This window comes from Medicago sativa, chromosome 1, assembly GCF_051527215.1.
Source record: "Medicago sativa cultivar Bolivia chromosome 1, Bolivia_mono, whole genome shotgun sequence".
Classification (NCBI taxonomy): domain Eukaryota; kingdom Viridiplantae; phylum Streptophyta; class Magnoliopsida; order Fabales; family Fabaceae; genus Medicago; species Medicago sativa.
In genome coordinates, this window is record NC_140749.1 from 53,348,838 (window position 1) to 53,486,947 (window position 138,110).

Here is a 138,110-nt window from a genome sequence, read left to right on the forward strand (position 1 = left end):
AAAACTACATTTGGTAACTGTCGTTTTTACACGAGCTTATAACGGTTTTTGATAAACTAATTCAAGTGATTATATTTTATCACCTTTTATCTCTATTTTACCATGCAAACTTAATTAAAAATAAATAAATATTAATTAAATGGACATTTGTTTATGTTATTTCATATTTATAAACTACTTCAAACACTAATTTTACTAAACACTACATATTCAATCATCTATCTTATTCACTACTATTAGTAATAAGTTAGTTTATAAGTCATATGTTTTCAGATCATTCGTTATAAGCTATTTTTCAGCAAACAAAACCAAAATAAAATCTCTGGTGCACGTTATTTGTAAAACTACAATCAATTTTTAATTTTTCTTTACGATTAAAATCAAATTTTAATATGTTGACTACTGTACTGTTGGATAAATAAAGTGGTATCTTTGGATATGTTTTTGTTTTCTTGACGCAGGATATTTTTCTTAGAGGTGCCTCTTTGGATATAAAGTTATCATTTGAATAAACTTCATAACTAACTTTAACCATAATTACAACTCAAAAGCAAATTAACTTATTTACCAGATCCACAAATAGCAATGGAATCCTCGGTACAACCGTTGTAGAGAATTTAAGAGAAAAAGAAAAGAAAATTTAATTTACTGCTAAGTGAAATCATATATAGTATTGTGTGTATTAAGCTAAATTAAAAGAAGTTTATAAGTTTTATCTCAATTATAAAAATATCAGCAAAAAAAATTGAAGACACGAAAATGGAATATATATTAACCACGGTGGTAAGCATTCCTCAGCACAAGGTGTATCAAGGAAACCACCCCAAGAAGCAAAATGTCAATACAAAGTATATATACAACAAAGGTTAGTCGATACCCAAACACAACAAAGGGTCCGACCACCAACTCTGAGAACCGTACACAAATGAAACATTATTAGCTTTCAGCCACCAATACGAACGGAACTTTACTTTGTCTAAAAGCTGAAAAATAGGAGTTTCTACGTTGTAAAAAAAAAATCAAAATTGTTTAAGTAGACATTATAACTAGAGTTTGAATCTCGATTCACACATTTATTTGTGATTGTCATATAGTGTATCTATTCAAAAATAAATAAAAACTTACCTTATTCATACAAAAATAAAAGGAGAACTAATAAGTTTTTTTTAAAACTCCGTATCTCATCCAAAAGTCGACTAATATGAGGGGTTCATTTTCACCGTCCACTTGTGAATGTCCATTTAAAGCCAAATAATATGTATAATCAGTTCGTTCTTTCTTTCACCCAGCTAATATTCATTAAAAATGGCCAACTTTCTATCTAACCTAATTTTCATTACCATTCCTCTAAGCTGACATCTATATCTATACGAACTAAAAGTAAGAATCAACTTTTTAAAGGATGAAATTCATTCACTATAAAGCATCATCATAAAGCAATTAAGTATAATTTCAAACAATCCAAGGAAAAGTGGGTACTTGATTGTGGAAAACATGCTAAAAAGGATGATATTATTAAGAGGAATGATATTTTGAGATTCAATTTTCAACAACTTTTAGTGATAACCTTTTTCCTCTCTTCTTATTGGACAATAACAATAGAGAGAGAAAAGGAAGAGAGAGAATAAAAAGTATAATGAGAGTATGAGAGAGAGGGTTGTCATAAAAATTGTTAAAAAATGGATGTTCAAATATCATTTCTCTATTATTAACCACCGTAAAGAAATTAGAAAATATATAAAACCACCATTTGGACTTTATTATGATCTGCTTTTATAAAAATATCCACACATGCTCCACAAAAAGCACTTCACTGATTATCTCACGTTTGGCTTACAACTTTTCACCAATTGTTCCCATACCGATGGTCCATAAGCTCTCTTTATTGCCTTTAGGTGGGACTTTGTGGTGGAACTGTCATTGTACAAAGGAATCCATAACATATTGAAGCACATGCGTTACACATATTGATATTGGAACAACTTTTTGCATGTCACGTGATGTGCATATATATTTTCATTAATTTTTTTTTTCTTTCTGAAACTTCATTTAAAAATTAAGAGTCTTTTTTTAGGCAAAAATATAAATGAAACTATATGCATATACTTGTAAAATCTAGTGATAAAGGTTATGTGTTTTTAGTTTTATGAAATTCTCAACTCTCATATTTAATTCCTATATATTTTTAGTCGATCTTTGTTGAAAAATCTCAACCTATATGACTCTTGAAAGTACCAATATTGTTGGCATATGAGTTATGTGTATTTCCTCCACCAAATCCAAAAATTTGGTGGATATTCACGCTTCTTATAGCAAATCTTAACTATGTGGTCGATCTTGTCATCGTCTCGGGCGGATCCCCCTAGTGTGGTTATAACCACGCTAAATTTTTCCTAAAAAAAGTTTACATATGAATGATGTCTTTTAGAATAAAATGAAGAGAAAAAAAATGTGAAGAATAGGTATTTTTTCAGAGCAACAGAAAGAATGAAATGTTGCAAATAGACTTGAGCTAATAAAACTAACCCAAATAAAACTACTAAAATCTGATGGTCATTAATTTTCCAACACATTCGGGTACTGTTCACGAAATAGCTTTTCGCTGGATCTATCATTTCCCTTTTATTAATGCTTGAAAGTGGGTCCAGTAATGGAACTTATAACATAATACCTTGATGCTGAATTATTGATCATTCAATCCTATAAGGAATTGAATGATTTTGACCTCCATTTTGAACAATCTAGCATTTCTCATTGTAAAGCACACATGCATTTGGACAAGTGCATTGTGGCATTGGCCTGAGTTGATCAAGTGCTTGAAGTTAGAGATTTTTTTATACGAAGTTTCTACTCGAACCCTATCACCTCGAAGACATCGTTTTTTAAGATCATCCAAACATCTACAATATTTTCAATGAAGACAATGCTTTCTGGAACTTGTGAATTGATCAAACAAGAATATACAATGTTGTTATTATTACATCTTTCTTACGCGATGAAATTGAGATAATTTTCTTTCGATACCGGAATTGTGACATCAATGAAGCAAAATTTGTTCTTTGTTGCAAGAATGTGTCGCATTGACTTCGCCCAACCATTATAATTGCTATCTTCTTCCAATTTTGGCGTCACACACTATGCTAGATTTTTTTTCTTTTCTTACAGATGAACGTAGTATGGATCCAATGTTACATCCACATTCAAATTGTCTCCTTTGTTGTTAAATGATGCATTGTTTTTTTTTTGGCCATCTTGATCGAGAATCTTGAATGAAATTCTCAAAAATTTGCTTCCATAGATTGAATCAAACCAGACTAGATGATACCATATGAGTAAATTGCATATCAATCAAGAACTTCATGAATGAGTGAAAAAATCTAATTCCCATTGAAGAAGAAAACAATGACAATGATTTATAGAGCTATGATTATTTGGTTAAAAATTCTAACTAACGGTAAGCTCATAGGACATGTGGCAAAGAGATAGAAAAGACCAAAATAACTAACTCAATCATCACTAACCTGCATAACACTCTGAGCATACAGTTTACAAATTGTGTAACTTATTATGCAAGTTATTTATTTTCTTCTTTTATTATGCTGATTTTTTTTTTAATTTAATTAAAGGATCAACTTGTTACAACTAAATAACTTAATAGACCTAACTGATACGACGAAAAAAACTTAAAGAAATAACTTGTTACAATTAAACAACTTAAAAGACATTTAGTGTAATTTAACCTATAATCTAGGATATATGTGGTGAGTTGTGGGAACTTAGGATGGTAGCAGAGCCCATCCCAAGAGGCTGTCACTAAAGTAACGATTTTAGACCTCAATTTTTGTTGGCTTCATATTAGCTCCCAAATTTTGTTTGCTCTAAATATATCTCTTAAGTGGAATTCTTTAAACATATTTGAACCAATAGAAATCAATATTAGTTTGTTATTTCAAGGTATAACAATTGGTAAATGGGTTTGTCTAACATGTGCAACATTGCACATGTTAAAACAACTAATAGTAGTTACTTTTTCTTGGAAAATAACATTTATTTATTCAAAAGTTTGATATTTAATATTAAATGTATAAGTTCCAATACAAAATTTCTCTTTAAAACTTCTTAACATGTGCAAATTTTATGTCTGTATTAAATATTATTTTTAACATATCTTATTAATTAAACTAAATTTTTGTTTAAAAAAGTTCTTGCATTAACATGGTTGAATATAACGAAGGAGTTAGACTCTCACAATCTGACGAATCAATGTTTGAGCTCTTACCGAGAGCGATGCTCATTTTAGTGTCCTACATGCCTCAAAGAAAATTTTATATTTAGTGTTTTTAATTTTTATATTTCTATATTAACATTGGATAGGCCTTGTATTGTAGGATACAATGTCAATAATTATACTCCCTCCGTCCCTTAATGTAACCACCCATTTGATTTTATTTTTGTCCCTAAATGTAACCCCCTTTTCAAATTACTAGATGCATTTATTACTTTTTTCCTAAACATACCCCTAATTAATACTACTAACTTATCTTGAAATATGAAAAGTCAAACTTAATACACATACAAACAAAGGACAATTTGGTAATATTAATACACAAAACAGACACATTAATTACACTGACAACTTTTCTTAAGAAATGTGAAAAATGCAAAGGGGGGTTACATTAAGGGACGGAGGGAGTACAAAGAAGGAGCTTTTAAGGGAGGCAATGCAATGCTGCGGGTGACCTGTCCTCGTTTTCTCCTATTTGCAATAATGCCTTTTCTGGTAGTTTGGTAAAAGTCTAGGAATATTATGGTTTGTTGCTATCCATTGTTTGGTTTGGGAGATTTATGTTCCCATAAAACAAAATTGATTGTGAAATTTCTGACACTGATGTAAACCTAATCACACTCGTCATGCCTGTCGGAGCCAATAAATTTTTTATAGGGGAGCTATATTTTTAGGATATAGATATGTTGTGTTGCAATAAATTTATAACTAAAGTCATGGATTAAATGGTTCATGTTTTATTAGCTTGGAGGTGAGGTACATAACCACTATGTTAAACCGTTAACGCATGATTTATAATACAAGCTATATTATACTATATAACATAACATTTAGCTAAAAATGTTGATATATATATACCTATTAAAAATGAAACTTTTCGATGCTTTTTTAAATAAAGGGTAAGATTAAAATAAAAAAAAGTTATAGTCCATTTTTTTCATTGAGTTTCCAAAGAATGAAATGAGAAATCAGTTTTATTCCATCACAAAATACTCAAATTGTGGAATGTAATATTTGTTCCGTTCTATTACGCTCCATTAGTTTTAACTTTTAAGCTACAACTTAAGAATTTGTCGGGTAATTGATATTTAGTGTCATGTTTTTCTTATGCTTGATGGTTAAATTCTAATTTTGATAGTAAATATGGGTTTTGAGAAAAATTATTGACAATCAATTTTTTTTCTCAATGCTTTCTATATTTGTTAATATTTTTTCCGTGTAGTCTTTCTACTTTATCAATCTACTGAATTCAAATCTATGCCCAGGCCAAACACAGCAGACATGCCAACTTTCACAAACAAGCTTATCGTTGATGAGCTAAATTACAAAAAAGATGAACTGGAAAAGACATACGCTGATATGTTACTGATGCTGACTGATGAACAAAATGACAAGATCATGGAGTTCATTGGTTCTGACGACGGTGGTTTCTTTTTCTTATATGGTTATGATGGTACTGGAAAAACCTTTATATGGAAAACATTGTCGGCTGCTGTTAGATCGAAGGGGTTAATTGTATTGAATGTTGCATCTAGCGGTATAGAGACTCTTCTATTAACAGGTGGAAGAACCACGCACTCGACGCTGACAGTCCCTATTGAGATTAATGAGGCAACATCGCTTACGATGGAAAAGGATAGGCCTAGGACAGACCTGGTGCGAGCTGCAAAGTTGATAATTTGGGATGAGGCTCCAATGATGCACCAATGGTGTTTTGAGGCAGTTGACCGATCAATGCGTGATATCATGTCCAAGAATGATCCCCTAAACGAGTTTAGACCATTTGGTGGAATGACAGTAGTTGTATGTGGTGATTTCAAGAAGATATTGCCTGCTGTTCGAAAAGGAACGAGTCAGGATATTGTTGATGCCTCAATCAATTCATCAAAGATATGTGCTTATTGTAATGTGTTGAGGCTTATTGTTAATATGAGATTGGGTGCATCTTCTGTTGATGTCACTTATAGACTTTGTGTATCCTGATTTGAATGATAACCTTGGTGACCCACTATTTTTCCAAGAAAGGGGAATACTAGCACCAACGCTTGATTCAGTTGAGCATGTTAACGAATATATGATGTCACTGGTTCCAGGTGAAGAGAAAGAGTATTTAAGCTCGGATTCTGTTTGTCGATCGGGTGTTATTTCTGATGTCCAAATCGATTGGTTCACAATGGAATTTCTTAATGGTATTAAGAGCTCTGGAATTCCAAATCACAGGTTGAAACTAAGGGTGGGATGTCCAATTATGCTGATGAAAAACATCGATCAGGCCAATGGACTGTGTAATGGTACGAGGCCGACAATAATTAAAGGAAAAAGGCATGTACCAGGGTATTCATTCCCACGATGAATCTTATTCCGAGTGATCTAGGACTACCCTTCAAATTCAGGCACAAACAATTTCCTTTGACGCTTTGTTTTGCAATGACAATAAATAAAAGTCAGGGTCAATCTTTATCTCGAGTGGGAGTTTATCTTCCTAAGCCCGTGTTCACGCATGGACAACTCTATGTCGCTGTCTCTCGAGTTACTTCTAGAAAAGGTTTGAAGCTGCTCATCTTGGATGAAGATAATAATGTTTGCAAGGAGACGATAAATGTTGTGTATCTGAATTTTTCAAAAAGTATGATCATTGGTTATGTTTTAGAATTGTTGTTGCTGTAATTTAGAAAACTAAAGTTGCGTATTGTTTGGAAGTTGTTTTTTTTTTAATTTCTTTGTAAGGCGTACTGGTCATTACATGACATGCAATTTCTATATAAGCAGATCCTCCTGCCATTGACTTTTAATTGATGCACTTTTCAGGTATAACAATACGCGGAACTTTTTTTTTTACATCGTTGTTACCGTAAAATACAATATTTTCATTAGGCCATTGGTTTTGTAAAAAATAAAAACAAATAACAATCGGCGTTTCTGTAGCCCAAACAAATAACACCCGTAAAAAAGTTAACGTTTGCATTCACAGACTAGGTGTATACATCTCACATTGACTATTATATAAAAAAATACAAATTTTTTAGTTTTTATGATTAATAAAATACATTATGTCAACAAATAATAATATAAACTACGTCGGCGTATTTTTGAAAAATATTACATATGGTAAGTTTAACAATGAGTACATCTTATACTACAAATAATTAGTATTAGTATAAATCCAAATACTTTAATCGTTATGTGCAATGTTTAGATATTTCAAAATATATACAAAATTTAACAAAATTAAGATGATATTTTTTTTTCCATATCAAATTTAAATTATAACCATACTTATAACTTTAAGATAACATAATATAAAATCTATACATTTGATAAAAAAAAATTATTTCCCCGTGCTTGGCACGGGTCACTATACTAGTTATATAAATTTAAGACCCATTTCAAGTCTATATATGGAAGTGTTTTTCTCAATCTATTCTTATGACATGTGGCACTCTCAATAATATATATGAAAGTGTTTTACTCAATTGACATGTGGCACCTTAAACCAAACCAAGCAATTTGGTGAGTTTGGCAATTAATGAGATGTCATTTGTTTTGTTTTTTATTTTCATAACAATAATGTGATGCAATTGTAATATTTTTGCTTTTAATGCTTACCAAGCAAATATGGATACAAAAAAATATCTTAATTCATTTTGAGATTTTATTTTAGGTAATAATAATAATAGTTTTGTTTGCTAAAAAAAATAGTTTTGTTACAAAGGTTAATGATATCGATAATGGTAGAAATATATTTTGTTTGCCAATGACGATAAAAAAATGGAATTGAATATTTGTGATTTAGTGACTAATTTTTCAAATAATATTTTTTAGGTAACTAAGTTTCGAAATATTTTTTTTTGTTTCCTCAACGAGGATGAGACCAAGACTGATTTTCATGTTTGGTTTCGTAGTAGTAGTAGTAGTAATAATAATAATTTTATTATAAATAATAATGATATCAATAGTGATAAAAATACATTTTTTTTGTTAATAAGATGTAATCAATACCCAAAAATGAGTACGGTTACAATACTAATTTTTTATTGTTAATAAGAATAATCTATTTTCTATTACAATATATTAACAACAACAAAAAATTACTTTTACACAAATGAGTATTGTAATGTTTTTTTGCCAAAGAGTTTTTTTTTATTGTTTATGTTTGAATCATTACATATTATATAATCAGAAAAAAAAAGCTCTATTTTTTATGATACTTCTTAGCGATTCTGTTACATATTTGTGTCAAAATTACACTACCACTAACTTAGCATACAATATTTTCTCAAAAAATAAAACTTAGAATAGGAGACTTTTTTTATGATATGTTTTTAATGGTTATTAAAATAATTTATGGCAATTAAAATTTCTTCATGACCAAATAATTTCATAACCACATTGCCCTTAATAGAACAATGATTTTTTCAGAATGTTAAAAAAATAATGGTTATTTTACTAAATTACCGTGTGAAACAAGTCTATAAATTAGACATATGGGTTAACATAATTTCACATCACAACTCATATCACCCTTCTTTTTTATTTTGTTTCAATTTTTATTCTTTGGTCTTTGTATTTTTTTGTCGTTATTGTCAATGCTCGAAGAGTTATATTTCTTTTATGTTGCGATTTTGATGAATCAAATGTTATTGTTCAGTTTTTTATTATTTGTTCTTCGTATTTTTTTCATTGATGTCAATGCTCCAGTAGTTATATTTCCTTTATGTATGTGATTTTGATGAATCAAATGTTCACACAAATAAACAGGTTCTTCAACTCTTCTATAATTTTTTTATTCATCTCTCTTTTAATATTTCCCTATGACTTATTTTATTCTTCTTTATGCTTTGATGACATTGTTTATGCTCTTTTGTTTTCTTTATTATTCTGTTTAAATTTATGGATGATTCAAAGATGAAGATTATATATGTTTATTTTTTTTTTACTTTTGTGGTTTCTATGCATATAGGTGCATTGAATTGAGATATCAGGAACAAGCACAAAAAATAAGAATATGGAAAAAAATATTTTATATAGAAACCGATTAAATGATGGTCGAGTTCAAGACACACACATTCTTCACATGAGAGCATAGATAAAACAAAATAGATTTTTTTTTAAAAGGAAAGAAAAAAAATATGACATTATGACAAACTTTGAGATTCCGAAAAGAATTAGTCGGTTTTAGTAGAGAATCTAGACTAATTTTCTACTAGGATGAGTCCCTCTTTTATGTCTTTTATATAAAGAATGATTGTATAGTTTTCTGTTACGATTTATATGTAATGGACTAAAAAAATGGAACAAAGAAGTATTATAATGATATTAGTTAATATGCAACTTAATTCTCAATTTCATGCTTTTTACTACAATTATTTCATAATTGAGTTCATCATTTTCTCCATTTCTTTATGTCAGTTTAGTCAAAATAACAAATAAACATCAAACACACACAAACACTATCAAATGACAACACCTAAATTTCAATCCCAAACGAGCAATCCCGTCCTATTTTCTTCAGTAAATTTTATATTCATTTCTTGCTTCCAAATTTTAGTGTTTGTTATGATTTTATATTCAATAGTTTGTTTAAAAAATGATTTTTCAATCTAAAGTTGAGGAGAAAACTATGGAAATTATTTACTCGACAGTAATCAATAGCAATAATCTTGATTGAGATAATTAATTCATCCGTTACATCATCATATTTGTTGTGATGTAAATGATAATTAATAAAAAATAAATGATTGACTAATATAGTTACACGCATTCATTCATTTTCACATAAGAGTAGAGAGGAAACTTTTTTTTTTTTCGAGAAAAATTTAAGATTGTCATGAATTGAAACTTTGATAAAATAATTAAAGAGTTTATATTTTTATGTTTATAAATCATGGAAATTCTGCACATTATTATTTTTTATTTAAGACATATATCTCAAAGGATCAACAATATTTTGAATGAAATTAATTTGGTACAAACTTTTTAAATAAATGATCACGTTGTAATATTTGAAATAAACATTGTAATATTTTGAATGAAATTTATTTGGTACGAACTTTCTAAATAAGATATCTATTTTTTTCCTTTCATTCACGACATTTGTTTCCAAAGACTTGGGAGAAATAAAATATTTCAAGTGATTGTTATTAGTTGTTGTGTATGTTTATAGCAAAGGATTGTTATTAGTTGTTGTGTATGTTTCTGAATACGATACATTTTTTTTCTTTCCGGAAGTGCCTCTAAATATGCCATATTATTCATTAAGTGATAGCACATGAGGCTATACTAGTATGGACACCCGTGCCAAGCACGGGCTAAAATTTCACATACTTGGGGGAGAGAATATTGTGATGTATCAATTGTTAGTTAAAGTTCAACATTGGATAAATGAGCAGAGGTTGTACAACAAATAAGTAAATGAACGCATATAATTAAGCCTAGATATTTTGAAAGAAGACACGGTATCATTCTCACATGTGGTTGCTCTTTTTGCAATGTATCGATTCACATTAATGTTAACTACCTAAGAAGGACTTAAAGTGGTATCATATCTCGGTTCAACATTGGAGGGGAGCAGAAGTGGTTCTTGGCGGTGGACCATTGACACAAAGAGTCTCATACTTAATGTATATATGTTAATGTGTCCAGTGTGAGTTAAAATTCGACATTAAATGCAAGAGTAAATGTTGAGAAACATATAAGTGAGGTGGCTCATATACTTAATGTCTTAAGCCTTTGGGTGAAGATAGAGTTATCTAGACATGACATTGGGGCGGGATGGGGACGGGTTTTACCTTCCCCATCCCTATCCCTGGCTCTCATATACTTATTCATTACCTTACCCATACCCAACAGGGATGAGGAATTGAATCACATCCCCGTCCCCAACGGGTTTGGTATCCCCGCCTCATCTCTGTCCCCATAATGAATTATTATTTTTCAATAAAAAATAAGTTTTTTTAACCTCGAGGAAAATGTTGTAATGCATTATCCAATAATATGCTTATTTTAACATTTCATTGAGTGAATTAGTTGGTTGCTTCTTTAAATATCAATTGCAAATTTTATAAAATGTCAAATATCAATGGATGATAAAGGAATTTTCTACAATGGGATGGGTTTGGGTATGGGTTCAGGGTGAGTACCTATATCTATGTTATACCCATGTTTTGAAGTCGGGGAAAACACAAACTCATAGCCAAACCCAGTCAAAAAGGGGAAAACTCGTCAAATCGGGGTTGATTTGGACGGGTAACCGCGAGTATGAGTTTTGTTGTCATGTCTAGTGTTATCCTCATTTATGTGGTTGCTCTTGGTTGAATGTGATGTTACCATACTCAACATGTCTCTCTTCAATCCAATACGAAATAAACCCCCTCATTGAAATCCTTTTCCTTTAAGTTCAACATTCTTGTGGTCCTCCAATCTAATTTTTATATCTACATAATATTCATCTTAACCATAAAGGAAACAACAATGGATATTGAAGTGGCACAAATAAAATATATGTCTCATATATTTGTTTGAACTCTACACACACACTTTCAATATTAATGTCTCGACCTTTTCAACTGCATTACCATCGTTGATTATTAGTTTTGCAACATCATCACACATAACATAAGTAAATTATGCATTCTAGCACCCTTTGAAAGATTGATAATAATCTAAAATACAAATTGGTCGGGTCTTCTTGTTCGACGTGATCTATAACATAGAAAATCATTTTTGTGAGTACATTATGCTCATCAATGTATTTTTTAAGCTCTCAACCAAAGACACATTAAGATCTTGACCGTCAACATTCGCACTGTATAAAGAAATATTGTATTTAAAATGTTCATTTGACTCTTAAACTCAATTGTTGGTGCATAATTAGAACCTAACATCAGACTACCATTGCAATTATAGTTTTCACCAATAAGAATGAGTGGTGACGGTCCACCTCTATCTTTTTTTTTTTCTTTTTTTGAAGAAAACAATCCACCACTATATCAAGGTGAACGAAAACATATTACTGTAAACTTTAATATTATCCTGGTAGTGTCAACTATTTGGATGACCACCATGTAATTTAACTAAGGGTCCTGCTAACCAGTGCCCTGTGTGCACGGTTAAGCTTATCATAAAAGGGAATTATTACCACAAAAGGATGCTGCTTTTGACATTATTATCAATTAATTACACAATTTCAATGCATTAACTGCTATATAATTTCCTTTTTCATATTCTTAACCAGTGCCCCGGGGGCATTGATTAGCATTTCCCTTTAACTAAATAATAGTTGCGCAAGCTTCTACTATTAATTTATTTTTCTACTTAGTTATACATTAATTATTAAGGCTTAATTGCATGTTTGATTCCTTATGTTTATCTTAGTTTTCATGTTGGTCCCTTATGTTTTAAAAGTTTCTATTTGGTCTCTTACGTTTTAAAAGTTTCAAGTTGGTCTCACTTTGGAGTAAGTTAGTCCCTTCCATCACTTAACATTTAAAGATTCAGGTTGACAATAGCGGTGATGGAACTTAACTTATATAGAAAATCAATTTTAAAAACATTTTTTTCAATATTTTTTGTTTTTTTAAATTCAATATCATGTCGCGGAAGGGACTAACTTATCTCAACGTGAGTAACGTTTTGGACCAACTTGAAACTTTTAAAACGTAAGGGACCAAATTGAAACTTTTAAAACATAAGAGACCAACTTAAAAACTAAAATAAACATAAGGGATCAAACATGCAATCAAACCAATTATTAACTATTTGTTGGTTATATTGTGTTTATTCGTTTTTTATAGTGTACTTATGAATATTTATTTTTCAATTAATCTATATTATATTTTTTTTTGTTGATGAATCTATATTATACTGTAAACATTGGATTTAAAAGTAGAGTTGAATATGTTTTTCATCCCTATAAAATTAACAACTTTCCTTTTTTGTCCAAATAAAAAAAATTAGTTTGTGCTAAAACCATTATTTTTAACTATTCTTAAACTTTTAATTTTTATCGATTTTTTGTCTATGTGTTTAGAACATAATTTTTTTTTATTTAAAACAAATCAAGCCAAGTTGATTTGTTATTGGTGTTTTATCTACGGTTAATTAGAAACTATTACTTGGGCTTTGGCCCTCTTTTGTACCAAAAAAAAAAGAGAAACTATTACTACTCACAAAAACCAATGAATAAACTTATTATTGATTTGTTATTAACCTTTTACCTTTAAAACGTTTCTTTTTTACCACGTTACCCATGTATGGAAAGTGTTGTTACACCGTCGTCGAATTTTGTGATTAATCAGTGTCATTTTTTTTAGAGGATAATCAGTGTCATGTTGTTTCCCATTGCTCTTGATTAAAATTAATTGCAATAATGATGTTTATAAATTATATAACATGGTTGTATTTTGGATTTGGTTTGAAGTAAACATGAAATAGTACATATGGACACTTAAAAATTTGCAATTAGTCAATTAATGTTTTTTTTTTTACAAAATCAATTAACGTTTTTATATTAAAATATTACTTTTTACAGAGTATTTTAATTTATGAATGCATCCTTATGAAGTAAATCTTCTTCTAGGCATATTGTTTTTCATCAAGCATATTCTTCTCATTTGCACACCAAACAACTTAATTTAAAACGTAATAGTTGACTCAAAAAAAAAAAATTAAATGGTTTTATGGTACATAAATGCTATTAACTTGCACTTTCTCTTTTGAATTATTTCAATTAATTTGCACTTTGTATTTTTGGTTTATTTTAATTTTAAACCGAAGAAATTAGCATTGTTTTGTACCGAAAAAAATAGCATATTTTTTAACCTTTTTTTTTTTTTAAAAAAACATCTCTTATGATTTTATTTTTATTTTTATGATGTATGTATGTAAGGGAAAAAATATATTGTGTGCAGATTATTTCAAAAATTTGGTAGTAAATAAGGTAATAACTTTTGTAAATAAAATATTATTAAGAAAATGTACGCAGTCAAATACAAATATTATGTAATGCATATGTGTATCGATTAATATCTTATGCAATCTAAATAATTCAATTTGTGGAAAGTAAAAAATTTACTCACTAACCATAACAAAAATTAAAGAGAAATTCTACTCCACACATGAAGTAATTATATTATTTGGGAATGATTAGAATATGGAAACTCATAAATCTACTGCATTGAACCGTATAGAGTAGAACCAATTTGCCCCAATCATAAATTCACCATTTTTTTTTTTTTGCACCAATCATATAGGATGGTCTTGAAAAATACATCACAAAGAGTACAATGGTAGAAGAGCGTTTAGAAACCATTGTATATATGTGTAATAGTGATATTAAAAATCAATATAAATTAATTGTGATCAATGACGGATTTAAAGTTATTCAAATAGTATTCTCTACAAAAAATAACATTAATAAGGAGTATATTTGATAGTAGAAAAAAATGCACCTAGTAAATTGCAAATGAGCTTATATTTAAGGACACAAAAATTATTCAAATAGGGCTTATAATTAGTTAGGGAGGGATGGATTATCGGCCAAACATTGAACCGTATAATTCTCTTGAATAAAATATGCTAAATATGTTTAAATTCATATTAATAGATTATAAATTACATTATAAGTTAAAATAAGATGCTTATCATTTAAATTAGTTCGACATACGTTTTACATATCACTAAATTATTAAAATGAGCAAACGACAAAGAAGAGATTGCAAAATACGCAATTTGTCTATCACAATATAATTATAACTTATCCGGATTGAAATTGAAATGAAAATATAAAAATTCTTGAGAAACTTATACAATTGAGTTTGTATTCGTTTTGTTTATGTTCGATACAGTCCAAGAATTACATCACCACCAAAGTTACTCATAGAATACACCTTTCTCTTTTGTAGGTGTTGCCCAAATTTGTATAACAACTTCTTCGCATAGTGGAATGAATTATATTACCTTGAAAGTACAAAGAAATAAAAATACAAAAATTAGATTAATTTATAATGTCCAAAAAAAAAAAATTCATTATATACAAATAAAAGTCTTCATGAGAATCATATCTAGATAGAACAGGTGTATGTGACCATTGACATTATAAACAAACAATACATGAATGCGGTGGTCACATTATAAAGAAACAGAGGAGAGGGTTGAGTGCGGTGGTCATGATGATAGCACGGCGGCGCTTGGGTGGCAGGAAATGTTCACGATGATAACCATGGAAAGTTGCTAAAAAAATTACTAAGAAACTAAATAAGTGGGACCCAAAAAGCATGAATTCAGAAATAAAAATATATGTTTAAACATCAATTACAACTGTACCCTTTAGTTTGTTCTTTCTCAAAAAATAACACAAGGTTTTTTTGTCCAAAGAAAAAGGTGCACCTTGCTAAAATAGACCTTCATGAAAATGAGTGGGTCTATTGTAGCAAACCCCATATATATATATATATATATATATATATATATATATATATATATATTTGGTCAAAATAAAAGTTCCATATATACACATGAAATTAAAGTTCCATAAAAGATAAGTAAAGGTGTATATCATTTTCATTTATTTTGAATTGAGATTGAAATTTGAATATGTGTATAAAAACATTGTAGAATTGTATTGGAGAAGTAATAAATGCTAGAAGAAAAATGTAATGCCATGTGTACTTTGGCTCATAGAAGTATTCTTTTATATTATATAAAGATGTGTATCATTTATCTTGTTATTCATAGACTTGTTTAAAAATATAGTGGAAAAAATCTAATATGTTTTTTTGTTGTTGGGGTTAACCCTCCGGTCCTAGAGGAAAAGGACCCGGGTAATTCGAGCAAAGAGGAAATTAAAGTCTTAACAAAAATTATTTTTCTTAAATAATTCATCCTTTAGTAGAACTCATTAACCACTTTGAGTCCAATTAATTGTTTCAAATTTATAATTGTTTAAAACAATATTGGAGTTTTCTAAAAATGGTTGCTTTTTTGTACTTGTGTAAATAACAAATGATCAAGTTTATCAAAGCCTCATTCTTTAAAAAAAAAAAAGTTTATCAAAGCCTCCAAATAGATTGTACTACCTCTTTAAGATCGAAAATAATGTTGTGATTAAAAAACTAATCCGAACAAAATAAAAGTATTATACATATAAATGACATAATAAGAAACACCAAATCAATATCTGAACTGAAATATCCGAAGGTACACTATTCACTCCGCATAATTTCATTTTTGTGTTAAACTAAAAATTTTGTTTGTAGTCATGTTTCGTTGTTTGATAAGATCCAAGATTTGTAGCGCAATATCAAAGTAGACCTTTCCTTCCTTCAAATCCTTCTCAAATTTATAGATCATATTTCTTCATACAATAGCATGAATTTTGTTACCCTGAAAATGCAAATAGTTAATTAGAAGAAGAGAAGAAAAAAAGGAACTGGATAAAAAAAATGAAGGAAAACTAAATACAGAATTTTCACACCAACATGTTATAACAAAAAGCACATAAATACAACCAGAATGAAAAACAATCATAAAAAGTATACTCGAAACCTAAATTATGGACACAAAATGTCTTTTATTTTATGAGAGGAAGATGGTAGATGAAGATAATGAAAAACAAATTGTCTATATATAGGAAAAAAAATCATGTCAAGATCAATTTTGAATGGCTCATAAAATATAAATGAGTCATGATCTATTTTGATTGGTTAAGAAAAAAAATTATGAGTCATGATCCATTCTAATTGGTTGATAAAAATATTAAATGCAATGGATACATAATACACAACTAAGTCAACTTTCTTGATCAAAGGTCTAATGCATTGCAAAAAATTTGTTTGAGGAGCATTAAATGGTAGAAGCAAAATGAGGCGCCACGTGTACTTATGCTCATAGAAGTATCCTTTTGTATTATATAAAGATTTAGTGTGCGTCTTATAAAAATCCAAATATCACAGACTTGACTTCTAAATAACACTTTTTTTATTGCATCCAAACATATTTTCACTAGAAGAAAACAAATCAAATGGATCTTCACCTTCCATTGAAATAATGAAAAAGAAATATTGATGAGGGAAAAAAATAAGATAGAGAAGAAAAACTGGTGATCGAGTGGAGAGGGAGAAAATTCCTAATACTTTGAAAACTACAATTTCTAAAAAAAATTTGTCAACAAGAGATAATGATCAACCACTAATAAAATCATATAAGTTCATTATCACTTAATATATGTTAATATAAGACACGACAATGAATTCATAAATATTTTAGAAAGGTAAAATTGCATATTAGAATTTTCCAATTACACTCATGATATTTTTAATGATTAATTTTTTTAAATAAATATATCAATGACATTAAATGTACAAAATGTTAGTGATTGATTACTAAACAATTTTATGTGCTTATTTTTTTCACCGTACCATTAAAGTAGTAAGTTTGTTATTACTACTATGTAAACCAAATAATTATTTTATCTATTTGGTCTATGGGTGTTAAGAGTCTCACATCGGATAGGTGATGACCTGACAATGTGTTTATAAATGGGGGCAATCCTCACATCACAAGCCGGTTTTGTAGGGTTGTGTTAGGCCCGACCATGGTTTTTAAGAATGGGTGCAACAAAGTTGTTTAAAGGTTCATAATTACATACTGAATATGTTTCTTACAAGTTGGTACACATTTTTACTAAAAAAATTAGTTTTGTAAATATTTATATAAAAAAACTCCAAAAAAGATATATGAAAAAAACATTTGCATACCTTATTTATTAAAGGATGCGAGATTTTACTTAACTCTAACAAACTTGACATTAGAGAGGAAAATTGAAATCATAATTATTATTGTCGAATTCAAGAACGTGAGGCAAAAGAAGTGTTCAAATTGAAGTGTGAAAATATTTTGGAGATATATGCATTGCGTGGATCACCAAACTTAATAACAAATTTATAAGGTCAAATAAGTTTTTTGGATGAGTGTTACAAGAATCACTTTAATTCTTACATATAAAAACAAAAAGAATTCTATGGTGCAGAAATAATAATTTAAAGATAATACATTTAATAATTCAGTACTTACATCTTTAAAAAAATCACAAATTATACGTACCGATATTTTTTAACAATTTAATTAGGATTGATTTTTTTCTTTTAAATACCATAAGACTCAATATAAAGTGAAGACCGGAGAGTCAATATTGTACTTGATAATTATCATAAAATGCATGTTTTATATGTAAGAGTGAAGATTCAATTTATTCTTTGGGAAATATTATAAGTAACACATATCTTTAGAGAAGGAAATCAAGTGGCGGATTCTCTTGCAAACTTTGGATTAACCATGGACTCTTTTGTTTTCTGGTCTAGCATACCTTTGTTTGCAAGGGAATATTATGTAAGGAACATGACTGGTATTCCAAATTTTAGGTTTTCTTCTCATTGAGGAAGTCTTGGTTTGGTCCCCTTCCTCATTTTGTAATCTCTCTTTTTTGACTAATATATATTTTGGGGGTTGCTAGCGTCTTTGCTACACCCTTTTTGGCTTAATAAAAATGTATTTCAAAATTACGCTGTTATGGGTATGAACAAAATTAATTATCGATGAGGAGACCTATTTCAAAATAAGAAAACATGCTTTTGTATCCACGCCTACATGTGTTCTGGGTCGGTTTTCATTGTAATCTATTACTCGATGCAATCAAGTTTCATTAGGTTGGATCAACAAATAATAGCACATAACTTTTTAACAAATATCTTAAATATATATATATATATAATTAAAAGGTTTGTCTAACATGTGCAATATTGCATATGTTAAAGTAACTAAAAGCGGCAACTATTTATTGAAAAACAACAATTATTTATTAAAAAATTATATATTAATAGAAAATACACAAGTTCCAAATCAAACATACTACTTTAAACTTCTTAACATGTGCAAATTTGCACATGATATAAAAACCCTTTAATTAAATGACATTATATATTATAAAAAAACTGAAGACTTGGACTAGATTCTACTGTTTAAAATTTGAACACTTGAATTTAATTGAAACACTTTGAATCTCTAAGGCATGGACCTAATATATAATAGTGTGAACATTAGGACAGTGACAAGAAGAAACGTGTTGTATAGCTGAAGTACAATGTTAAATGAGCAGAGGTGGATACATCGATGCCTGAATGAAGTAAAAAATAAGCAACGGTCCCACATCTTTGTGAACAAGTGTGGGTAAAGAAGTTAGTTCATGAGAGTAGGATCTGTTTTTGAACATGGAATAAAGGCACTCTTACTTGAACATATATGGAAATGATTGACGTTATGAGTAGGAGGAAGATTAATTTTATGTGCCAACAAGAAACTAAGTGGGTGGGTGAAAAGGCGAAAGAATTAGATAGTTCAGTATTTAAGCATTGTAAACTGGAATAGTTAGATCAAGAAATGGTGTAGGCATTATTGAGGATAAGGAATGGAAAAAAGATATTTTGAATGTAAAGAGGATAGGGAGATTGGATCGTAGCCCACAAATTTGTAGTTTAATAAGACATCTTTAATTTATTTTTTTGAAAGGAAATAAGACATCTTTAATGTTATTAGTGTTTACTCACCTTGGATAGGTTTGAAAGAATATCCTAAAGTAAAATTTTGGAAGGATTTGAAAGGCTTAATTAAAGTGTAAGGAGTGTTTGATAACTTTTGAAGGTGTGAATGAGGGTATAACCTTGGGGAGAAAAACGCATTTGGTAAATCCATCCTAGATTTTTTGTTGTCTTTTAATCTTACTTTAGGAAAAGAAAAGGGAATATTATTACATACAAGAGTGAGATATCATGTTCTCAGATAGATTTATTTCTTATTGGCAATTCTGACATAAATATTTGTTTGGACTTAAAGTTTTACCTGGAGAGAGTATGATTATCCAACATATAATATTGGCTATGGATGTAAGGGTTAAGAGAAGACCAAAGATGAGATGTCATGATTGGGATACAAGGATCAAGTGGTGGAATTTAAAGGATGAAAAACATAGTGTTTTCCTACAAAAGATTTTAAAGGAAGGTTGTGCAAAACTACATAGAAGCGAAAATGATATGTGAAACAAGATGACGTATGAGATTAGCAAAGCAGCAAAAGAGACACTAGGAGAATTAATAGATTTTGAACCTAGCTAGGAGTAAAGAATCTTGGTGGAACCAAAATGTTCAAATTAAAGTGAGAATCAAAAGAGAATGTTTTAAAGTGTGGTACACGTGTAAAAGTACAAATATGTAGGAAAATTATAAGAGAGCTAAGAAAGGGACGGATAAGGCATTGAATGCAGCAAGATCACAAGTTTTTGATGAGTTATACCAATCCTTACACGCCAATGAGGGAGAAAAGTTTATATATATTCTTGCTAAGGGACAAAAAAGTAAGAAAAGATATATGGATCAAGTGAGGTGTATTAAAATGGAAGCAAGTAAAATTATTGTCCAGAAAAGAGATATAAAAGGTACATGGAAGTAGTATTTTCAAAAATTATTTAATGAAGGTTATGACATATATATTACCATAATCGAACATGATAGACATCAGAGAGGAGAAACTATAACTATTATCATCAAATTCAAGAACACAAGGTAAAAGAAGTGTTGAAATGGGAAAACACCCAATACCAAATTTTATATCAAACAGACCTCTCCATAAGGTAATTAGTCAATTTTAAACTAAGGTAATGATTACAGTGATTAAAAGTTCATAAATATCTCAAAAGTAGGGATAATATTTAGAGACTTGCATGTTACATATCAATATATTTCTACAATTGGTACGGGTTCGAAGTGAGTATCTATATCTCTATTACCCGCACCATATCCGTATTTTGAAATTGAGGAAAATCCAAACCCAGACAAAGGAGAAAATCTGTCAAATCGAGATGAGTTCAGTCGGGTATCTGTGTGTACAAGTTTTATTGCCATGCCTAAGTTTCACGAGCCAATCATGGGCTACCATAGATCTTATAAAAAACCATTTTAAAAAGGTGAATTTGAAAATAGTAAATATAAGTTTTTTTTTTAAACGTCAATGTAAAATAGTCTTGGTCCAAATATCATTATGTTGGAGAGATTGAAACAGTTGTCATTTATTTTAATGACAAATGTTAGTAATTATTTGTTACATTAATCTTTACTCTTTCGTTTCAGTTTGACCACAGTATCTCAAACTTCTTATTCCTTAACTCAAACCATTTGAACTATTCAACCCCTTGAAACAATTTATTAGTTAGGATAAAGATACTAATTTAAAATAAAATATAGTTGCAAACTACATATACTTTATATTTTTAAAAGCAAATATCTTAATACAACTATATAATATTTTTTACGAAAACTACACAAAATTACAAGTTATATTTTTTGTAAAAAAACTTTACAATTTATACTAAAGTTACTTTAAATTTATATATCAAATAACTTAAATATTCACTAACTTTGTGTAAATTAATTTTCAATTTAAAAAATATATATATAGTTAAACTTATATAAATACGTAAATTCTTCGAGTAAAAGTAAATAAAATATGTACGTTAATTTCTCGTGCTTCATGAGAACAGGTTTATACAGCAATATATAGAATAGAAAGAAAGAATTTAAATACGAGTGTATGCACGTAAGAAAACAATAGCTTGAGTAAAACAGAGATAAATTCAAGGTTACCTAATAAAGTAGGCACACCAGATAGCTTTTCACTATTTTTTTTTAGACAGCAAATATTATTCTTCGTTGAGAGGGCGTAGGAAACGCCAAGTACTCGCAAAAATGAACAGAGGATGAATACAAGAACCAACAAAGGCAACACGCCTGCACCCAAAAAATCATGAGGCCAAGGTGTACACTAGGTTGCCTTAATCAAAGACCAAACCCAGCAAAGAATCACGATAAACCGTGGTGCTGCCTACACGATAGTACCCCTGTCTCACAATCTAATGCCCACAAATATCCTCTAAAAAGTCGCAGCTGCACAGCAGCAAAGCTGCACTACAACAGGCCGAAATACCTGCAACTAAAAAACAAAAAAGCCAAGCGGACGCAACAACAATTATGAACATACAGAAGCCTCCCAGCCAGCTGCTACATCACGTAATAGCAGGTTAACATGAGGCCAACACACCCACAGATAATGCAAACAACATAAGGTTAATGCATGACCTACTATCGATGCCACAAAACTGTCATATATAGATTTCCACTATGTATATCTTGATTAATTTGTTCACATTTTCTGTTCTTTAATTGATTAATTTTTCACGTTATCTAGATTAGTGAGCATTCATGACATCATTTTGTAGCAGTTCCAATATCTATTTATTTTCGCGTTAAATAAATAATGGCTTGGGAACTCCTTTACAAATAAGCTTAATTTTTTAGTTTGAGTTAAGCTAAAAGAAGCTTTTTTGGATTAAGAATTGAGTCGTAACTTTAATGTCATTTTTTTCGTTGTATTGCATATATTCTCTTACTATCATTATGACAAAGACAGAAGTGAAAATAAGCATGTTTCAAGACATAATGATATTTTTTTTAAGGCCAGAACATGTTGTAATTGTCATTGATGAGAATTAGAACAAATGGCATGTCATTATGCAACTTTAAAGGGAAAAGATGCACTTAAAATGCATTAAGAGGTAACATAAAACTTCAAAATAAAAACATATCTCCACTGAGATATATTTGTTAGTGTTGTCTCCACTGCACTTTTCTTTGTGTACTCCTTTGTTGTTGTTTTTTAAGCAACACAAGTCAAATACTGCTTGGAATTCTGGGGTGACGATTTTAGCATCAGGGTGCAAATGACATGGACGAGGCAATTATTTTTATAAAAGTTTCTTAGACAAATAATTTATTTCAAATGGTTCCAAGATCAGTTATCTCTCTTTTTCTCAAAATGAAATGCTTATGTAAAGGAAGTGGAGAGAAACTACTCATGTTATTGATGAAGATGTGAAGAAAAACAGTACTTCACTAATAAAAAATAGGGATAAGGGTGATACATTTGAAGACTATTACACATTAAGAAATTTAACACATTCCAACCTTGATAACAAGGTTGTTTTCGAGGGGTGTGTTTTTTAGGATATAGTAAAGGCTGATTAGAGTAGTTTAAGTAGTTAAGAGGTACTTTTTGGAAGATATAGTAAAGAACAAACTAAGAGTTACTAACTTTACAATACCATTCAGCATTTTCCATATTTTTTAGGCTGATATGTTTAAATATAAAGGATTCTCATATAAAGCTAATATATTTTCTCTCTCTTCAACGTGCACACATATGCAAGGTGTTAATATTAATTGCGTGACTTCACATTTAATATGCAGATCTGCGTATAGGTGACGATGACTTGAAGAACCTGTGTTTGATTGAAATTGAAATGCTGCTTCAGGAAAACGGATGGTCTCTTACTGAATTCAAATCTATGCCCAGGCCAAACGCAGCAGACGTGCCAACTTTCACAAACAAGCTTATCGTTGATGAGCTAAATTACAACAATGATGAACTGAAAAGACACACACTAATATGTTACTGATGTTGACTGATGAACAAAGATGTGTGCATGACAAGATCATGGAGTCCATTGGTTCTGACGACGGTGGTTTCTTCTTCTTATATGGTTACGGTGGTACTGGAAAAACCTTTATATGGAAAACATTGTCGGCTGCTGTTAGATCGAAGGGGTTAATTGTATTGAATGATGCATCCAGTGGTATAGCGGCTCTTCTATTACCAGATGGAAGAACCGCGCACTCGACGCTGACAGTCCCTATTAAGATTAATGAAGCATCATCGCTTACGATGGAAAAGGATAGTCTTAGGGGAAGACCTGGTGCGTACTGCAAAGTTGATAATTTGGGATGAGGCTCCAATGATGCACCGATGGTGTTTTGAGGCAGTTGACCGATCAATGCGTGATATCATGTCCAAGAATGATCCCTTAAACGAGTTTAAACCTTTTGGTGGAATGACAGTAGTTTTAGGTGGTGATTTCAGGCAGATATTGCCTGTTGTCCGAAAAGGATCGAGGCAGGATATTATTGATGCCTCAATCAATTCATCAAAGATATGGGCTTATTGTAATGTGTCGAGGCTTACTGTTAATATGAGATTGGGTGCATCTTCGGTACCTGCAGAGCAGTAAGAAATTGCTAATTTTGGCAAATGGATACTCTCAATTGGAGACGACAACGACGCTTCGAATGAGAATGGTGAAATGAAGGTAGAAATTCCTGAAGATTTGCTCATATCAAACACAAAAAATCCGTTGATGTCACTTATAGACTTTGTGTATCCCGATTTGAATGATAATCTTGGTGACCCGCTATTTTCCAAGAAAGGGGAATACTCGCACCAACGCTTTATTCAGTTGAGCATGTTAACGAATATATGATGTCACTGGTTCCAGGTGAAGAGAAAGAGTATTTAAGCTCTGATTCTGTTTGTCGATTGGGTGAAAATTCTGATGTCCAAAGCGAGTGATTCACAACGGAATTTCTTAATGGTATTAAGAGCTCTGGAATTCCAAATCACCGGTTGAAACTAAGGTGGGATGTCCAATTATGCTGATGAGAAACATCGATCAGGCCAATGGACTGTGTAATGGTACGAGGCTAACAGTTACACATCTAGGGAATAGCACGATAGCTGCTACCGTAATTACAGGAAAAAGGGCAGGTATCAGGGTATTCATTCCCAGGATGAATCTTACTCCAAGTGATCCAGAACTACCCTTCAAATTCAGGCGCATGCAGTTTCCATTGACGCTTTGTTTTGCAATGACAATAAATAAAAGTCAGGGTCAATCTTTATTTCGAATGGGAGTTTATCTTCCTAAGCCCGTGTTCACGCATGGACAACTCTATGTTGTTGTCTCTCGAGTTACTTCTAGAAAAGGTTTGAAGCTGCTCATCTTGGATGAAGATAATAATGTTTGCAAGGAGACCACAAATGTTGTGTATCGTGAAGTTTTTTAAAAAGTATGATCATTGGTTATGTTTTAGAATTGTTGTTGCTATAATTTAGAAAACTAAAGTTGCGTATTGTTTGGAAGTCATTTTTTTTAATTTCTTTGTAAGGCGTACTGGTCATTACGGGACATGCAATTTCTATATAAGCAGATCCTCCTGCCATTGACTTTTAATTGACGCACTTTTTAGGTATAACAATACGTGGAACTTTTTTTTTACATCGTTGTTACCCTAAAATACAATATTTACATTAAACCATTGGTTTTATAAAAAATAAAAACAAATAACAATCGGCGTTTCTATAGCCCAAACTATATTTATACACACCCGTAAAAAGTTTAACGTTTGCATTCACAGACTAGGTGTATGCATCTGACACTGACTATTATATAAAAAAAATACAAATTTTTAGTTTTTATGATTAATAAAATACATTATGTCAACAAATAATAATATACAGTACGCCGGCGTATTTTTGCAAAAATATTGCATATGCTAAGTTTATCAATGAGTACATCTTATACTACAAATAATTAGTATAAGTATAAATTAAAATACTTTAATCTTTATGTGCAATGTTTAAATATTTTAAAATATATACAAAATTAACAAAATTAAGATGATATTTTTTTCCATATCAATTTTAAATTATAACCACACTTATAACTTTAAGATAACATAATATAAAATCTATACATTTGATGAAAAAAGTTTTTTATTTCCCCGTGCTTGGCACGGGTCACTATACTAGCTTTTAATTATTTTGGATCTCTCGTTAAATGATACTACCCTAGTATTTTTTTTCAAAATGATAGCTAATTGCATTTTTAATTTCTTTAATTCATACTTCTCTGGTTTTTTTAAGGGGCCTAGTTGCTTTATTCTTCCAAATCAAGTCTTTTTTCATTAGTGATCTTTTTATTTTCTCATTTCCATTATGCATAGTAAATCACAAGTTAGTGTCGGTGAATAATTTATGGGGTTAAATATGTTTTTGGTCCCTATAAATATGTCAACTTTTTGTTTTAGTCCCTCTAAAATTTTCCTTCAACTTTTAGTCCCTATAAAATTTTCAATCACTACTTTTGGTCCTTATTTTTAATTTAATTTTTGTATTTTTTTAATGAAATTGTGCAGAAATATGTAAAATATTCTAAAAAAAATTCCTAAAAAAAATTAGAATTTTTAAAAAAAAACACAAATTAAATATGAATTTTTAACCATAAAAAATATAAAAATTCATATTAAATTCATGTTTTGTTAAAAAATTCTAAATTTTTTTGGGAGTGATTCTTATAATATTTTGAATTTTTCTGGAAAATTTTATTTAAAAATATGAATTCTACATATGAGTTTACTTTAAAAGAGGGACCAAAAATGAAGATTGAAAATTTTAGAGGGACTAAAAGTTGAAGGAAAATTTTAGAGGGACTAAAACGAAAAAATGACATATTTATAAGGACCAAAAATATATTTAACCCTAATTTATGCGTACCCTGCATTGATTGAAATAGCAGAGACGCAGAGTTGTAGGCTTCCCCACCTTCCTTCCTTGTGAGTACGGCAAGGGAGCCGTTTCTGGTATCACAACTCCAATTATTGAATAAGGTAGTCAATAATGTTTTGTCTATTATATCATTTTGTATTATAAGACATATTTTTAAAAGACTTACTTAGTCATAACTCCAAATCATTTTAGTTTGGGAGAATTTTAAAAGACTTACTTAGTCATAACTCCAAATCATTTTAGTTTGGGAGAAAACAAATTGAATAATAGTATATTCTTAAAATAATTAGGGTCAAATGTGTTTTATCACCCTAATTTATTGGGCCTCATTCATCAAATTAGCCATTTTTCACCCCAATTTTACATTAAATATTGCACTTTACCTTTTATATAACTTTACTGTTAGTTGTTGACTACGAAACCAAAAAATAAAACATAGAACGGCTTAAAATTTATCCAACCAAAAATTTAATAGAACATCAAACGAATTTTCCATTCCTAGTATCGCAATCATGAGAGAATTACAGTGTAATCTCTTACTCTTTTTTCCAAATCTTCAACGTTTTGAAGCTCCAACATAAACACAAAACAAAATGTATTATATTTCAACTTGTTTTTTTTTTTTTGAAACAGCATATTTCATTGAATGCCTTGCAAAAGAAGTGCATAAGCCTAAAAGTGTTACAAAGCATCAGTGGCTTGGCCTAGCAACACCACACAAAAACATGGGAGCCAATAAACAGCCAATGAGTATTTCAACTTGTTAAAAACTAAGAGAATCTATACAGGATGAATTCTCCTTATCAATTAATCATTATTATCAATTTAAGCATACTTGATGTTAGGGTGGCCAATGTCTTTATAAGTTATTTTATCTTGGTAATTACTATTGGCCAGGTCTCAACTGGTTTTATCAACAAATATAAATCGTTAAATATATATGCCCTCACCAGAACATACGAATGTTCTGAGTTTACTTCATTCAACCACTGTCACACAAAACTCAATTCAATCTAAACAAGATTGATGCTACACATACACGCTGTTTTCCTCATTATATATTACACAAACGTTTCACTTGAATCTGCTACACATAGACCACATACAATGCAAAAGAAACTAAGCATCGATGAAATTCTTAAGCACAAATAAAAGAACACAGTCAAGAGGCATTCTGATTAAAACAGGACTAAATATAGAACACAGTCGCAAACAATAGATAATACGACAAATCCAGATAAATTAACATATCATCTATCAAGAACACTGAACACAAGCAACATCAGAAATAAAATGAAAACTACAGCATCATCTCCCATATTAACCAATCTTGCAAGTTAAATCACCTAGAGTACCCTGGACTGCGGCTTATGCTCCTGCTGTAACTCCTACCTCGATCAGGGCTTCTTGATGCATAAGGCGATCTATAAGGGGATCTATAAGGAGATCTAGAGTATGAACGTCTCCTATACCTTTCGTCTCTTGGTGAGATTGACCTGAATTATAATGGAACAGGCCATAGTAAGAAACAAATACAGGAAATGATATACACCAGAAATAAAGACTTAAGTCACAAGTTAATCCAGTAACAAACCTGGAATATCGCCTTCTTCTTGGTGAAGGTGTATAGTCTGGACTACGAGAATAAGTTCGTGCATAGCGTGGTGAACGAGAACGACGACGTGGAGATCGCCTATAATCATATGACCTACACCAGAGATAGATTGAATAGGAAAATTGAATTAGAAATAATTCACAAATGAGATAGACAAAAAAATGCAATTTCAAAATAATACCAACACTTATATTAACTTTGATATTATTAGAGATGGTCAATAATCTATATTCTTACCTCCCACGTTCTCTTGCTCTCATTTCTTGAGGTTTCTTTCTGTTTTCTTCAGCAAACACCACAGTTAACTCACGACCAAGAAGAACTTGACCATCCATGTGATATTTCGCATCTGCAGCATCAGCTGGATCCACAAATTGAACAAACCCAAAACCCCTTGGCTCCCTGGAACATAAGATCCAAATGCATCAAGAGATAGGATATGGCATATCAAATAAACACACCTGCATACTGAAGTAGTGTGGATGGCAGATATTCATTATTCAAAAATATGATCGCGTCGCCGGACAATCACAAGTCACACTCTCAACTTTCCACAGAATTCAATAATAAACACCACACAATTCTAACCTTTTAGAAGCCAAAATATTGAGATGAAAATCTTCAATACTTGAACTTCAAGACTTGAACTTCTTTCAAATGAGTTCAAACTCAACCTTCCGGAACACTAACATCACCCTGAACTTCAACTCTTACTACTACTTGGTGGTGTCTTCTTTATGACACTCTTATTACTTCATTCTTGTCTTCAATACAATACTCTTATTACTTCATTCTTGTCTTCAACACTTTCAATAAAAAAAAACAAACCAAATTCCCATAAATGATTGGGTTATAAATTACTGTTTATTGATAATGAAGTGGCAATAGGAGGGGAAAAAAAGCCACCATAAAATTTTACAAAAAAAAATCCCAAGTCGTCCAGGACATAAACATTAAACACAACTTCATAGCACAAAAATTTCAAAACTTCGAAATGATGAAATAAACAGCAAGAGTCAATTCAGGCATCTCAAGAAACAAAATAGGCTATGAAGGCTATCAACTATGTTTCAGCCAATGAAAATATACTCACCCAGTATAATAATCACGAGGCAGGTAAACATCCTTGACAGGACCAAACTGACCAAATGGATCATGCAGATCTTCTGGCCTGCAAACCAAGTATAACATTTGAAAAACCAAATCAGTCTAGTAAATGTCATGCTAAAAGCAATAACAATAGTGCAGTATCAATCTTATCCTTCAATTTAGTTTATGCTATTATTAAAATGTTAGGAACTAAGTAAATTGACAGATTTACATATACTTTAGGACTAGATTAACAGATTTGGTACCCTTAAAGGACTATTTACTATATTAATACAATTTCAGGACTCAATCGAGGAGAGTAATCATTTAGTGACTAGCGCATGTATGGTATCACTAAGTTTTCCAGAATCATAGTGGAGCGGAGCCACCATGATTTTGCTGTAGCTACACTTTGTGTGTGATATTGACAATTCTGCCAAACATGCATGGATTATTCAAAAAAATAATAATAATCATGAAACAATAGCAAAACAAAAAAACAATTATAAATCAAATCAAATAACCAACTACAAAATTCTGAAATCCATTACCTGCAATCTTTGGCCAGGTTTCGGACGAGAAGACTAGTAGGCAAATCCCTATCACGGCCACCTCTATAGCGTCCTCCATACCGGCCTCTCGGACTCGGACTGCGTCTCCTTCCTCCACCGTAACGCCTTGGAGGTGAAGGACTGTAACTGTAACTTCTTCCCCTCATCTTGATCTCGTTACACCTATATATATCATCCCACAACAAAAAAAATCTCTTAACAACCTTAATTAATTGATAAAACTATAAAATTAGCGAAAATTAACAACTATAAAAACAATTTCGATGCCAACTTTAATTCATCAAATTCAACGTTAATTTATAATTCAGCAATTTCCTTACAGAATCAACGCTGATTTAAAAAACTCAACGCTACAAACACAATTTAAACACAAATCATAACATTAATGGCAAAATTAACAATTAAAACAGAGAAATTAAATCATGATCTTCACATGCAGATATAAATAATTTTTTACAGAAATTTCTGAAGATAAACTATATGTAAAGAATCATTATGAATCAGATGAATATAAAAATCGGAATTGAGAATTTTACCTGGTTCAGAAATTGCGAAACGAATCTCGGTTGCAGAATTTGGACGCAGAAAAGTTTGATTTTCGCTTTGCAGATTCGTTTTCGATCGTTGTATTTGTAACCATCTCGTGTGTTCGAGAAACTTCTACCTCGATGGGTAATCATTTGGTACATGAAGGTGCATGGGTTACCGTGGGGATCTTCTACGATCACGTGTTATTATGCAGACACGTAATCAACATCTACATTAATAAATGAGTATTACTTTTCCCACCCTATAGAATTCTCGCGCGCCATGTGTTTTTTCCAAAAATGCCCTCATACAGATTTTAAAATTTGAATTCATGTTTACTATTTCGAATTTTATAATCCGGACAATTCTTATGTATAATCAGCCATCAGACTCTCTCACATTTCAGCATTTTTGAGTTTTAATTTTAAAAACAACAAAAAAATTAAGTAAAAAATGCTAAGAACTGTCAAATAAAATCATAAAAATATAAAAATACCATAAAAAAATTCTAAAATTCAAATAAAACTAGTGCAAATTTTTTCGGATTTTACTGAGAATATGAATAATTAAAAAAAATGAAAAATGGGTCTAAACGATAAAATTTGGGATTTTGAGGGGCGGAGTCCTCTAAGAAGTCCCTTCTACGGGCATGTCGTCTTTCATGTCTTCCATGACTTCAAATTCTTGTTTCCTTTTTTCCCGGAGTGGGAGTATCATCACAAATAATTGGATTGTGCTCATTTGTTGGTTTCTTTGGCGGTTTCGGCTCCTTGGACACGAGTTCATTGAATGCGTCTTGTCTATCCAAAAATTCAAAATGTCATTTCTCCACCTCACCAATCTTGTTGTTCATCCACTCCATACAACTCGGCTGTAACGGACAACCTTCTTTCAAAATAACATGAAGATAGTGGTCGGAAATTAAGCAAAGACACATGATGTTGGATTGTGACTTAAGTGGTGGAGCACTTCGGATTGGGAAATATGTCTCACATATACCTTTTTCGAGCAAAGTCAATAGAACAACGGGTCTATTGTAGCAAGTAGCAATAATGTGACCCATATCTGGAGTGGTCAACCACTTATCTACCAGCACAATACCACTTTCTACTTTTTGGACATTCAATATTTTGTTATACTTTGGGTTCTCCGTACTATTTTTTTTAGGAACTTTCTCCAATCTTAAATATAAAAAAATAAATATTTCTTTTTATCTTAATTTAAAGAAAATATAATTTACTTTTGACTCTATTTAATGTTGTTTATTCTAAAATACATTTTGATTCATGCAAGTTTTAATTTTTTAATGACTTTTTTATTCTCATGAAACAAGTTTCAATAGATGGCACTTTTGATAATGTCGTTTTATTATTTTTTTTGGTTACAAAATGTTATATTATTTATGAAACCAAGAAAAATACTTGCATATAACGAAAATTTTGAATTGAAGTATTTTTGTTATAATTGTGATCGGAGAAAGTAATGTGATTAGGCAAAAAAGTAATAATTTTATCAAGAGTAGAAAATTACAATATAGGTAATCATATCTGTTTGATATATTGAATGATTGATAGACCAAATCTAATATGAACTCTTATCAATTAGTTAATTTTTTAAGAATATATAAATTATTTTATAATGTTTTTATTTTTTAGGTGTAATTGTACTTTTGTCAACTATTTTATCACTACTAGAAAAATAGTTATCTCTTTACAAAAATTTAACTTTTTGATCCGAATAAATTGTGATTTATTGTTTCAATTTTAAATACGAAGATAAAACACCACATATAGCAAAATTCTAAATAGAAGCAAACAAAAACAATGATATTTGAAAAACATGTGAAAATGTAAAAACTTTCTAAGGAATTTTAAATAAAATGTAGCCTTTGCTTAGTAAAATATCCCTTTTACTCTGCTTCGTTTCACGAGTTAAAATATTCTCAATTTCTTCTATCTGAAGATATAAAGACACAATAAAATTTTAAAATAATTAATGACTATATTTTATTTGTATTTTTTCTAGATGACAATATCCATCTATTTTTATAAATGGAGATGATTCTAACTCCCATTAGAGTGTACCTTTTTATTTTCATTAAGTCAGATCAGGGGTGCAAATAATAGTTCCATAGTGTTTCAATTTGTATAACCGAGCCTATATAAATCAAGCCCATTTCATAATCATCTTCTTCGCTTCAAACCTAAAACCCTTGTAAACCCTGCTCTGCTTCTTCTTCTTATTCAACCCGCCTCAACCGAAACGCAAACGCAAAAGCTACTTTCTTACCATAACAAGGTAAGAACTTCTCGAAATAAGCCATGGCACCGCGTTCTGAAAAATCGCTTAAGCATAAGAACAATGATAAACCTAAAATCGATAAAGCTTCTAAGAAAATTTCCAAACCTAAAAGCGGCGACGTTGTGAAGAAGTCAGAATCTCTCGCTATGCAGCTTGAAGATGAAGTTCCTGATTTTCCACGAGGTTATCAATGATTTTCTCTCGTTTAGTTAATTCTGCTTCAGTTATCGTTAATTTGATTTTAATTTCTCAGTTTTTGTTGATTTGGATTTGAACGTGGATTTTAGGCGGTGAATTTAAGGTGAAGCGAAGTAGGGATGATTATGACAAATTTGGCGATGATGATGACTCGAAGAAAGTGTGGAAGACGAAAAAGAAAGGGAAAAAGGTGTTTAAAAAGAGCGATGAAGCTGAGAGTGATTGGGGCTTACTTTCAGGTGCTGGTATCACCGGAAAATTGCCGCGATATGTCAATAGAGTTACTCTCAAGGTAACATGAAGTGATTTTTTGTAATGGAGTATGCATTTTGATTATCAATTTTATTAAATTTTGAATTTTACTATGTATTTTATGTCAATAGAGTTACTCTCAAAATGTTAGCTATTGCATTTTTTTAGTTTGGTGTAATGAATGGTTTATTAATCTTTGTATAAAGTTGAAATTTAATCAGTAACTCTAGTAAGTACATTTTGGGTTTCACGCGTGAAATCACTGAGTCACTGTGATTTTGGTGGACATTGAGATACCAAACACGCACTAAAGAACACTAGATTTACTAAGAAACTCAGTAAGTACATTTTAGGTATCACGGGTGTAATCATGGTGAGTCGATTTTTCAAAATCACAGCGACAATTTTGGCAAACATTGTGATACCAAACATGCACTAAAGAACACTAGATTTTGCAAAATCACGGTGAGTCGATTTTGCAAAGTCACAGTGACAATTTTGGCAGATATTGATACCAAACATGCACTAAAGAACATTAGATTTATGATATGGATTATTGATCTTTGTAAATTTGAAATTTACTAAGTAGCTCTTAGTAAAGAACACTAGACTTATGACCTGTGTGATGCATGGTGAAGGAAGTTATGGAAACAATAATTTTAAATTTGTATAGAATAAATGTAAATGTAAATTGTGAAATGCATCTATGTGTAAATAAAGTTTTCACAGCAAAGGAGAATTGTAAGGAAACACTTTTTACTGCGAATGTTTGGCATTAAACATTTTGAGGTGAATACCATTTCATATTTAGTAGACTGCAATGCACAACCTAGGTGTGTTGGGTGTATTATTTTATTTTTTCTTTTTAAATATATGATTTAAAGTTAAAAGAAAATTCAAAGATGAACAATTGATTATATAAAGGCCAGATTGCTACAGAAACATGTGTATGATAATTTAGTTTCATAGAATAGAATACAAAAGCTGTAATTATGTCCTTTTATTTGTAAGTGATACAAATAATATATAAGATACAAATATATCTATAGCAATTATTAATATTATGATAAAGAATTACAAAAATATAATATAATAAATTAATGAAATATAATAACGTGTAATTGAAACATGTGATCACTAGGAAACAAGAAAATTTTGGATTTTATGGTTGACTGCTGAGTTTGTATATTTATACTTTATATATTTATGTCATTCTAAATCAATTAGCCGTCGAGTAATAGTTTTATCCTAATTTTACAAGCCAGAATGTTTAAATCGAGCTTTTTAATGTCATTCTGGTCTTTTTTTTTTTGAATTGTTGATGTCATACCTTGAGATTCTTTGTGTGCGTGTGCTTAAAGTTTTTTTGCTCATTCATGAATTCCAGAATATAACTCCTGGAATGAAGCTGTGGGGAGTTGTTGCTGAAGTAAATAATAAAGACCTTGTAGTTAGTTTACCAGGGGGTTTACGTGGTATTGTTAATGCTTCAGATGCATTAGATCCTATTTTCGATGACAAAACAGAGGTGTGTAATAGGCTTTTTTTTTTTGTGAAATTGCCTAACTTCATAATAATTTTTCCCTGTTTTGGCTTACCTCTGTTTCTCTCTCTGTATCATCAGGTTGGAGAAAGTTTTCTCTCTAGTGTATTTTGTGTTGGGAAGCTAGTTTCTTGCATTGTGCTTAGATTGGACGATGACAAGAAAGAGAAAGGACACAGGAAAGTTTGGCTTTCTTTGCGTCTTTCTTTGTTGCACAAGAACTTCAACTTGGATGTTGTCCAGGAAGGCATGGTATGTCATTATTATATGTATCAAATTATTTGTAATTCAATTTATTTTCATTCTTGTCATCCAGCGTAGGATTTAGTTAACTGCTATGATTTTAAGGTGTCATCAATTATGACATGCTTTATGTGATAATTGACATGAAAGAGGTTTCAAATTTTATGTGAGAAAAAGGTACGAATCAAGACTAATGAAAGTTTTTATGTACAACTATAAGACCTACAATGTTGTATGAAATGTAGTGTTGTTGACCAAAAAGCCAACTCAAGAATAAACACTTTGTAAAAGATATGAGAATTTTGCAGTAGACGAGTGAAAATATTAGACGAGACTGGATTAGTCGTGATAAAATTAGAGAGAGGTGGGGTAACACCTCTTATAGAAAAGACGTGATAAAATTAGAGAGTTGGGGTAACACCTATTGTAGTAAATTTGGGTAAATCTCAACTAGGGTGGTTTGGACATGTGTGGGTGGAGAAGACCTGTACATTTTGTAGTAATGAGAGTATATCACATGGATGGTAGCCGCCAATCACTAGAAGCAGAGGAAAACCTAGAAAAATTAAGGAGAAGCCATTAATAAATACATAGAGGCCAAAGGTTTTATTATAGATACGGTTTTTGATAGAGCATTAAGGCATCGTTTGATCCATGTTGCCAGCTGTACCTTGTGGGACACGACTTGGGTTGTTCTCATTAATTATGATGTAGCTAATGAAAAATGCTATTAAATTCTTTATGTTTAAGAATGTTCTCAATGACATTTGAGAAATCCTATGCTTTTAAATCTTTTATGTAGAGAGGTCCAAGGAGTAGAGGAAAGCCGATCAAAATTAACGAGAACCTATTAATAAATATACGTAGAGGCCAAATGTTTTTCTGTAGATGTGGTTTATGATAGAGCATTAAGGCGTCGTTTGATCCATGTAGCCGACTCTACCCTGTGGGAACGACTTGTGTTGATGTCGTTAATTATGATGTAGCTAATGAAAAAGGCTGTTCATGTTTAAGAATGTTCTTAATGGCATTTGAGAAATCATATGCTTTTAAATCTTTACCTAGAGAGGTCCAAACACATTCTATACTTTTAAATCAGCTATTCGCATTCTAACAAGCTTTAAAAAATTTCTCTGCTGTTCATATCTTACACATTCTATTATGCTATTTCTATTCATAATGATAATTGCAATGCATTTCATATTATAATTTGATGTTGCTCATGGTCCATATGCCATTTTCAACTGCCTGAGTGTCATAGGACTTAGTGAGAGATGCGGATTTTGATTTTTTGCACTATATATATGTATATTCAGGTCCTTGCTGCATATGTGAAGAGCATCGAAGATCATGGTTTCATTCTTCATTTTGGTCTGCCTTCTTTCACGGGATTCCTACCTAAAGGTAGCACTACAGCTAAACACCAGTGAACTGTTGCAAAATGATGTTGATTTATCTTGCTTTGTATGGGCTTAATTTATGGTTTTCTATTCCATTTAATATTTTAAATGCTTGCAGAAGGCTGGAATGGAGAAGTTAGAATTGGGCAACATGTGCAGGGATTGGTTAAGAGTATTGATAAAGTTCGTAAAGTGATTTACTTGAGTTCCGACTCTGATACAATGTCCAAAAGTGTGGTATGATTTCTTTTTATTATTTATGTCGTCTAATATTATCTTTCTTTTATTGTTCTCATTTTCCATTTCGATTGATCATTTTCTTTGTGGATTTGGTACAGACGAAGGATCTCAAGGGTATGTCAATTGATCTTCTAGTTCCAGGAATGATGGTTAATGCCCGTGTGAAGTCAGTCCTTGAGAATGGTGTTTTGTTATCGTTTCTCACATACTTCACTGGAACCGTAAGTGCATCCTGCAATTCTATTAGTAGGAATTCATAAAGGATAGTTATAGAAACTAGAGATTATACTAAGAAATAGGGATACCAAGCTCCATACAAGTAGAGGTAGTCTGGGGTAGCCCTCGTTAATGTGAATTGGAGAAGAATGTATAGCCAAAAATTAACAATGGATATATTCTACTGTAAAAATAATAGTTTCTTCTATTAAAACATATCAGCTCATTCTTCTTTTTTTAAATATGCTCGTGTTAGGGGTCTATCAGACAATTTGAGTAAATAGTTTATTTGTAGCAAACCTAATATACCTACAAAACTAATTTTTGAGTCTTTTAATTGCAGGTTGATCAGTTTCATTTGCAAAATTTATATCCTGCAACAAACTGGAAGGATAAGTACATTGAATCTCAAAAGGTACTTTATAACTTACCTTTGAATGCAACAACTTGCACCACACTCAATGTTGGACATCATATCCCACTACTTATCCTAGTTATTTGCTTGATGCACCTTAATACTTCTGTTGCAAACTCTTTTTGTACTATGTAGCAGTTTAATTTCTGTACTATGTAGATTGTGTTGCTTATACCTTTGTATTAATTTCTGTACCTTAGACATTCACACATTTCTGTTTGAGATACTGTTCACGTGTTCTCAGATGATGCTGTTATGCGGGGTTAAAGTGGCATTTCTATATTTTAAGCTCCTTTTATGTTATCTAGGTTGTTTGTCGGATATTATTCATTGATCCATCAAGTAGAGCCGTTGGTTTGACGCTGAATCCACATCTTGTTCAGAACAGGGCTCCTCCTTCAGTAAGTTTGGTTGTCTTAAATTGTTACTGCTCGGATATTTCATCCCTTTAAATAGATGCTATCTTTTTTTTTACTGTTGTTCCCAGTAGTAACCATCCAATGTGGCTACATTTATGCATGTCCCGTGTCTAATGTTTCCGAAGTTAGATAGTTATTGAATATGATTTGGAGAAACTCCGGTAAGCAAAAAAAGGAAATAATAATATGGCCTAATCTGTTAACTGAAGGAAATTCCCCAATGGTTTTGATACAATTGGTAGGGCTTCCAGGACACAGGATTCACATTCACACAAGTCTCTACTTCAACAATGTTATTTCCCATGAACCAATTTATGCAATACATAATTTCCTTGCACACAAGTAGTAATGATAGTCTCAACTCTTTCTGTTAGGTCACAGGGAGCTTAAAAGGATGATAAGTTCTCAGATAAATGGTGTCTAGTAAAATATTGTCGAGTCTTATAATCATATCCATATATGAATTCCAACAATTTAAGTGGTTTATATTTTGTTATTTTAATTAAAAATCCTATTGACCCTACGGTAACAGAAGTAGGACTAGCACTAATACACACTACCATACTGGTGTGGAAACATTCCATTGATGTTTTCATAGTAAGGTTAAAGTCTGTGTGAAATTTTATTTGTTGGTTTTTGTTAGGTTTAGCTTCTTTGGTACGAGCAGTAATTTAGTTATGCGTTGCTAGTTTGCCTGGTTTCCTTGACATAAGTTTTTATTTTTATTTTTTTTTATTTTTTAAATGTTTCTATTTTCATCAACCGTTGTTGGATATTTGGCTAAGGCAGTTTTCTGTTAGTTTACGTTTATAATCTTGTATGCCATGTTAGTCTGAGGAATCAACATTGTTTTGCAGTATGTTAAAATTGGAGATATATATGACAACTCGAAAGTTGTCAGGGTAGATAAAGGATCGGGACTATTGCTCGAAGTTCCATCAATTCCAGAGTCAACCCCAGCTTTTGTCAGTGTATGTTGCTTTTCGATAACTTGTAATGTCACAACTTAAATATGAAATTTGAATGGCCTTACCCAGTGAGGACAAATAAGACTGATTATTGAGTTTATCGTTGACAGATATCTGATATTGCTGAAGAAGAGATTCAAAAGCTTGAGAAAAAGTACAAGGAAGGAAATCATGTTCGTGTTCGGATTCTTGGGTTAAGGCATTTGGAAGGACTTGCTACAGGAGTTTTGAAGGTTGTAATTAAATGATTAGAATCACTTTTTATATAATAGTACTACACTTGCAGACACGCTTTTTATCATCTTGTGAAGGATTGTTATTTATTTAATTATTTATGATTCATGATCCTTGTTAGCAGACCACCTTAAGTATATACCCAACTCCTAATACATGCTACACTTAGTTGATCTACTATGTCCTATGTGTCTGAACATCGGTTTTCGTTGAATTTGAATTTAGTTTTTCCAGTTTTAATTTTACGGTTTTGTACCCTCAGTCTAATTGCTGTAGAATGCGTACTCAGGTCATCTATTGTTTAGATTCCTAACATCATCACACAGTGGTATTAATGTTTTTTTAGCTAATATGTTTTTGTTTGCTTATGGGCATTTGTACTTCTAGTTGCATGGTCTTATAAGGTATATAGGCTTTCTCACTTTCAAGAGTTTCTCAATGCTTATGACCGTTTTGAAATTAATCGCTTCATCAGTGAATAGACATTAATCTCTTATTTTAAATTTTCAATCCTTAGATGCATTATTTCAAGCCTTGGAGACTAAATTCTTTTTGAGTTATATCGAACTTGAATATTGGTAACAATGAACCTTGATTATTAGCTTTAAACACATCTCTAATTGTGTATTCTATTTTTGAGCTTTTATATGGTCATGGTATAAATTTCTTGTATTGTTTTGCTCAACTTCGACACAGCCGCTATACCGCTACTTGCTGTGCTCCACTATTTGATTGCATAGCTTAGTAGAGTGTTTTCATTTCATTATCTTATGTTTTCACATCATACAGGCTAGTGCTTTGGAAGAGGCGGTGTTTACTCATTCTGATGTCAAACCTGGAATGGTGGTGAAGGCTAAGATTCTTTCAGTTGACAGCTTTGGTGCTATTGTACAAATTCCTGGTGGTGTGAAGGCACTTTGTCCTCTTCGACATATGTCGGAATTGGAAATTGCAAAGCCCGGGAAAAAATTCAAGGTTCTATTGTAGCTCCATATGCATCTTATTATTGTCATTTTTTGTTAGTATAGCCCATTGACTTGTTTTGTCCCAAGTCTGAGATAGGATAGGTGGATTCTATGAAGCACGTTGTACGAACACGAGCACGACATGTACACTGGAATGTAAAAACCGATAAGAATTTGAAAAAATGACAATACAATGCAATCAGATGTGTCCGTGTCGTGTAGGTGTCGGAAACTTACACGTGTTGGACACTGGATAAGCCTTCGATCATAAGTGTCGGTGCTTAAGAGGGTGCGATTCTTCATGACTGAAGTCTTTGCCTGAATTGTGGAACAGGTGGGAGCTGAATTGGTGTTCCGCGTGCTTGGGTGCAAGTCAAAAAGAGTGACAGTTACACACAAGAAAACCCTTGTATGTTTCTACTTGCAACCTTTTCTTTCTAGTTTATTCAACCTTTAAATGTGAATAATTGAGAGTATTTATAATGATTTTTTCCAATTATCTTCTAATGTGTTTTTGTCCTTTTGACCGTCTTCGTTGAATAATAATTTTTTTAAGAGTATTGATTAATATTTTTTTCCCGCATGTTTGTTCCATATTAAATATTGAACCAGATATATGCTATTTTTACAGGTGAAATCAAAACTAGAGATTATTAGCTCATTTGTTGATGTGACTGATGGTTTGATAACTCATGGATGGATAACAAAGATTGAAGATCATGGGTGCTTTGTACGGTTTTACAATGGGGTCCAAGGATTTGCTCCCAGGCAAGTCTCTGGTTTGTTTGTTCAACAAATCTATAACTATTGATAGTTAATTTTGTCTTGATCGCAATTATATTTTGATGTTTGGCGTCTTGAAAACTTATTGACTTTTATGTAGTATGTTGACTACATTTCACTATTGATGTGAATATTATTGGTATTCTCGATTCATGTATGATTCTAGTTCTACTTTCCATACTTACAATCCTTGCCAGAACTATCTTATTTATTGTTTTGATTTAAGAGCAGATCTGAACTCGGACTAGAGCCTGGTGGTGATCCAGGTGCAGTGTATAATGTTGGACAAGTGGTAAAATGCCGGGTTGTTAGCTCTATTCCTGCTTCTAAGAGGATCAACCTTAGTTTCATCATAAAGCCTACAAGGTTTGCTTATTTTTTATTTTCTGCTTTGCTTGTACCCTGCATCTACAAATTGTTGCTAAATTTTAAGTGTATACTTCATTTCAAATCTTCTTATGGCTGGATATCTTAGGCGTATATGCGTTGTTTGGTTTGAGAAAGTGTTTTGTTTCTATTTTCTATTTTCACTTTTAATTATAAGGGTTTGTCTAACATGTGCAAACTTGCACATGATAAGGATATTAAAAGTAGCAACTTTTTATTGAAAACCACAATTATTTATTAAAAAGTTATATATCTAATATAAAATGCACAAGTTCCTATACAAACTTACTACTTTAAACTTCTTATCATGTGCAAATTTGCACATGTTAGAAAAACCCTAATTATAAAACCATAACATAACATTGTTTTCAAAGATTTGTACGGGAAGTACCAAAAACACTTCCATTAGTGTTTTTGCTGTTTCCTGTGCAAATATTTGAAGATAGAAAATAATATGAAAACAAAATACTACTTAGTGCTTTCACTTTAAATGTGAAACTATCTGCCTAGTTATGCAATGGGCTATGATTAAAATATACAAACAGGCACTGCCTTGTGTTACATTCGTTACAAATTAAGGCATTGTGATTTATGACAATTGCGACAATTCAATTGATAGGGTTTCTGAAGATGATTTTTACATTTGTTAGAAGTTATGCTTATCCATTGTGTTAAATCGTATGACAGGGTTTCTGAAGATGAAATGGTTACATTGGGCAGCATTGTTTCTGGAATTGTTGACAGAGTAACATCTAATGCGGTAGTTGTTTATATCAAAAGTAGTGGTTTCTCTAGGGGTACAATATCTATGGAGCACCTGGCAGATCATCATGGTAACAATTCCCTTATGTTTGATTAAGTTTTTTTTCCATTGTCGCTTCCTCGTAATGGAATTACTAATTCTAGCTACATACATGCAGGGCAAGCTACTTTGATGAAGTCAGTATTGAAGCCTGGTTATAATTTTGATAAACTACTGGTTCTAGGTACATTCAAATACATTCAGCCTGCTCTTATTGTGCATTTTTCTAAGCACCCTGTTCTAGATTTAAAAATCATAGTTATTGATTATGCTCATGTCCATACTCTATCATTCGTGTTTGCTCACATATCCTGATAATGTGCCTATTTTTGTGCATTACTTGTTCTATCCACATGCATGTCAGCCAACAACTTTCTTGTTTAATTTCCTGTTTCCACACCAATCACCCAATAGCATTGCAGTGCTAATTCATCTTGTATTTGAACTCTTACTACCCGATGCAATCAAGAATCTGATACCTGAGTGTTGCTGATAAATATGCATGGTTTTTTAATAATTGTTTGTGTGGATGCCCTTTTGTTGGCATTTGAAACTTCTTTTTTGCCATGTATTTTCAAGTTGTAGTCATTATTTACAATGCGAGTAGTGCTCATACGTAGATACTTAACGAACTAATTCAGTTACAGTAAGTTAGGAACTAACAAGCAATATATTTGGACTTACAATACTTTAAGTAGCTAAGATTACTCTGCTACATTCCAATATTATGTTTCTTGTTGTTATTTGTGTCGTTGATCAAATTTGATGGTGTCTTTAAGCAATGCTTTTTAAGTATTAATGGTGATTATCTTTAATTTGAGAGCTTTTTCAGTCTTGATCATATCTGTGTATATTAACAATTATTTACGTTGAAACTGCTGCTTTAGTATATTTAGTGTAGCAATCACTCCAGATTCAACTACAGGGATCATAATTATTGATTTGCTGTCTTTTTGTACTGAACTTGTACATGTGATAAAGTGTGAGAATTAAATGAGACATCAGTTTTTTATGGCATGACTTATTCATAATTTTATTCCTTCTAGAATCCTCTTTAATTCGAATGGGTATCACTAACTGTATGTAGTGTGTGAAACAGAAAATATTTTCTTTGATGCTATTTCCTTGATAACTGCACGGTTTAGTGTCATTAGTCTCTCATGATATTTTTATTTTCTGTCATATATAATAATATAAATGTCTCATTTAATACATGTAGATTTTAAGGGGAACAATATGATTCTGTCGGCCAAAAGTTCACTTGTCAGATACGCTCAGCAGATTCCTGCAGATATTAGTCAGATGCATCCTAACTCAGTTGTACAAGTAAGTGATGACATCAAACAGATATGAACTGCTTCCAGTACTTTATTGATAGAGAAGTGAATCCTTTAATTAATTTAGTTTTTTTTTGGTTGCCTGTGATACTATTGTTGATTTTTCCCTTTTTCTTTTGCTGTATAAATTGTGTGGAACAGGGCTTTATATGTAACTTAATTGAGACAGGCTGCTTTGTTCGTTTCCTTGGTCAGTTAACCGGCTTTTCTCCAAGAAATAAGGTATTTCATTTTTTTTAAATTATCCGTGATCCACCCTTTCCTCTTTACGACATATTGCTTCATGTTTATATAGTTTGTGGTGTAATCATTCTGTTGAATAGGCTGCAGATGACCAGAAAACCAATATTTTGGAAGCCTATTACATCGGGCAATCGGTTCGCTGTAATGTATCCAATGTTAGTATATTTTCAAGTTGTTAAGTTTAAAATTTGTGAAATCTTAGTTCAGGTTGAAACAAAAATTAACTTTTAATTCTTTTTCCTGACAGATTAACGGTGAAACCGGCAGAGTAACAGTCTCTCTAAAGCAGACATCTTGTTCTTCAGCAGATGCATCATTTATTCAAGACTACTTTCATATGGATGAAAAGGTACAAACAATCATCATATATCTATAATACTATTGATCGTCTAATAATTACCATTCTACTTAAATTGTTTATGCCTTATATAGTGCACCCATGCACACAAAGATATCTATCATTGTACTGTTCGCAAACATTGGAGGCCTCTAGGATGAGCATCAGATGCCATATAAACATTGTTGATTTACTCATTCCCTGTCCATGCCAAATGTTTCGAAACGTGGAATTAGATGCCTTGAGTACTGATGTTCATCTAAATTTTCATAATTTCATTTGGTTCATTTATTCTAATTAGAAAATCATCTTGGGGCCACTTTGTCCAGTAACTAGATGAACATATATATACATATATATATGTTATTTTTCAAAGTCGGTATATATATATATATATATATATATATATATATATATATATATATATATATATATTTACAAAAGTAGTTCTATGAATTTTTATTTGTAACACTTAAAAATCATCTTATGCCGCATTAAATTTTGGCTCGTTCTAGCAATTTTTCTTTTGGTTGTGCAGCAGTATAATTATATTATTTCCATATCTTGCATTTGTAATTTTTTCATTATTTCTGTATCCTTATTATCAATTCTTATCTTAGTATCCCTTTTTCTGTCACTTCTGATCTTTTGTGCATCTTTGAATCTAGATTGCTAAGTTGCAATACACGAACCCCAGTGCATCTGATTTGAAATGGGACGAAAGATTTAATATTGGCACCGTTGCTGAAGGGAGAGTTGAGGATGTTAAGGATGTCGGAATTGTTGTTTGCTTTGAGAAGTACAATGATGTTTTTGGTTTCATTACCAATTACCAGCGTAAGTTCTCTCCTTTTCACTTGTTATTTAATTATTACTAAATATGTTTGGATGATGCTTACTTAAGTGTAAGTACTAATTCTCATTGTGATGTGAACCCCCAGTAGGTGGAACTGTTGTGGAGAAAGGCTCTGCAGTGGAAGCATTTGTTCTTGATGTTGCAAAGGCAGAACGGCTTGTTGATTTAACTCTAAAACCAGAGTTCATTAATATATCTAAAGAAAGAAGTTCCGTAAGTCATACCAAGAAAAAGGTTGAGCATCTGTTTTCTGCATGGCAAATAAAGCTGATATAAATGTGTGTGGGTGTATATATGTATGTGTGTGTGTGTGTGTATATATATATCATGCTACCATAATGAATTACTCCATCCGTTTCTCAACTGTTGCTGTTTTACAGTTTTAACGTTTAGTATTTATTTCAAAAAATATTGATGTTTTAGATTTTCAATGTTTAATTAATGCTTTTATCTTTCTTCATTCAACTATACCTTCAATTGGGGAGATAAATTAGAAATCTGTAATGCAATGAATACCAGATTGTAGGAGGTTAAATAAGGATATTTTAGTTGAACTACATGTTTATTATTTATTAATTTGTGTGTACTATCCTTAAACATTTGTAATTAAGGATTTTATCGATGGATACAATCTTATCCCAATTTTCATTCTTCACTATAAGAAACTGTCATTTTTTATTCAAAGAAAAAATTGGATTTTTTTTAATGTTATGATTAAGGATTTATTCTGAGCATTCATTCTTGTTCTAAGAAGGATGACCTTGTGAATTGAGCTTCCTCCATCTTTCATTCTTAACCTACTTTGACCAAATCAATATCATATCTTGGTTCCAGAAACGTCAAAGGGAGGCTTTGAGGGACTTGGTGTTGCATCAGACAGTGACTGCAGTAGTGGAAATTGTGAAAGAGAGCTACTTGGCAAGTGTTGATATTATTATTCAATTTAGCCACCTGTTGGTAAAACATTTTCATACATATTAACCCTTTTTTGACGAGCTTCTTGTCTGTGATGCAGGTTGTATCTATTCCTGAGAATAATTACACTATAGGATATGTACAATTATCTGACTATAATACTCAAAGGTTTCCGCGGAAACAATTCCTAAATGGACAGAGGTGAACAAAAAATGAACTCTTTCACAAGTAGTTACTCTGTTTTTCACATTTATTTTTTCTCATATCACCAAACCTTTACTCAGAGGCTGGGTCTAAGTAGTATGGTGTCAAAAAATACCAGTGTCCATTATTACGACTCTTTAAAAAGGCTATGTGATTCCTAGACTAGAGTTCTTCCTTTAGTATGTTATAGAGTTGAGTGTATTGACATATTGTATTTGCCTTTAGGGAAAGATATTTGATTGGAAATCCTATTTTGGTACCTGGAAATGCCATTTTATATTCAGTTGATTTCATTTTGCATGTTTTCATTAACACGACATATTCTTTGGTATGATTTTGCAATCCAAGTCTTGTTTTAGAGTTATGATATTTGGTTGGCGTTGCTTCATTTGTCTATTGCTAATCTGTTTTTATTTGTATGATGGTCAAATTTATATGCCTTGATAAATTTCTCAAATTCTCTTATTATGTTACATTTTGTAACATAATGTATATGCTTTTTGAGTTATTCCATTGTTGTAGATATTTCATGTTTCTGAATTATACTTTTACTCCTTTTTTCTTGGAATAATATTATTTTTATTTGAAGATAATGTTTTCAAAAGTGTGGATATAGTGGCCTAGTTTTCCACAGCTCATTGCTTCACATTGGGCTTACACATGTTGTTTTGCTTGGTCAGTGTTGTTGCAACTGTTACGGCTCTTCCAAGCCCTGAAACATCAGGAAGGTTGCTTTTACTTCTGAATGAGGTCGGGGCATCTAGTTCTAAAAGAACCAAGAAGTCTAGCTATAAAGTGGGATCTCTGGTTGAGGCAGAGGTATGTGTTTATCTAGTACATTTTAGTCTATATGTATGTATGTGTGTGTGTGTCTATTTTTATGTGTGTGTGTTTGTGTGTCTATTTTTATGTGTGTGTGTGTGTGTGTGTGTGTGTGTGTGTGTGTGTGTGGATATGTGAGTATTTGTTTAGTAGAAGGTCTTCAATGCATGTAACATTGACATTTTTTGTGATTGGAACATGCAAATTTATTTAGAACTATGATTGTTTTCAGTTCTGTATTTCTTTTATTTTTTTAAGAATGTTACATCGTAGTGACATTCAAAGTTTTTAATTGCTGCTTTAAGCTAATAAAATGTATCGTGATTGTAGAGCTTGTTATTTTTTTGTCTACTCTTATGGATACAATGGTTTTTATGAGAACATATATAGCTTTTATGTGCTATTCGACATTTGTGCTTCGTTATGGATAATTATTTCTCCCTTTAACGTCTTTGCATTTCCACTTGTATAATTGACCCTGTTCCATGGATTTTATTTTGATGACTTTGTTCAGATTACTGAAATAAAAGCTTTTGAGCTGAAGCTCAAGTTTGGATTTGGTTTACACGGAAGGGTTCACATAACAGAGGTAACTCTACTGTGTTTTCTGGTGCCAATATTTTAATTAGCATTTTAAGTTGTAGATTTGATGTCTACAATGAGCAGGGAGATGTTCTGTTGTTTTGCGGCTTTGAGTGTGTAAGATGTATGTGGCCTTACTCTGAGATGATATGCTTTTTCTGCAGTAGGAAATTGTGACCAAGGTTGCATGGCTGAGGCCTTAATGATGCAGCAGTGCTTACCTCTTTTTAAATTTGTCTATTTTGATATGTTCCTCAATAATTTGGTAACTACTTATCAACAGGTACATGATGTAAATCTTCCTGAAAATCCATTTTCTGGCTACAAAATTGGGCAAACAGTGACGGCAAGGATAGTCTCAAAGCCTAATGAGAAAGATAGCAGCAGAAATGGATCACGGTGGGAGCTTTCAGTCAAACCTGAAATGGTTACAGGTAAAGGACACTACCAGATCCAGAAAGATTTGAATGATTGAAATACTCGTAATTTGTGCCTTGAAATGCATGTACAAAAAGACTGGTGAATGTTGCAGACCGGTAATGAGTTTAATAAGCATGAAGTTATGGATGGTACATTGCACTTGCCATTTTGGTGGTGCTTGGGAGTAGATTGAATAACTAAATTCACATTCGGAAATTTTTTTACTGTTGAATTTGTCATTCTCATTATACAATATTGATATCAAATATATATATTCTTTAGAAACTAGGGCAGTTGCAATTTAATCCAAATCTGCCATCTGTCGTTGGGATACAAAATTTAAATGTTTGATAAAAGAACCCACTTATTGAACTTCATTTAGGTATTCGTTTATGCTGTTATATGCCCTAGCTTTCCTGACTTTGCTTTTCTAATGAAAATGATCAAATATTTTAATTTTATCATGATAGTATTACTTGTTCATAAAGAAAATCAATATGAATTCAGGTTCCAGTGACATACGAGACAACGTATCAGAGAAACTGGACTTCAAGATTGGGCAATGCGTGGCTGGTTATGTATATAAAATAGAAAGTGAATGGGTCTGGTTAGCAGTTTCGCGAAATGTTAAAGCTCAGCTACATATTCTTGATAGTTCTACTGAACCTAATGAGCTTGAGGATTTCCAAAATCGATATCATGTTGGAAAACCTGTTTCTGGTCATGTTCTGAGTATCAACTTGGAGAAGAAGCTCTTGCGGTTGGTTTTGCGCCCCTTTTCTACTCTCCCTTTCAGACCTAATGAGGAGCCACAAATTAATGCTGTTAATAAAGATTTGACAGCGTATATTCATGAAGGAGATAGTTTAGGAGGAAGGATTAGTAAAATACTTCCTGGTGTTGGTGGATTGCTGGTACAAATTGGTCCTCATATATATGGAAAAGTACATTTTACTGAACTTACTGACAAATGGGTGCCTGATCCGTTGTCTGGATATCATGATGGGCAGTTTGTCAAATGTGTAGTTCTTGAAGTTAGCAATACTGTCAGGGGTACCGTTCATGTTGACTTGTCATTACGTTCTTCAAATGTAATGCCTTTGCAGGATTCAGCAGATGTTCACCGCAATGGGTAAGTACTGATACTTAGTGATGGATCTATATACAAGTTGCCGTATTATTATATTTACACATTTGCAATTGCTATTTACTCACATTTTTGAGCCTCAATGATTATTGCTAATATCTAGAATGTTTCTTATTTTAAGATTTTAACATGTGATTTGACACAACAGATTCTAAGAATTGAAAATTTTCCTGAAATGTTTTTACAAATTTAAGATTTTACTGTTAAATTATTATTGTAAGTTGTTTCCATGGGCTGATTTGAAACATCTATATCCTCCCATTCATATTATGCCAACTAGTCATGTCTTTTGATGGGACCTTGTAGCTTGGAATAACATTGTTGTGTGCAATTCTTTATGCAAGTGGTCTTGTTGAAGATATGGATTTTAGATAAAGGAGAAAAATAATAGAACTTTGAATATGATTGATAATAACTTGATATTAACTTCATACTAAGTTGATATAAAAGACTAAGCACATATTCCTATTTATAAAGATATGACTCCTAAGTCCTAATGCCAATTAAATAGGCAGACCTAGGATACAAATCATAATAATACCTTAGTTATATAGAAACTAATAATCATAAGAGATAATCTAAGATACTCTAACATCACAAACTGATATTACGAGAAAAACTAAGATTCTATAACATAACATAAATATGTTATAAGAAAATTCTAATATTCTAACACTCCTCCGCAAGCTAAAGTTTAGTAAGCTTTAAGCTTGTTGGAAATATACCCTTTGAAAGATAAGACATTACAATCAGCTTTCAGGAATTGCACCTCTTTGATATTAGCCTAAACAACCAGCTTAAGTGTGGTTCATAATTTTCAGGGACTTGTGTCGTGACTCTCCCTTGACGGTGGTCTAACGACAGGACTACCAAAACCGTCAAATTAAGTGGGAGTTGTCATTAATGATGGGTGCCAATGACTATTACAAACTGATCCTACTCGATAAATTTAAGTTACTGTAACATAGCATTAAGATATAAGATATTTTCTAATATTTCAACTTCCCACGTTGAATGTGATATGGCCTGAAAAGGTCGGTTTTTTAAGTATGAATTAGGCCCAGCTCAAATTCTAAGAGTCTCTTCTTTTTATTGCGTTGAATTTAATATTTAACTGACTGGTTTTAAACCTTCAGATTGTATTATACAATAGTACGAATGTATATTTGTTATACCTGAAGGCTATTTCCAAATAAAAATGTTAATCATTAATTTTTTTTAGGCATGCTAATGGCAAATGTGTGGAGAAGATTGAGGATCTTCACCCTGATATGGTTGTAAAGGTACTTGGTTTATTGTTTCTTCAGTTACCATTGTTATTCCGGGTTTTCAAAACCTGCTTTAATGTGAGGCTTGTACATACTGTGATGTTCGATAGAGTTAAACTGTTAGTAAAGTACAACATTCATCATTTATGTGCCATACTGAAAATTTATGGCTGAGCCTGCAATGCACTGATGTCATTTTTTGTATCTTATTTTTTTCTTTTAATTATGGGATTTTGATTGTTTGTTTTTATTTAATCATGTAATCTTTTGGACAGGGTTATGTTAAAACTGTCTCACCAAAAGGATGCTTCATTGTGCTCTCACGGAAGATTGAAGCCAGAATTCTTCTGTCCAATTTATCTGATCAATTTGTTACAGATCTTGTGAAAGAATTTCCTGTTGGAAAACTTGTAACTGGCAGGTAACCATCGACCTATGGTTTCTCTTAATTTTTTAACGAGGTACTTCAAAATGTGTACTAAGGTAGTAAATAACAGGGTTGTATCGGTGGAACCTCTCTCAAATCGTGTTGAAGTTACATTGAAGACATCAACAGTTTCTAGTTCATCAAAATCTGTGATATCTGATTTGGGTAAATTTCATGTTGGAGATGTGATATCTGGCAGCATTAAGCGAGTCGAGCCATTTGGTTTATTCATTGCAATTGACAACACAAACGTGGTAATTTTACATCCTTTGATGCCATTGGCAATCCATATACTTGTAATGGAAGTGTTATAAACTAAATGAAATGATGTTTTCATTTTTTTGTGCTTTTACCTTTTAACTTTCTAACAGTATATCAGGATTTCCTTTAATTTCATGGTTTTATCATAAAACCATTTAGATATTTTTGACTCAAACTTGCAACTTTTTCTGTGGCTGTATATAATTATAATTTTTCGTGAATGTTGCTCTCAAGAAAGTAATGGTGATAAATTTGATTCTTTGAGCTCAGTTGATTATGATCTTTCAAATGCCTAGGTTGGATTGTGCCATGTATCAGAGATTTCTGATAAGCATATTGATAACATTGAAGCGAAGTTCGGAGCTGGAGAGAAAGTAAATGCAATAGTATTGAAGGTAATTTTAGTGCAAGGTGTTGGATACTTTACTGCTTTATACCAGAAGAAAATTATACGCTGCGTCTAGCTATATCAAAGTGTGAATGATTGTGTCACCTATCTTGTATAGCTTAAGTGCATTTGCACGAGACCCTAACTAAAACTTGATTTTAATGGAAATAGGTGCAAGCGTCTTGAATATCTTTGGAAAACAATGAAAGTAGTTATATTTTGGTGTATTTTCAAGGTTCCTTTTGAACATTATAGTAATGTGTTAAAATTTATTATCTCAAGATTGTGTAAAATAACTTATCTCTTTAATATAGCATTATCTTGAATTTTTAATTGTCTTGCAAAATTACTTACATTTTCCTAATATAATATTATCAGGTAGATGAAGAAAGACACAGGATTTCTTTGGGAATGAAGGATTCATATATGAGGGGCGAAACTGTGCTCCAAATACCTTTAGATGAAGGATCCGATGAACCCATTGCAGATGGAATGAAATCTATATCTTCTACAAGTAGTCGTTTGCTTGGACCCTCAAATATGGATATTGAATACGAAACTGATCAATTCCCAATTCTTTCACAAGCAGAAGAAAGGGCCTACATTCCTCCGCTCGACGTTGCCCTTGACGACTTTGATCAATTTGAAGTAAATAACACAAATAGTCATAGTGAAGAAGCTGCAAATGAAGAAGGCTCTCTAAATGAAAAGCAGAAGAGGCGCGAAAAGAAAAAGGCAAAGGAGGAGAGGTTGATATGATGCTAGTAAAATTCCGTCTGTCATTTTTTTATTGTTTTGTAAAAATATAACACAATTATGCTTGTACAGGGAGAAACAAATAAGGGCTGCTGAGGAAAGACTACTGGAGGAGGATGTACCAAGGTCTGCTGATGAGTTTGAAAAGCTGGTTAGAACTTCTCCTAATAGCAGTTTCAACTGGATAAAATACATGGATTTCATGATTTCCTTGGCTGATGTTGAGAAATCCCGCTCTATTGCTGAAAGGTACATCTTAAGGAACTATGATTTTGAGTTTGGATGTTTAATTTTTTATGGAATGAAAGCTTGACTTGTTGGCGCTAATCTGAACATGTGCAAAGTCTAATCCTAAGCTTTTGTTTGTCTTGTATAAAGGATAGATTAATGTGATTTAATTAGAGAGAGTAAAGTAAAACAAAGGGGGTTGATTTTATCCCCGACAGAAAATGATAGAAACAGCACGACATCCACGAGCAATAAGCTGGGAGCCAAAGAGGGCCCCCATACACTCAATGCTCGTTCGAAATCTAATCCTTAGCCAGAAGAGGCTTTTAATTTTTTGTGTGTGTTTATTTTGGCCATTGATTGGGCTAATTCAACATGTTTTGGTCAGTTTATGTTTGAATATTGAACCTTCAGCAGTTGGAAGTGGATAACTGTATCATTTTAGCATGTAATCTTGTATACCAACATTGAAATGTTATATTCGAATTTAGAAGTTATTGTGGAATAATTATTTATACATCATATCAATGACAGTGCAGTTAATTGATTTTTCTCTTCAGTTTTTGTTTGCAACATTCTTTCAAACTCTAAACATTGTGTATACTTTTTGAACTGAAAAAACGGAAGTTTTTTTTTTTCCTTCCGGTTCCATGAGATTGTTTTTACCCCTTAACTTCTCACAAGATCTCATCTATGTGAATATCAAATAACTCCTTATCCTCCTGCTCTCTTGAATTTGAAGGGCTTTGAAGACAATAAATTTTCGAGAAGAGAATGAGAAGCTCAACATCTGGAAGGCCTACTTTAATTTGGAAAATAAGTATGGGGATCCTAAGGAGGTAATAAGAAAAAGAAATTTCAGCTTGTGCTGTCCACTGTTCTTGTTATGCTGAGTATACTTATTCTGAGTGTTTGTGTAGGAGGCTATTAAGCAGGTATTCGGCAGGGCTTTACAGTACCATGATCACAAGAAAGTTTATCTAGCACTTTTGGGAATGTATGAGAGGACTGAGCAGCATAGTTTAGCAGATGAACTTCTGAATGAAATGACAAAGAAGTTCAAGCATTCATGCAAAGTATTACTTCAACTTGTAAATATATATGTTACCTTTGCATCTATATGGAATTTGGAACTTACTATATAATGTGTTGCAGGTTTGGCTGAGGCGAGTTCAAAGTCTTCTGCTGCAAAAGAAAGATGCTGTTCAACCTGTTGTCAACGATGCTTTAAATGCACTTCGTGGACACAAGCAATATAAGGATAAGCATATTAAGTTCATATCTCAAACAGCAATTCTTGAATTCAAGATTGGGGTTCCAGATAGGGGGCGATCTTTGTTTGAAGGAATTCTACGGGATTACCCAAAGAGAACAGACTTGTGGAGTGTTTATCTTGATCAAGTACATCCTTTACCACTGTAGTCACTTTGTTCACTTTTGTTCACTTTGTACATCCTTTAACATTCTCGTGTTTTTGACAGGAGATTCAACTTAAAGATACAGACTTAATTCGAGCACTTTTTGAAAGGGCAATCAGTCTGAGTCTCCCACCTAAAAAGATGAAGGTGTGTACATATGTGATTTTGTTGGTATTTTTATTCTGTTAAAACTTACTTGAAACTTATTCCAAAAAAAAAAAAAAACTTACTTTGGACTTTGTTATCTTGATTGGCAGTTCTTATTTAAAAAGTATCTCGATTATGAGAAGTCACAAGGCGACGAAGAACGAATTGAATCTGTGAAGAGGAAAGCAATGGAATATGTTGAGAGTACTATGGCTTGATTTAAAATCACTGCTTTAGTTCTGAATTTGCAGCTTGCTACCATTTTTGAATTCTAAGTGGATATCCAAAGACGGTCTATAGCCAGATAACTAGACCGTATAACTTTTTTGGAGTCATCGGGAAACAACGTGAATCTTAGTTTGAATGCATCTGTACATTAACACTACAAATAGTGCTAATCGGCTTTCAGCAGCACAGGAAGGGTGCATGGATGTGAGCTTAAGGTAAGCATCAAATGTGCACAGCAAGAGAAAGGCATAGCCTTGATAATTTTGGTTGCTAATTTAAGAATGAGACTGATGATTAGATCGGAAATATAGATTAATGTATTCCTATTCTGCCTTTTGCCCATTTTTCATTTAGTTGAGCCTGTATTTTTTAAGTTTCATGCAAGATTTTTTATAAGTGAAAACGTTCATAAATTAATTTGTAAATTAGATAATGTTGTTATATTGGAATTTTGTTTTATCACAACTAATTTTATGAGTGTAACCACTATTTTCTTGTTTCTTCATGAATGTACTCCAAAATATGTTATTATAGCTCTCTATATGTCTGAAATTATCTCCTTACAAATGTCTCATTTCTTGTTCTTTCCTCTTCCTAATTAATAGTTATTTAGATCTGCCTTTCAAAAATGAAAGTAATTTAGATCTGATGTTCAGTTAACCTATTATGATTTTTGTGGGTAATCACTTTTCTTTATTTTCAATACCAACAATTTGAGATTTAAATGGCAGTAAAAATTTGAGCTTGTTGACGGTAAATGCTTTGTAGATGTGTAGAATGGTTCCCGGTTGAGTAAGCTCGGTAAACAGTTCTACAAAAAACTGCGGGATAAGTTGAGAAACTTGAAGATAATTGCTGAGTCTACCCAATATACCTATATATTTGTAAAATTATCTATTATCAAATTTTCACTTTCATATCTTTCTACTTGTCACGTGCATAATTTAACTCACTATAAAAATCAAATTTACAATAAGACTTATAAGTTATACTTTCATTCAATTAATAAACTAGGCTTCATGATGTGGGTCATCAAATCGGTTTTACAGCAAGACCTGATATTGAAAGGATACTTGTTTTGTTTGGAAGATTAGGATAGGAAATAACATGAGATGATGAATGAAGCTAATGTTTAGGATAGGAAATAACATGAGATGATGAATGAAGCTAATGTTTTAGTAAAAAGAATGAAAATGAAAATATTGATTAGAGGATGTTAATTATTTCTAGTTCATTTATGCAGTTGGTAAATTCAAAAAACGGTTCAATAAATGCATACACTTTTCGGTCACTATTATAAACAAAAATATGCTTCTTAGATTGAATGTGGTGGTCTATATATAAATATCACATACATCATTTATTGAATGAACATAAAATGCGGTTTTTTGTTATAATAATGACTAGATGGTGTATATAAGTTTAATAAGTATAACTCAATGCTACGTTGATAAAATTTCATATGTTGAAGTACAAACTTGTATCTATAATAAAAATACCTGTCACAAAAAAGGGGGAAAAAAGGTTTGAATTGTGGCCATTTGAAATCTTCTCAACTTTGATAAGAGATTCCAATTTGCTAACCTGAAGTATGAATCAAAATCTATATATAAAAAGGAAGTATGATTCAAAACGAATTTGATACAAAAAGAGATTGGATTAATGTGCTTGTTAATGAACTATCAAATAAAGGAGTTAATAGATAGAGATGACACAATGATGTTTTCTGGTTCATCGTAATTGAGTTAGTCTAGTCAACATAAACCGTGAGATTTTCCGATATGATGTTTGAAATATCTTCAACTTTACACTATCTCACAATTTACCTTTAACAACCTAAAGACGATTGTGGTGCCTATCAACTAATTAAAATAGTTATGGGTCTTGTTAACGAGTGCCCCCAGGGCACTCTTTAAGCATGCTAAGTAAAGTAATTATTCTTTCAAAATTTAAAAGTTTTCAATTTCCAATGCACTGATTACACAAACTTTTATAAAAAGTTACTATTTTAGGTCCTTAACCAGTGCCCCGGGGCACTAGTTAACATTTCCCAATAGTTATTTTGTGATCTTAATATGATTTTGATCAATTTGATTTCACAATGACCTGTCTCTTCCTCTCTCTATACATGTTCAAATTCATATAAAATATAGTTATTAACTTACACACGTATTAAAAAAAGCGAAAAATTAAACACACGAGTGACCGTCTCAAATGAAGAGTATAATTGGAAAAGAAAAAAGTTAAACACAAATGCATATTGGTTATGGTTTTACCTTTTGAACGAACATTCTCCTCCACTCTGATTCCTCTCCTAAATTTAGCTGCGCTTTCTTCTGAATCATCACAATTCAACTTTCATTTTCCAATCAATCAACAACGATCGTTTAGATTGCACATCACAACCCATGTCGGTGAGTTTCTTCCTTCCTTCCTTTTTCTCTGCAATTATTTCTTATACTCAAATCATTTCTGTTTCTTATAAACTTTCAATTTTCTTTTACATTGTAGCATTTCTTTATATCTTCGGATTCCGTTTTGAACGGTACATTACAACTGTTTTATTCATCTCCAGTTTTTGTATTTACTTTAATGGATTATACAATTAATTAATCATAATTAATGCAAAATTCATGTTTTTGAAGAATTTTTTGGCGCAGAAAATGTGTTCCTGTTGACAAATTCATTCTTTCTAATAAATAATAATGAACAAAACAAATTGTATAAATTTGATTTGATTTAGAATCCTAGATTGTATCTATTTGATAAGTGACCATCATTGATTATTGATAAAACAAGGGACTGAGTTGATACGCGTGTTTATAACGATGTTTTTATTTGTAAAATTTGTTGGTAGGTTTTATCAAGCATGGAAGCGCCTACCGTTGACGTGGATCTTTCGCCTGCGAGGATTGAAAATGAGAAAGGAGGTCCGATGTTCCATTGTGATTTGCATGATACGGAAGTAGTTCACAAGTTGGCTCAAATGTTTCTGCCGGGTCTAGCTTCTGCTTGTGTTGATAACACAACTGGCTTCAACACACCTGGTTCAGTTGCGGATGGTTTGAGGAAGGAAATGATAGATTTTCTTACGCTGAGAAGTGAATCGTTTGTTGCTGAGACTGTTATCTTGGATGATGGTGCGGATGGTGGAGTGTCCGATCATCCTTTTGATATTATTTCTAGTTTTGTTGACGATTTTGTAGATTCGAAGAGGAATTTATTGAGTCAGGTTTCGGGATGGCTGCTTAGCGATAAGAGAGAAGATAAAATAGATGATTTTGTTCAGGAGATGGAAATGAATGGTTTTTGGTTGTTAGATAGACGAGAAAAAGTTGCTGAAAATTTGCTTAAGAATGTTGACTTTAAGAACTTGTTTCATTGCAGCGCGAGTTTTGTTAACAAAGACGAACTTGTTGCCCATGTTGATAATTGTAACTTCAAATCTGTGACCTGCGATAATGAGGGATGCAATGCGAGGTTTAGCGCGGTTCATTTGAAGGACCACGATTCACATTGTCCTTTTAAGATAATTCCATGTGAGCAGAAGTGTACAGATAGCCTTATGAGGCGTGAGATGGACAGGCACTGCATAACTGTTTGTCCGATGAAGCTTGTGAACTGTCCTTTCTATGCTGTTGGTTGTCGATCGGCTATTGCGCAATGTATGGTTGGAAAACATTGCTCAGATGATCTCAATTCTCACTTATTGCACTTGCTTAAAGGCATCCACAAGGATGCATCCGGTGGAGATCTTAATCGAAGAGTAGAGCAAATTGTACAGGTTAGTCGATAAAAACCATATAGATATAGAGTATTTATCTTCACAGTACCACATCTGTTATTATTCGTTCTAGCAGAAGCTTCAAATAGTAGCTTTAACTCTGCGCGTTTAAAATTTTATCAAAAAAAACAAACATGTGCTAGATAGAATTATTTTAAAGTTTAGCCATCCAACATCTTTCTGCTTACATTCTTTTTTTTTGTTAGTTCATGAACCATTCTGAACTTCTAAGTGAGTTGTCAAATATCCTTGCAAACTATTTTCAGTTTAAAAAGAGGTCTTAGTGACCAAGACCTCTTGTGGGGATGTAGAGGGTTGGTCAAATTCCTGGCAAAGCAGGACATGTAGTCCCAAAAGGCATAGACTCTGTAAGATGGTACCACTTGACCCTGAGCTCAGTTAGGATTAGTTTGTAGTTTATGGTAGCTTTAATAGATATCTAGGAAATTATCCAATCCCAAATCAGGATAGTCGTCATCATCCAAAACCACATTCTCTCTTAATCGATGGTATCATCATTAATAGGACTAGTAGGAGGAACATCCAAGCTGTCACCAACAACACTAACACCAGGGGCATCTTCTCCAACATCAAGTAAGATGTCTTCATCTATATGTTTACTATCATCTACATTCTCAACCCATTCATCTCAGAATTGATCTTTTCATAGTTAGCTGATTTCCTACCTTCCTTCTTTTTTGGCCAACCTTGAATTAGTCATTGCATAAACTATATCATATGGTTTTCTACTTTAAAGGGTTCATTTTTTTTATTGTGGACCTAAACAAATTATAAATGAATTAAAACAAGATGCCTGGGATTTTATCGAATAGAATACAATTTTTTCATAAATTTGGAATTTTATCCTTTCAAAGATACTTCAATTCCACTCACAACCGGATGAACTACATGTTAAAATCAGTATACACGTGAACCACTCCAATTCTGGATCTGCATCTTAACAAGAATCCCACCATTGTGTTGGTGTTTTAGTTTTAAGTGTGAGTGTAGCAAGCTGACCACCAGAGTAAGGATATCTCCATTCATAATAATAAATGGAGAATGCCATTTGGAAATACACACAAAAAAAAGGATGTGGGTCCTACCATTGAGTGGGTCCCACCATCATTAATTATTTTTTTACCTTTTATGCGTCTTTATCTCTTCAAATGGAACAAATGGAGAAAGACATAAATGGAGAGGATCTTAACTCTGACCACCAAATAGTTCAGTTTTTTCTTTGAAATCTTGAAGTCAGAGCACTTTTTACAGGTCTACCACCATTCTATCCAAAGATTCATACATGCTCTCTGGAACTTCATTATCAACAGTGAATCCAGGGCCATAATGCAAGATGGGGTTAAAGTAAAGGCATGCAACATGCAATGACCTACGCGCTATTTATCCCGTCTTTCATCAATGGTTTTCCATATGAGACTGTAACTAAGAAGGGGAAAAATAAATTAGATTTCAAACAACGTGTATAAATATCAACCCCCCAAAAAAAATGTAAGGTTACCGTCTATCGACCCCATTGAAGCCTGATCAAATCTTCTCTTTTGATCAGTCCATCTCTTCATAAATGAACGCTGTGACTGGTTTCTATTCCAAATCCACCATGTACAACAATATAATTAGGGGAAAAGCACCACTCATGCAATTCACAACATTTTTCCTGAACTCCACAACATTTTTCACCACTATAATGCATGATGAGAAGTATCTGCTTAATTTGAGTTTACAGATATTAAATTTCTTTGATTTTGAAAATTGATACACTAAAACTTATTTTAGATCAATCAGGACAGTGATTTAATGCCATTGACTTTATGACTTGGCAGCTATTGAATTTCTTTGCTCATTTTCTTCCAAGCTTACTATCCTTAATGGCTCTTTGGATTCGTATGTTATCTTGTTTCATATGTTAATTTCTGCTGATCTTAATCCTAAGTGAAATTTTTGACGTACTTAATTTCTAAAGACAAAAATGATCATTGCTGTTCATCAATTTGTTGCTGGATTGACATGCATTCTGGAGTTCATACACTGCAATTATGTACACACAATTTTTAAAAGCACACGTCATTGTAATAGTAATCTTTTGATAATTTTTCAAAATAAATATGTAGACACTAATGAGGCTGTGGCATATATATTGTGGCTACTCATGCTTATTTGAAACTTTACTACTGATACATGTATTATTATGTTTGGTTTTTGTGAAGTTTCTCACAAGATTTCTGCTTCAGATTGGTCAAAACTTTTGACCTCTGCTTCAATCAAGTACTCAATTTCTGTTGGATTTCCTTTATGTATTAGCGTATGACTGAAAAGTACTTGTAGCAAATACATTCATTAACAAAAGTTCTGAGGGATTGAATTTGTTTTTAATACTGAATTGTATATAGGCTTGATTTGCAGCATTTGTTTATATTTGGGAAGATGATACCTGATTTTTCTTGTCATAATCAATATTCGAATTATTTGTCTTATTACAGGCATCAACAAACAATAGGTTAGCAGAAGCTCGCGATGCGAGAGCTTTTAAGCTTATTGTCAGAGATCTTGAAGCTAAGCTAGGGCCTTTGGAAGTCAATCTCATAGAGAAAACTAGTGCAGAAACAGTTGCCAAGAATGAAGATAGTGAAGACATAGTCACTGAAACAAAGGACAGCACACAAACTTTAGCTTCATCAGATAAAGCTGAAATGAGTGCTACATTGAACAAGAATGTTGCATAGAATGTTGTGAATAATGAAGAAGTTGGTGAGCTTTAAAGTATAGCCACCAAACAAACATACTTCTGCTTACATTCTTTTGTTTGTTTATTCATGAACACCATTAAAAGTTTTCAAGACTAACTTTTCAGTTTGAACTTCTAAGGAAGGTTGTCAAATATCACTGTAACTATTTACAATATCAAAAAAGGTCTGTGAGAAGTTGGTACCACTTGAGCCTTAGCTCAGTTTGGATTAGTTTCTACTTTCTAGTTTATGAGAGCTTTTCTAGATATCTAGGATGTTATCCAATCCCAATTCATGATAGTCATCTTCATCCTCAACCTCAGTTTATTCTTCATCAATGGCATCATCATTGATAGGACGAGTAGGAGAAACATCCAAACCATCACCAACCGACATCTTCATCTTCTCCAACTTCAAGTACTATAGCAAGATGTCTTCATGTATATATAAATATGTTCATTATCCTTCATATTCCTAACCCATTCGTCTCTTCATAAAAATAGTTTGTGATATTCTACATTCTTTCTTCATCATCCTCCATATGATATTTTGCTTAAAGTTTTTATTTTTTAGCATGTTCAGCATGCACATGGGCATAAATTAATTTAGAACTTCAACAGGAAAAAAAAAATCAAAGCTACTTGTAAAAATGATCTCAGAACCATGGTCAATGTCTCAGACTCAGTTTTTTTTTTCTTTCCCAGATAACAAGCCTGATGAAAAACACTCGTTTTTCTTACTTCCAACAGACTATAATCTATCTATCTATCTATACAATATAAGAAAAGGTTAGTCTCTTTTAAAGACTATAATGCCCTTATTGTCACGTGTCATCACTTGAGTGAGTCTTCCTTTCTTGGTTACTTTCATAATAGACTCCACATTGATTATCTATACAACTAGTTAAAAACCTGTGTATCCGCATTGGTTTATAATGCCCTTATTGTCATGAGTCGTCACTTGAGTAAGTCTTGCTTTCTAGATTACTTTCATAATAAACTCCACATTGATTATCTATACAACTAGTTAAAATCCCGTGTATCCGCATATATTTAAAAAATAAATAGTCTTAATCTTACCAATTTCATTTGATAAATCATACAAAATATTTGCATCAAATTGATAATTAATAGTAAACAAAAATTTATACTTTCAATTTGTAGGAAATAAAAGTTAAGCATTTTATTTTTTTGTCCATAATCAATCATAAGAAATTACTCAAACTCAACAACAACAACAACAACAACAACAATTTGTCAAGAAAAAAAACTACAACAAAGAGAATTCTAACTTAGTTTCACAAATTGTCCTAAATATCGCTACACTTTGGTGACTTCAATTAAATTAGAACCATTTTTGTTGACAAATTTAAAGTTCGACACATCTCCAACATGACAATGTTTATCCCACAAAATACATCACATATATGACTCGACAATGAGACAATGATCTAATTTCTTGAATTACCATTAAAGAAATGTTTGTTTCAAGCAATTAGATGCCAACAAAAATTGTATATATGTTATTTTGTTTCAAATCCCTTTGCCATATCTTATCCGAAATCAAATCCCTTCTTTTCTATTGTCAATTTTAGCTTCACTTTACCTTCACCTCATGTGTCATGCTTCGATTGCCAATTTTACATTCATTTCAACATTAGCTCTTTTTATCAATCACACACTAGTTCATATAATTTTCCTTTACCATGCCTTATAGAAAATCAAATCCCCTACCTTCTATTTCCAATCTTACTTTCATTAAATATTAGGATTTTAAAAGTATGATACATAACTACAAATGAGGAAACTAAAAATTCCAATTTAAAAAGATAGTTTTTAGAACATAATAGTAACCGAGGCGAATCAATATTTTATTACAACTACAACACTCCACAATGGTTCAATGAGTGCATCAAATAATTATACAACTACATAGCTACGCTTTGATCACGTGAGGTAGACATTTTAATGCCCCTAACTAATTCCATATCAGCACTCCACTTTGCAAATCAATGTTGGAGACTATGCTTCGCTGAAATTTTGAAATTTCCTTGCAAATTTCCAGCATCAACAAACATTAAAACTAAAAATCCTCTATTTTCTCTACTTCAAACCAACTCCTAATATGGATCAAATCAGAATCCATACAAAAGTTACCAAAGTCTAGCTAGAGTGACCACAACAATCAAAACACAATAAAGTCATGTATCCAAAATTATTAAATGACTTCATCAAGTAAAAGACTATGAAACAATACTCAAAGCTAATGATTATTAAGTAGATAGACATTTTATTAAACATTTATAATGCATTTTATCCCCTTACTAAAGAAGGAGTTGAAGGCTACAAAAGAGGAATGAGCTTTGGTAAGGATTAAAGCAGAATTATGTATTTCCGGAGCGGGTTAGTTGAAGCAAGCTTAGGGATTACCACCAAAGAAATTTTGCCAAAAGGATATGAAAAATTCAGCAAATTTTTGGGGAACATTCGTTCTTTCTAATTTTGAGAGATGTGGAAATATGTCGGAGTTTATGTTAACCACCGTGGTGTGCGTACAAGCAATAATGGCCAAAGAAAATATCAATGTAGGAATGATAATTGCAAATGATTTGCTACGACTAGGTAATGAGAAGAGAGCCATATTTCTTTTGGGACATTGTAGCTTAGTCAATGCTTTGTGTAAGGCCGCGCATGGTAAAAGCAAACCTTCGGATACGCAACAAAGGAAAGTAAATAGTATTGACAAGGGATGGTTCAAGAAGCTAGAAGAACACCAAGTCCCAAGACAAGAACTTCAAGATAGAAACATTCCCCACTTCGTGGGCATGAGAGAATTTCTTAGTGCTTAGTGGGATGTTTTTAGTGCTTAGTGAGAGTGGTTATTTTACTAAGTTACTAGAGAGAGTGTAATAATTATTTTATTACCGGTAAGTATTAGTATTACATTTTACCTTTAGGCGAGTAATAACATTTTGGGTTAGAATAGAAATGGGTTAGGCCCATTAAGGATTGTGAGTTGAGCCCAATTAAGTAAAGCCTATTTAAACACTAGTGTTAGTAGAGAAATAGGGTTTTACCAACATTTTCACATTTGGGAAGAGATAGAGACAAGAGAAGAGAAAGGGTTTGAAGGAGGAGAGCTAGAGATCCAAGCTTTGGGAGCTAAAGTGAAGCCTTAACTTGAGTTTGTGAAGAATTAAGGTAAGGGGGTTAGTCTTTGATCATAATCACTTAGTTGTAGCTTCTACCCTAATTTTCTACATAAGTGCTTATTTGAATAATTGATTATTTGTGAAATTAATTGTGAAATTCGTGCTTATGTTGTGATGCAATGTTTGGGTATGTAAATTGAATGTTAATTGAGTTGTTGATGATGAAATTGCAAGCTTAAATCATGTACATATGTATGCTTTGTGTTTTACCCAAAAATTGTTGATATGAGATGTTGTTGTTGATGTTGTGAGGTGTTGTTATTGATGAATGGAACCTTGGGTAATCATAATCTTTGAGCTTGTGATGATTTGTGTTGTTATTTTTGAGGTTCATGAAATGGGTCAAATGGTGAATTTTGTTAGGAGAATGTTTTGGGTTAAATTTTATATCAATTTGAGTGTCTTTTTATGTTTGGAAATGTTTAGACAAGCCTTGGGACCAAATTTGGGTTTTAGGGTGAAAATGGAGGTTTTCCCGAGACTGAACTGTCACAACTCGCCACCGCGCTCGCGAGGCGAGTTGGACGCGAGCAAGGAGGGCTCCCTGGAGCTTACTCGCCTCGCCTCGTTTCTGTTTTGATTTGGGTTTTTGTGTAAACATGAAAGTTTTAGATAATCTTGTTATCTTTCCAGAGGCTTTGGTTTGACTTGAAAATGATTTTTGGTTTTTGAGTTATGATGGAAATACTCCAAGGGGGTCTTAGAGAAATTTTACGAAAAATCCGCATAACTATTTCTAAGTCGACCCAAACCTTATGGATTGTTTCCAAGCTTCGAAACTTGAGTTTTATGAGTTCAATTAAGGTGTTTAATGGTATTTAAACTATGATGTGATGGATCTAACTTGCTTTGATTTGAAAATGGAAATTTTCTCGAAAAGTGATAAAGTGAGACGAACTTTGTGATTTTTATGATTTCGTCGTGTTTGGCCGGTGAAACGCCCAAGTATACTCTACTGCACTTATATGTGGCCTAGAGATATACTTAGTTGAGACATTGAATCTCATTTGCTTGGTTTTGAATTATTTGTCTCAAATATTTTTATGTTGAACTTGAGAGACGAACTTGTCGAAAATGGTTCTTTAAATCCAATTACCTTATAATTCTTTCGTGAATGGTTGTATATGATTAATTGATGATATGTGGATGATTGTGGATGATTGAATATGATGTTTATCATGAAATGATGTGTTGTGCCATTATACTTGGTTTATGAAAAGTATATGGAATTGTTATGATATTGGGTAAGTTGATGTTGATGTGTGTGATGATGACTCTTATGTGGATTGTGATTGTTGTATGTGTGGACATGTATACTTGATAATGCAATGTTGATGAGCTAGTCAATGTAATTGGAGGTGTACTTTTACATTGGTGATTTGTAAGAGAGGAGGTGTACTCTTACATTTGTTATGTTGAAGTTGTGCATTGTCGGGTCGTTGTTGTATGTCCATGCATCATGATCATATTGAGTCATATGTGAAATGTAAAAGAGGAGGTGTACTTTTACATAGGTGATTTGTAAGAGAGGAGGTGTTCTCATACATATGATATTTTTGTTGCATCTTGGGTGACGACCTTGAGGAGATTTGGTACCACATGCATATATGTGTCGAGTATAGGCGCATTGCATATTGAAATGTTATCTTGTTGTTGCATGTGAATGGTGATTGTTGATGATAAGTGTGTTTGATGAATACATACTTGTGACATTTGGAATTGATTGGTGGATGAATTGTGTCATAATTAAATATGTGACTTGTTGAATTTGTACATTGGTGAAATTTGGTGAATGTTCTGATTGTGTAGATTGGTGTATATGTACATTGGTGAATTTTGTTGATGGTTGTGAATAATTGAACTATGTTCTAATTGCATGTCTTACTTGCTTGTACTTAAACACTTGGTGAACCTATTTGATGATAGTCACTTTGATAATAATGATGAGGTGAGAATTGTATACGTATATACATATGATGTGGTGATTTCCTTGATAATGATGATTGCTTGCTTATAACCTTGATAATGATGAGTTGTAAGTTAAGTATGCTAGATGAGTAATGAGGTGAGTAATATTTTCATTGATGTTGATAAATGATGAACTCTTGTCGATGACTTGAATAGAGATTAAATATGTCTGTTATGCTATGATAATAATGTGATAGCTTGAGGTGCAAGTAATCGGGGATAATAATCATGTGATGCTAGCATTCTAGGAGGGATGGTTATGTATATGTGATATGTATGAATCCTTGAATGCTTATGTTTTCATATGTTGATTATGATTAATGTAAAGCTTACCCTCAGTGGTTTTTGCCGCCTACCGGTCTGTATGGATGGGTAGACGCTGTGCAGGAGTAGTTGCTTTTGGTGAGTGCTTGGATAGCGGGAGCTTTCTCCATTATCATTTGGAGTCGTAGGTTTAGACTCTGATTAGGGTCAGTGTCTTTATGTTTTGTTGGATTCTGTTTCTTTTATTGTTGAAGTTGTCCATTTGATTAGGACTTGGAAGATTTATATGTTGATGTATTTTGACCATGGCATGTATATGTTGGAGTTATATGATTCATATCTGCTGCGACTGTTGAGATATTATATATATATATATATATATATATATATATATATATATATATATATATATATATGGGGTTTGCTACAATAGACCCACCTCATTTCATGAAGGTCTATTTTAGCAAGGTGCACCTTTTCACTTGGACATAAATGGCCATGCTTTTGTTTTTTGAGAGATAGAAAAGGAAGGGACAAAGATGTAATTCAGCTTTAGTCTTTAATGTTTTTTTTTTTTGTTTTTTAACTGAAATCATTTATGGTTTTTATCTCCTTTTTTATGTTCTTCTCTCTCTCTTACGGTCTCTCTCTTACGGTCTCTCTCTCTCTCAGTTGCAGATTACCTTCTTCTATTCTTCTTCCAAGTTTTGTGAATTGCCATCGCCACCTTCAAAACAAGTTTCCCTAATCACAAAGTTCATGGCAGAAACAAAATTCATTGAAACCCAATTGAATCCATGATAAAAAATAAAAATTTCAATACTTTTAACTGACATTGATCCAATTTTTTGAATCAAACTCTCAAGTAAAAAAATTAGGGAAACAATAAGTAAAGAATAAAAAAAAAGAATTTTTGTTCTTATTTCAATCTGAGTTACAGGATCCCACATGGGTTTAAGGTTGTTTGAAGAGATATAATCAATGGTGGGTTTCAACCGGAATTCATTTTCGTCATCGGAAGTTCAACGTTGTTGTTGTTTTTTCGTTGCGGCACTAAAAGGAGATTAAGGAACTTATAGGTGTAAAGGCACTACTACTGATAGGTACCATTTTGATTGCTAAGTTTGAGTGTGGGCCTATGATTTATCTTCCTGCTGTCCACTCCTAATCCCCCCAGAACATAATAGGAGCATATAGACAATGTCATACAAGCTCAATAGCTCATACCAAATCCAAATACAGAGTGTGTGAAAAAAAGATGCTATCTAATTCCATCCACTTTATACTACCAATCCAAATATACCCATGATTTCACCACAATCACTAATTTTCTTGACAACATAATGTGTAAAATGAAACAAATCCTTGAAAAAAATTGTCAACGTGAAAAAAATCAAATTTTGAGAGTAAATCAAAGTGGAACAAAGAATGGCGAGAGAAGAAGAATAGCAAAAGAGAAGGAAGAAAGAGAAAGATGGACTCTGTAGATCTCGTAAAACTAAAATGAAAATCTAACATTTAATTGGAAATTACATTTGTATCCTTTAGTATTAATTTTCTCAAAAAACAAAAACACGGACATTTATGTCCAAGGGAAAAGGTGCACCTTGCTAAAATAGACCTTCATGAAATGAGGTGGGTCTATTGTAGCAAACCCCTATATATATATATATATATATATATATATATATATATATATATATATATATATATGCATGTATGTTTGAATTTTGAATTTTGATGTTAGACGTAGCGTCTATTTCTTGAATATTTGTTATATTCGCGTGTTTTTATCTCTTTAATAGAAATAGGGCGTTACAGGAGGCAAGGCCACTATCCATGTATGAGCATTGCCAAGGTAATAGAGGGATAATGGAACACCGACATCATCTTGCATGAATTGAATTCAATCAAAGGATTGCTAAAGAAGTGGAAGAGTTCAACCAAGAGGAGAACCAATGAAGGAGCAAGAAAGGAGAGGTTATGAAAGTTGGCTTGGATTATTTAGTATTGAGCCCACATTTGACCATGGCACTTCGGCCGAAGGGAATGCTTAGTTTCTAGGATTATGATAGACAAATGTGTCAAGCTCGAGATGCTAAACAAGCGTTGAATGTGAGGCAACCAATATTTTTATTTTTCAGTCATTTCATTTTTAGTCATCTATTTTACATAGCCACTCCATCTCATAATTTCTTTCTTTTACTTGCTAACTTGTGACTAGGTGCATTATTTTATATGAATTGCATAACTTTCCCTTTCAAAAATCTAAAATTTTGACTTAGACGTGGATAATTATTCCAACCATTGTCAGTAGAGGGCTAGCTTACTTCCGAAGTTCAAAAGAACCATAACTTTTGGAGCTTGCTGCAGAAGATACTCAAAAAAGTGACCATTACAATTCCGTATAGCATAACTAGTGAGATTTTGAGCCAAATATATATTCCAATATGTTTCTACTTTTTTCTTACATTATGAGTACCATGTTGGATTGCTATTTTTGTTTGAAATTTTGGTCGTTCTTTACGGGCTATCGGTTGTACTGTCATACACACGAAGCATTTGTTTTTGGTAACTAGAGTCTTTTTCAAGCCATCATGAATTGTTATTTTATATATATATATATATATATATATATATATATATATATATATATATATATATATATATACATATACATATATATACATACATATACATATACATATATATATATATACATATACATATATATATATATATACATATATATATATATCCTTTGTGAAATCACTTTGAGCTTCCATGCATTAATATTTTCTTGGTTAATTTTATGTGATTTTACATCATGTCACAAGTTATGAACCCTATTGATTACTAAGGGTTCTCTTTGGAATTAGCAACATATTAAGTTTGGAGTGGGGTACTAGTAGAACTTGGTTATCAAAGAAAAAAATTGAAAAAGAAAAATTTAGATAAAACATCAAAATGATGGTCTAAAAAAAATAGAAAATAAAGAGACAAAAACAAAAGTTGAGTCTCTTAAAAAAAAGGAATAAGTAGTTCTACTAGTGCCCAATTGTTCTTAAAACTAGCTCAAAAATGAAAGTTAGTTCCTCATAAACATTGGTTGTGACACAAATTGTGAATGAAGTTATAGGTTTGGATGACAAGTTTTTTCAAATAGGGAATCCTTAGGAACTAACTCCAAAGTGTTTATTAGCCTACTTTCTTAGATGTATCTCACATCAAACTCATCCATGTTACAATCTTGAAAAAAACCTCTATATGTTTGTGTGATGATATATACCTTAAATGTCTGTTTAAAATTGCTTCAATCGCACAACAAGGTACAATCACATGACGAGAGTGTAACGAATGACTTTTAATAGAGATAAACATTATACCATTGAAAAACTTATTCTAAACACAACAAGGTAGTGGGGGCAACATTATAGCAATTCAAGTCAGCATTGAAATATTGATTTACAGCTATTCTCTACAAAATCAAAACTAAACAAATAGATATATAATAAAAAATCCATGAACTATTCTACATACAGGATCATAGTTACTGAGGTTCTACCATCAACGAGGACACCAATTCTGATTCTTTTGGCATAGTTTATGGTTTCATGCTGGTGATTTTTCTAAGCTGATCTCTTTTTTGTTAGGAGAAATCGTTGTTGTTAACCTATATTCATGAGTTGGCACATGGCATAACATCTCCTAAATCCTAATTCCAATATTATAAAATCTAATAAAGACCATCCAGTTCAATGTGTGATTGTGAACAATTGTAATGCATGATGAAGAACCATAAAATAAAAGCAACAAACAAATGAAAATAACACAACAACTTCTAAACTTGCAAATTGTATTAATTAACAATGATCCATGAAGTCTCCAACAGTCAAAACAAGCATCAAATACAATAAATATAAAGTTGGGGTTGAATTTAATACTCAAATTACTTAGCATAACATCTAAAACCTAGTCTAGCTTTAAAATCAAGGTGATATCAAACTCTCAATGTACACTTTTGATTGTACCCAACGGGATGTGGGAATCTTGAAACTATTTATAGCATCATTTTTGGAATCGTAAACAAGCCACTTCGAATTAGAAAACTCGTCAGACAAGAGCAGCACAAGGTTGTCATCCTCAGAAATGTATATTATATTGGCATTGTCGTAAAAGTAGACAGGATTGGAAAAGTGAGGAAGTCGGATCAATTTAATCCAAGACTCTTTATTTCCGTATTCCTTCATAAGCCAAACATCATTAAAAGATTTAGAATGAGAAAATATGCACAAGCATTCCCTCATAATACCCAAGGTCAAGTTAACTGGCATTCCAAAATCAGGCTGTAAAATCTCTTGGTAAGACTCTTTCATCAAATCAAGAGAAACAATAATGTGGGAGAAATTACCAGACACATTAGAACTCGCAACCCAATTAACAGTGCCGCTGACAATTATTCCCGACTCACCATAAGGGATCATCACAGAAGGAAAATCATTAATCTTTCTCCATGAATGTTTGCCCAAAGTGTGAACGTTAACTTGAGTTTTGCAACCATTTATGTGATAGCCATCATATTCAAAATCATAGCAAAAAACAGAAAAAACCTTGTAATTATGAATGAAAGGATCATAGCCAAAAGCATATATAGTGTAACCATTTACTTGTGGAATTTCTAAAGAGGGTAATTCCTTGAATTTTCTGATGGAAGGGTTCCAAAGAAGAGCGTGACATTGATCAATTGCAAAACAAAGGAGACCGTCGCAAGAAGCAATGAAATTATTGGAATATTTTGGATTAATGGAAGAATACTCGAGTTGCATCGGATTAGTGGTGAAAATAGAGTTTAGTGGAAGAGAATTGAGTTGATAAGACATTACATTTAACTTTTTGACGGGGCTCCATGCGGTTGTGATGAGGTGTTTGCGTTTAGTTGATAAGCGGAGGTGTTTCATGGCAAATTTGGGATCATTTGAGATTAGGGTTTTCCAGGATTTGCAGACGCATCGGAATTGCAGAAGGAACTTGACGGGGAGTTGACATAGGATTTCAGCGATGAGATCCAACGGAACATGAGTCGCCGTTGCTGGATGAATTCGGTGCCTTGTGGTGGTGGTGGTAGTTTCCATCAGTCTTTGAATCAAAAGAAGATGCGGCAGCAGAAGTTTGAAGAAGGAACCTACAGAGGATTTCAGCCACGAGATCCAACGGAAGTGTTATGGTTTCGATGATGGTGGTGGTCAGTCGCTGCTCTTGGTGGCGGTATGTTAGTCAATGAAATCAATTTGTTAAAACTCAATGAATAAGCGATTTGTTGAGGATTTCACAAACGAATTTTTTTATTTATTTTTGGATGGAGACAAGCGATTTGTTGAAAGTATTGAGGATAAATAATTGTAGTGTGCGATTTTAATTTCGTTTATTGATCCTTTTCTTTTTTTTTTTGAATAATTTTAATGATCCTTTTTAAAAAAAATTTCTTTAGGGTTTTTTTAAAGGAGTTTAAAAGTTAATTATACTATCGAAGGTAACATTTGGTAACATGTAACAAAATAATTTAATTGAATGTCATAATTGTTCTAATTAAATTCATAATATTAGTAATTATCATAGACATGGTACTGTACCATATCATATTATATCCATGACATCGACCTTGATATTGTAACATGACATCGACCCGGCATAAATTTTGATCTTTTAATTGGAATGAACAATAAATGCAATTATCATTCAAATTTAAATTACCCAACATTCTCCACAATATACGTTAATTGGTGTATATTCCCATCGTTTTAAGGGGGCACATGAGAACCAAACTCCTTTATCATGCAGGAAAACTTCCTGTAACTTAAATCAATCAATGGCATGCAGAGTCAAAACAATTAACAGAAAATACTCCAAATTACACGTGATATACACAAAGCTTATTCAATGTTAATGAAAATGTACCATCTTTAATGCAATTATATTATGATAAATTATGGTTGGGAAATCTGATTTGATTTTAGAATATTGATTTTAGAATAATTAGGGAGGGGCGCATAACATATGGCAAAAAATCATTGAAGGAAACATATTAGGCTATAGATGTGGATGAAATTAAGTTAACTGTTTCAATTAGGTAAACTATTATTTGACTTTATAATTGCAACTTGTTAGGGCGATTTGTTTAGCGCGGTTGTTCCTTTCCAAAAAAATAGCACCTAAATTGCCATGATAGTAGGAAGGATTAAATTGCAAGCATAGTAATATAGGGCGGGGTAATAACATGATCCATGAAGTCACCAGCAATCAAAGCAAGAATGAAACAAAATAAATAACAAAAACAAAAATGAACATAAAGTTGGGATTGAATCTCAGACTCATACTCAAATAACATAGTAGAGCATCTACATCCTAGTCCAATTATTAAAATCAAGGTGATATCAAACTTTCAACATAGACATTGGATTCTACAGATCTCAAGTCTTGAATCTTGAAACTCTTTATGGTATCATTTTTGGAGTTGTATACAACCCACTTCAATTTAAATTTCTCTTCGAAGACAAGCAGCGCATGGTTGTCCTCAGAAACATATAATATTTTGGTAAAACTGCCAAAGTAAGGAATATGAATCAATTTAACCCAAGACTCTTTATTTCCGTATTCCTTCATAAGTCAAACATCACAAAATGGATCAGAAATAGAAAATATGCACAAGGAAAATCTCTCAGCACATCCAAGGTCAACCTACCAAGATTTCTATGATCAGGTAGCGAAATTTCTTGAAAAGATTCTTTCCCCAAATGAAAAGAAACAATGACAGGCAAGCCATAAAAATCATTAGAATCAAGAAACGTCAACCAATTAGCTGTGCCACCCACAAATATTCCAAATCCATATTGATAATAACTAGTAGAAATTTTAGGAAAGCCATTAATCATTGTCCAGAAGTCAGTCCCCAGAGTATGAACTTGAACTTGAGTTTTCCAAACGCAGGGACGACACTTATAACAAAAAACACCAACAACCTTATGAATGAAAGGATCATAGCCAAAAGCATATCTAGTGTAACCAAATTGTTGGGGAAGTTCTAAAGAGGGTAGTTTCTTTAATTTTCTAATGGAAGGGTTCCAAATAACGGCAAGATGCTTGTTAATTGCGAAACAAATGAGACTGTCGCAAGAAACAATGAGGTGATCCATACAATCTGTATTAATGGGAGAGTAATCGAGTTGTGTGGCAGCTTCAGATGTGAAAATAGAGTCAATTGAGTAAGACATTACAGATAACTCTTTTCTTGAAGAGTACCATGAGCTTGTGACGAGGTGTTTGCGTTTGGTTGATAAGAGAAGGTGTTTCTTGACGAATTTGCGATCCTTTGAGATTAGAGAATTCCATGACTTGCAGACGCAACAGGTTTGTAGGAGGAACTTGACGGGGAGTCTACACATGATTTCAACCACGAGATCAAACAGAATATGAGTCACCAGTGATGGGGGAAGTTGTTGCCTCTTGTTTGCGGTAGTTTCCACCATCAGTGAATGAGAAGAATAAGAGGGTGCATCGTCATCGTTTGAGAATGGAGAATTCCAAAACTTGACTTGAAGTGAATTACTATGTGTTAGGGTTTCGGTGGAGGTGGTCGCTCGGTGTTGCTTTGTGGTAGCAGTCATTTCTTCTTGGATCAATGAATCTGAAATTGGTGGGGATGTTAGTGGCGGCGTTTCCTTCATTGGTGGTGGCGGCGTCAAGTGAGATACGATAATGTGTGTGTGTTTGTCTTTGGTGTGTCTAATACTTTGAGGTAATTTTTTTATCTTTAAATTAAAAAATCATAACATTATGACCCCTTTTTTTTGGTCTTAGATGAAGTGTTAAGCCACTGAAATTAAAACTCACACACAACTGTGAGGTTCTGGGTTCGAATCCGGGTCACGACGTCCGGCCTTGCAATTTCGGCATTTGTCAGTTGAGCTAGGATTTCTAGACACATTATGACCCTTTTTAAATGATTTTAAAAGGCACATTTTTAATTATGAAAAAATTATGTGGTATTTAATTAAGATTTTTCTAACTTAAAAAAAATTGTGGTATTCAATCAAGATTATTTGTAAGTTAAAAAAAGTCATGTGATGTTCAATCAAGACTCTTTTTCATTTATAAAAAGTCTTGCTTCTCCCTCTCTCTCGTAAAAAAAAATAATTTAATTAAAGAATTTATTTTTAGAATACTGTGAAAGAGAGTGTGTTATAATTCTACAACGTCATTTCAACTATTTTTAAATCTTATGATGTAAATCCATTGAATTCCTAATTTTAAATCTAGACAGTCTTTTAAAATCTCTTACAAATCTCTAAAGTTATTAAAATCTTGCAAAATCTTTTAAAATCCCCAAGACTTTTTTAAACAAAAATTGTCCTTTAAAATCTCAATTCAAACATCCCCCTTAATAAATTTTTATTTTTAGACTTAATTGTATATTTTGGTCTATTATGTTATGTTTATTTTCGATTTTAAGTTTTTTTTTTCAAGAAAGTTAAATTAGCCTACTCAAAATGGCACCAGAGAATCGAACCTGAGACCTTGAGAAAGAGCACACTCCCAAGTCTCAAGGCTATGCCATCAGACCAACCCAAGCCGGTTAATAGTTTTGTAAAAAAAAATTTGATTTTTATTTTTTAAAAGTTTCAATTCGGTCTCTTATATTTTAAAAGTTTCTAGTTGGTTCAAAACGTTACACGATTGAATAATTAGTTCATTCTGCCACATAATAATGAGTTTAATAAAAAAAATGTTTTAAAAATGATTTTTATAATTTAGTTAAATTTCAGCACTGATATTCTCAACTTGGATGTCTAAACGGTCAAATGATGGAAGAGACTAACTTATTTCAATATGAGTAATGTTTTGGACAAACTTAAAACTTTTAAAACATAAAGGATTATCTTGAAACGTTTAAAACATAAATGACCAACTTAAAATCTAAAATAAGCATAAGGGATCAAACATGCAATTAAGCTTTATTTTTATAATGTTCAATGGTTTTAAAAAAATATTGGTTTAATTATTTGGAGGATCTTGAACTATTTGAATTTTTTTATTAAATAGTTTATTTTTTGATATCCTGCTTCTCGAACTTCATCAATAACTTAACATAATTTTCTTCTCAAATGTTGTCAATTTTGTGATGGATACATCAATTATTTAATTAATTTATAAAAAAACATTTTTTTTTCTTAAATTTAGAATCGGAGGAAATAATAGATTTAATACCCATGTGCTTAACAAATATATATATGACACCCATAAAGAAGTACTCCAATCCCCCCAATGCAATGTCAGGTGTCCCACACCATCTAAGTCTTCTTACATCAATGCAACATTTTCCACAAACCCTATTAGGTCCAAACTCACAAACAATCTTTTTTTTTTGAGAGATCTCACAAACAATCTGAATTCTCCAAATAATGAAGTTTACATAAAAAAGGTTTGAATTCATTTTAAAAAAAAATTACCTCAAAACATTTTCACATTCAAACACACTTTTAGAAAAATAAATTGGGCAACAATTTGTTCTTCTTTTCATAACGAGGAGGTCTTTTTTTGGTGGTGACTGAGATTTGAACCCCAGACCTTGCATATATTATGTATTGTTCATACCAACTGAGCTAAGCTCACGAGGACATAAAAAAGAGGTCTAGCTGTAAGCAAATGTGATAGTCATTAGGTAAAAAAAGAATAATGCCATCGATTACAACCAATGTATCACTTTTTAAATTCGAAGATTTCTTTTAGGACCCCTAAACGTCTTTAAGGCCTTACAAAATTTCAATTTTACCCATATTATTAACGTTCGAGAAATACATTTCGAAGCATCTGGGAGTTTATCTCTTGATCGCTAGGATTCCAGAGTTATCTTTTGGATTATCTGTTTTATATGACAAACATGAAGGAAACTTTTAGTTGCTTTAACATAAACAATATTACACAGGTTAGACAAACACTATTGACATTATCCAGTATATTTGTCCCAGTTGAGCAACAAAGAACATCAAAAGTTGCAAATATGAAGAGTAAACAACATGATGATAAGAGAATGAAGGGTGAAATAGAAAAAGAAGCAAGACATTGTATTTTCATCATCAAGCTTTGAATCACAAGAAATAGTACACCAAGAAATAGTGGCATCAATAAAAAAAAGTCATTCATATCACCCAGACGAAGAGCAATAAGCTAAGATGTTACTAACCAAACAAGTAAAGCCATCAAACACCAAATTACAACACTACTTCCAAACCAAACAAGTAAAGCCGAAACAATATTGCATCCATTTTCAAAATCGAAATCTCTGTGTACGCCTTCCATATTCACAGTTGAAATACAATTTAACCCATCGACCCTCCGCAATGTGATTTCTCTATTTCTATAAACAAAGGAAACACTCTTCAATACTAACAATATTTTTTGTAATTGATTGACAATCATTATTCAACACCATGCATCAAAGATGATTCCATAAAAACTTTAATTCACACCAAAACTGTACTATAACAGTGAAACTTCATCTCTATATGACAGTACAAGATTACATTTAACCTTTTGCAGTTACTCCCAAAGTGTTTGTTAAGAAAGATACATAGCTAAAAGCTTTGATAGACCATTATACCATATAACATGAAAAGATATATTGCACAAATGTCCTAAATCCGAGAGGAAACCCTTCCATCAGCATAAAAGTGTTCCTAACTGACAGTTTCATATTCAATTACCACGACAATGAATATACCAGCATGTTCCACATCTGTCCAATTAAAACCGCGGCCTGCATGATTGTAACTGCTCTTAGCCACTATGCATTGCAAACTAGTCTCCACTAAAAATAAATTTTCCTTATAGACTCAATCAATCAACATAGCTTTATGGACATAGCTTTTTACAATGGTTCAATAGTCACTCATTTTGAAGAGTCGTCTCTATGACAACGATTGCTTCAAGTTTAGCTTCCAAAACAAGAACCATCTAAAATTAATAACATGCAGGGAAAGCTCAACCACTGTTTCAAAAAAGTTGCAGCTTGCTGATTGTTAAAAGAGTTACTAGTAAAAGTGATAACGAAAGAGGGAAACATTATAGAAACTGAAATCAGCATTGAAAACTGATTTACCACAAAGGCATGAGCATGACATACATTGCTAAACGCCTTGATAGAGCATTCCTCAAGAGCTATTTAAGAAAAATTCTTATGTGCAAAAATTGAATATTCTTAAATCGAACACATCACAATAGTAGTATTATAACATATTCCGTTTGGTCAGAAGTTGATTTAACGCAAACATTATTTAATTTTCATGTGCATCAGATATATTAACAAACGTACTAGTAGTCACTTGGCATAACATCTAAATCCTAATTCCAATACTATAAAATCAAATCGGCACCAACTAATTCAATGTGTGATTGTGAACAATTGTAATGCATAATGAAGAACCGTCAAATAAAACTAACAAACAAATGAAAATAACACAACAACTTCTAAACTTGCAAATTTCATTAATTAACAATGATCCATGAAGTCTACAACAGTCAAAACAGGCATCAAATACAATAAATATAAAGTTAGGGTTGAATTTAATACTCAAATTACATAGCATAACATCTACAACCAAATCTAGTTTTAAAATCAAGGTGATACCAAACTCTCAACGTAGACTTTTGATTCTACCCAACGCACAGTTGGAATCTGAAAACTATTTATAGTATCATTTTTTTAATCGTAAACACGCCACTTCGAATAACAAAACTCGTAAGACAAGAGCAGCACATGGCTGTCATCCTCGGAAATGTATATTTTCCTTGCATTTTCATAAAAGTAGACAGGATTAGAAAAGTGAGGAGGTCGGATCAATTTAATCCAAGACTCTTTATTTCTGTATACCTTCATAAGCCAAACATCATTAAAAGATTAAGAATGAGAAAATATGCACAAGAAATCCCTCATCATACCCAAGATCAAGTTAATCACGAGCATTCCAAAATCATGCTGTAAAATCTCTTGGTAAGACTCTGTCTGCAAATCGAGAGAAACAATAGCACACAAGAAACATCGCAACCTAATTAACGATGTTGTTGACAATTATTTCCAACTGAACATAAGGGGTCATCATAGAAGGAAAATCATGAATCTTTCTCCATGAATGTGTGACCAAAGTGTGAACGTTAACTTGAGTTTTGCAAGCATTTGCACAAGATCTATCATATTCAAAATTATAACAAAAAAACAGGAAAAAACCTTGTAATTAGGAATGAAAGGATCATAGCCAAAAGCATATATAGTGAAACCATTTTCTTGTGGAATTTATAAAGAGGGTAATTCCTTTAATTTTATGAGGGAAGGGTTCCAAATAAGAGCAAGACCTTGATGATTTGGAAAACAAAGGAGACCATTGCAAGAAGCAATGAAATTATTGGAATATTTTGGATTAATGGAAGAATACTCGAGTTGCGTCGGATTAGTGTTAAATATAGAGACGAGTTGAAAATAAATGAGTAGATAAGACATTACATTTAACTTCGTTAAGGGGTGGCATGTTTTTTTTGGCTAATTATGGTTCTCCAGGATTTGCAGACGCAACGGAATTGCAGGGCGAACTTGACGGGGAGTCGACATAGGATTTCAGCCCTAGATCCAACGAAACATGTGTCATCGGCGCTAGGTGAAGTGGTGGTGGTGGTAGTTTCCATCCATCTTTGAATGAGAAGAAGCAGCGGGGCGGAAGTTTGAGGAGCAACCTACACAGAGGATTTCAGCGACGAGATCCAACATAACGTATGTATTATAATTTGTATGTGAGTTTCTAAATTCAAGATCTAATTAAAAAAAATTGTCAAAAAAAAAAAACCTAATTAAAAATCATTTGAAAAGTTTGGAATTTAATTCCAAAAATTTAGTTTAAGGACATTTCTACAAACTAAAAAATTTACGAATTCAATTACCACAAAATTTAGTTCAATGAATTACGTTTTTTAGTTCAATAAGCTTCTAAAAATCACTAAATAATTCAAAGATCTACAAAAAATTAATGAAAGTTTTTAACCATAAACAGATGAACCATAAAGTCGATGTTGTGATAAAAGTGAGCCTCAACACCTCATCATAACTATACAATGGAATCACTACATCCCACGAAGTAACTTATGCCTTGTAAACCCACTATCTCGTTTGCAACAACGAGAGTAGCTTGGGGACAACGGTTTTGAAGTTAATTGAAGCCCTATCTAAACTAATCCGCAATCAAAGTTCATTTCCCCCTAACATGTACTAGAAGTCACTCAATTGTGATCATTAGATGCATTCAACGTTGATCCGTGAATCACATCAGATTATTCGCTTCATCTATTCAATGATAATAGTATTTTCGTCAAAAATACAACGCTCTTGTGTCTTTAAATACGGAGTCTACACCTTTGGAAATTAACTTTTGAACATTAGAGCGTTCTCAGATATACAATTCTCCTCAGCTCGCACTATCATTCACCGCCGTAATCTGCACCATCCTTATCTCACTCCGACCTCTTCTTAGATCTACTTCAGATCAATTATGTTCATATGAATACTTGTTTATGAATTTTTTTCATTCTAAATGAAAATACTCACTCTGTAAAAGTTGGATGTAAAAATACTCTGAAATTTCTTTTGCCACCTGCTGACAAATCTGGACCATAATTATCAGTCTCTTTTGCAAAATGCATCATGTGTGCTAGTGGTATTCAGTCCAAAACTCCTATTAAAATTTAAAATAAATATAAAGACATCGAAAAGACATAAAACTAGTTTTATGAAAATATATTTTGATTGCATTTATAAATATCAGTCAAATAAAACATGTATAGTTTACAATCGGAATGACTAGTCTCTCTTACTCATATCAACATAGACAAAGATAAACATAAAACATGTCTCTCATAGAACACAAAGTTCAACAGAAATTGACAAACATGACTAATAACCGAACAAAGCTATCTCAATAAGATTTCCTTTCAAGATTTGATTTACAATCTGCCGGAGCTCATCACGACGTACTTGGCAAGTCTTGGCAAATACTCAAGATTGGAACATCCCTGAAAAAATATCGGCAAGTCCAATTCTTGGCTTCTATTCCTCGGCCATAATGCATGTACGCCAATCTTCTAAGTTTAATTTAACACCCCCAGCTTTGTTTTGTTACAACTCATAGACAAGCAAACTACTCTAAGGAGATTATTTAAGGTGCAAAAACATTCAATATGCTACAAGTCCATGAATGTACTGCTAAATCATTGACAAATTAAAAAGGCCGTACCTTAAAATTGTGAAATAGTAAAATAAGAGAATATATGTATTTGCTTGGACATTATGTTTTTAAGTTTCTTTCGACATTTTCCTCTTTCCAACTATGAAATTAAACCATGGAATATACACTACAAGTATAGCAACGAGATTAATCTTAACATTAACTGTCAAGGACAAATATAAGATAATTGAAGACATAACATGATTTGATATAACTAAAGCCCAACACTGAATCAACCTAGAACAAAAAAGATTGAGGTGCCAGCAGCAAATTTCTCGTTAAAATAATGTTAATTGTGGCAATTAACAAATTCTGAAGGATTAAAAGTAGAATTAGTCGACGAACGTATTTCACTACTGTCATGTCCATCATCAGAAACGTATCAAGTGAGGCATTCTGAAACATAATCCAATGAACAGTCATACGCAATAACGCTCTAAGTAAGAAAAGATGTGGCAAATGAAAGGTTAAGATACAATAAAGTGAATGAAAATCTGTAAATCTAGAAATAAAGAAAAAATTCAAGAGATTAAGGAAAAAGGCAAATAAAAAAGCTGAGGGGTGGTACACTGATTTCTGTTATATCTATAACAATGACCAAGTTTAGCTCCATAATAAATAGTCATGCAGCTTACTGACTATTAAAAGAAAGTCTGTAATAAAGTGAACTGAATCCTGCTGTCAACATATTTCCTTGCATAAGAAAATAAGCTGAATTCATTGATTTCCATTGAAATCCAATTTCATATGTTTCACAGTATTGATCCTTCCTAACTGTCAGAAGGCTACATATGTGAAAAAATTGAATATTCTTAAAACAAACACATCACAATAGTATTATAACAAACTAAGTTCACATCGAAGCTGATTTGAACCATACATTATCAAAATTGGCATAACATCTAAATTCCATTTTCAATCTTACACAATCAAACCATATAATGCAATGTGCGGTTGCACAGCTAAGAACCAATAACTCTAACTAACAAACTAATGAAAATAAATAACACATCAATTTCTGAATATGAAAATTTCTTTAACCATTAATCAACCATGATCCATGAAGTCACCAGCAATCAAAGCAAAATTGAAACAAAATAAATAACAAAGACAAAAATTAACATAAAAGTTGGGATTGAATCTCAGACTCATACTCAAATGACAAAGTACATCATCTACATCCAAGTCCAAGTATTAAAATCAAGGTGATATCAAACTTTCAACATAGACATTGGATTCTACCAAACTCAAGTCTTGAATCTTGAAACTCTTTATGGTATCATTTTTGGAGTTGTATACAACCCACTTCAATTTATCATTCTCTTCAAAGACAAGCAGCGCATGGTTGTCGTCCTCAAAAACATATAATATCTTGGTCAAAAAGTTACCACCAAAGTTAGGAACATGAATCAATTTAACCCAAGACTCTTTATTTCCGTATTCCTTCATAAGCCAAACATCACAAAATGGATCAGAAATAGAAAATATGCACAAGCAATCTCTCAGCACATCCAAGGTCAACATACCAAGATTTCTATGATCAGGCAGCGAAATTTCTTGAAAAGATTCTTTCCCCAAATGAAGAGAAACAATGACTGGCAAGTCATTAAAATCATTAGAATCAAGGAACCTCAACCAATTAACTGTGCCACCCACAAATATTCCATGTTCTATAGATATTCCATGTCCATGTACATGATAATAATACTTAGTAGTAATATTAGGAAAGCCATTAATCGTTGTCCAAAAGTCAGTCCCCAGAGTATGAACTTGAACTTGAGTTTTCCAAACGTCGGAACCATACTTACAACAAAAAAACAGCAACAACCTTGTAATTATGAATGAAAGGATCATAGCCAAAAGCATATCTAGTGAAACCATATTCTGGTGGAAGTTCTAAAGAGGGTAATTTTTTTAATTTTCTAACGGAAGGGTTCCAAACAACAGCAAGATGTTTGTTAACTGCGAAACATATGAGACCGTCGCATGAAGCAACAAGGCTATCGCAATAATTTGTATTAATTGGAGGGTAATAGAGTTGGGTGGCAGCTTCAGATGTGAAAATAGAGTCAATTGAGTAAAACATTACAGATAACTCTTTTTCGAGGGTCCGTGAGCTTGTGACGAGGTATTTGCTTTTGGTTGATATGATAAGGTGTTTCTTGACGAATCTGTGATCCTTTGAGATTAGAGAATTCCATGACTTGCAGACGCAGCGGAATTGTAGGAGGAACTTGACGGGGAGTCTACACAGGATTTCAACCACGAGATCAAACGGAATATGAGTCATTGGCGCAGCGAGAAGTTGCTGCCTATTGTTTGCGGTGGTTTCCACCATCAGTGAATGAGAAGAATAAAAGGGTGCGCCGTTATCATTTGAGAATGGAGAATTCCAAAACTCGACTGGAAGTGAATCACTAGTGGCGGCGTAGCTTCGTGGTAGTTTCCTTCATTAGTGTCAAATACTTTTTGAGGTAATTATTTTTTCTTTAGATTAAAAATTCATAATATTATGATCCATTCTAAATATTTAATAGATTTTTTCCCTAAAAAAAAAATTAATAGATTTTTATCTTTAGACTTAATCGTATACTTTTTTTTTTTTGAGGGAACTTAATTGTATACTTTGTCTCTTATGTTTATTTTAGGTTTTTAGTTGATCTTTTTTTTAAAGGACCAATCTGTTACAACCCCCAAACTTAAGGGACCTCTGATGTAATTTACCCTTGATCTTTTACGTTTTAAAAATTTCTATTTGGTTTATTATGTTTTTAAAGTGTATAGTTGGTCACTACCTGTTAGCCTGTAATTTCAACAGGCTCATTTAATGTGGTCAACATTCAGTTGACTTTTTACTTTGTAGCAATCGAAGGTGATCGTACCTGGTCAGAAGGAGACTGCCGGTGCTTTGAATGTGGTGGTGGTGACGGTGGTGGAATGCGTCAGACTGCTTCTTGGAGCGAATGGGGGGTGTGTACCTGCAGGCACTCCGACGCTCAAGTCAGTAGAGATCAGGGAGTATGGGTTTAGAGGAAGAAAGAGTTCAACCTTGGGGACTGCGGTGAGTCCCCTATTTATAGAGGTGGAGAGCTGCATAGCCGTTGAGGAGGCACACCTGGCTCTGGCGGTTACGAAATCGTGGGAAGTGTAACCGCCAAAGATTTTATTGCGGGAACGTGCACAACGTGCAAGAGAGACGTTGGGGTTCGTTTGAACCAGTCTCTTTGCTTCGTACACCCCCCTTCTGGAGAGGGGGTATGTTACGAGCAATAATGGCAAACGTGGAGTTTGGGCTTTGAGTGATATTGGGCCTAAGTAAATGAGCCAAGAATCCCTTTGGCCGGTCCAGAACAGTAGCCCCCCAAGTCGTTGCTCTTGATAAAGAGTGATGACTTAAGTGCAGGCGTTTTGCTCGTTAGGAGCCGACCTCAAGGAGAATTCAGTTGGTATGTATCCCCGTGCTAGAGGAAGATATGGATCTCGTTAGCGGACTTATGCATGCCTTGACTCGGAGAATCGTTTGCAAGGTGGACTGAGAATGCTGAGAATTCGGGCCGACTAGGCTCGCCTATCTCGAAGCGTTTGTTCTCCCTCTAATGATGTAAGTTCGCCAGGAAGTTTGGTTGGATGTCATTCCGTAATTAATGCCAACGCCTCGAGGGAGAAGTTGAGGGGACATGACCTTTGGTTTCTGAGTGACACGTGTGCAAGCTGTTAGTAGCACTTGAGTGCCTATAGTTTCCAGCGTGTTCTCGGGTGGTATTTCCGAGGTGTCATCATCACCGTTGATTGAATCCTGACGTTCGGGGAACCGTAGTGAAGGATCATAGCCCTTGGATGAAGAGGTATGATTGAATCTGGACCGTCGAAGTAGCGCTTTAGAGGAGGAGTAGCGAGTGAAGGGATGCACCGGATAGACTTTGTGACTTTTGGGTGGTTTGTGAAACGAGTATAAATAGTTCCACTGTTGTTTGGAGAGTCACTGCATTTTCGAATTTCTCAGAGACTTAGAGATTTCCCACAGTTTCCAAAAGCAAAGTTCTTCCGAGTTTTCGCATTCTAATCGCAACTTCAATCTCTTCTTCTTCACAGGTAGAGTTCTGTTGACTCGTCTCTTTTACTTCTATATTTTAGTTTCTGTTCTTCTTTAGAAACCGTAGGAATGCATGCTTCTAGTGCAGAAGCAGTTTTGACTCGGTGGTTTCCGTCGTTGGTTTAGGCGGTTTCCACCGTGCATCAAAGAGTTTTGTAGATATGCTGTCTGTTTTCTGTTTAGTGTTTAGAAAAACATTGGCGACAGGCTTGGGTTTCTTCCATAAGCTTTAGGTCTGTTCACTGAGGGTAGATCCCCTTGATGCGTGAGTTTGAGTTTCTAGACCTCTTAGCTTTTTTATGGTAGCGATTTGATCCCTTCCTTGCCATGACCGACCTGATAGGTGAAGGAAGGGTGGATCTGACTGTTAGATTCACTTTTTCCCTTGCTTTTTCCAGATTTGTCATGGCTGGCGAGGGAGTTGCTGCGTCCGTTGTTATGAGGCCCGGAGAGGAACCCTTAGAAACTGAATCGGTGTTTGCCGCTGATGGTGTGAACGAAGCACCTTTTGACCTCATTGGTGAAGGTAGAGATTGGGAGCTGATTCTGCCGAGCACGTCCAACCGGGTGTGTTCGGAGTATGAAAATTACGTATTTCCCATGTATGAAGTGGTTTTCAAGGACATGTGTTTTCGGCTCCCTTTCTCTAACTTCCAGCGGGAGGTGCTTCGCTGGACCAAGTTGTCATCCACCCAGATTCATCCAAATTCTTATGCCTTCATGAGGGCTTTTGAGCTGTTGTGCGATTATCTTCGCATCCCTGCCTCCAAGAACGTCTTTTTCTCCTTCTTCACCGTACAGTGGGGTACGGACTGGGTTTCTTTTCGCCAGACCCAGAAGATGTTCGAGGCCTTTGCCGGGAAGATCCGGAGTTTCAAAGAGCGCTTCTTTCTGGTTCGGCTTAAGAGTACGGCTGCTCTGAAAAATCTCTTGGAGGCTGCTAAGGAAGGCGAGCAGGAGCGCCGTCCTTTTTTCCACCTGTGCTGGTCTCAGGACCATTTTGCTTATGAACCGAAGGACTTCGGTCGAACCGTTGCCACTCTGACTGACGAGGAGAAAGGCCTTCGTCAACAACTCTGGGCTTTCATTGAGTCCCTTCCCCAAAGGGTTAAGACTGACCGACGGGGGGACCCTTTGATGAATGCGGACGGGACCCCAGTAATTCAGCCCCACTTCATCAATACTTATGAGTTGTTGACCTCTGACGATTCTGATACCTGCCTTGGTAGTTTATTGTTTTCTTTTTGCTCCTGTCTCCTTTGTTGCCTTCTTGCTTGTTTCTCCTAACTGACGCAGTTTCCTTTGTCTTTGTGTTTGCAGAGAAAATGAAGAAGGATTTGGGAGCCCTTGTAAATGCGGCGAGCAAAAAGATCTCGACCAAGAAAAAGCGTAAGAACGTCCAGTCCCTGGAGTATCTGATTTTTGGATCTGGTCCTAGCTCAACCCCTGGTCCTGTGGTGGATTTAGACGGGGAGGAGCCATCTGAGGAGCTGGTGCAGGACCCTACTAAGAGGCAGAGGGTGAGAGTGCCTTCTGAGGATCCAATCATGCCGATCAAGGCCGTTCCTGTCCACTCTGAGAAGGGAGACTTCCTCCAGTTGCCGAGGGTGTGGTCCGAGCCGGAGCTGTGTGGCCCCCAGTCAACCCTTTTCTTGGATGATTCAGAGTTAAGGATTATCCAGGATCTGGGCCCAGCTGGCCGGAGCAAGGCAATAACTGATCGGGTTATTGCCACTATGAAGGCTTTGGAGGTTGCTGCTGCCCTGAACAACGCCTCTCTGGACAGTGAGGTCCAGGCCGATGCTCTGGTGCGAGAGAGGGACGCTTTGACCGCCAAGGTTGCCGCTCTTGAGGAGGATCAAAGGAGCAAGAGGTCCGTCGCTGAGGAGCGTGGCCGTCAGCTTGCTTCTTTGAAGGAGCAGTTGTCTCGAGCTCAGACTGCTCTTGAGCAAGCAACCGACTCCTCCCGGAAGCTGGCGGAGGAGAAGGCGTCTTTGTAGGAGGCTCTGAAGAAGGCGGACCTCCCTGGAGAGGATGAGGTGGAAGACCTTGCTGTCCTGCGGCGCGCCGGCCTTATGGACAGGATTGGTGAGCTGGAAGGAAGCTTGGTGGAGGCCCTCCAGCTTGGCTTTGATCGGGCGGTGGCCCAGTTGAAGGTGACGAACCCTGGCGTTGAGCTGAATGTCGAAGGAATTCATCTTCTTAGTGAGGTGAAAGACGGGGTGATCGTTCCGCCTCCTGATCCTGAGGAAGAAGACGGGTATGTTGATGAAGCTCAGGCCTGATGAGGCCTTGTAATTAATATCTTCTTCAAAATCTTGTAATGACATTGTGCGCCCTTAGTGGTTTTAGCACCTTTATAATATGATTTTTTTTATTCTCAATTATACTTGTTTCTGAAATGCATGATTTACTTTCAAGTATAATGTTTTGAATTTTGAATGCTCCTAGTGTGAGGCTTTCTATACTGTTTGCAGTATTTTGTTTGAGAGCGAATTATCTATCTATCTTGTATGTTTGATAAACTGCAATAATTTGTATGCTCTTAGCTGCTGTCGAGGGCGAACTATCTATCTGCCTTATGTTTTTGACAGATTGCAATAATTCGTGCGTTCTTAGTTGTTCAACTTGCGAACTTGTATGCTTTCGGATTGCGAAGCTCTTTAAGTTGAGTGTGGCGGGATGGGCTACCCCCCGCAGTCATTATTTCGACGAAGTGACTTAATGACTGAAGAGTCTTCCATGCCCGCCTAGCGTTTTGTGGCTTTGACTTGATGAAATCAAAGTTGAGCCTTTTGCTTTCCAGGTAATGATTTACTTTGCTTGGAAAGTTTTTACCTTTGCATAGTTTTTGCAAGGAAGAGCTCAGGCCAGAAGTTTTCTAACTGTTTACGCAGAGTATTAGTTAGAAGTATTTGCACATCCAAGATTTGCAAGGAAGAGCTCAGGCCAGAAGTTTTCTAACTGTTTACGCAGAGTATTAGTTAGAAGTATTTGCACATCCAAGAGATTGTTTATCTGAATGTGTGTCCAAAGTTATGGACGTGTAACAGCGGATGAACGGGAGAATTTTTTCTAAGTTCCCTCCACTGAGGCGTGAAACACCCATCGCGAGCTGGGGTTCTACCTAACATGCCGAGCAGTGATGTCGCAGCGGTAAGCGTACATACTGAGGAGTAAGAGAATTTGTTACGTAAAATCCTCTCATCCTTTTTCTTTTTGGATTCGGAGTGGCACGACTTTCCTCTTCCGTTTATTTGCTCGACGGGGAGCGGTGAGTTCGTTGTATAGAACTAAGTACGTACATTAGAGTGAGTTGGCGTTGTTTTGCCATCTAAGTGTAGTACTTTTTGAATTTTTCTGCGTTCCAAGTCCTTGGAATTGCACTTTGATGGAGATCTTCGAGTCCGTAAGCTCCTGTCCCGGTCTTCATCCGGATCCTGAAGGGGCCGTCCCAGTCGGCGGCGAGCTTCCCTTCTTCGGAATCATTCTGGTTTCGCCAGAGGACGAGGTCGCCTACTTCGAATTCTCTTTTGATGACTTTCTTGCTGTGGCGAGCAGCTATTTTCTGTTTTAGTGCTGCCTCTCGCAAGGTTGCCCCTATCCTGACTTCGTCGATGAATTCGAGCTCTTCACGTAGATTTGCCGTGTTGGCCGGGAAGTCAGTGATGGCGTCCGTACGCCATGTGAGTTTAGTTAACTCAATGGGTAAGACCGCTTCTGTCCCGTATGTGAGTCGAAAAGGTGACTCGCCAGTTGTGGAATGGGGAGTAGTTCTGTAGGCCCAGAGGACTGCGTGTAATTCCTCCGCCCATTGTGTTTTGGCCACGTCTAGCCTCCTTCGTATTCCTCACAGAACTACCCTGTTTGCAGCCTCGGCGAGGTCGTTGGCTTGAGGGTGTTCGACGGAGGTAAAGCTTTGTTTGATGTCGATATTCCTTAGGTAGTCCTGGAACCGTTGGTCCGTGAACTGTGTACCATTGTCGGATATCACTAATGCTGGCACTCCAAATCTTGCTAAGATGTTTCTCTTGAAGAAGCGGAGTACGTTTTTAGCTGTTATTTTGGCCAATGGTTCTGCTTCGATCCATTTGGTTGAGTAGTCGATTGCGACGACCGGATATTTTAGTTGCCCAGCGGCTTTGGGGAATGGTCCCAGAAGGTCGATACCCCACCATGCGAAAGGCCAAGGTGAGACCAAGGATGTTAGCTCAGCAGGAGGTGCTAGGTAAATGTCCCCGTGTCGCTGGCATTTATCGCAGAGGTTCACGTAGTCTTGGGCGTCTTTCATGATGGTAGGCCAGTAGTATCCTGCTCGTAGGACCTTTTTTGCAAGAGCTTTTGCACCAAGGTGTTGTCCGCAGATGCCGTCGTGGATGTCGGTGAGGACTTCTTGGGTCTCATTGGGTCCTAGGCACTTGATTAGCGGAATGTTGACACCTCTTTTGTACAAGGTTCCTTCCACTAAAGTGAATGAGCAGACCCTTCGTTTCAACCTTGTCTGTTCTTGCGGATCGGTCGGGAGCTCGCCATTCTCTATGTATCGAGAGATGGGTCCCCTCCAATCTTCCATTCCGATGATCGAGTTGACCTCTTGACGCAGAGTTCCTATGTTCTGGATGCTTGGCTCGTCGAGGACCTCTTGTATTACTGTTTTGTTTCCGTTTGCAGTTCGCGTACTTGCGAGTATTGAAAGAATGTCTGCCCGAGTATTCTGTTCGCGGGGAACGTGAATTACTTCTACGACGTCGAATTCTTTCATTTTCTCTAGTACTAACTCGACGTACTTTTGGAGGTGGTCTTCTTTTACCTGGAACTCTCCTGTGACTTGGGAAGTCATTAGTTGCGAGTCGGTAAAGATTTTCACCCTTTTGGCCCCCATGTCTTTGGCGGTTCGCAAGCCAGCCAGGAAGGCTTCGTACTCTACAGTGTTATTGGTAACAGGAAAAGACAAAGCGAGGGAAATTTCGACAACGATACCTTTGTTGTCTTCGATGATTATTCCGGCTCCGCTTCCCTTGGCGTTAGATGACCCATCTACGAAGACGGTCCATTCTTCAGGGTTTTCCTCAGCTGGGAAAGTCATCTCGGCGAACACCTGAGCCTTTAGTGCCTTCCTGGATTCATAATGAATGTCGAACTCGGATAGCTCGAGTGACCATTTCATCATCCGACCGGCCACGTCTGGACGACCCAGAATCTGCCTGATGGGTTGATCCGTCCGGACTACCACCGTATGAGCTAGGAAGTATTGCCTTAGCCTTCTAGCTGCGGTGAGGAGTGCGAGGGCCACCTTTTTGATCCTTTGGTACCTTGTTTCAGGTCCCAACAATGCTTTGCTGGTGAAGTATACTGGTTTCTGTCCCTCCGTCGTTTCTCTGATGAGGACGGCGTTTACCGCGTCAGAGGAAATAGAGAGATATAGGTACAGTACTTCACCTTGATCTGGTCGCGATAGCACTGGTGGCGCAGAGAGCGTTTCTTTGAGGTGCTGCAAGGCAGTCTCGCACTCGTCCGTCCATTCGAACTTCATTTCTTTCCTCAAGAGTTTGAAGAAAGGAAGTGCGTGTTGAGCGGACTTGGCCACGAACCTAGAGAGAGCGGTCAGCATTCCGTTGAGTGTTTGGATGCACTTTTTGGAGTGGGGTGTTGGAAGCTCAGTAAATGCACGACATTTGTCTGGGTTTGCTTCAATTCCTCTTTCTGTAAGATAGAAAGCAAGGAATTTACCCGTTTGGACTCCGAAGGTGCACTTTTCTGGGTTGAGTCTCATGTTGTATTTCTGAGTTTGCTCGAACACTCTTTTGAGATGGGCGACATGATCCACCTCTTGTTGGGATTTTACGATCATGTCGTCCATGTAAACCTCTAGAATGTCGCCCAGAAGTGCCTTGTCATAAACTCTGTTCATCATCCATTGATAAGTAGCCCCCGCGTTTCGTAGACCGAAGGGCATTACGTTGTAGTAATAGTTCCCTGATTCGGTCATGAAGGTTGTTTTCATTTTATCTTCTTCAGCCATGGGTATCTGATTGTACCCAGAATAGGCGTCCATGAAGGATAAAAGTTTATAGCCAGAGGAATTATCAACGAGTTTGTCGATGTTAGGAAGAGGATATGCGTCTTTAGGGCAGGCCCTATTAAGATCGGTATAGTCAACACACATACGCCACTTTCCATTAGATTTTTTGACAAGTACAACATTGGAGAGCCAGGTAGTTTATTTGGCCTCGGAAATAAACTTTGCCTCTAGGAGGTCTTTTACAGCTTTTTCTGCAGCCTCTGACTTTTCAGGAGACTGCTTCCTACGACACTGGGCTACAGCGCTAACTCCGGGATCCACTGTCAGTTGGTGACAGGCGACGCTAGGGTCGATTCCGGGCATGTCAGCTGCGCTCCAGGCGAACAGGTCAGCGTTTTCTCTATGGCAGGCGATCAGCTAGTTCTTGACAAGTTCGGGGAGATCCTTTCCAATCTTGAAGTTCTTCGAGGGGTCGTTGCCGAAAGGGACCAGCTCGAATTCACCATCGGGAATAGGTCGAAGAAGTTTCGCGTTGAGTGGATCCTTCTTCTCCCGTTTTTGCTCCTTCAGGTATTCCTTGGTGAACCTGGGGTCAAGTTCGACCAAGTTTACGTCCAGGGTACTCGCAGCAGCTTTCCCTTTGTCCCCAGCAGGTTTGCTGGGTTGGGAAACCGAGTTCTGGGTTTTATTAGCTTGGAGGAAACATCTTCTAGCAGCTTCGATGTCTCCGCTGAGAGAGGCGATGATGTCGTCTTTTGCATGGTACTTCAACTTCAGATGAGCGGTTGAACATGCGGCCCCCAGCTGGGCAAACCCAGTCCTCCCTATAATACAGTTATAGAGAGAAGGGCAGTCGATCACCAAGAATGGGATCTTTATTGTCTTTTTGGCCTCCTCTTCGCCGAAGGTGACCAGTAGCTCTGCGTACTTCCATGGTTGAGTGGATGAGCCGTTGAAGCCATAGTTCATGCCCAACGTAGGGAGAAAGGTTTTTCTCCGTCAGTTGGAGAGTTCTGAACAGGCTGGTGTACATGATGTCGCATGAGGCCCCTGTGTCTATCAGGACTCGTCTGACATCTGCGTTGGCCATCGATGCTCGCACGAGCAAAGGGATGGCAGAATTTGAAGCTCCACCAGGCAGTTCGGAGTCGTAGAATGCAAAGGTGGCATTCCTCCTCGAGTGGAGGGGGCCATGGCATTGACTTCCATGAGTTCCTGGAATTTCCTCTTCATGCTGCCCATGGAAATGTTCAGCGTTCCTCCGGTGATGATGTTAGCGGTAGGAAACTGCTCCCAGGTGCATGAGTAGGGGGTGATTTCCACGTTGTCAGGGAAATCACCAAGATGTTCCACAGACATGGCTATGGTCCTTCCGGGCTCAGATCCGTCACCTATAATCTCGACGGTTTTCTGTCCTGCTTCCGGATTTTTGACGTACTGCTTGAGTCGACCCCTTTGGATGAGGAGTTCGATTGCGTCCTTCAGATGGATGCAGTCGTCGGTGGTATATCCGTGGCACTTGTGGAATCGACAATACTTTGTTTTGTCGACTCCTTTCCTATCCTGAGATGGAGCCTTTGGGGGCTTGATGCCTACTTCTGCTAGATCGGCTACTGCGATCTCGGCGATGATCTTTTCCCTTGACATGGCCAAAGTAGTGTACTTGGCAAAGCGGCCGCTGGGCCTCTTGCTCTCCCGAGTAGCTTTGCCTTCTTTCTTTCTCTCGTGGAAGGGCTTTTTGGAGATTCAGCAGCAGGTTCCTCCTTCCTAACCTTGTTGAGGCTGTCCGCGTACAAAGCCTCTTCGTAGGCGATGTAGATCTTGGCGATCGCTAGGAACTCGTTGAGAGTCCTTGGGTGATCCAGGAGGACAGCTTTCTTGACGTCCGTCTCGTCGCGTAGGCCTTTGGCAATGAGCTACAGCTTCATTGTCTCATTTGCGCCCCGGACCTGGACGGCTTCTTTGTTGAACCTCTCGATGTAGTCTCGGAGAGGCTCGCTTCTTCCTTGGACGATGGCTTCGAGGGAAGCCACCGTTTTTGGTTGCGTCCTTGACGCGGTGAAATGGGTGGTGAACTCGTTGCAGAGGTCACTCCAAGAGTCGATGGAGTTTCTCCTCAAGTTCTTGAACCACGTAACAGCTCCTCGCCTTAGAGTAGTGACGAAGAGCTTGCACTTGACGGCGCCCCGCACCGATCGGTAAGTGAGAACTGCTTTGATGTTCTCGATGTGCTCATCTGGATCGGTAGTCCCGTTGTATGAGTCCATTTGCGGTGGCTTTTCCAGTCTGCGAGGGATAGGAGCTTCCCGGATACGCCGTGTGAACGGACCGTAAGCATTACGATCTGTTCGGGTATCGCGAGTGTCCAAAGAACTGGAAGGTGACCGTGAGCGCCCGTTGCGTCTGGGCGGAGACCTTCTGGGTGGAGTTCGACACAGAGGGGATCTTCGCGACGGGGCCCTTCTGGGAGGGGATCTCCTTGGTGGAGACCGTCGGGGGACCTTCTTGTTGACCTCCGGGAGTAGGATGGAGATCCGATGCTCGCCGAATGTCGAGGGGATCTAGAACGTGACCGGCTGGGGCTCCCTCCTCTACTGTTACGTATTGGGGAGGGAGATCGCCGGGTTTGGACGGTTGGACGTGCTTGCTCCAGATCCATCAGTCGGCGGTTCTGTTCCTCGATTAACGACGTTTGTCGTTGAACCGTGCGGATCAGGTTGCTGATGAGTACGCTGGTTGATGATGCGTCTTCTGGCGTCTCTGTAGGGCGGATGAGACCTAGCAGAGGCCTTTGTTGGATAGGAAGTAACTGGGTTGGTTCCTCCCTAGGTGTATCCACAGGTGAAGGTGAGGATGTTACGCCATCCTGTTGAGGAATGCGCACCTCACTTCGTAGCTGGGATTTGGCACCGTTGGCTGCCATTGTAGTTTTTTGTGAAAAGCTTTGGCTTTTAGGGATAAAAACGGGGAAGCTTATATATTCCCACAGACGGCGCCACTGATCGTACCTGATCAGATGGAGACTGCCGGTGCTTTGAATGCGGTGGTGGTGACGGTGGTGGAATGCGTCAGACTGCTTCTTGGAGCGAATGGGGGGTGTGGACCTGCAGGCACTCCGACGCTCAAGTCAGTAGAGATCAGAGAGTAAGGGTTTAGAGGAAGAAAGAGTTCTACCTTGGGGACTGCGGTGAGTCCCCTATTTATAGAGGTGGATAGCTGCAGAGCCGTTGAGGAGGCACACCTGGCTCTGGCGGTTATGAAATCGTGGGAAGTGTAACCGCTAGAGATTTTATTACGGGAACGTGCACAACGTGCAAGAGAGACGTTGGGGTTCGTTTGAACCGGTCTCTTTGCTTCGTACACCCCCCTTCAGGAGAGGGGGTATGTTGCGAGCAATAATGCCAAACGTGGAGTTTGTGCTTTGAGTGATATTGGGCCTAAGTAAATGGGCCAAGAATCCCTTTGGCCGGTCCAGAACAGAAGGCTTTCTCATTTTAAATTGAGGATTTCGAAGAGATTGCAAGCCTAGCATGCATGGTCAATAGTTCGACAGAGCAAGGCTAAAAGCGTAATTGCGTCGAAGTCAAGTAATCAAGGCGGGTAAGATGCGATTTCAAGCTCAAAGGCGGTTTCCTTAGTGGAAACGTGGGACAATCGGTTCTCCAAGATGGAGGAAGTGCTGATCATGGGATTGATGCTTCTCAACGACTCTATTTACACTGACACTCTTCTCCAACATCTCTCAAACCACTATTATATTAGGAGATAATAACATGAAGAACAAGTAACACGACTTTATTATTTTTTTGTAACTCTGTCAAATCAAATAGCGCAAAACACTTAGGATTTATTTTCAAGTTTATTTCTTAGAAATTCTAAGGAGTCTGTTCATTTGGTCAGTTTACACTTGAAATTCCGGTAGACTAGCTTTCATTTGTTTAATACGATGTTATGATCAGAATGTCGAGTAAAATATTTTAACATCGAGCTAGCAGAAAACAGACAGATCAAGGCAAATATAACAGATATAGAATTTTAGCGCATTAGTTATCAGCTGTTTTTATGTGATGTTTCAGATCCAGATCTTCAGAAAGTAGATGTTCCGTTTAATGTTTCAACATCATTCTGGCAGTAAGCATAAACAAACAGCAAAATAAACGACAGGGAAGTAAAAGGCACAGAGAGTTTGTTGACCCAGTTCAGCACAACACTCTTACATCTGGGGGCTACCAAGCCAGGAAGGAAATCCACTAGTGTAGTCCATATTCAATAACTCTCTGCAAACTCCTCGTTTACACTATATGACCTAGGACCTACCCGTCTAGACTTCAACCTAGGAACTCCTAGATCTGAGATCTCATCTCACTATCCTAATGGTCAGTCACTGCCCCAGTGACCTATCAGACCTCAAACACAATAAAAGTAGAAGTTACCTTCCAACACAAACAACCAAACCTTGTTTCACAACTTCGGTTTGATGGACAAGAGTATCAATACTCATAAAACCAGTCCTAAACAAGTATCTAACACGACACAAGAAAGAACACAGTAAAGATTCTAAACCTGCATCAACATGATACAAGAGTAGAATACATGGAAGAAAACTCAAAACCCTAAAAATCTATTCTTTTACAAATCGATGGTTTTGATAAATTACAACTCAACTAAAGGTCCATCTCGATGCATCAAAGAGATACAAAGAGAGGCTCACAATTACGGCACGAGTTGAAACCCTAATGACTCAATCCAATATTCTTGAATTGGTAAATAAAACTAGGGTACAAGTCTTCCTTATATAGCCTTTCAAAGCATGGGCATTTTCGTAATAGGCTAAACATATATTTGTATCAAATATTCTCTTCAGAAATATGTTGAAACAAATATTCTCCAGAAAATATATTTTCTAAAATCTGTTTTGAAAATATATTTTACAAATATGGAAACTCCTAAAAAGTAGGAACATGTTTAGGAACTTCCATAACCACCACCAAGAAATCCTAAAATATTGTTTATATTTTATAAACAAATCTTCTAGTTTATTCTGGACAATAACGCGCTGCTTGGTGAACAAGAAACAGGGTGTGGTTTCCTTACTGAGATAAAGATTGCGTAAACCAAGCCACATGAACCGGGCACACTGAACCGTGCCAAGATGTTGGAACATCGTATCCAACATACACTAGTATTTCTTTTATCAACAATGAAGCCAATACCCAAATACTCAACAACACTACCATTGTTAAATCCAGTGTAAGAATAAATTAACTTATTTACAGTTGTGTAAACATTTTAGAAAGTCCCTCGCCCGTGTGCTTGAGCAGATAAGTCTCTTGGTGAAACCTAGAGCACGTAGGAAGTCTCTTGAAAGTGTCCTTGAGCAATTTGTAATCAAGAGTGATTATAGTGAAATCCCTTGGAAGTGCAAGGGGTCTGGACTACTCATGTGTTGTGGGTGGAACCAGTATAAAATTGCTTTGTGTCTGCTTTCTCTTTCTCTGACTCTTTGTCTTTGTGTTCTGTTATCCGCTGCATTCAGACTCTGGGTCAGAATTTGCGACATTAGATCTTGACATGTTTTTATAAACACTTAGAAAAAAATCGTCAAAAAGCCAACATAATCAACCCTTCCCCTTTTTTGTGTGTGTTTTTCTCACCTTCAATAACGTCATATCTTTACATATTCGATACTTATAATTTGTGTTCCACATTTTTTTGGTGGAATGCTCCACATAATTGTTTTGCTAATGAAATTGTAATTATTGTGGTTGCGAATATGATGTTACTACTTCTTTTGAAAAGATTAAGTTTAAATATGATATTGTTTTTAATTGGGAACCTTGTTAGTTGACAATTACTCTACGAGACCTCCATATTTCAATGGAGATGTTACTCAGTTTTCATGGTTGAAGAGCAAGATTTACAACCATATCATAGGAGTTGATGATGAGCTGTGGGGCATCATTGAGGATGGTGTTGCTTTTGCTATTGATGCATAAGGAATGGTAGTGGACATGAAGAGTTTGATTGAGGCTCAATGGAAAATCTACAAGAAGCACCACAAAGTACGTGGAATTCTTGTGGATTCTTTACCTCACTTAAAGAATCTAAAGCTAAACAATTGGTTCATCAGTATGAGCTTTTTAGAATGAAGGGGGATGAAGAAATTGAAACCATGTATTCAAGGCTTCAAACTCTTGTATCTAGCCTTCAGGTTCTAAATAAAATTTATATTGTTTCTGATCATGTCAAGTACTGAAGAACGATTGGATATGCTAATATATGTTTAAGTGTGCAAGGTCATATATATATATATATATATATATATATATTAAAATTTAGTAAGGTCTAAACATATATAAAAGCATCAGAAGCACAAGAGAAGCTAAAAACTATATATAAGATATGAAGAAAGGTCAATTAAAAGTCAACAAGTGATCATAAATGAAGATGTCACCTAGAAGCTACTAAAGACTAGACTTTGGATAATTAGACTATGTGGTATCCAAACTTTCAGGGACTCAGAAGTCAACTGATCTTTGTCTTCTTTTGAGAAGGGTCACATTCATCCTCTGACCTAGTATAGTTTGTCTTCTTCTGAATCACGTGCTAAGTAAAATTCAAGGACAAAATGATAATTCTATTTGCAGTAATGGTTTTCGAATGTCTTTTTGAGTGACATTAACCATATCAGGCAACATTCCAACGTCCAGATTTGATAACTTCTCAAAGACTCTTAATGTGCTGGCATTTCTCCAACATCTTTTAAATCCTTTCCTATATAAGGAGCTGAAGACTTGAAGAACAACAAAAGACTCTGCTATTTTTAAAAGTGCCTTCACTCTGTCAAAGTCATAGCACATAAAGACTTAAGAATTTCTTACAAAGTTCATATCTTAGAAATTCTAATTCTTAAGAGTAGTCTCTTTCGATTGTGATTGAGCATTTGGAAGTATCTTGGTTATGTGCTTGAGCAGTTGAAAGTCTCTTGCTTGTATGTTTAAGCATTTGTAATCTATATGATTATAGTGAAAATCCTTTGGAAGTTCAAGGGGACAAGACTACTCCTAGTTTGTGGGAATAACCGGTATAATGCCTTGTGTGTGCCTTCTCTATCTCTCTCCCTCTCTCTCTCTCTCTCTCTCTCTCTCTCTATATATATATATATATATATATATATATATATATATATATCTCTTTGCGTTTGTGTTTAATCCGTTGAATAACTAAAATTTGACTCAGACTCTGAACAGAACACGATCTGACCTCTAATCAGTGAACACTTGGAAAAAGTTTTGAAAAATTCAACACAATTCAAGCTTCACTTCTTGAGTTTTTCTCACCTTCACTCCATATGAAAGAGAGATAGGGAGGCAGGTAAGGGAAGAAGAAGGAAGAACTTAGAGGGAGACAGAATGGGAAGGAGAGGAGGAAGAAAAGGGTGGAGGTGGAACCGTGAGGCTTGAGAGATAAGGTAGAGAGAGAGAGATGACAAAAGTGCTGATGAATTTACGCATTTGCTCTTATTATTCAGTTGAAATGACAAAACTACTCATGTGTCAAGTATTTCTCTCACATTATGTGTTACAATAACACTACTTTATACTTAATGAGGTGACCAAACCCCCTTCTCTAGGTTGAATTTAGGATGGGAAAGGATAAAATTTTCTCACAATATATGGGTTAGTTTTTTCTGCCATTTGATTAAAGAAGAGCACATATTTTACTATGGTTTCTCCACATTGTATTTTTTATAACATCATGTTCAACCTTTAAGAGAGTGCAGGAGAAGAGAACCAATGAGATGTTCTGCACAGAGGTTGCGGAAAATGGTGTTAGAGAGTAAATGACATAATGGTGGTGGGTTTCAGGAAGTAGAGGTGATAGCTTGCTGCAATGCACTATGGTATCCAGTTTGCACATGTAAAGGTGGTGAATATGAATAAGGTATTTTTGTGAAGGAGGTGTCCTTTTTCCTTCTCTATTTATCCTCTACGATGTTGAATCTGGGAAATGAAGGTGTTGGATCTGTTCCTAAAGTTTTCGGGGCCAGATGTGTTGGAGGACATTGAGGCGTTGAGCAGTGAACATTTGGATGGTGCAAATAGGGCGACGATTGCGCCACCTCTAGTCAGCGGAGAACAAAATAAGTCTATCGTTGGTGTTGAATTAGGCAGCGACTGATTCAGAGATGGGTGAGTTGGTGAAGGATTTTTTTTAGGATTGGTCTTTTTTTTTTTAGGTGGATCGGTTTGCGTTCACATTCTCTCAAGGAGGTTGAAGACAATGTTATAAAAAAAAAATACTAAATGGAGAGACCATAGTAAAACTTGTACTCCTCTCTACTCTATTGGCAGAAAGCTCCTCTCTTATCTATGGGCAGAAATAACTGATCCATGATGAAAAACTTGTATCCTTTCCCACCCCAAATACCACCGTTGTTCTAAACACAACCCTCGAGTTCCAAAGATGCTCAAATTGACTAACAACGCGTTTTTTCAAGTTCTTTTTTGAAAACAATCTTTTTTTTTATATAAATCACTTCGTCATTTTAGTAGGGTTTGTTTAGGATTTTTTTAAAAATCATTTTTAACCTTAAAATAAAAATCATTTTTAATTGTGGTGGAATTCTCTGTTTATTTTTGTGTGTATTTCTCTATAAATGACATTCTCCATTAACTCTAATAAATGGAGAGATCCTAATTCGTGTAAAATACTCATGTATATATCTCCAAAATGAAAAGCATTTTTGTCTGTGCTTTCGCAACTATGCTGTTATTTTCTTCCATCATTTCTATACACTATCTTCTCTTCTTTTTTATTGTTCATTATATTAGTTTTTGGCTAATTAATAAATTGTTGACATGGTGATGCAAGTAATTGATTCAAAGGCACAATTACTATTTTTTTAGTCATATTTGTAGCCATTACACCATTTTTCTATAAACTTAAATGTTGTGAATTTGTTCGGAATTTAATCCATTTTGTTTTTAGCGGCTATGTGATTCATATTATTCTCGATCGATGTAGTTTCTACCAAGTTGAATGAATTTTGCTTTTAGTAAAAAAATATTGTACAGAATTTTGTCTTTAATTACATTTTACTAATAATATATTCCCTTAGTTTTTGGCTTTATACATAGTTCTGCCACTATTGAAAGAAGAAAAAAATTATTTTAACAACCAAAAAGTTGTCTGACACCGTTTTTTTTCCTTCTTGTTGTCAATTTAATAAAAAAAATTATCTGACTTTTAATCAAACTAACACTTAATATATGTGTATTTTTATACACTGTGCCAAAAATTGACACATTTTGGTTTATTCAAATATTATTTCTATTGATAGAAATTTTGTCATTGTATCTTGAATGTGAAGGTATTCAGAAATTTAATTGTAACCTTTCGCTAAAAGCATTCATTTTTCCCTGTTTCAAATGTCTGATAGAGCATGGTACATAAAAAATTATATGTCCAAATCAAAACTTTTGGCAAGTTTCAGACATTGTCCACAGCACATTGAAGGTTGAAAATAAGAAAAGTGAACAACATGATGCTAAGAAATGGAAGAGACACGATTGAGAGAACAAATAAAAAACACCATTCAGAGAACATATTTCATACTATTATCTTTTTGATTCTTCACAAACAAAAGTATTCAATAATTTTTTGTGGGGGAAATTAAACAAATGAATTTTAATAGAGATAAACATTATACTATTCAAAAACTTTTTCTAACACAACAAAGTAGTGGGGGCCAGTGGCGTAAGAGGGTGCGACGTTATAATTTTTTTAATTGTTTAGTGGCAAAAATGACTTATCTTAGGCGTAGATAAGTGTAAAATCTCATGACTCAAACTCACATCCCAACAAATTGAATGTTCTTATAGCTACCAATCGAGTTATCTTTATTGGACGGTGTAAACTTTTTAATTTCTATTAATAATAATTATTTATATAATTCAATTTTAATACTTCTTTGATCCTATTTATAAGAAAAAGTTGACTTTTTAGATTCATTATGTAATTAATGTATCTTGTCTAGAATATAGACCAAATACATCATTTATGCAAGGGTTAATTAAGTAAATGGTCCCTATAAATATTCAAAATTTTGTTTTTAGTCCCTATAAAATAAAATCACACTTTTTAGTCCCTGTGATATTTTCCTTAAGCATTTTAGGGACCAAAAATGCTGACAGATTTTTTTTACAGGGAAATGATGATGGAAAATTTTTATAGAGACTGAAAATGCTGACGGGAAATTTTATAGGGACTAAAAAGTGTGATTTTATTTTGTAGGATTAAAAACAAAATTCTGAATATTTATAGGGACTATTTACTTAATTAACCCTTTATGCAATGAATCAAAAAAGTCAAATGTTTCTTATAAATAAGACCAGAGGGAGTATATGTATATATGTGTGTGTTTTTTTTTGTCAAGTAGCTTAGTGGTTGGAGCTCACACATTTATTTTAAATGTGGAGAAGTGGGATGTCCAAAATTCGAACTTCAACCCCTATATATATTATGCATTGTTCCTACCAATTGAGTTAAACTCACGAAGAACTTAATGTGTTTTAATATGTGTGTGTTAAATGAGCTAAATTGCCGATAAAATTTATATGAGCTAAAACTTGAATTATTATCTAACATATAATAAATTTTAGATCAATCATAGCATACCACATCATAGCGGTTAGGAATTTCAATTTAAAGCTTAGGACACAAACTCCACTCGGGTTGTAGGCTGCAGCGTTAAAGTTAATAAGGTGCAAGCTAAGGTAGGTGCATAGGTAAGGGTAGATTTTGAGGAGGTGCAGAATAGAAAATGTTATAAAAATAAGCCTGATTGGAAGATTTGAGGGTGTTCAGTTGACCACCCTGAGTTCAAGGGGGCAACATTATAGCAATTCCAGTCAGCATTGAAATATTGATTTACAGCTATTCTCTACAAAATCAAAACTAAACAAATAGATATATAATACAAAATCCATGAACTATTCTACATACCCTCATCATAGTTATTTTTTTATTTTTTGAAAGGCCTCATCATAGTTATTGTTAACCTATATTCATGAGTTGTCACATGGCATAACATCTCCTAAATCCTAATTCCAATATTATAAAATCAAATAAAGAGTAAAGACCATCCAAAACAAATGAAAATAACACAACAACTTCTAAATTTGCAAATTTTCATAAATTAACAAGGATCCATGAAGTCTACAACAGTCAAAACAAACATCAAATACAATAAATATAAAGTTAGGGTTGAATTTAATACTCAAATTACATAGAATAACATCTACAACCAAGTCTAGCTTTAAAATCAAGGTGATATCAAACTATCAACGTAGACTTTTGATTTTACCCAAAGCTGATTTGGAATCTGGAGGCTATTTATAGTATTATTTAAATGGATATCGAAAACAAGCCATTTCAAGTTAGGATAATCGTCAAACAAGATCAGCACATGATTGTCGTCCTCTGAAATGTATATTATTGTGACATCATCATAAAAGAAACGTGGATCAGAAAAGTGAGGGAGACGGATCAATATAATCCAAGACTCTTTATTTCCGTATTCCTTCATAAGCCAAACATCATTAAAAGATTGAGAATGAGAAAATATGCACAAGCATTCCCTCATCATGTCCAAGGTCAACTTAACTGGCATTCCAAAATTCAGGTTGTAAAATCTCTTGGTAAGACTCTTTCATCAAATCAAGAGAAACAATAGCACGCTAGAAATTACTAGACACATTAGAATTCGGAAACCAATTAACTGTGCCGCTGACAATTATTCCTGACTCACCATAAGGGATCATCAGAGCCGGAAAATCATTAATCTTTCTCCATGAATGTGTGCCCAAAGTGTGAAGGTTAACTTGAGTTTTGCAAGCATTTGCGTGAGAGCCATCATCTTCAAAATCATAGCAAAAAACATAAAAAACCTTGTAATTATGAATGAAAGGATCATAGCCAAAAGTATATATAGTGTGACCATTTTCACGTGGAATTTCTAAAGAGGGTAATTCCTTGAATTTTCTAAAGCATATATAGCCAAAGGATTTGTTGAAAGTGTCAGGGTAAATAATTGTGGTGTGTGCTTTTAATGATCCTTCTAAAAAAAGTTAATGATATGTCTCCACATCATTTCTATTTTGCAAAAGACTTGGTGACTAGAATTTCATTCGTTGAATAGGTGGGAGTCTAGGTTCGAGTCACAACCCCTGCATATATTTTACAGAGAAAATGGCATTACCAATTGTGATATCCTTATGGAGACATGTTGTTACATTATTTAATTGTTTAAAATATGACCATTACTTTTCCTTACCTATGTGTTTCTCACGTGTCTTATTTTTTCTTTCTATCATACACTTTATTCGGATTCTATAATATAAATAACTTTATATGAATTTTTGGATTATATAATTTAAACCCGTTGAAACGTATGAATTGTATATGAATTGATATCAAAAATCTCTGGTGACCAAAAAACATGCATAGCAATTTCAAGGAGCATATGAATGGTCATCAGTGACCATGATATCATGAAACTGTAACACCCATACCAGACGTATCTAGAAAGTCTGGCACGTGCGTTAATATTAGTATTGGATACATTAAAATATACAACATAAAATTTTCCCGAATGAATAATATTTACATCAAGTCACGTTCGTATAAATCATAATACAATACATTCATCCATACATAAAAATTACATCCTTAATGTTCATATCGCCCTGCAGCTTCTCGAACGAACCCTTGAAATAAATTCCATCCGGCTCCGATCAAGCATAAACATCCTGCTTATCTGAAACAAATAAGGATTGGGATGAGACATAATGTCTCAGTGAGTTCCGCTAAATCCTAGGCTATAGGCAACCTCAAGGGGAAACCTACGGTCACCATGTGTCTACAATACAACCTGCCGGTTGATTATACGTGTGTGGGGACTTGCATACTTAGACGGTAGTGCATACTAGAGCCGTCATAGTTTTATCTTAACTTGTTATAGGCTTCACATCCTATATGTGTCATGGCGGTCGAGGGGAACCTAGAACCGCGTCGCCAAGAATACACTCTATGTATCGTGGCCTAAACATAACATAATCATGACACGACTCTAAACCGGACGATTAGGGGAAACCTAAGATCGTCATCGGTATCATGTTCTTTACTTGCTCTATTTCATGCCTTGTATTTATCATATAGCATCTAGTGCTCATATTCTTAAACATAATGTGCATGGATTCATTCTTGCATAAACATGAGAAACATAATCATATTCATATACTGCATAAACGTATCTAAGTTCATTCATTAGGTTAGCGTTGAACAAACAGTTATTATCTTGATTCATTTTACGGATAGTCCCGGGTGGAGTAACCCCGAGATCAATCCCATACATGACCGATGTACGTACATCGGACTCCCTCGGTGTCGTGCGGGTCCCTTGCGGCTTAAACCGTTCCCCTTAGGTCGAGAACCTCCCGTATCCCCCTGGCGTGGATAACAAGAGACACGAGCACCTACGTCTTGTTTACTCAGTGACATGCGGGTCCCTTACGACTTGAATCGTTCTCATTACGAGAACCCCTTTTATCCCCCTGATGTGGATAGCAAGAGACATGTCACCTACACTTATTAATCATGGTCTTGTCGTATACATAAGTTAAACATGTACATACTTGATTGTTTACCTCGAACCCTTAATCGAACCGATTAGTGGTAAACTCTTACTTGTTCTAGCTTATACGTTCTTATTCTTAGTGGAGAGATTGACTAATCAATCCATGGCTTAATGTGCTAACTAAACATATATGATCATATGCGAAGAGATTACACTTCGCGTCTAAACATTCTAGGGATACTTGCTAGACATGCTAGTTCTCGACAACTAGTCGAGGCTCTAGTTCATTCCCTTACTTAAAGATTATCTTGCTACCCAAATCAAACATCATACTCTCGCTTACCATGCTTTACCATATTTGCCAAATACTTGTTTCATTTATAAGGAAGTCTCCTTTTATAACTTTAACAATTAGGATCTTGGTTTGAGGGGTTTATTTCTCTTAAAAAGACTGCACAAGAAAAACCGCTCGCGAAATGCCGAAATGACCTGAGGCGAACAAAACAATGGGTTCCCCCACTGTGTTGCTCGCCTAGGCAAGTAAAATTACTGGGGAGGCGAGCTCTTACTCGCCATGGCGAGTTGGGGGCGAGCAGGACCCCCTGTTCGACCTTCTAGCTCGCCTTGCGAGCAGTTTACTCACCGTGGCGAACTGTGACAGTCCAGCCACTTCAAAATTGATATTTTTGACTTAAAAACCTCAAACCAAGCATCACCAAGTGCCATATGACCCTTAGGATCATTAGAAACCTATAAAACAGTCATGGAACAAGTACATACAAGTATAGCAAGCATGGCAAGAAAAAGGGCAACTAAACATATACTTAAAACCCTAGAAATTATCATATGATTCATGTTAATTAACAAGGCTTAAACATAATCCCAAAGGGAGGGAAACTAACTAAGGAACTCACCAAGCATGATTGCACTTGATTCCCAAAAGCTCCTAAGCATCAACAAACCAAACCCTAGCTCCTTGCTCCTTTTGCTTTCTTGTTCAAACCAACTCACTCTTGATGTTTCCTTGCAATCCAAAATATCATCTTCCTTGCTAGCTCATCTCTAATCCAAGGCAAAGCTTCTTTCCACATAACCCTAATTCTTCATAAATTTCTTTCAAGGAGGAAAAGTAGTGAAAACACTTCAACCCAAACTTCATATTGCTTCTTTGATCATGTTGAGACCATAACATAGCAAGACTCAAGCTTCCACTTCACCAAACCATAAACCCTAACTTGTTGGATCCATCCATGAGAAGAGAAATAAAGGAATCTAACAAAAATCCAAGCTTTTAGAAGTTTAAGAATCAAGAGGAGGCAAGATGAATTCACTTGCCATGGAAGGAAGAAGATTTGGAAGATTTGGTGGTGAGAAAGAAAGAGGGGGCGTGAGGAAGAAGAGAGAAGAAGGAGAAAAGTTTTTGCCAAGCTTAGAGAGAGAAAGAGAATTGAAGAATGAGATATTTTGGGTCCAAACACAATTAAATATCCAATAGACGCGCAATTACCAAATTGCCCTCACCATAAACTTGTTTTAAGCAACACTGATACTTTATCCGTATTTTGCTGACATGGCGTAATAAATATTATCCATACTTACTTTCCTTAAATTTCATCCTCTGGCACGATCGACTGGCAATATTCTGATACTGACAGGCGGGATATTACATTCTACCTCCCTTAAAAAAATTTCGTCCTCGAAATTTAAAGATCGACTACCAATCATCATGATAAAAACTTATCATCTATGGTCTGGGTCAAACATTTTTTTTTTCATTCATACATATCCAAAGGGTGCATCGCATCATGTCCTCATCTTATTTCTTAATCCACATGTAACTGAACATAGCCTTCTTGTAACTTACATGCTCTTAAAACTTCCGACTTGGACCTCTTGCATTTGAATACTCTTATCATATACTTGTGCGTCTCATAAGACTTTTCAAAAAACTGTTGTTTACTTCATCAAATCGTACCTTACATGGTGCCCTACATACTCTCAAGTGTCGCATCTTGTTAGATAATAACGATACTTGTTCCAACATCTTGATTAAAGAAATTTTCTAAACTTTGGTATTTGGGTCCTTGGAACAAATAATTGTACAACCTAAAAGAAAACATTACGAAATCATATTTTTAAAATAATCATCGTTCCAAAGTCCCTTACTACCCATTTTAACTTTAAAAGTTATAAATCATAATTCGAAATCTTCGTAGCAAGTATCGTGATCATTTAACAAGTTCGACATAGGAGAGTATGCACTTCCTCGTGCATAACTCACGGTTTATATCTCCATCCATAATAAAATTCTTGAACTTTAAAAGTAACTCCTTTATTATTCTTTCTTGACTTACATACATACCTTGGAGACTCACATAATCGCATAACATAAATCATATAGGATCCTTGACCCTCATAACATTATCTCCTTTCCTCGTTCTAAGAACAATAAACTTGAATCTTCAAAACATCATATCCGGTTACGATCACATATTGTTACCTTATCCCGCATAACACTTCTTCTTTTAATACCGGCTTCACACTTGATAGCTTAATTATTACTCTGAGTCACAAAAAGGAACCTCTCGACTCTTTCATGTATTTCTCTTGTCATAGCACATATTCTTCATTTGTTGTGTCTTTAGCCTTTCTTATCATACTTAGATGAAATCATATCCATCACTGACCATATCGGTCTCATTACTTATTCCATATTTCGAGAACTCCTCGCTTGTTCCATAATGCTTCTTAAGAAGACTCTCCCTATCAAGCTCCATGCTTACCGTCGAAAACTTCATCCATTAACTTTCGTTGTGCCACTCTGATTCCCACCGGTTGGCTTCAACCATTACTCTATTCCATTAGGACAACTAAAACTTTATGTATGAGCATCATTTTCTTGAACTCTTGTCAAGACCTTTCATGTGGCAACCAAAGCCAAAATCTTGCACCCTAATAATACTTTACCATAACTACCTTGTAAGATTGAATCTCACGGTAGACTTGTAACATTACCATAATACTTTACTTGGGGATATATCTTATATTCTCACCGGTTGAGTTTACCCTATGACATATACTTATCGTATTTATACTTGTCTCCGAGCAATCTCGAATTCCCATAGTAGACTCATCATAAATTCATACATACTTTGCTTGATCATACTTCATTGTATTCTCGCGCACTATGTTTTGCATAATCAAACTGATGCTCGCTCGTTAATTTCTTTCTCAAATAAACTTCACAAATTTGCACACGGGTTATTGGCGTTGACGATTTCTTTTTATATAAAAACGTAATAAGTTTGGCCCCAGTCGTTACTCTAAAATCACGGAATAAGTTGACAACACAACTGTGTTATCCCACCTTAGTTCCGGTGAGTTTAGCCCACTCTACGTGAGTCGTAACAACCGGTACCTACAAAAAAATTCCATTTTAAATTCTATAAACATCAACTCCAATGACCCATATATGTCTACCTTTCTAAAATCTTGTAAACTTTTGAATTCGATATCTTAACGGGCTTTAGCAATTCAATTAAGCAAAACATAGATCCGGGGGTACTCATAACTTTCTTAAATCTGAAAATCTCGCGACTTTACATAATTCCTTACCACTTACCTTCCATCTCATGCACGTGTATCCACTTTATCCATTCATATGCCGGAACCTTAAAACTTTTTGACCCAAGCTCTTCGTCAACTCTTGCCGCATTAACTTCTAATGTTGCCTTAAACCGGATTGATTCCGTTAATACTTGTCCATGCATTTTCTTCCTTAGAAATCATAGGGTGTGATGTGCATTCGATACTTGATGTTATAGAGAGGGTTTGTTACATAAAAGTTTGTGAAAACAATTCCCCAATAGCTACTAAGGCCCCAGAGACGAAATGACAGTGTTCTGAAAACTGAAAATTTCGCTCCAGGCTCGCTATTAGCGAAATCCTCTGGAGTATTTTTTTCAACTCAGTTTTCCAAAAATCATACTTTGCCTAAAAATCTCATTTCTCAAGTAATGCAATACATATCATTCCTTCAAATCATCTTAAAAAAAATCTCACAACTGTTGCATGGCAAGCATTAACTCCAATCAATATTCCACGGCACCTCAGAAACTAATATCTTGTTCATCATGTCACTTAACATAAAACTTCCACATAAAACCTTAACTTCGTCCTCTAAGAACAACTTAACTTATTTCTTTGCCGACTCATTTATTGTTAGAACCTTATTCACATTGAACATATAGATCTTTAACTTCATTCTCATAACTCAATCCCTGAGAGCTTATTAACTCCGTCAACATATGTCGACTTCTCCTTAACTTTTAGTTTTGTACTTACGTTCCAAAATATATTTCCTTTGCATACAATAATCCCGTTCCAACAACGACTCTTACCAAAGCTCCCGGTCGTAGCTAGATATTCCAAACTCTATACTTACAGGCATACGAAATATTACTAGCATCTTACCCAACGTTGTCGGAACATCCTGTCTTAACATCACTTTACATTCCCGGAAGATTTATACTTCTACTTGCTTAGTTCACCGGCCACTTACTGGCACGACCAACCTCTTGCTAATACTCATTCCGAGTTCTTACTCCTGAGTTCACACTTTCCAGTGCTTCTTCATCAAATACTTCATTCCTCCTGGGTCCTATTCAGCTCTCAGGCATCTATTCTAATCGTTGAATGCTAAATTGAGTTTATCAGGCTCAACTAACAACAACAATTAGAACTTTTACCCGGAACCCAATGGTCCCACTACCTTAGTTGTAATTTAATGACCCAAGGCACGGTCTGAATCGACATGCTCTGATACCAATTGTAACACCCATACCAGACGTATCTAGAAAGTCTGGCACGTGCGTTAATATTAGTATTGGATACATTAAAATATACAACATAAAATTTTCCCGAATGAATAATATTTACATCAAGTCACGTTCGTATAAATCATAATACAATACATTCATCCATACATAAAAATTACATCCTTAATGTTCATATCGCCCTGCAGCTTCTCGAACGAACCCTTGAAGTAAATTCCATCCGGCTCCGATCAAGCATAAACATCCTGCTTATCTGAAACAAATAAGGATTGGGATGAGACATAATGTCTCAGTGAGTTCCGCTAAATCCTAGGCTATAGGCAACCTCAAGGGGAAACCTACGGTCACCACGTGTCTACAATACAACCTGCCGGTTGATTATACGTGTGTGGGGACTTGCATACTTAGACGGTAGTGCATACTAGATCCGTCATAGTTTTATCTTAACTTGTTATAGGCTTCACATCCTATACGTGTCATGGCGGTCGAGGGGAACCTAGAACCGCGTCGCCAAGAATACACTCTATGTATCGTGGCCTAAACATAACATAATCATGACACGACTCTAAACCAGACGATTAGGGGAAACCTAAGATCGTCATCGGTATCATGTTCTTTACTTGCTCTATTTCATGCCTTGTATTTATCATATAGCATCTAGTGCTCATATTCTTAAACATAATGTGCATGGATTCATTCTTGCATAAACATGAGAAACATAATCATATTCATATACTGCATAAACGTATCTAAGTTCATTCATTAGGTTAGCGTTGAACAAACAGTTATTATCTTGATTGATTTTACGGATAGTCCCGGGTGGAGTAACCCCGAGATCAATCCCATACATGACCGATGTACGTACATCGGACTCCCTCGGTGTCGTACGGGTCCCTTGCGGCTTAAACCGTTCCCCTTAGGTCGAGAACCTCCCGTATCCCCCTGGCGTGGATAACAAGAGACACGAGCACCTACGTCTTGTTTACTCAGTGACATGCGGGTCCCTTACGGCTTGAATCGTTCTCATTACGAGAACCCCTTGTATCCCCCTGATGTGGATAGCAAGAGACATGTCACCTACACTTATTAATCATGGTCTTGTCGTATACATAAGTTAAACATGTACATACTTGATTGTTTACCTCGGAACCTTAATCGAACCGATTAGTGGTAAACTCTTACTTGTTCTAGCTTATACGTTCTTATTCTTAGTGGAGAGATTGACTAATCAATCCATGGCTTAATGTGCTAACAAAACATATATGATCATATGCGAAGAGATTACACTTCGCGTCTAAACATTCTAGGGATACTTGCTAGACATGCTAGTTCTCGACAACTAGTCGAGGCTCTAGTTCATTCCCTTACTTAAAGATTATCTTGCTACCCAAATCAAACATCATACTCTCGCTTACCATGCTTTACCATATTTGCCAAATACTTGTTTCATTTATAAGGATGTCTCCTTTTAAAACTTTAACAATTAGGATCTTGGTTTGAGGGGTTTATTTCTCTTAAAAAGACTGCACAAGAAAAACCGCTCGCGAAATGCCGAAACGACCTGAGGCGAAAAAAACAATGGGTTCCCCCACTGTGTTGCTCGCCTAGGCGAGTAAAATTACTGGGGAGGCGAGCTCTTACTCGCCATGGCGAGTTGGGGGCGAGCAGGACCCCCTGTTCGACCTTCTAGCTCGCCTTGCGAGCAGTTTACTCGCCGTGACGAGCTGTGACAGTCCAGCCACTTCAAAATTGATATTTTTGACTTAAAAACCTCAAACCAAGCATCACCAAGTGCCATATGACCCTTAGGATCATTAGAAACCTATAAAACAGTCATGGAACAAGTACATACAAGTATAGCAAGCATGGCAATAAAAAGGGCAACTAAACATATACTTAAAACCCTAGAAATTATCATATGATTCATGTTAATTAACAAGGCTTAAACATAATCCCAAAGGGAGGGAAACTAACTAAGGAACTCACCAAGCATGATTGCACTTGATTCCCAAAAGCTCCTAAGCATCAACAAACCAAACCCTAGCTCCTTGCTCCTTTTGCTTTCTTGTTCAAACCAACTCACTCTTGATGTTTCCTTGCAATCCAAAATATCATCTTCCTTGCTAGCTCATCTCTAATCCAAGGCAAAGCTTCTTTCCACATAACCCTAATTCTTCATAAATTTCTTTCAAGGAGGAAAAGTAGTGAAAACACTTCAACCCAAACTTCATATTGCTTCTTTGATCATGTTGAGACCATAACATAGCAAGACTCAAGCTTCCACTTCACCAAACCATAAACCCTAACTTGTTGGATCCATCCATGAGAAGAGAAATAAAGGAATCTAACAAAAATCCAAGCTTTTAGAAGTTTAATAATCAAGAGGAGGCAAGATGAATTCACTTGCCATGGAAGGAAGAAGATTTGGAAGATTTGGTGGTGAGAAAGAAAGATGGGGGCGTGAGGAAGAAGAGAGAAGAAGGAGAAAAGTTTTTGCCAAGCTTAGAGAGAGAAAGAGAATTGAAGAATGAGATATTTTGGGTCCAAACACAATTAAATATCCAATAGACGCGCAATTAACAAATTGCCCTCACCATAAACTTGTTTTAAGCAACACTGATACTTTATCCGTATTTTGCTGACATGGCGTAATAAATATTATCCATACTTACTTTCCTTAAATTTCATCCTCTGGCACGATCGACTGGCAATATTCTGATACTGACAGGCGGGATATTACATTCTACCCCCTTAAAAAAATTTCGTCCTCGAAATTTAAAGATCGACTACCAATCATCATGATAAAAACTTATCATCTATGGTCTGGGTCAAACATTTTTTTTTTCATTCATACATATCCAAAGGGTGCATCGCATCATGTCCTCATCTTATTTCTTAATCCACATGTAACTGAACATAGCCTTCTTGTAACTTACATGCTCTTAAAACTTCCGACTTGGACCTCTTGCATTTGAATACTCTTATCATATACTTGTGCGTCTCATAAGACTTTTCAAAAAACTGTTGTTTACTTCATCAAATCGTACCTTACATGGTGCCCTACATACTCTCAAGTGTCGTATCTTGTTAGATAATAACGATACTTGTTCCAACATCTTGATTAAAGAAATTTTCTAAACTTTGGTATTTGGGTCCTTGGAACAAATAATTGTACAACCTAAAAGAAAACATTACGAAATCATATTTTTAAAATAATCATCGTTCCAAAGTCCCTTACTACCCATTTTAACTTTAAAAGTTATAAATCATAATTCGAAATCTTCGTAGCAAGTATCGTGATCATTTAACAAGTTCGACATAGGAGAGTATGCACTTCCTCGTGCATAACTCACGGTTTATATCTCCATCCATAATAAAATTCTTGAACTTTAAAAGTAACTCCTTTATTATTCTTTCTTGACTTACATACATACCTTGGAGACTCACATAATCGCATAACATAAATCATATAGGATCCTTGACCCTCATAACATTATCTCCTTTCCTCGTTCTAAGAACAATAAACTTGAATCTTCAAAACATCATATCCGGTTACGATCACATATTGTTACCTTATCCCGCATAACACTTCTTCTTTTAATACCGGCTTCACACTTGATAGCTCAATTATTACTCTGAGTCACAAAAAGGAACCTCTCGACTCTTTCATGTATTTCTCTTGTCATAGCACATATTCTTCATTTGTTGTGTCTCTAGCCTTTCTTATCATACTTAGATGAAATCATATCCATCACTGACCGTATCGGTCTCATTACTTATTCCATATTTCGAGAACTCCTCGCTTGTTCCATAATGCTTCTTAAGAAGACTCTCCCTATCAAGCTCCATGCTTACCGTCGAAAACTTCATCCATTAACTTTCGTTGCGCCACTCTGATTCCCACCGGTTGGCTTCAACCATTACTCTATTCCATTAGGACAACTAAAACTTTATGTATGAGCATCATTTTCTTGAACTCTTGTCAAGACCTTTCATGTGGCAACCAAAGCCAAAATCTTGCACCCTAATAATACTTTACCATAATTACCTTGTAAGATTGAATCTCACGGTAGACTTGTAACATTACCATAATACTTTACTTGGGGATATATCTTATATTCTCACCGGTTGAGTTTATCCTATGACATATACTTATCGTATTTATACTTGTCTCCGAGCAATCTCGAATTCCCATAGTAGACTCATCATAAATTCATACATACTTTGCTTGATCATACTTCATTGTATTCTCGCGCACTATGTTTTGCATAATCAAACTAATGCTCGCTCGTTAATTTCTTTCTCAAATAAACTTCACAAATTTGCACACGGGTTATTGGCGTTGACGATTTCTTTTTATATAAAAACGTAATAAGTTTGGCCCCAGTCGTTACTCTAAAATCACGGAATAAGTTGACAACACAACTGTGTTATCCCACCTTAGTTCCGGTGAGTTTAGCCCACTCTACGTGAGTCGTAACAACCGGTACCTACAAAAAAATTCCATTTTAAATTCTATAAACATCAACTCCAATGACCCATATATGTCTACCTTTCTAAAATCTTGTAAACTTTTGAATTCGATATCTTAACGGGCTTTAGCAATTCAATTAAGCAAAACATAGATCCGGGGGTACTCATAACTTTCTTAAATCTGAAAATCTCGCGACTTTACATAATTCCTTACCACTTACCTTCCATCTCATGCACGTGTATCCACTTTATCCATTCATATGCCGGAACCTTAAAACTTTTTGACCCAAGCTCTTCGTCAACTCTTGCCGCATTAACTTCTAATGTTGCCTTAAACCGGATTGATTCCGTTAATACTTGTCCATGCATTTTCTTCCTTAGAAATCATAGGGTGTGATGTGCATTCGATACTTGATGTTATAGAGAGGGTTTGTTACATAAAAGTTTGTGAAAACAATTCCCCAATAGCTACTAAGGCCCCAGAGACGAAATGACAGTGTTCTGAAAACTGAAAATTTCGCTCCAGGCTCGCTATTAGCGAAATCCTCTGGAGTATTTTTTTCAACTCAGTTTTCCAAAAATCATACTTTGCCTAAAAATCTCATTTCTCAAGTAATGCAATACATATCATTCCTTCAAATCATCTTAAAAAAAATCTCACAACTGTTGCATGGCAAGCATTAACTCCAATCAATATTCCACGGCACCTCAGAAACTAATATCTTGTTCATCATGTCACTTAACATAAAACTTCCACATAAAACCTTAACTTCGTCCTCTAAGAACAACTTAACTTATTTCTTTGCCGACTCATTTATTGTTAGAACCTTATTCACATTGAACATATAGATCTTTAACTTCATTCTCATAACTCAATCCCTGAGAGCTTATTAACTCCGTCAACATATGTCGACTTCTCCTTAACTTTTAGTTTTGTACTTACGTTCCAAAATATATTTCCTTTGCATACAATAATCCCGTTCCAACAACGACTCTTACCAAAGCTCCCGGTCGTAGCTAGATATTCCAAACTCTATACTTACAGGCATACGAAATATTACTAGCATCTTACCCAACGTTGTCGGAACATCCTGTCTTAACATCACTTTACATTCCCGGAAGATTTATACTTCTACTTGCTTAGTTCACCGGCCACTTACTGGCACGACCAACCTCTTGCTAATACTCATTCCGAGTTCTTACTCCTGAGTTCACACTTTCCAGTGCTTCTTCATCAAATACTTCATTCCTCCTGGGTCCTATTCAGCTCTCAGGCATCTATTCTAATCGTTGAATGCTAAATTGAGTTTATCAGGCTCAACTAACAACAACAATTAGAACTTTTACCCGGAACCCAATGGTCCCACTACCTTAGTTGTAATTTAATGACCCAAGGCACGGTCTGAATCGACCTGCTCTGATACCAATTGTAACACCCATACCAGACGTATCTAGAAAGTCTGGCACGTGCGTTAATATTAGTATTGGATACATTAAAATATACAACATAAAATTTTCCCGAATGAATAATATTTACATCAAGTCACGTTCGTATAAATCATAATACAATACATTCATCCATACATAAAAATTACATCCTTAATGTTCATATCGCCCTGCAGCTTCTCGAACGAACCCTTGAAGTAAATTCCATCCGGCTCCGATCAAGCATAAACATCCTGCTTATCTGAAACAAATAAGGATTGGGATGAGACATAATGTCTCAGTGAGTTCCGCTAAATCCTAGGCTATAGGCAACCTCAAGGGGAAACCTACGGTCACCACGTGTCTACAATACAACCTGCCGGTTGATTATACGTGTGTGGGGACTTGCATACTTAGACGGTAGTGCATACTAGATCCGTCATAGTTTTATCTTAACTTGTTATAGGCTTCACATCCTATACGTGTCATGGCGGTCGAGGGGAACCTAGAACCGCGTCGCCAAGAATACACTCTATGTATCGTGGCCTAAACATAACATAATCATGACACGACTCTAAACCAGACGATTAGGGGAAACCTAAGATCGTCATCGGTATCATGTTCTTTACTTGCTCTATTTCATGCCTTGTATTTATCATATAGCATCTAGTGCTCATATTCTTAAACATAATGTGCATGGATTCATTCTTGCATAAACATGAGAAACATAATCATATTCATATACTGCATAAACGTATCTAAGTTCATTCATTAGGTTAGCGTTGAACAAACAGTTATTATCTTGATTGATTTTACGGATAGTCCCGGGTGGAGTAACCCCGAGATCAATCCCATACATGACCGATGTACGTACATCGGACTCCCTCGGTGTCGTACGGGTCCCTTGCGGCTTAAACCGTTCCCCTTAGGTCGAGAACCTCCCGTATCCCCCTGGCGTGGATAACAAGAGACACGAGCACCTACGTCTTGTTTACTCAGTGACATGCGGGTCCCTTACGGCTTGAATCGTTCTCATTACGAGAACCCCTTGTATCCCCCTGATGTGGATAGCAAGAGACATGTCACCTACACTTATTAATCATGGTCTTGTCGTATACATAAGTTAAACATGTACATACTTGATTGTTTACCTCGGAACCTTAATCGAACCGATTAGTGGTAAACTCTTACTTGTTCTAGCTTATACGTTCTTATTCTTAGTGGAGAGATTGACTAATCAATCCATGGCTTAATGTGCTAACAAAACATATATGATCATATGCGAAGAGATTACACTTCGCGTCTAAACATTCTAGGGATACTTGCTAGACATGCTAGTTCTCGACAACTAGTCGAGGCTCTAGTTCATTCCCTTACTTAAAGATTATCTTGCTACCCAAATCAAACATCATACTCTCGCTTACCATGCTTTACCATATTTGCCAAATACTTGTTTCATTTATAAGGATGTCTCCTTTTAAAACTTTAACAATTAGGATCTTGGTTTGAGGGGTTTATTTCTCTTAAAAAGACTGCACAAGAAAAACCGCTCGCGAAATGCCGAAACGACCTGAGGCGAAAAAAACAATGGGTTCCCCCACTGTGTTGCTCGCCTAGGCGAGTAAAATTACTGGGGAGGCGAGCTCTTACTCGCCATGGCGAGTTGGGGGCGAGCAGGACCCCCTGTTCGACCTTCTAGCTCGCCTTGCGAGCAGTTTACTCGCCGTGACGAGCTGTGACAGTCCAGCCACTTCAAAATTGATATTTTTGACTTAAAAACCTCAAACCAAGCATCACCAAGTGCCATATGACCCTTAGGATCATTAGAAACCTATAAAACAGTCATGGAACAAGTACATACAAGTATAGCAAGCATGGCAATAAAAAGGGCAACTAAACATATACTTAAAACCCTAGAAATTATCATATGATTCATGTTAATTAACAAGGCTTAAACATAATCCCAAAGGGAGGGAAACTAACTAAGGAACTCACCAAGCATGATTGCACTTGATTCCCAAAAGCTCCTAAGCATCAACAAACCAAACCCTAGCTCCTTGCTCCTTTTGCTTTCTTGTTCAAACCAACTCACTCTTGATGTTTCCTTGCAATCCAAAATATCATCTTCCTTGCTAGCTCATCTCTAATCCAAGGCAAAGCTTCTTTCCACATAACCCTAATTCTTCATAAATTTCTTTCAAGGAGGAAAAGTAGTGAAAACACTTCAACCCAAACTTCATATTGCTTCTTTGATCATGTTGAGACCATAACATAGCAAGACTCAAGCTTCCACTTCACCAAACCATAAACCCTAACTTGTTGGATCCATCCATGAGAAGAGAAATAAAGGAATCTAACAAAAATCCAAGCTTTTAGAAGTTTAATAATCAAGAGGAGGCAAGATGAATTCACTTGCCATGGAAGGAAGAAGATTTGGAAGATTTGGTGGTGAGAAAGAAAGATGGGGGCGTGAGGAAGAAGAGAGAAGAAGGAGAAAAGTTTTTGCCAAGCTTAGAGAGAGAAAGAGAATTGAAGAATGAGATATTTTGGGTCCAAACACAATTAAATATCCAATAGACGCGCAATTAACAAATTGCCCTCACCATAAACTTGTTTTAAGCAACACTGATACTTTATCCGTATTTTGCTGACATGGCGTAATAAATATTATCCATACTTACTTTCCTTAAATTTCATCCTCTGGCACGATCGACTGGCAATATTCTGATACTGACAGGCGGGATATTACATTCTACCCCCTTAAAAAAATTTCGTCCTCGAAATTTAAAGATCGACTACCAATCATCATGATAAAAACTTATCATCTATGGTCTGGGTCAAACATTTTTTTTTTCATTCATACATATCCAAAGGGTGCATCGCATCATGTCCTCATCTTATTTCTTAATCCACATGTAACTGAACATAGCCTTCTTGTAACTTACATGCTCTTAAAACTTCCGACTTGGACCTCTTGCATTTGAATACTCTTATCATATACTTGTGCGTCTCATAAGACTTTTCAAAAAACTGTTGTTTACTTCATCAAATCGTACCTTACATGGTGCCCTACATACTCTCAAGTGTCGCATCTTGTTAGATAATAACGATACTTGTTCCAACATCTTGATTAAAGAAATTTTCTAAACTTTGGTATTTGGGTCCTTGGAACAAATAATTGTACAACCTAAAAGAAAACATTACGAAATCATATTTTTAAAATAATCATCGTTCCAAAGTCCCTTACTACCCATTTTAACTTTAAAAGTTATAAATCATAATTCGAAATCTTCGTAGCAAGTATCGTGATCATTTAACAAGTTCGACATAGGAGAGTATGCACTTCCTCGTGCATAACTCACGGTTTATATCTCCATCCATAATAAAATTCTTGAACTTTAAAAGTAACTCCTTTATTATTCTTTCTTGACTTACATACATACCTTGGAGACTCACATAATCGCATAACATAAATCATATAGGATCCTTGACCCTCATAACATTATCTCCTTTCCTCGTTCTAAGAACAATAAACTTGAATCTTCAAAACATCATATCCGGTTACGATCACATATTGTTACCTTATCCCGCATAACACTTCTTCTTTTAATACCGGCTTCACACTTGATAGCTCAATTATTACTCTGAGTCACAAAAAGGAACCTCTCGACTCTTTCATGTATTTCTCTTGTCATAGCACATATTCTTCATTTGTTGTGTCTCTAGCCTTTCTTATCATACTTAGATGAAATCATATCCATCACTGACCGTATCGGTCTCATTACTTATTCCATATTTCGAGAACTCCTCGCTTGTTCCATAATGCTTCTTAAGAAGACTCTCCCTATCAAGCTCCATGCTTACCGTCGAAAACTTCATCCATTAACTTTCGTTGCGCCACTCTGATTCCCACCGGTTGGCTTCAACCATTACTCTATTCCATTAGGACAACTAAAACTTTATGTATGAGCATCATTTTCTTGAACTCTTGTCAAGACCTTTCATGTGGCAACCAAAGCCAAAATCTTGCACCCTAATAATACTTTACCATAATTACCTTGTAAGATTGAATCTCACGGTAGACTTGTAACATTACCATAATACTTTACTTGGGGATATATCTTATATTCTCACCGGTTGAGTTTATCCTATGACATATACTTATCGTATTTATACTTGTCTCCGAGCAATCTCGAATTCCCATAGTAGACTCATCATAAATTCATACATACTTTGCTTGATCATACTTCATTGTATTCTCGCGCACTATGTTTTGCATAATCAAACTAATGCTCGCTCGTTAATTTCTTTCTCAAATAAACTTCACAAATTTGCACACGGGTTATTGGCGTTGACGATTTCTTTTTATATAAAAACGTAATAAGTTTGGCCCCAGTCGTTACTCTAAAATCACGGAATAAGTTGACAACACAACTGTGTTATCCCACCTTAGTTCCGGTGAGTTTAGCCCACTCTACGTGAGTCGTAACAACCGGTACCTACAAAAAAATTCCATTTTAAAATCTATAAACATCAACTCCAATGACCCATATATGTCTACCTTTCTAAAATCTTGTAAACTTTTGAATTCAATATCTTAACGGGCTTTAGCAATTCAATTAAGCAAAACATAGATCCGGGGGTACTCATAACTTTCTTAAATCTGAAAATCTCGCGACTTTACATAATTCCTTACCACTTACCTTCCATCTCATGCACGTGTATCCACTTTATCCATTCATATGCCGGAACCTTAAAACTTTTTGACCCAAGCTCTTCGTCAACTCTTGCCGCATTAACTTCTAATGTTGCCTTAAACCGGATTGATTCCGTTAATACTTGTCCATGCATTTTCTTCCTTAGAAATCATAGGGTGTGATGTGCATTCGATACTTGATGTTATAGAGAGGGTTTGTTACATAAAAGTTTGTGAAAACAATTCCCCAATAGCTACTAAGGCCCTAGAGACGAAATGACAGTGTTCTGAAAACTGAAAATTTCGCTCCAGGCTCGCTATTAGCGAAATCCTCTGGAGTAATTTCGCTATTAGCGAAATTTTCGCTATTGGAGTATTTTCTTCAACTCAGTTTTCCAAAAATCATACTTTGCCTAAAAATCTCATTTCTCAAGTAATGCAATACATATCATTCCTTCAAATCATCTTAAAAACAATCTCACAACGGTTGCATGGCAAGCATTAACTCCAATCAATATTCCACGGCACCTCAGAAACTAATATCTTGTTCATCATGTCACTTAACATAAAACTTCCACATAAAACCTTAACTTCGTCCGCTAAGAACAACTTAACTTATTTCTCTGCCGACTCATTTATTGTTAGAACCTTATTCACATTGAACATATAGATCTTTAACTTCATTCTCATAACTCAATCCCTGAGAGCTTATTAACTCCGTCAACATATGTCGACTTCTCCTTAACTTTTAGTTTTGTACTTACGTTCCAAAATATATTTCCTTTGCATACAATAATCCCGTTCCAACAACGACTCTTACCAAAGCTCCCGGTCGTAGCTAGATATTCCAAACTCTGTACTTACAGGCATACGAAATATTACTAGCATCTTACCCAACGTTGTCGGAACATCCTGTCTTAACATCACTTTACATTCCCGGAGGATTTATACTTCTACTTGCTTAGTTCACCGGCCACTTACTGGCACGACCAACCTCTTGCTAATATTCATTCCGAGTTCTTACTCCTGAGTTCACACTTTCCAGTGCTTCTTCATCACATACTTCATTCCTCCTGGGTCCTATTCAGCTCTCAGGCATCTATTCTAATCGTTGAATGCTAAATTGAGTTGATCAGGCTCAACTAACAACAACAATTAGAACTTTTACCCGGAACCCAATGGTCCCACTACCTTAGTTGTAATTTAATGACCCAAGGCACGGTCTGAATCGACCTGCTCTGATACCAATTGTAACACCCATACCAGACGTATCTAGAAAGTCTGGCACGTGCGTTAATATTAGTATTGGATACATTAAAATATACAACATAAAATTTTCCCGAATGAATAATATTTACATCAAGTCACGTTCGTATAAATCATAATACAATACATTCATCCATACATAAAAATTACATCCTTAATGTTCATATCGCCCTGCAGCTTCTCGAACGAACCCTTGAAGTAAATTCCATCCGGCTCCGATCAAGCATAAACATCCTGCTTATCTGAAACAAATAAGGATTGGGATGAGACATAATGTCTCAGTGAGTTCCGCTAAATCCTAGGCTATAGGCAACCTCAAGGGGAAACCTACGGTCACCACGTGTCTACAATACAACCTGCCGGTTGATTATACGTGTGTGGGGACTTGCATACTTAGACGGTAGTGCATACTAGAGCCGTCATAGTTTTATCTTAACTTGTTATAGGCTTCACATCCTATATGTGTCATGGCGGTCGAGGGGAACCTAGAACCGCGTCGCCAAGAATACACTCTATGTATCGTGGCCTAAACATAACATAATCATGACACGACTCTAAACCAGACGATTAGGGGAAACCTAAGTTCGTCATCGAAATCATGTTCTTTACTTGCTCTATTTCATGCCTTGTATTTATCATATAGCATCTAGTGCTCATATTCTTAAACATAATGTGCATGGATTCATTCTTGCATAAACATGAGAAACATAATCATATTCATATACTGCATAAACGTATCTAAGTTCATTCATTAGGTTAGCGTTGAACAAACAGTTATTATCTTGATTCATTTTACGGATAGTCCCGGGTGGAGTAACCCCGAGATCAATCCCATACATGACCGATGTACGTACATCGGACTCCCTCGGTGTCGTGCGGGTCCCTTGCGGCTTAAACCGTTCCCCTTAGGTCGAGAACCTCCCGTATCCCCCTGGCGTGGATAACAAGAGACACGAGCACCTACGTCTTGTTTACTCAGTGACATGCGGGTCCCTTACGGCTTGAATCGTTCTCATTACGAGAACCCCTTGTATCCCCCTGATGTGGATAGCAAGAGACATGTCACCTACACTTATTAATCATGGTCTTGTCGTATACATAAGTTAAACATGTACATACTTGATTGTTTACCTCGGAACCTTAATCGAACCGATTAGTGGTAAACTCTTACTTGTTCTAGCTTATACGTTCTTATTCTTAGTGGAGAGATTGACTAATCAATCCATGGCTTAATGTGCTAACTAAACATATATGATCATATGCGAAGAGATTACACTTCGCGTCTAAACATTCTAGGGATACTTGCTAGACATGCTAGTTCTCGACAACTAGTCGAGGCTCTAGTTCATTCCCTTACTTAAAGATTATCTTGCTACCCAAATCAAACATCATACTCTCGCTTACCATGCTTTACCATATTTACCAAATACTTGTTTCATTTATAAGGAAGTCTCCTTTTAAAAATTTAACAATTAGGATCTTGGTTTGAGGGGTTTATTTCACTTAAAAAGACTGCACAAGAAAAACCGCTCGCGAAATGCCGAAACGACCTGAGGCGAACAAAACAATGGGTTCCCCCACTGTGTTGCTCGCCTAGGCGAGTAAAATTACTGGGGAGGCGAGCTCTTACTCACCATGGCGAGTTGGGGGCGAGTAGGCCCCCCTGTTCGACCTTCTAGCTCGCCTTGCGAGCAGTTTACTCGCCGTGACGAGCTGTGACAGTCCAGCCACTTCAAAATTGATATTTTTGACTTAAAAACCTCAAACCAAGCATCACCAAGTGCCATATGACCCTTAGGATCATTAGAAACCTATAAAACAGTCATGGAACAAGTACATACAAGTATAGCAGCATGGCAATAAAAAGGGCAACTAAACATATACTTAAAACCCTAGAAATTATCATATGATTCATGTTAATTAACAAGGCTTAAACATAATCCCAAAGGGAGGGAAACTAACTAAGGAACTCACCAAGCATGATTGCACTTGATTCCCAAAAGCTCCTAAGCATCAACAAACCAAACCCTAGCTCCTTGCTCCTTTTGCTTTCTTGTTCAAACCAACTCACTCTTGATGTTTCCTTGCAATCCAAAATATCATCTTCCTTGCTAGCTCATCTCTAATCCAAGGCAAAGCTTCTTTCCACATAACCCTAATTCTTCATAAATTTCTTTCAAGGAGGAAAAGTAGTGAAAACACTTCAACCCAAACTTCATATTGCTTCTTTGATCATGTTGAGACCATAACATAGCAAGACTCAAGCTTCCACTTCACCAAACCATAAACCCTAAATTGTTGGATCCATCCATGAGAAGAGAAATAAAGGAATCTAACAAAAATCCAAGCTTTTAGAAGTTTAAGAATCAAGAGGAGGCAAGATGAATTCACTTGCCATGGAAGGAAGAAGATTTGGAAGATTTGGTGGTGAGACAGAAAGATGGGGGCGTGAGGAAGAAGAGAGAAGAAGGAGAAAAGTTTTTGCCAAGCTTAGAGAGAGAAAGAGAATTGAAGAATGAGATATTTTGGGTCCAAACACAATTAAATATCCAATAGACGTGCAATTACCAAATTGCCCTCACCATAAACTTGTTTTAAGCAACACTGATACTTTATCCGTATTTTGCTGACATGGCGTAATAAATATTATCCATACTTACTTTCCTTAAATTTCATCCTCTGGCACGATCGACTGGCAATATTCTGATACTGACAGGCGGGATATTACAGAAACACTCATAACTACACATAAGAAAGAAAATTTTAGAATAGATGAGAATTGAAAAATGAATGAAAATTTTGAATGATGCAATGTTGAACCAAAAAGGGTTTTGTACAATGCTTGTGAAAGCTTAAGATTTTGAACATATATAAGAGTATCTGAAGCAAGTGACAAGTTGAAGAATTAGTACAAGATTTGAAGAAAGAATAACCTGAAAGTCAACTTTCTGATAATCTGTTGAATTTCGTTTAGAAGCATCTGAAGGTCAAAAGCATCTGAAGACGTCAACAATAAAAGACTGCCTGTTTTTCTCGTCTTCAGAAGGAAGGTTGCTATCAGACTCCGAGTAGTACATTTTGTCGTCTTCTGACCACGTGCATAAACAAACCAATAAATTCAAAGACAAAGAGAATGTAACAGATCATTCTATTAGATGCAAAGAAATTTTGAATGACTACTCAACGACATTAACCATTTGAAATAATATTTCAACGTCTCTGATCAAGTTTCTTAAAGACTCATTTGATGCGATAACACTCTTCAACAACGACTCTCAAAACTTCACCTATATAAGGAGGACCTGAGCAATTTAAGAAATTAACAACAACACTCTAATTCTTTACAAGTTCCCTTACTCTGTCAAAATAAATAGCGCACAAATACTTAGAAAATTTCTTACAAACTTTCTTATCATATAAATTCTTAAGTTTCATAGTCGAACGGAACTTTATTGTATTACACCTCTGATTGTATATCAAGTGTAAAATCAACAATTTTTTTTATTTAATTACATTAGATGGTGGAAGTCTCTTTCTTATGTCCTTGAACAACAGAAGTATCTTTCTTGGGTGATTAAGCAAATGAAGTCTCTTATTTGTGTGTTTGAGTAATTTGTAATATGTGAGATTATAGCGAATATACCTTGGAAGTGCAAGGGTATTGGAGTACTCTCGGTTTATGGGACGAACCTGTATAATTGTTTTATGTCGTCTCTCGCTCTCTCTATGTTTCAAACTTTTTTTTGCTTTAAACTCTGAAAAGTTTCACAAACACTTAAAAAATGTTTTGAAAAAACTAACACTATTCAACCCCTCCACCCGCCCCCTATTGTGTTTTTCTCAAATACAGTCAAAAGAAACATTTACAAAGTGTTAGCCGACCAAAAAAATAGAGTAAAAACACTACAAACCTCCCAAACCTTTGTTGTAACGCAACCGTCACAATTTGAGACAGTTCGGATTATATAATTCGAACTGTCACACACTGTGTTTTAGCTTGATCTTTGGAGTGTTTTTATGGTGAATAACACCAAGAAAAAAGTAAACGACATAATTCAACAACATAAAATAACATAATAAGAGAAGTGATGATGAAAGGGAAGGTGTTTTAAGAGTTGTTTTTGAACTTGATCCAGCTGACCTATCAATTGACATATTTCTATCGATAGAAAAACTGGATCAAGTTCACAACAACCTTTTTTTTTCAGATCCGCATAATAACGATGAAAGACAAGATGTATCAAAAAGTGTTTTTCAACTTGATCTTGCTGTCTTGCCAAGTGACATATTTCTATTGTCTGGGCAACGAGATCAAGTTCAAAACAACCTCTTGGTGGACAAAACAAGGATTTAGATTTTCTAATCCAAAATACCTATAAACTAGTTTGGATTATAGAATTCGAACAAATGATATTTTGAAAGAAAAAAAAGTAGGGCGCGCAAGAAACATTTAGGCTTGAAGAAGTAATAATCTTAAAATCAATATCTAAAACTTTTGTACATTGTCGGGATATATAAATTAAAAATATGTTTTTTTTTGGCCGAAAATTAAAAATATGTTAGATTTTTATATTAGGAACTTTAAAAAAAAGACTTTGTGTTAAAAAAAGTGATGTTAAAAATTTAGAGATTTTACATAAAAAAGTAATATTTTAGGACTTATATAAAAAAAAGTTATTGTGTTTGTTTACGATAAATAAATAAAAAGTGGCTTATTTTTTTCTTTTTTTTTTTGGTACAAAAAAAGTGGGAAACACAAGATAAAAATGGACTGAAGTATAATACAAAATACACAAATGTAATCTGGCAATCTGCATCATACTTGAACCCAACTTTGTTGTTAAATTGAGATTAAATGTATATGGATAAAGATTGAAGTTATAGATAAATTTATATGGATAAAGATTAAATGTAACACCCAAAGCTGACGAGGGCGGAGAGTGGTCACCGGTGCACAAGACACGACAATGAGCGGCTCCCGACAGATTCTAGACGAACCAAATCACATCGGAACGAGAGGGATCCAGAGGCCGTGCATGTATGGGACTACATGGTTGAAGGAAGACTTATAAGAATTGTTTGGTACGACCTATATCAACAAGATGCATCTTCTTTTTGGTAGCCCATTCCATAAGAACTCCACAGTTAAGCGTGCTTGACTTGGAGTAGTCTTTGAATGGGTGACCCACTAGGAAGTTTCCCGGGAAGCGTGCAAGTGAGGACAAAACACGCTGAAAAAGACTCGTGTTGGTTTGTATGGTGAGTCGACAATGATTAAAGTCGTTTGGGATGTTACAAATGGTACCGGAGCAGACCTATCCCAGTACGGTGTGGTTCAGGGACGAACCAAGCGGAAGTTGGTGGGCATGTATCACCCAAGGCTGACGAGGGCGGGGAGTGGTCACCGGTGCACAAGGCACAACAAATGAGCGGCTCCCGACAGCTTCTAGACAAACCGAATCACACCGGAATGAGATGGATCTCGAGGCCGTGCAGGTATGGGACTGCATGGTTGAAGGAAGGCTTATAAGAAATGTTTGATACTACCTATATCAACAAGATGCATCTTCTTTATGGTAGCCCATTCCATAAGAACTCCACAATTAAGCGTGCTTGACTTGGAGTAGTCTTTGGATGGGTATCCTACTGGGAAGCGTGCTAGTGAGGACAAAACATGCTAAAAAAGACTTGTGTTGGTTTGTATTGTCAGTCAACAATGCTTAAAGTCGTATGGGATGTTACATAAATATTTAAATTATTAAACTAATAATATTTTAACTTGTCTTTTTCTTCTAAAAAAAATTAAATTCTTATCGTTGACATATGATAAAAAAGTGTCACTTGGAACATGAGATGTGACTTTTGTCGAAAAACTGGGACTAGAACTAATAACAAAAAATTTAAAGGGATCATTATTAGAGAATCAAAAAGATATTTAACTCAAAGATTAAATATAAAAAAGTTTTTGATGGTCAATTTTTTGAGGGTGTGAGTTGCTTGCTTGGATCAGAAATTTGATCTAAAATTAAATATAATCGATGAATTTAAAAACTCGAATGAAATTTCTACTCCGTCCGACTAGTATCGGGTTCGAGCCGGTTTTGCTTGATGTGTCGAGAATGCCCGACTTATCAATTTATCCGGTAAGCTATTGGAGGCCCATGTAGACCATGGCAGATTAATATTATTCTGGGCCGGAGCAATGACCTCCCCCCCCCCCCCCCCCAAAAAAAAAAAAAAAATAAAAACTGAATCATGTTACACTATGCTAAAACAAAAGGTTAGCTTCCATTTGCTCAAATATTTGGTTTTTTTTCTTGAGGGTTATTGGTTATTTTTGGATTTTTATAAACTTAAGTGCTTTGTTGTAGAAATTCAGTTTCTAAAATGGTGAAAATCAAGGTAATTTCATCTCAGAAAATTTATGCCCTGAACAATGCTTGGATTTTTGGACTTTACGTTTTTTAACTTTGAGAAAAGTGCACCCATAAATTTAGAATAATATTATGACTTGTAAGTGAGTCAAGAAAATGCAATCATCATATCAATTAATCTTGTAACTCTTGGGAGTTTCATCCATTGTCTTTGACCCACACCCATCGTTTGATAAATTTAAATATGAGAAGAGTTATCAATACTCTCAAACAAACTTTTTTATTGGATAAAATTTTATATAGATCTCATCATTTTATCTGAGACTAATATTTAAAATGTTGCTTACATGAATTTCGCTAAAGAAAAAGAGTATCATTGTAAAGAGATTATTTAAAATTTGACTTGTATTTTCACCACTCTAAATTCATACACATGGTTAGTTACGATATGTTGACGGTGTAAAATATTTAATACAGACAGTGCATGAAAATCAAACTCCCAAATTTATGGAAAAAATATTGTTGCATTGCAAAAGTTAAATCACACTTATTTTGGAAACAGATTTATAAAAAGAAATATATGTTGAAATGAAATCGGTATAATTTCCAGTGGAGCAATTAAGTAAAATAATAGATGGGCTAATTGCGGGGTATCACTTTTTTGTTTTTTATAAGTAAAAATCAAACTAGATATTTAAGGGTTTAGACCATCAATTAATGATCTGCACACCAACAAATTGCGGTAGACTTAGTGCTCATCTTTTCAGTTTCTATTATATTTAGAACAATTAGGTACTCCTTGAAACACTTTCTCTCATAGTAAAGACAAAGAAAGATGAAAATTCATAGACACCCAAACACTCATTCTACACTTGGGAGATAAAGAATTAAAGAGAGAGATATGATATATATATATATATATATATATATATATATCTGTGTGTGTGTGTGTGTGTGTGTGTGTGTGTGTGTGTGTGTGTGATATATTGGTGATATAATTGGTAGAGAAATGAATAATGACACGTTACAAATAGCATTATCCAGAGGAAAGAAAACATTTCAAAACTGCATAAAAAATATTTGACTGTGATTTTTTAAAAATCAAGGTAACTGAAAACAATATTCAGGAGGAAAACTTGCTAGACACAACATGCATAATATTATAACATAAACAAAAACTGCAACATCATAACAACCAAATTCATCCATAAAAAAAAAACAACCAAATTCAAAACAAAACAGAAAAGAAGGAAAAGGTTACAAAATGACAAGACACATATTATAGTTGTTGAGAGATTCTAGCTTAATTTGTCCATGCATGCATGACACCTATGCTTCAAAGTTTCACTAATTTAAACCCAAACGAAGTTCCACATCAACTTTTCCATCATCAACAGAAACAACAGGAAGAGTCATGGAAGTGCTTGCTTCATAGTTGTTGGTGTTCTTGCTACTGCTAGCTTCTCCTCCATAAAACGTTGGAACTTCTGGAAAAAGAGTGAGAGTTTCCTTTGCAAGATTATTGTTAACAATCATGTTGTTCCTTTTCCTTTTCCTTAAACCATGCACATATGTGTCTGGTAGGTACCTGAAGAAGCTATTAGCATAGCTTTGAACTTGTTGTGGAGTCTTGTTGCACACAAAGTTCTTAGCAATTTCACTCCATTTCCCTTTTCCATACTTAAGCATCCCCATCACTAATAAGCTAAGACAAAAATAAAATAAAAATATGTATTAATTAAATATCTATGATAAATTGTGAGTTTGGTCACAAAGCTTTTAAAATTAAATACAAATTTGAATAATAAATATTAAGGGGAGAACAATAATCAATGCTTGCACATTATTTAATAACCTTTTTTTGACCAAAATTTATTATCTAATAACCTACAAAGGTTTAATTGGAGTTGAAATGAGTATAGAAAGCATTACATTAAAAAGTTGAAATAACAACAAATATTAGAGACGAAAATAAAAAATGATCAATAAATTTGACGTCTCTAATTCAACTTTTTCTACTAAAAAATAAGTAGAAATGAGCGTAAGAAAATCATTGCCAGAAAATTTGAAATAATGGCCAACATATGGTATAGAAGTGAGAGTATAAAAAGTGCAACAAAGAAGTTAAAATAATTATAAATACTAGAGAAATAAAAAAAAATTGGGGTTCTTTAACATTTGACTGAAAAATTAGAGACAAATTTTGCATTTTTCTATCTTTAAAAAATTAATTTTTTGCAGAAGTAAAGTGATATCATAACAATAAAAAAAAAAGATTTAAGACTGAGAGTTGAAATTACTCATGCTCTAACTGACTCCAAGGAACCATGCGCCTAGATCCATTTGGGAATGGCATGGTGTCTGATCCAGGTAACGGTCGGAGAACCCTAGCAATTAGGCTACCACCATGCGTGGCAGGTTGGGGCCAACTGGTAGTGATTCGAGGGGACTCACGGGTGTGTCCTTGAGCAGTTGGTGGTACCAACAAAGTAGTTTGGTATCGGTGGTGTTCGAGATGGTGGTGAAGATAAGGATTGGTAGAAACATGGTCAAAATTAGGGATCATTGGTGCATTAGATGAAGATATGTGTGGTGATGGAGGGGAGTCAAGAATGTTTGTAAGATCGGTGGTCTTAACAAGCATTTTTTTCTTAGCAAAGGTAGGTTACTCAAACTATGCTCTGGAGTGTGTTTAGAGTTGAAACTTCTTGAGCGTTAATTTATAGAACTCCTAAGCAATTATTGTGTTTCAATTTACCAAAATGTCCAAAAAAAATTGTCACAATTTTATAGTTTTTATTCAAATTAATGAATTTTTGGGTGAAAACAAATTAATGATTGCGCCCACTTAAATATAAATTTATTTGTATTTTTAGCATAGTTTTGATGAATTATTTGCATGTTTGGAGTCGGGGTGAGATGGTGACGAAAAAGTGGTTTTTTAATGGGCATTTCCGTAAAACTAAATATTTTATATAAGAGTCATGTTAAAAAGTGTTTTAAGGACATTTGCTAAGAAATAAAAAATGAAAGCAAATCATACGTTTTATGTAGAAAAAGTCAATTTCTATGATTTCAAAGTTTTAAATACACAATTTCCAAAATAAAGTTTCCTTTTTAAATTTTCCAACAAATGCTTTTTACCTTTATAAATACTAGCGGAAAGACGGGCACGAACACATGTGATTATTTTATTATGTTTGTTTGTATAATTTTGATTAAAATTTTAAAATGCTTTTTAAATTTTCCAACAAATGCTTTTTACCTTTATAAATACTAGCGGAAAGACGGGCACGAACGCATGTGATTATTTTATTATGTTTGTTTGTATAATTTTGATTAAAATTTTTAAATATTAATGAAAATTATTGATATATTACTTTATAAACAAAATATTGTCAAGGCATATAACAAAATTATTTATGAACTCAACATATTTGAGTTTTCCTGCATATAAAATAAAGATAAAATAATGATCATTTATTGTTTATTCTAATAGTAATTAGTAACATCATAACATAAGTGTATAAATGACATGTTATGTAAAAGAAAATTGTTATGATTACGATAAAACAATATCTTAAAAACTACATTTTTTGTAAAGTCTCCATCTTCTCCTTCTATTTTTCCTTCTTTAATGAGAACTTTGTTGAATTTTGAGAAACTCCTCTTGATAAAGCTACGTATAATTGACCATGGTTGAAAACATGCCGTGAAAGATAGATTCCGACATTGGGAATGGTCTGCCCTTGTGACTTATTTATGGTAATAGCAAAACTTAGTCTAATGGGAAACTGTTTTCTACTAAGCACAAAGGGAAGTCCTGAACTCACATTTATTTTTAATTTAATTTTGGGTAAGAATGCTCTTTTTCCAGCATTGCTTCCTGTTGTGATTTCCATATCCAACATATTCTTAAATAAACAACGACATAACAATCGTGTCACATTACACAGACCATATCTAGGGTCTATGTTTTACAACAACATCAAAGGTGCACCTTTTTTTACCTTTAAAATATGTGGTGGGATACTTCCTTGAGCAATTGAGTTTATATAAGTTATGAGTATCCCCTCCAACCTCGTCAAATGACAACAAATTATGTTCTTCTCCTGAAAACTGATTGATAATTAATATTTAATATAGTGCTAACAAATCTTTTTCTGAAATATTTTGAGTCCTAATCTTTTTTTAGAGCATTTAAAGTCCAATCTTTAACATTATTTTTTGCTCACGTTTGTTACTAATATTTTTTTAGAGGCTTTAAAGTCCAATCTTTAACATTATATTTTGCTCACGTTTGTTACTAATCTTTTTTTAGAGGATTTAAAGTTCAATCTTTAACATTATATTTTGTTCATGTCTGTTACTAATTTTTTTTTATTCAGAAGATTTAAACTCCAATCTTTAACATTATTTTTTTTGTTCACATTTGTTACTAATATTTTTTTAGAGTATTTAAAGTCCAATCTTTAACATTATTACTTTTTACTCAAGTTTGTTACTAATTTTTTTTAAAGGATTTAAAGTCCAATCTTTAACATTATTTTTTGCCCACATTTGTTACTAATCTTTTTTTAGAGGATTTAAAGTCCAATTTTAACAATATTTTTTGTTCATGTTTGTTACTAATCTTTTTTTAGAAGATTTAAAGTCCAATCTTTAACAATATTTTTTGCTCACGTTTGTTACTAATCTTTTTTTTTTTAGAGGATTTAAAGTCCAATCGTTAACATTATTTTTTGCTCACGTTTGTTACTAATATTTTTTTAGAGGATTTAAAGTCCAATTTTTACCATTATTTTTTGCCCACGTTTGTTACAATTGATCAAATGCTAAGGAAGAGTAACTTATATTAATAAAATAATATGGAAATACTGTTTTTTGTGGAAGTAATAAAATAATATGGAAATAATGTTTTTGTGGAAGGGATATGAAAATTTTTGGCAATCTTTGTCGGTTGTATTGAGGGGAACAACACAGATGTGCAACATAAAATCGGCTGATAAAAAAGTAACATGAGTTTTTGTTTTGTGCTGGTTTTTTGTGAGTTTGATCTATGGTTAACGGAGGTAAAAGAGGGTTAACGGGAACGATTAGTGACATGGATTATTAATCCACGTGTTATTTTATAATTGGCTAACAGTAGGAACAGTTCATAAGGAATTGTGTGTAAGTTTTCTCCTTAAATTAAATTTATTATTATCTATGTGTTATATGTGTTATTTGTATTTAAAATTAAAATTAAAAATTAAGGGTATTTTTGGAAAGAAAATTCCAACCCAAAAGTGTGCTGAAAGAGGTAGTTTTCTTTATATATAGTATAGATATATATGTGTGTGTGTTTTTTTTTCCACAATGAAACTGAAAAAGTTGAGCTGGACGTATATGTCCAAGATGTTTTGTGTGTGACAATATGACTTTCTTTTTGAATATCCTCTTTGTGAGTGAATCCAAAATTGTACGTGTTGTCTTTCAACTTTAATCGTAATAGACATTGAATTTATGTTTAATTTTTTGCTGATTTCATTTCAATAACATATTTTGCAACCAATGAAATATGAATAGCTTAGGTGGACAATACGTTTTTTTAACTTTGATAAAAGTGCACTCATAAATCTAAAATCATCTTTTGACTTGCGTATTTTATGTGACAATACGAGTTTCCATAACCCATCTTTTGTGAATTAGTCCAAAAATGCAATCATCATATTAATCTTGGAACTCTTGGAGGTTTCATCTGTTTTCTTTGACCCACATCTATTGTTCGATAAAAATTCAAATATGAGGACAGTTATGAAACTCTTTTTTCAATATTCATTTTACCCCTTACTTTTTTATTGAATTAATTCATATGGATCTCACCATTTTATTTGAGACAAATTTTTTAAGTGCCGGAGTCACATAAATTTGACTAAAAAAAAGCGAGTAAACATTGAAGAAAATAATGTTTCTATCACTCCTCATTTTTTTATCTTTGGTTTAAATGTGTTTTTTTTTTTAACAGAAAGTTAACAGAGGGACCAATACCAATATTTTTACAAAGTGCAGGGACCAATTCCAAACAAAATAAAGTGCAGGGACCAATGCCAAAATCTGATGAAAGTGCAGGGACCAATGCCAAAATCTGATGAAAGTGCAGGGACTAAAGACATATTTAAGCCTTTATCTTTTGATTATGTCATTAGACTCCCTTATTTTTAAAATAAATATTATGTTTTGGGGTTTTTTTTTCTTCATATAGCTAAAGAAAAATAAAAATTGTTGGACATGATTTTTCTGTTTTCTATAAGTGAAAACCAAAATGATATCCAAGAGTTTACAATAGGCATGGCAATGGGGCGGGGTGGGGACGGGTTTTGCCTTCCCCTTCCCCATCCCCATCCCCTACTCCCATATACTTACCCGTTACCCCACCCATACCCAACGGGTATGAGAAATTGAATCTCATCCATGTCCCCAATGGGTTCGAGTATTTCCGCCCCATCCCCGTCCCCGCACTGAATCAATTTTTTTTTAATAAAAAAAGAGAGTTTTTTTTAAGCTTCAATGGTAATGTTGTGATGCATTATCCAACAATTTTTACATTTCCTTACCGAATAATTCAGTTGCTCCTTTAACTATCAATGAAAGTTCTTATATCATGACAATTATCAAACCAAATAACATGGCATATCATTATCAACCCCCTCAACAAAAACAAAAACATGACCTTTCTACATTCGGGTAAGGTTTGGGTATGGGTTTGGGGTGGGTACATATATCCCCGTTACCCGTCCCATACCCGTATTTTAAAATCGGGGAAAACCCAAACCCATGCCCAAACCCAGTCAAATCGGGGAAAACCCGTCAAATCGGGGTTGGTTTGGGCGGGTACCCATGGGCATGAGTTTTGTTGCCATGCCTAGTTTACAACGTCAAATGATGATATGCACACCAACAAATTCTGGCGCACTCTGGATGGTCACCTTTTCAGTTTATATTATTCATTAGGACAATTATGTAGACTCTTTGAAACACTTTCTCTTGCACGAAAGGCAAAGGAAGATAGTCCATGGACACCCAAACACACAATCCACATATTGAGAGAGAAAGAAATCAAAGAGTGATGTGACATATGAATGTATCGGTGATGTAATATGAAGAGAGGGATGGGGAGCAAATGATGTGTTAAATAGATGTTGGAGAGTTATGGTGTCCAAATATCATTATTCAGATGATACAAAAGACATAGAAAACCACATCAACAATATTTGACTCCGATTTTTTATAATATCAAGGATCACAGAGCAATGAACAAAAATAAAATGTTGCCTAAAATATTATGGCCTTTTGCCATAAAAGACGATTATTCAAGAGAATGTATTGAAACAAAACATTTCCAAAAGAATATGAATATATGATCCATATGTTACCAAAGGAGGAAAAACTTGCAAGATGCAACATGCATAATATAATAAAAAAACTAGGCAGAGCCATGTAAGTGCTTCTTCATAGTTGTAATTGGTATTCTTGTTACAACTAGCCTCTCCTCCATAATATATTGGAACATTGTAATAAAAAGGAGCTTTCTCTGAAAAAAGAGTGAGAATTTCCTTAGCAGGACCATTGTTAGTAATCATATTAGGCATTAATATTATGATTTTAGGGGACTCATGGGTGTGTCTTCGAGCTTCTTGTACCAACAAAGTAGTTTGGTGTTGGGTAGAGTGGTTAAGATTAGGATTTGTAGAAACATGATCGGGTGCATTAGAGGAAGATGTGGGTATGGTGATGGAAGGGAGTCAGGGAAGTTTGTAAGATCAACGATCTCAATAGTAATTTTGCTTAAAGGTATCTTACTTAAAGTATGCTTTGGATCGTGTTTAGAGTTGAATCTGTTTGAGTCTTGATTTTATATAACTCGTAAGCAATTATTGTGTTTCAACTTTTCAAAATGTCTATGATGATTGTCACTATTTAATAGTTTTGTTCAAATTAATGATTTTTTTTTGGAAACAAATCAATGATCTTAGATGCTTATATATAAATTTATTTACATTTTTGGCATTTTTTGATAGATTATTTACATTTTTGGAGTCACAATGAGATGGTACTAAAAGTTGTGGCTTTGATCTTATCACACGCATATGACACCATAAAAAATGAATATTTTTAAACATGTTTGAATTCTATCTCAATCAAACTCATATTAGTTAACTACATAAGCTAAATTATTGCGTTTTGAGTTTTGAGATTTGAGTTTTTAGATGCTTTAGGATTTTGATTCTTCAAGTTGCATGTGGCAGAGAGAGAGAGAGAGAGAGAGAGAGAGAGAAGGGTGTTCGGCTTGTGAAAATGAATAGAGTGATAGCAAGATTGGTTTATATACTTACAATTTCAATACTCATATTTATCAAAATTCCACTCACTACTTATATGACTCAACCCTCTCTTCTTCACTTATGAGTTAGGATGGTTGGACTTAAAAATAAAGTGATTGTTATCGTTACTGGATTAAATACAAAGAATTGAAAGAGATGAAGTAAAAATTAATTTGTGGTGTGACAAGATTGATCATGGTGTAACTGATTTCGTCATGCCTGGAATTCTCTGTGACTGCACCCTACATGATTAAGCTTACCATCTCGTCCTTTTTCATCGTGGCCTAACTAGAAGAAAAAAAAGGTTAAAAAAAACAAATTAGTAAACTAAAATAAATTAACAAAATAAAAAATGAAACCAGAAAACACTGTTAGTTTTCTAAAACTATAGCGGGTGCTTGCCAAAGACACTTCAAAACTCAAGTCCGACTGGTTAATGAGATTTTGTGATGATAAAAGTGGGATTATCGCACTTAGGGTGCGATGCCTCCTATTTATGTGGTTGATCGGATAACAAGTTCCTTGTTGGTTTAAATCTTTTTTCCTTAGCTTTATAGATAAATTGTCTCTTTAAAAAAAAAAAGGTTTGTTATGAGGTTACTCCGGATATCGGTGTAATGAACCACCTATATATGTGGGGAGCTTATATGGTTTAAGTGAGTCCCCAATGTGTAGAACTAACTCATGCACATCCGAGAGTAACAGAACTCATTGTAGATGAACACGTCTATATGGTTCAAGTCAGTGGCGAAACCAAGAATTTTATAGAGCATAAAATTTTATCATAAATTCACATGTGACATAGTATATACTAGCGAAAAGACGGGAACTCACGTGCCAGTTTTTCCGCTCTTTTTACTGTGCTAACGTTTGTATTTCTTTATGAAATATACACACACATTAGCGTTTAGAGTAAGAGAGTAACAGAACTCATTGTAGATGAACACGTCTATATGGTTCAAGTCAGTGGCGAAACCAAGAATTTTATAGAGCATAAAATTTTATCATAAATTCACATGTGACATAGTATATACTAGCGAAAAGACGGGAACTCACGTGCCAGTTTTTCCGCTCTTTTTACTGTGCTAACGTTTGTATTTCTTTATGAAATATACACACACATTAGCGTTTAGAGTAATACTTTATGTTTGTCTGCCTGTTTTTTTGTTACGCTAATGCGTATAATTTTGGTTGGCTTACCGGGAAAAGGTGACACAACCAATAAGCTTACCGGGAAACTTCCCGGTAGGTCACCCATCCTAGTACTACTCCAAGCCAAGCACGCTTAACTGTGGAGTTCCTATGGATTGAGCTCCCGAAAAGAAGATGCATCTTGTTGATATGGGTAGTACCTAACAATTCTTATAAGCCTTCCTTCAACCATGTAGTCCCATACCTACACGGCCTCCGGATCCCTCTCATTCCGATGTGTTTCGGTTCCTTCTATTGTCGTGGGGGTCCCTTGCGGCTTAAACCGTTCTCCTTGAATCGAGAACCTTTCGTATCCACCTAGCGGGATATCGAAAGCCACGACGTAGGTGTTACATGCCCACCAGTTTCCGCTTGGTTCGTCCCCGAACCACACCGTACTGGGAGAGGTCTGCTCTGATACCAAGTGTAACATCCCAGGCTGCTTACAGGATTGCCGACTAACCCCACAAACCAACACGAGTCTTTTCAGCATGCTTTGTCCTCACTCACATGCTTACCGGGAAACTTCCCGGTAGGTCACCCATCCTAGTACTACTCGAAGCCAAGCACGCTTAACTGTGGAGTTCCTATGGATTGAGCTCCCGAAAAGAAGATGCATCTTGTTGATATGGGTAGTACCTAACAATTCTTATAAGCCTTCCTTCAACCATGTAGTCCCATACCTACACGGCCTCCGGATCCCTCTCATTCCGATGTGTTTCGGTTCCTTCTATTGTCGTGGGGGTCCCTTGCGGCTTAAACCGTTCTCCTTGAATCGAGAACCTTTCGTATCCACCTAGCGGGATATCGAAAGCCACGACGTGGGTGTTACATCTTTACACTGCATTATTTCCATTACTTTCGGTTTCATTTGACCACCTTACCTAGGAATTAATTTGTGCGTGTTTACATAGTATAAATAAGTGGGTTTGGGGAAGTCTGCAAAGAGAGAAGAGAGAACATATACACATATATAGGTTGCTTAAGAATAATAGCTGCTTCCACATCTATCTTATTTCATTTGGTCTCTATTAACTAATAACTAAAATAGAGTTCCCTTGAGCATCCAAGAGTAGTTCCTGAGACCTTGTTATTTCACGTGCGGTGCTAGCAAGAAGTGACTGTTGTATCCTGGAGAGTACTAGCTATGAGACCTATCGCATCGGATGATCCATCCGGGGTGGCGAAATACTCTTAAGTTCAGTGCTTTGTGCTTTGTGCACGCCTCAGTCAATAATCGATAAGTTTTCTATTCTCTATTTAATTTTATGAAAATCACATTTATTTGTGCTAATATTTTTCTTTGATTTTATACTTAATGATAATTCTATGTCTAATTTTTTCCTACAAAAACTAATCAAGATTTTTCTTTTGTGGTTGTTGATTGGTTGCTTGTGGTTGGAGGCTATTGTTTCCTCCCAGTATTTTTTTGTTGATGATTTGGCCAGCCGAAATTATAGTTGTTGGAGTAAGGATTCCGTTTTTTCCTTGTATAAACCCCCATGTAC

General features: G+C 34.6%; 5 protein-coding genes, 1 long non-coding RNA gene and 2 pseudogenes across 6 annotated transcripts; 2 read left to right on the top strand and 6 right to left on the bottom strand.

Moving 5' to 3' along the window:
- Positions 1-16,399: 16,399 nt before the first annotated feature.
- Positions 16,400-16,890, bottom strand: LOC146955343 (uncharacterized). The gene is made up of 2 exons (XR_015009741.1): positions 16,792-16,890; positions 16,400-16,666 (listed from the first exon to the last, which is right to left on the bottom strand). It is a non-coding gene; the product is annotated as an uncharacterized LOC146955343 (long non-coding RNA).
- An 11,041-nt stretch (positions 16,891-27,931) lies between these two features.
- Positions 27,932-30,663, bottom strand: LOC146955344 (serine/arginine-rich SC35-like splicing factor SCL30A). Its single transcript, XM_085721183.1, has 6 exons — positions 30,595-30,663; positions 30,038-30,220; positions 29,491-29,568; positions 28,635-28,799; positions 28,377-28,490; positions 27,932-28,278 (listed from the first exon to the last, which is right to left on the bottom strand). The coding sequence occupies exons 2-6, from the start codon at positions 30,202-30,204 to the stop codon at positions 28,125-28,127; spliced, it is 678 nt and encodes a 225-aa protein (XP_085577309.1). The 5' UTR covers positions 30,205-30,220; positions 30,595-30,663; the 3' UTR covers positions 27,932-28,124.
- A 2,117-nt stretch (positions 30,664-32,780) lies between these two features.
- Positions 32,781-54,441, top strand: LOC146955345 (RIBOSOMAL RNA PROCESSING 5). The gene is made up of 40 exons (XM_085721179.1): positions 32,781-33,070; positions 33,175-33,377; positions 34,725-34,865; positions 34,962-35,132; positions 36,440-36,527; positions 36,642-36,760; positions 36,862-36,984; positions 37,323-37,394; positions 37,703-37,795; positions 38,671-38,784; positions 38,892-39,014; positions 39,805-39,990; positions 40,315-40,389; positions 40,612-40,748; positions 40,995-41,129; positions 41,838-41,983; positions 42,071-42,136; positions 43,172-43,278; positions 43,431-43,511; positions 43,613-43,687; positions 43,780-43,881; positions 44,538-44,706; positions 44,811-44,959; positions 45,560-45,643; positions 45,741-45,841; positions 46,525-46,663; positions 47,181-47,255; positions 47,532-47,682; positions 48,176-48,800; positions 50,038-50,098; positions 50,359-50,504; positions 50,581-50,764; positions 51,068-51,166; positions 51,538-51,908; positions 51,988-52,164; positions 52,886-52,982; positions 53,064-53,219; positions 53,299-53,544; positions 53,625-53,708; positions 53,819-54,441. Exons 1-40 carry the CDS (start codon positions 32,908-32,910, stop codon positions 53,924-53,926), a joined length of 5,742 nt encoding a protein of 1,913 aa, XP_085577305.1. The 5' UTR covers positions 32,781-32,907; the 3' UTR covers positions 53,927-54,441.
- A 1,761-nt stretch (positions 54,442-56,202) lies between these two features.
- LOC146955346 (TRAF-like superfamily protein) lies at positions 56,203-60,695 on the top strand. The gene is made up of 3 exons (XM_085721189.1): positions 56,203-56,350; positions 56,794-57,720; positions 60,219-60,695. Exons 1-3 carry the CDS (start codon positions 56,345-56,347, stop codon positions 60,459-60,461), a joined length of 1,176 nt encoding a protein of 391 aa, XP_085577315.1. The 5' UTR covers positions 56,203-56,344; the 3' UTR covers positions 60,462-60,695.
- Positions 60,696-69,746: 9,051 nt separating this feature from the next.
- On the bottom strand, positions 69,747-71,441 carry LOC146955347 (F-box/kelch-repeat protein At3g23880-like). The gene has a single exon (XM_085708740.1). It carries the CDS (start codon positions 71,037-71,039, stop codon positions 69,897-69,899), a length of 1,143 nt encoding a protein of 380 aa, XP_085564866.1. The 5' UTR covers positions 71,040-71,441; the 3' UTR covers positions 69,747-69,896.
- Positions 71,442-72,327: 886 nt separating this feature from the next.
- On the bottom strand, positions 72,328-73,445 carry LOC146955348 (F-box/kelch-repeat protein At3g23880-like; annotated as a pseudogene).
- A 7,800-nt stretch (positions 73,446-81,245) lies between these two features.
- LOC146955349 (F-box/kelch-repeat protein At3g23880-like) lies at positions 81,246-82,645 on the bottom strand (annotated as a pseudogene).
- Positions 82,646-128,319: 45,674 nt separating this feature from the next.
- LOC146955350 (uncharacterized) lies at positions 128,320-129,717 on the bottom strand. Its single transcript, XM_085709024.1, has 2 exons — positions 129,349-129,717; positions 128,320-128,753 (listed from the first exon to the last, which is right to left on the bottom strand). Exons 1-2 carry the CDS (start codon positions 129,690-129,692, stop codon positions 128,396-128,398), a joined length of 702 nt encoding a protein of 233 aa, XP_085565150.1. The 5' UTR covers positions 129,693-129,717; the 3' UTR covers positions 128,320-128,395.
- Between the last annotated feature and the right edge of the window lie 8,393 nt (positions 129,718-138,110).

Coding starts and splice junctions, on each gene's coding strand:
- LOC146955350 (XM_085709024.1), bottom strand. CDS start 129,692: ATGCTTGTTAAGACCACCGATCTTACAAACATTCTTGACTCCCCTCCA. Junction 128,754..129,348: donor TGGAGTCAGTTAGAGCATGA/GTAATTTCAACT, acceptor TTTTTGTCTTAG/CTTATTAGTGATGGGGATGC.
- LOC146955344 (XM_085721183.1), bottom strand. CDS start 30,204: ATGAGGGGAAGAAGTTACAGTTACAGTCCTTCACCTCCAAGGCGTTAC. Junction 29,569..30,037: donor AACCTGGCCAAAGATTGCAG/GTAATGGATTTC, acceptor CTTGGTTTGCAG/GCCAGAAGATCTGCATGATC. Junction 28,279..28,376: donor AGAAGAAGGCGATATTCCAG/GTTTGTTACTGG, acceptor ATTATAATTCAG/GTCAATCTCACCAAGAGACG.
- LOC146955345 (XM_085721179.1), top strand. CDS start 32,908: ATGGCACCGCGTTCTGAAAAATCGCTTAAGCATAAGAACAATGATAAA. Junction 43,512..43,612: donor GCTTTTCTCCAAGAAATAAG/GTATTTCATTTT, acceptor TCTGTTGAATAG/GCTGCAGATGACCAGAAAAC. Junction 50,099..50,358: donor ACCCTGATATGGTTGTAAAG/GTACTTGGTTTA, acceptor TCTTTTGGACAG/GGTTATGTTAAAACTGTCTC.
- LOC146955346 (XM_085721189.1), top strand. Junction 57,721..60,218: donor GAGTAGAGCAAATTGTACAG/GTTAGTCGATAA, acceptor GTCTTATTACAG/GCATCAACAAACAATAGGTT.
- LOC146955347 (XM_085708740.1), bottom strand. CDS start 71,039: ATGGAAACTACCACCACCACCACAAGGCACCGAATTCATCCAGCAACG.